Source organism: Aythya fuligula, chromosome Z (genome assembly GCF_009819795.1).
Source record: "Aythya fuligula isolate bAytFul2 chromosome Z, bAytFul2.pri, whole genome shotgun sequence".
Classification (NCBI taxonomy): Eukaryota; Metazoa; Chordata; class Aves; order Anseriformes; family Anatidae; genus Aythya; species Aythya fuligula.
In genome coordinates this window covers 74,662,441-74,767,609 of record NC_045593.1, presented here as the reverse complement: position 1 = coordinate 74,767,609, position 105,169 = coordinate 74,662,441, and the positions used below count along the sequence as shown (strand labels likewise).

Sequence of the window (105,169 nt, the reverse complement as noted above, 5' to 3'; positions counted from 1 at the left end):
CCTCAACTTGAAATCTAAAACAAAAATTTTTGCATAAGTGGAGTAGGAGTGAAAAAATGAAACTCCTGAGCCATGAGTACACAGGCATTGAGTAGATGCCACCTGAGTCAATAGAGAGTGCAACAGATGGGGGGGGGGGTTAACATTGTTCTAGGAAATTAATCATTAATTTATTTTTTAAAGTCATCACCATAAATCTTCCCAGAGCATATTGTTACTCTGCCTGCTATGATTCACTAAGCTAGCGCAGGGTGAGATCATTATCATTTCAGTTAGCATTTCTGAGGCTGCCAAGTATCCCCCAAGTGTTTCCTACAGCTGGGGATGCACACACCTTCCCTGGCACTGGCAGCCTGGGTAGCAGTAAAGCTTGAGGCTGCCTGCAAGCTTTGTGACCCCGCACATGGCATCAGCACCTGCGGAAACAAACGGATTGGAAAAACCCTTCCCAGAGGTGGGCTACCACCCCAGCTTCCAGCTCCGGTTGTGGATTGCTAGGGCGCAGCAGTTGCCGATGCCTTGTTATAAACTGGGGCTTTTCTTCTCCTTTTGGAAAGTCCCACATTGTAAAGCCCAAGGACAAAGCACACAGAGTGGGAGGCAGGTTACTAAAAATAACTTTTTTTTTTTTTTTTCTATTTTCATTTTTTCTTTTTGGTGCAATTTCCTGGCTGTATTGTTGAAATAACATTGGAGTGTGATGTAGCAATAGGGCAGAGGGGAGCAGCTGAGAGTCAGAGATCCAGCAGCACACGTTTGTGTGGAAGAAAGGGAAAGGGCTGGCATGAAGGAGAATTGGTGAATTACCTAGCAAAAAAAAAAAAGCACTCAGCCTTTCCCTGTCCCCACAGCTGAGTGTGAGCATTGTTTCCCTGAGAGTCCTCTGGCACATGAAGGATGCCAACAGTGTGGAAAAAAAGTAAATAAATGCTGCAACCACACAATCATGGCATTTTCACTTCCTAAAGTGGGAGACAGAAATTCCCCCGGGTCATATGATCTGTGTTGAAATGGCACCAGGAAGAGCAGCAGCAGCAGTCAGCGAGTGCAGGGCGTCTCCATCTGTACAAAAGCCTCTCCTGCCTGAGCTGGAGGTCAGAGCAGCATAGGGATGTGTATGCATGTGCATACGTAGAGAGGCGAGGTGCAAATATCCTCCCAGCCGGATTTTCTCTTGCACAACCCTGATTCTGTGCAGCCCAGCAGACCTTTTATTTTCCCTCCGCCTCTCCACTTCAAGCATGCCTCCAGAGCAGAACTTCTGAAAACACCATTCCCTGCAGTGCCTCACTGGAAAAACAGCTCTTCTCCTTCCCTGAGAAGAGGCAAGCATCAGCACCGTGGTGGGGATGACGATGATGAGAACGTGGGTTGAGCCGGTGGTCGCGGGCTCCCAACTGGCCAGTGCCTTCTACGACACGGCGCTGCTGCTGGTGGTGAAGAACTACTACAACCAGACCAACTCAACTGCTCCCTCCCACTTAATGCAAGATGCTCAGCAGAAGGCTGTCTCTAATTTTTATATCATCTACAACCTCGTCCTGGGCCTGAGCCCGCTGGTGTCAGCCTATGGCTTGTCCAAGCTGGGGGACAAGGTTCATCGGAAGATCCCTATCTGCTTACCTCTTCTTGGCTACCTGGGCTCCAAATCTCTCCTGCTCCTCCTGATCCTGCTGGACTGGCCGATCGAGGTGATGTACGGGGCTGCTGCTTTCAATGGGCTAACGGGTGGCTTCACCACGTTCTGGGCAGGCATCATGGCTCTGGGATCCCTGGGCTCCTCTGAGAGCAGGAGGTCTCTACGGCTGATCATTATTGAGCTGGTGTATGGCCTCGCTGGCTTTCTGGGAAGCATGGCATCTGGCTACCTCTTTGTCGGCTTCAGCGACCGCTATCGAGAGGGCACTGTGCTGGTGAGCTGCAGCATCGCTTGCTATGCTTTCTGTCTCCTCTACAGCATTTTTGTCCTGATAGTCCCCAAGTCAGCACCCTCCTGCACAGCCAAAGCCAAGGGTGTAGAGGAGGTTGGTGGCCAGGTACCAGCTTGCACAGGAGCAGCAGAGAGTGCTCAGCCTTCGGAGAGCAGCAGCAAAGCCCCAGTAACACCCTCAAAACTCATCATCATCCTCCTCTTTGTGGCAGCAATCCTCTATGACCTTGCTGTGGTGGGCGCCATGAATGTACTTCCACTCTTTTTGCTCAGGGAGCCTCTGAGCTGGAATGCTGTGCAGATTGGCTACGGCAATGCCGCCGGGTATGCCATCTTCATCACCAGCTTCCTGGGGGTATTCGTGTTCTCCAAGTACCTTAGGGACATTACCATGATCATAATTGGAGTGGTGTCCTTCACCATTGGTGTCCTCATCATGGCCTTCGTGCGGTGGACGTTTCTGTTCTACATTGGTGAGTAGAGCTGGCATCAGTGCCCTCATCCTGCACCTCTCTCGTACAGCACCCTACAACAACCTAAGGAGGCACATGCTCTTGCCAATGCTTGGTTTAAAGCTAATTAACTTGAAATTTGTCGCCTGGCCATAATCCAGATCTGAGTTGGGGAAGAAGGCTCACAATGGAGGGAGGGGGGAAAGGAAGGAATTGTTGCAGGCTACCAGCATCAGCCAGCCATAAAAAGCACCTGCATCTCATGAGGTAAGGCTTAAAGCTAAAATGGAAAAAAAAATGCCAAAGATTTCCTGTTAAGTGAATATCCTAAGATGTGATTTATTTTTGTTACATTAAGGTTTTTATGTCTGATAAGAAACTTAATAGCGAAACATTGGTGTTGCTCTAGCAACTAAAATATTACGGGAATGAACTATACAAATCTCACACTATATATAAATGACCAAGGGATGGGTAACAATAGATGTGGCAGCATCCTGTGACGAAGGAAAGGCAAGTTTATTTTTGGGAGATAGCCTCCACAAGAACACAGGAAGCCAAAAACCAAGAACAGCATCCCTTGTGGCAGTGAGATGGGTGATTCATACCTGACTAACCGAAAGAGTATCATACGTTGCATGGCTTTTGGGTCTTGTTTCTGAAAGTGAGAAAAAAAAAAAGTCTAAGAGAAATGAGCCAAAGAGGTTTTTCTGTTTGTGCCTACAGGAAAGGAGAAATCAAAAATTAAACAAGTATGCTCACAGTAGAGAGAGACTAAAATACTGCAGGCCAAAAGCACCATGAGATAAAACATGGTGTTATGAGTATACTGTTCTTGTCAAAGCTGTTAGCATAAGGTCAGACTTGCGTCATCCACCTCACTACCACAAAGGACAGTGCCCTCTAAAGATACAATGGGATTTGGGGCTGGGACCCAGAGGCCATGGCTGGCTGGGTCAAAGTGCCTCTGCTAGTTGCAGCAATCGGTGGCTTATCCACCACCTCCCGGATGAAGCAAGGAGCTGCACTCCTACTGAAGATCAGTACTAGTTTCTGAGGCTCAAGGGACACGACAAGGTGAAGCAAAGGCCCTGCCCAAGCCAGAGGCATGCAGCCTTCAAAAGCAGTGGTTGCTGTGCTATGAGACAGGGAGCAGCTACTGATGATAAGCACGTGTTCATTGCATTGCAGCACGGGCAGTGATGCTCTTTGCCCTCATCCCCTTGCCAACCATCAGGTCCATGCTATCCAAGCACGTTGAAGGATCATCCTATGGTGAGTACATCGGTTACCTCTCTGATCAAAAAGCTGTCAAATCCCTCCATTTGGGTACAAGAAAGTTAAGTTAGTGCTACAGCCTGTGCAATGCATCATAAAACCAGAACAGCTGGTACTGCAAACAGGGAGGAGCAGAGAAACTTGCAGGACCAGCCTGTCACGTCCAAACTTCTCCTCCCTAATTGCTTCATCATTTATCCACAAAATTTTCAGAACATGCTTCAAGAGATTACTATCAGTGTGCAGCTCAAAGGCAGGGAAAATAATATCTGAGGTACTGCTCAAAAACACAGTGCTCCAGGGAAAAACAAGGCAATGCTAGGCTGAAGCACAGTGACACTCACATCATTTATATTTGGCTTATTTTACTTCCAGTTTTCGGAAGAATGGATTTCTTTAATCTTTTTCCGTTACGGTCTCTAAATACGCTTCCAAGCTTTTCTTGGCAATTTGTTCCTGTCAGAACATAATTTAACTAACAAAGAATAAATTTTGCCTAAGAAAATGACCCTTTTTGTTCAAGAGGAGAAACAATTCCTAATTTTTCTATTAACTTTGCATTAGAAAATAATGAAATGTATGTATTTTACAACATCATATTGGAAGCTGCTATTTTTACTCCAATGGCTTCCTTTTACTCCAATTGCATCCTTTCCCTTCTGCCACATCTCAAAACCAGGAGCAGAACTGTCCAGCTCACTGCTGATCAGGCTGCTTGTGCAGCCCCACTACAGTGTGGGGACACAGTTCCAGAGAGCTAACAGCTTCCAAGACAGTAGGTTAAAACCCCCACCTGACATCCAGTGCTACATTCATTTTTCCTCAACAGAGGGTTACCATGCAGCATTTTTTGTCTGGATAGCTTACAAATGCGATCGAGCAGATGTAGAAATTAACTTGCAGTGCTACTGCTCAATACCCGAGCTCACTACCCTTACATTGGAGAATAATATACGAAACAATCACATGAAAGCTGTGCTCTGTCACCAGTTCATTCTGACTGCTGTTGTTCCTCTGTAGCAAGCTCACATCCCTGCCACAAACCATGCAGCTCACACCCAAAATTAATCATGTTCTTCAGTCATTGAAAAATCAGCATCTTTTGTCTTTAACCTTCACCATAAGCTATGCATGCAGCACCTGATTGCAAGAAAAGAGCAGTTCACAAACAGGACAGTGCAGCAGAGCAACATTGCCTCCTCAGCTGGTGGCCACTGGCACTGTGCATGTGGAGCAGGCTTCAAGGGCAGCAGGGTTGGTGCACAACCCTAAATGTGCTCCTAGTTTGCATGTTCCAGGAGGGCTGGGTTGCCTTCTCTTTCCCCATTTACCATGGTATAAACAGAATGGTGCACTTCAGCAAAAATGGTTATTCCCAAGCTGTTCCAGCTGGGATTCAATTTCTCCCTTTCCTCCTCCATAAACATCACACAAATCACAGACAGTTCCCCATTCCAGGCACTATAACATTTCAGACCAATGGACAGCACTTCTGCACTATGGCAGAAGCAGCCTCTGCCTGAAATCTCTTACATCCTGAAGATGTTAACCCATAACTACTTTCCTATATCCTATGGAAATGAGCAGTTATTTCCCAGTTTATGGCTGCTCTTCCAAGCAGCAACCTCAACATCTAGACTGTTTAAGCAAACAGTTTTCAAGCTACGTCTTTGTCCTATGTCTTAAAGAAGGAAGAGACACTCAATTCTGCTCCAGAACAACAGCAGAAACAAGCTCATGCAATCCATCACTCATTAAGCCATGACTACATTGCTTTTCCAAGCCATGGTGGTGGTGGCACCTGAATGCTGAAGGGAGGTACCACAACAGTTTTTTTTTTCTTTTCTCCCTGATGATAAATGATGTTCTTGTTTTACAGGTAAGGTGTTTGTCCTGCTGCAGTTGTCCTTAGTCATCACAGGAGTAGTGACATCTACAGTCTTCAACAAAATCTATCAAAGCACACTGAACTGGTACAGCAGCTTCTGTTTCATTTTGTCTTTTCTAGCTGGCTGCCTCAGCCTCCTCCCTTTAAGGTAAGGAACAGGAATGGTTGTCTCTGAAGGGGCATGTTATGTTTTCTCCTTGCTTCATGTTTCTAGGTATTATGTGTACAATAAAGATTTGAAAAGGAAAAGTGGTTTTGGATTAAAAAAAAAAAAAAAAAAAAAAAAAAAAAAAAAAAAAGGAAAGGAAAGGACTCAAAAAGTAAAACAAAAATTCTGTGGAAAAGAGGTGACAAGTACCAAGAAGGTTCAAAGAGTTCAAAGAGTTAAGCTTTCAAGTGATATAGCCACTGTTTTTAATCTTCTTTTTGTTTGATGTATTATGAATTGCTTGTAGGAGGAATATTTGGCAGAGTTTAAGAGCTAATAATCCCAGGGGACAAAGCCTCTGCACAAATGCCGTGCTTGATATTGCTAAAATAGTACTAAGTAGAAAGAGGGAATAATCCCACACAAAGTAAAACATTTTTTTTTTTTTTTTGAAAATCCATTATGGGTTACTTACTCATTGTGACAGAATAGTTTGAGTCTCCCTTGGGTGTTTCTTTCAAAGGTAAATCATTATGATACAGTAAAGAAAATGGTTACTTTTCTGATCCAGTGAGATTGCCCAATTGTACAGCTACAGAGTGACTGAGAGTTAAAATTTTAAGAACAAGTTTTAAGTGCAATCCCAGATAATTTAAAGAGAGAAATCTGAAACACCTCCACCTACTCTTCTGGAGTCTTTAAAGGATCTCCCCCTAAATATCCCCTTGCTCACCACCCCCTCCCCAAACCCCTCCAGCTGGATACATTACTAGAAACAGCAGGACCCCATGAAGATAATACAAAGTGTGATAATGCCAATATCTAATCTATGCAGCGATACTCTCATTCAGATGTAAGACAGCTAACATCTGATCCCAGATAAAACCCTTGTCAAGTTTGATTTCAATTTTTAAAGTTTCTCCTTGTATTTTCTAACTCATCATTTCTTAAACATAACCCTACTGTTTAACAGTGAGTCACTGCAAGCTGCTCAGCTGCTTTACCACACACACTCCCAGTACAAGCAGTCATTACAAGCACAAACACAGGTACTGGGAAAAAATATGTAAGATACAAGAAACACATTTTTTTTTTCAAGTGAGAACAGTCCATTACTGGAACAACCACCTCTGGGACAAGGTAGCATCCGCATCACTGGAGGTTTGCAAGACGTGGTTGAACAGGGTGCTAGATAATCTCACCTAGGCTCTCTTTTCCCTGTGAGAGATTGGACCTGATGGTCTTTTGAAGTACCTGGGTTGTACTGTGATTCTACAAAAATCTGAAAGGCAACAAATGGTGGCAGCTTCATGGCTTGTACATACAGTGGTAGCTTACAGAGAAGCTGGCTGATTCTCGAAGGGAAGTACATGAACACTCAGCTAGCTCCAGACACCACAGCAGAATTTAAGCTAAAGACTTAGTAAGGAACATGCAAACTGTATTTTGAGAAAGTAGTTTGGTAGCCCTCTTGTAATCAGCGTTTTTATTGTTCTTTACAGCATTGTGGCCATCAAACAACGTTCAACCACTGGCTCCTTTCAGATTCTCAGCAAGTGACGGAAGCTTTACCACCGAAAGCATCTTTTGGTCTTGATCAGTTCCCTGAGCAATGCAAGTGGAAGGCTTCCGAGCATTTGTCCCTACCACTGCCTTCGTTACAGGAACCATCTCATCCATGTCTTCACCTCACAGCATGCCACAGTCCCTCAGCCACTGAGCTTTCCCAGGACAAAGAAGTTTGCCCTGTTATTTTTGCAGTACATTATTTTGCAGACAATATGCACCGGCTGCTGAACACCAGCAGTCTCCACAGCACCCTGCTTCCACTCCAGGCTACTTGGCCGTAGCGGAGACAGACAAGAACAAGGTAGAAGTGACAAGGGTGTTTCCAGGCACATCATCCAATTTAGAAGGGGAAAGCAAAGGATCAGCTGTAGTTCTTCTCGTCTTTTTGGTCTGAAACCTGAGGATAGTGCTGTGACTGTGGCTTTTGAGGCAGGTGTCCACAAGCAGCATGCAGTGTGTGCATGGTGGTCAGCAGGATGTGCCTACTTTCTGACACAAAGTATGGACAAGTGTGAAGAGTGTCAGCCCAGCTGACTTATCTTATGGAGAAGACTACTGAAATACAGAAAAAACATGGTAAAAAAAAGTAAGATTAAAGTACATTTTTGTAATCCCTACAATAAAAACACTCCTCAGTAGATGTTCACACCCCTAGAGCTTATATTGGCAATGGAACAAGCCTTTAAGGGAAGGATATTTCTTCAAATAAGATAATAAGCGGCACAGAAAATAAGTGTACATATAATTTCAATGGCAAAGGCAGAAAAAAAAAAGAAGAAAAAAAGAAACACTAAATTCTAGGTAAATGAGTAATTTTTTAATACATTTATTGGTCCATTCCATTAAATTAATTGAGGTAAACAAATGGTGCATTTAAAAAAAATGTACACATGAATAGAGAATTACAAACAGTTTTACCTCGAAGTGTTTTTTCTCCATCAATACTAGTTCCATAGTAAACAATGCACAAAGTATATCTATACAGAGATATATGAAAGGGTATAGAAACATGCCAGCACCGTAAGTCAAGACAACATTCCGTAACCTGTGAGTCTGAACAAGAGCACAGCTGTCAGAGTTGGTTGAGTGCATGAAACAAGAGCCTTGCTCCAAGTTTTACACTGTTTAATGACCTAACTCACACAGAGACACATCTTTTCACAGCTTTCAGTTTGTTTTTTGGTGGTACAAGGGTGACCTTAGGATGCAAAGTAACACGTTCCAGTGCATGGGCTTGCACAAGTCAGAAGTAGCACAGTTGGGGCAACAAGTCAGCACCAGTTCAGTCATCAGCACTGACTCCTTGAACAAGGAGAGAGGTGGGAACCAGGTCAAAGCCAGACTGCTTTCACCTGCACTGCTGGCCTCCAAACCTTGAGGAGTGACAGATCAACACATCACACAGGAAAGGAGAACAAGGACAGTGCTCCTTTATTCTCATGTGCTAAAGACTAAAACCTTTGGCTGTTCTCTGTTGCAAGACTGTCCTCTGCAATCTGTGCCCCTGTGTGGTGGGAGAGTGGCACTGGCCCAAGCTCTGCTGCCTGATCCAAAGAGGTGGACACATAACCCAGCAGCAGAGTTCAGGAAAGGATTTAGCTTCAAAGTGTAGAGTACCAAGGCCTTCAAAGTAATCCAGGACAGTGAGTAACCTTTAAAGTTTTAGCATACCACTTGCATAAGGGCGATTTATTTATGCCTTTTCAGAAAGTGCATTACCTTCTGGACAAGTACTGTGCCTCAGCCACACAACCTTAAAACTAGCCCAGTTCATTACTGAGTACTGGTACAAATCAGAGACCCCAGCAAGGCTCTGAAGTGCTGTGTGGAATTAAGCATCATCACTTCCTTCTTTATACTGGTTAAGCAGCACCCCCAGAAACTTTAAAATGCAACCTTCACAGTCCCAGAAGGCAAGTTCATTACTTTTATCCCCAGTTTTACTTCACCGAAATAAATTTGGTAGCAAGTCTTCTATCCCAGAAAGTGATCCCATTTTCCCAAATTATTGGTTATTTTCTAGTGAAAGGCTAACATACTAAGAAAAAGACTGTTCTACGATCAGATTTTAAGAAGACTGAACATCTAATAAGCTACTTTAGTCTACTCCTGTCTACACCATTTGCTTAGTGGTTATCAGCACCAGTGTCTTAGATTTCAAACAGTCTGCAACCTTGTGCACAATTACTTAGGTTTTAACAAAATCGTGCCTCCTGTTACAAGAGCAGTCCCTGCAGTGCTCTGAGGGAATTCTGTAATTGGAAGCTGCAGGATGCGACCTGAAGCAACATGCACCACGAAGAGGCTGTGCGGATCCACCACCACAAGGCTACCCCACAGCACATCTGCAGGACCATCTCTGCCACTCTGCGGAAGTTTCTTTTTGGCTTAGCCCACTGTGCTACCCTTAGCGTTTTGCCAGTGCAACAAAAATCCAAGCAGACAACTTTGAAGAATCCATAGTTTATTCTTTGTTAAAGCTCACGTCTGAAGAGTTAGTATCTTTAGGGCTAACACTCATCACCATTTCATTTTTCAACAGATACCTGAAAAAGCCACGATGTGTCAACATTTGTTTATTGCAAGAGTCAGAACCTGATAAAAACACGTATGAACAATGCACAGCTCCTTACTGAGTACAAAAACAAGATCTCAGTGCTTGCTTTGTTGTGCTGGTGCCAGTTGAGAGAAGAAACAAACACACTAGAAGTTATGCAGGAGTAACCAGGACAGTGGTGAATTATGCATCCTCTGAGAGGATCTTGGTTTGGCTGTGGGAAGCCAAGCTAATTTAAGAGCTGTTGAAGGACCCTCATCTTAAGTAGGTTCATTGGAAGGGTGCAACTACTTTTATCATGATTTCAGTGCATGCACAGAAGGTGACCATAAGTGACTGAACTCTCAAGACAGTACCCAAAAGATAAAGCTCCTGCCCTACTCCTGCTTCCCTTCCCCAACATCTTTTGCTTTTCACACTATAAAGGTTTGGGTACTTCAGAGAGAGACACCCACCACATAAGGACTACACAATAACATGTCAGAGTTTCACCAACACCTCAGATCTTAACCTCACACAAACACCAATTAATTAAGAGCACTCTTAACACCTTTAAGGAGTTTCCTGCTATTTTGCAGTTCTCCCTTTCTGCACTGCTGCCACAAACCCCAGTCTCTCCCACAGTTACCCAGTATTTACAGCAACAATTCTTTTTTTTAATAGAGACTCCACGGTGACCCATAGGAGCTAAAAGACCCACCCCTACACACTCGTCTTACACTACAGCAATTCTTGCAGAGGACTTCTCTTTTGAACATAAGTTTTACTTCCTCCATAGATGTCTGAGAAGTTTTACTTTCCCAGATAATATAAGAAATCCTGTTTGTGACCACAGCCTGAGGTGCATGTTCCAGCCTTTCCTCCAAATTAGCTTGTAGGTGCTACAGAGCCACATATTGCAACCAGGAAGTGTAAAGCATGCTTGCCTTTCAACAGCTCAATCAGAAAGAGATTTATCTGAAATCAACACATACTTTGGTCTCGTAGTAGTTGAGAAACCACGATGCACAATCAGCGGCATCATGTTAAAGAAAATCTAAGCTGATCTTGAACCACTCCAGCAGTAACTCATGTAAACTTCACTTGGAACTCCCCACTGCCCCTTGCACTTCTCACGAACAGCTGTGATGTCCACTCCTACATTCCCCAGAACCAAGCCACATTTCAGTTTGACACAACACTAAGTGGGAACGGGATGTCAGTGTTGTAAGGTATCAGACGAAACCTATGCACCTGCAGGAAAACGACACTCTCTCCACTCATCTTGCACATTTTTGATGAGGTGGAAGAAAGAACGTCTCAATACAAGTTCAAATTATGCATTGCTTGACTCCCAGTCATGTTGCAGAGTCAACTGAAAAGCTTCAGTTACCACGCAGGCACCAGCTCAAAAAAGCATGATGATCTGTATGTGGGAAATAGGGAAGACAGCAATTGACTGTAACCCTGAAGGTCAAACTGTAAAGTGTTATGCATTTAGAAGTGCTTATTTTAGAAGGGAGAGATTGAGGAAGACACTAGTTTACTGCTTCAAGATGATCTCTTTAAGCATTCCCCTTGCACAGCAGGAGTGGTTAGTTGTTCCAAACCTAACAGCAACTTAGAGATCTTTACACCACAGAAGTGTACATCAGTGAGCTGTGAACTTAAACCAGAAAGCACAGTTTGGTTAACTACCAGAGAACTGTCAATGGAAGTTGAGTCAAAAAGGAAAAACCCCTTAAATGTCTTAAACCTGGCTTTTGCACCTGGAGGGTATTACCTCATTAGCCCGACAGCAACCACATTGCACCAATAACTCACCGTGACAGCTGCTGCAGAGCCACCGTGCTGAGCAGGGGAGTTTCAGGCAGACTTGGTGTTTATGAAGGGACAAAGTGCAATCCAGACTAGTGTACCTGACAGGTAGCCACAGGAGAACACAGAAGTTGCATATACCCGGTCACCTTTCAGATTCTTCTCAAGAACGTTGCCAGAGACCAAGCAATCACTCACGTTTAGCAGTAAGCACTCCATGTTATTTATTCCCCCAAATCCCAACACTACCCTGGTATTAGCTTCCTCACTTTGGATGGATAAAAGGAGTTTTATCTGCATGCTGTTAAACCATGACTCTGAAACCCATTGTGAAAGCATTCCTCTACTAAGGCCATTAACACTAAGCAGGCATTTATTTGAGGCTGGACTGCAAGAGAAAAGAGAAGGGACTTGCAGAAGCAGTTACATTTCTAAGGGCCAATGAAAACTACTAGGAAAATAGATCTGTACCAAAAGAAGTCTTAAAAGACTTGCCATGTGGTTCAGTAGAGAGAGTTCTGGACACTATGTGTACCTGATAGGGTACCTATCTACCCCCACGGACCTGTTTAAGGCAAGTTTCACACACACAATGACGCTTGCTGCAGGCAAGCATTTGACACTTTTTGGCTTTTGATTGCTACTGAAGAAAAAGGAAAAAAAAAAAAAAAAAAAAAAACAACAGGGAGAGAAAACAGTTCTACCTTCTTTACCACAGCAGGCACCTGAAGTAACCAAGCCCACCGAGGCTGTAGTTCAGGAAAAATGAAACACAAAAGAAATCATAGCATGGTTCAAGAGAATTCTACCATGCAACTTCCAGAGCTACCTTCAGAAAAAACATACCAAAAACTCGTATTTGTTTCCACCATTCCCGTAAGCCCTGAAAGGCCGCTGTTCAATTCACTCCCAGACCCAGGCTGATTTTGATCCCCACATCGGTCACAAGTACACTTCAGCCAACTGACATTACTTCATAATCACCAAGGTAAACAAAGATACTCAGTATGAACCAACAGCATGCCACACTCACAAAAACCACAGTTCATGCTTGTATCACAGGCTATGTGCAGGTGGTGTCAGTATGCTCTGTCTAGGACCAGCCCAACTCCCACACAGAAAAGTCTCCAGAAACCCTTTAACGGGAGCATACGTCGGTGGTAGCAAACCAGAAAATATTCAATCCCACTCTTTCTCTCTCCATCCAAAAAAAGAGATAAGGATTGGTTAGGGGGTACTGTATCATGGGAACTATTACCTTTTCAGCAAACAAAACAGAAAGGTAATAAAGATGTCATTTGGCACCTTGTAGTAGAGTTTTATTTTCATCTTTTTAGTGTTCTACTCATCAGTTCCTTCCAGACTAAAGAGGTAAGTTTTATGATCCCCATGCACTTTCACTATAAGCCCCATATCACTCCATAGGATAGAGAAGGAACCATTCAAGATAACTCAAAAAGATGAAACATACCCCAGTTTAAACAGAAAATGAGGAAAAATTCAAATAGTTTTCAGAGGGTCTGTTCCAGCTTCAGCACAGCTGGCTTTTCAGTTAATGTGACAAAGAAGAGTCCTTCACACAGTTCCAGTATGTCTAGTGGTACTGAGCACGGAAGTGCTAGGCTGTCCATGAAGGTACTTCTCATTTGGTCTCTGGCTTGTCTTGCAATAGTGGTATAATTGACTCCCACGCCGTAAGGCACTGAAGGAAGAACCAAAGATTAAAAATGCAGATGGTGTATCAGCCCTTGTAATTTTTGACCCCCCCCTTTCCATACCAACAGAGTGCAAGTTCAGAAAGGCTAGCAGAATCTTTATTGATTATTTCATGAGGAAAAATGCAGAAGCTCAAACAGCAAGTGAAGTGTTCAGAAAGAACAGCTGCAATTTACAAACAAAAGCAGCAAATTAAAGCTTTCCAAAGTCATCGGCTGGACCAAGCTATTAAGAATGCATCAGAATACCTACAGTTTTCAAATATCAGCTGGATTCTTCTGAAGCGAAGGACACAGCTTTCAGCTAGGCAGACAATCTGTTTCTTGTAGAAGTTCGCATTTGTGGTCTGACTGTGGGAGGGCGCTATTTTGGACACAATAGCAGCTATTATAGCAGCAGCCCAGCAAAGTTATTTGCAAAATCTATGCAGTTAAGGCAGGTAATTCAGAGGCACTGTGTACCCCAGTACATCTCAGGGACTTGACTATACTTCATGGGACTAACTGTTTATTCTCTGGTATAATAAAATAAAAGCAAAGCCTAGTTTCTGTGCTAGTACAAGTGCTCTCCAGACTTTGGAGTAATTTCCTGAGATGTGTATATTTAATTCCAGGTCTTCTGCAATGTTTCTTTACTGTCTTCCACCAATGGAGAGCCCAGGAGTCAAAATGGGCACAGACCATGGACTACATTTTATTAAACACTGGGAAAGGTCAAATTCATCACCAGCTCTTATATCCACAAGTCACTGTTGTCAAGCATCACCTTGATAGATCTTGTTGATAGTACTGAAAATGAATAGAGTGTTTCTAGCTGTGTACCCTATAAAGATTAGACACTTTCCTACCAATAAGTTTCTTTGCTGCAGCCAAGAGCAAAACTGAAGGGATACTACTAGATGTTCAGTGCAGTCTTTAATACCACAGCAGTCACAAAACAGGGAAGAAAGCCGGGTGAAATGAAGTTTGCATGGTTAATTACGAATTGTTGACAGGACAGACACTGATTGGAAAGGGAAAAGGAAGTGCAAACTAGTACATTACATGGAGAAGTAACCTAGGATAGGAAGAAATTTGCAGAGTACATGTGGAAAAACTGCAGTGGGCAAAAACATAAGGCAAGTCACCATGCATACACCTAGTAAGGTTTTTTTGTTTGTTTGTTTAATATATTGATATGTGGATTTGGTAACGTCGTTCTTCTCACACGAAGGAAAACTGGACTGCCAGCATAAGCATTTCAACTCCTTTCACTTTAAAAGGAAATCATCTGACATTTAATCAGAGCACAAATACTGAAATTCAGAAAGAGCAAAGGTATAACTCGCTAGGTATTTCCAGGCCTAGCCATAGCAGGTGTAATCTATATACAGGTCCAAGGAGCACATTAATGCATGCAGTTTGATTCATAAAAGGCAGAATTGAGAGATTATCTAGTTTTATAGTATTACTAGAATGTGCAATTTTAGTCTTTTTCCTTCACCACCACCAACTAGGAAGCAAACTACTGCTGATCAACAATTTGTTCAATTCGAGAACCAAGACAGACAAGCATCCAGTACAAAGTACTGTTACACGACTGCCTTGCAAGAGACTGCTAATCTCATGCAGATCTCTTGAGCGTGACCAACAACTCCATATAAGCTGCTGACAAAGAGCAGCTTCCATAGCACTTAAGAACTGCTTTAAGATGTCCAAGGTTCTTTGCTGCAAGACAGCATGAACATTTTCTGAAGAATAATCACCACCTTAGAGGAAAATTAATCACTTTTATTCCTGCCAGTGCTACAGCAGCACCACATACCTTCTCGTAGTACTGGATGTTTTTATCTGCCATCCCCATGAGTAGCTGCCTAAAGTCTTGTCGCTTGTTGTTCTGCCATCTCTCCATATCTGCTTTCAGGTCAGCATTAAAACATTCTACTCGGTCTTGACATTTCTCAACATCTGTGGGTACCTGTAGAAAAATAAATCAAGATTGAAACTGTAGTTGAGAGGGTTAGACTGCTAAATCAGCTCAGTCTCCCTGAGAAAAAGCCACAGAGAAAAGGGGAAGTAACAGTCTAGTGGTTACCCTGAAGGAACTCAGTTATGGCTGCAGGGAGAAGTCCCAGTTCTGTATTAGGAAGGAGACAGGATTGATTAATTTGTTCTTTGCTGTTCAAGGTGGCTGGCAGTTCTGCTTGTCCCACTCCATGCCAGATACAGAGACAGGCTGAGGAAGAGCTTGCGGGAGGCACATGAAGAGGAAAGGCAATCTGTACAAGTGCTGAGCGCATAGGCTCGGTCCCCAGTTCTCAATCTGAGCAGACTGACCACAGCAAGTCTCCTCTCCTCCTTCCCATTCACACCTTTCACTAGGTGTTTCCCAGTCTTCACTAGTGAAGCAACAAAGACCCAGGTTTCTCCCAAAGAGCTGAGAGACTTCAGAGTTAGATATTGACCACAACAGAAAAACAGCAGTGATCAGCTTTGTCTGCAGAACAAAATTTCTAAGCCTCTAGCTTTAACCTTACAAGCTGCCTGTAAAAAAGTTTAAATGCAAAGCACTGATGATAATAACACAAAGGCAACTGGAGGCATTGACTCATTTGGCCCAAATGATCTCAACTGGCCCAACACTGAACTTGTAGTCACGCGTAAGCAATGCAAGAAATCTGGAAGGACAAACATTGCAGGTCTACAAAGAGACTGAAAAGGCTTACAACACTAGTCGTGACCTCAAGATAGAAGCAAGTTAGGTCAAAGAAAATGGTATTCATACAATCATAAAGGTTGGAAAAGCCCTCCAAGATCATCTGGTCCATCTGTTCCCCTACCACCAATGTCACCCACTAAACTATGTCCCCAGGCACCACGTCCAATCTTTCCTTGAACACCCCCAGGGACGGTGACTCCACCACTTCCCTGGGCAACCCGTCCCAGTGCCTGACTGCTCTTTCTGAGCAGAAATGTCTCCTCATTGCCAACCTGAACCTCCCCTGGTGCAACTTGAGGCCATTCCCTCTGGTCCTATCACTGGTTACCTGTGAGAAGAGGCCGACCCCCAGCTCCCCACACCTTCCTTTCAGGCAGTTGCAGAGAGCAATGAGGTCTGCCCTGAGCCTCCTCTTCTCCAGACTAAACAACCCCAGTGCCCTCAGCCACTCCTCACAGGACTTGTGTTCCATACCCTATTGTCTTAACCAATGTGCTGTATCACAGAATCACAGAATCACAGAATTTTCTAGGTTGGAAGAGACCTCAAGGTCATCGAGTCCAACCTCCAACCTAACGCTAACAGCCCTCCACTAAACCATATCCCTAAGCTCTACATCTAAGCATCTTTTGAAGACTTCCAGGGATGGTGACTCCACCACTTCCCTGGGCAGCCTGTTCCAATGCATCACAACCCTTTCAGTGAAGAAGTTCTTCCTAACATCTAACCTAAAACTCCCCTGGCTCAACTTAAGCCCATTCCCCCTCGTCCTGTCACCAGGCACGTGGGAGAACAGACCAACCTCCACCTCGCTACAGCCTCCCTTGAGGTACCTATAGAGAGCGATAAGGTCGCCCCTGAGCCTCCTCTTCTCCAGGCTGAACAAGCCCAGCTCCCTCAGCCGCTCCTCGTAGGACTTGTTCTCCAGGCCCCTCACCAGCTTCGTCAACCTTCTCTGCACCCGCTCAAGCACCTCCATGTCCTTCTTGTAGCGAGGGGCCCAAAACTGAACACAGTACTCGAGGTGCGGCCTCACCAGAGCTGAGTACAGGGGGACGATCACCTCCCTAGCCCGGCTGGTCACACTGTTCCTGATACAAGCCAGGATGCCGTTGGCCTTCTTGGCCACCTGAGCACACTGCTGGCTCATATTCAGCTGACTATCAACCATCACTCCCAAGTCCTTCTCTGCCTGGCAGCTTTCCAACCATTCCTCTCCCAGCCTGTAGCTCTGCTTGGGGTTATTGCGCCCCAGGTGCAGGACCCGGCACTTGGCCTTGTTAAACTTCATGCAGTTGACCTCAGCCCATCGGTGCAGCCTATCCAGATCCTCCTGCAGAGCTTTCCTACCCTCAAGCAGATCGACACACGCACCTAACTTGGTGTCATCTGCGAACTTACTGAGGGTGCACTCGATACCCTCGTCCAGATCATCGATGAAGATATTAAAGAGGACCGGCCCCAGCACCGAGCCCTGGGGGACGCCACTAGTGACTGGCCTCCAACTGGACTTGGCTCCATTCACCGCGACTCTTTGGGCCCGGCTATCCAGCCAGTTTCTAACCCAACGAAGTGTGCGCCAGTCCAAGCCAAGAGCAGCCAGCTTCTTGAGGAGAATGCTGTGGGAGACGGTGTCAAAAGCCTTGCTGAAGTCAAGGTAGACCACATTCACAGGTATGTCATCAGGCACCTACTGGAACAATTTACAAATGCAAGGAAAATCACAAACACCATTCTCTTCCTTCTCCTTGTGCCATATGGTCCACACGGACAAGAAGCTTGCCAATAAATGCATACTGAGCCTGACACATCCAAAGAGGAAACCACTGAAGTCCACTACTCACATCAATGTGACTAGCAGGCTTAGACTTGGAAACTGCAAACTGCACAAAGCCAAAGGGCAACATGAAGAGTATTTGCGGAATTCTGTTATGGCTCCGGTTGCGGTTGATACTTTTAGGAAATTCTCTTTTTTTTTCCTGAGGGTTGTGGAAAAAGGAAGAAGATGAACAGACTATGTAAAAATTCTTCATGGGTAGGAGTTTACTACTACCTTGCAGTTTGGCAAGATATGAGATCTAGGCAGAAACATATCACCTCTTGTTGTTCTCCAGCATCTGGATTAGGAAGATCACCAAAGTACTTTGTAGATTAATAATGGTCAGAGAAGATCCTGAATCTGGCCTCCATTAAAGCTTTCCAAGAGACAGGCAACACCTCCTCCATTGAAGTATCCCTTTACTCGCAACAAATAGATTTATGCTACCAGCAGTTTGGGGCTCAGTAGCTACAACATTTCCTCTGCCTTCTCTGAGTGCTGTAATTTGGCTACAGAATCCAGTCTCCTGCAACTCATGACAAAGATCTCTCATAGGCTTCAGACAAGAACTCCCAAGGCAGTTGGATGGAAGGCTCACAAGGTGCTTCCCTTAAGGCACAAGCATGCATTGCACCATTTTTAAGCATTCTGCTCTCTTAACAAGAAAGAAAGGGCTATCAAGAGTCATGAAGTCTGGAAGCAAAACCACATAAGATTTCCCAATTAAGTTAGTTTCTAAGTGCTCACTAGCTTCCTGCTTCTTCAGCCAAGATCCAAAACTGCACTGAAGATTTAAAAAAAAAAAAATGTTTTCTTTCTCATAGCCAGTTCTCCTGCAGGTCAGGCTGAGAGGGCTGTATGAACATGAGCTACAAGAACAACCCAGTGGCCAGCAAATGGGTCACGTATGATAAAATTATAAAGCATACAGAACTACAGCAATGAACTCCAACTAAGTCTCCATAGGCCTTGTGAAGGCCTCTGCACACACACTGGTCCTATTCAGGACTGTAACTATATATGGTATTTCTACCTTTCCAGTTCTTTGGATATACACATTATTAGAAGCTGTTTTCTTTCCCCCCCCTCTAAACACGTCATTATCTTCTACTTCAGGGTCTATACTGCCATAACAACTGTTCCCACAGATAACAAAACTACAAATCCTTGAGGCAGGCAAGCTAAATTAGGTCATTAAAAGTGGATTTCATCTCATTAAAGGGAAACAATGTCTGCAATTTACTACCTTAGTTGGATTACTGCAAAAACAGCTCCAGTCTATCAACAATAAAGTAAGCAGCACTTCTCAACTGTACTTGTTTAGAAATACAAAGGGTACAGTTTGCACTAATGCTGTTACTCTAGTGTTAAAAGCATCGTGCGTACAGGAGAAGCTACACTGATTTTGGTGGAAACTATCATTCTGAGCACTATTTGCTGGCAAACATTTATAGTAGCTCTACAAGCCTTTTGCATTTATAGCCTGACGAGTTTTTAATCAGATTTGAGAACTACCTAATGACATCAATGGAGTTCTATGAAGCCAGTCTGACCTGTGTGTACTCTGAGTACCAGAATGCCCTCCAGTAGAAGAGGTAAACAAACAATAATATGCCCTTATTTACTTATCCAAAACTAGTTGCTGCCCCCCCTTTTTTTTTCTTAATTTCTGCCAAATCAGCTAAATATGCTGAAAGGGACACAAATGCCATTCACTGCATAACCCAGCTCATGCGTCCCGTCTGCTTTTAGCAATTCTTAAGCAGGAGAAATCACTGGATCTAAGACATGTTGCTAGCAACAGGTCTAAGCTATCCGTTCTTACTGATGAGGACATTCCACTCAAAGTGTCAAGGATCTGTGAACTGCGAGCTAGTATTTTGCAAGCATGCAAGGAATTCTAATAATTTGTTCAGCTTCCCCTTTTAAATGGCATAAAGGTCTCATGCTATGAAAGAAAGGTACAATGAGTTACCAAAACATATGCTTCTGACACTCTGGAGAGCAAACCTAAGCATTCCAAAAATTCTTAGACAGCCCTTTAAATGCAGCACTTTACTTAATAATTCCACTGTGAAGTGAGCTCCAAAGGGATTAGCAAAGTTCAGCAGCTCCACCGTACTGAGATCTTTATAAAAATCAAGTATCTTAACACGTCTAAACACCTCAACTGGCTCCTGGACATGCTAGATTTAGATCCATCCATCCTATATACAACAGGTTAGAAGATGTGCTCACATAAAACTACATTAAGTACATATCAAGCCAGCCAGCAGTGGGGCAGACAAGATATAGAAATACAAGAGCACAAGATATCTAATCCTGGTACTACTTTTGACAGCATCTGTGTCATACACAAGCGCAGGACTGGAAAAAAGTTTGCTTTTCTGTGGCCTGTCCTCTTCAGCTTCAAAAATAGATTGAAGACATGATATTTAATAAAGACTTGAACCTCCTCAAAGATTATTATACAGTAACTCTAATGCTTGGAAGTCATCCCTCACTCATTATCACTAAAATGAAGGAGAGCCAAAAAAAAAAAAAAAAAAAAAACAAGCAAAGGGAGCAGAAAAATCCAGCTTTCATTGTTGGTCAAAGTTGCAGTGATTTAAGATACAGCTCCTGCACATCTCTTCATGCAAAAAGCAGGTGGCAGCATAAGCACACCAGTTTAGACCTTTGCTTCTGCATGAAGCCCAGCCAAAGCCTGTCACCCCCTGACACCTGCTGTGTATGTTCAACATGACATGGAAATACCCACCTAGCAGAAAGGGCAAGATGTGGAGCCTCTCACAATCAAATTTGGTGTCCTACAACAAAGCTCAGCAGTGTCAGGGTCCAGGAACTCCATTCAGCCAGCTGCCATAGCACTAAATTGCCAGAGACTCTTCTACTATCACTGTTTCAGGCCATGCTACTGAAGACTCCAACTGCATGCTGGCTGTTTAAACATTACGCAGGTCAGAGCCACCCTACTCTAAATGGTGGGAGATCGTGGTACAAGATGTTTCTAGACAAGTTATATATGTTCATTCCTAGGTCTTCATTCTGCACCAGCTTGCCACCAAACTCTTGTTCTGCCCAAAAGTGTTTACACTGCAAAGAGGAAGTCAGAACAAGACAAACCAAGCTCTATTTCTTCAGTGTTCTCAGAAAGCAGTGGAAGTGCAGGCTGTTTTTGCAGAGGACTTTGAAGTGCTAACCTTTGGACGGTCTTCTTTTTTCAAGGCTACTGCTTCCAGTTTTGCTTCGTACTCCGCTTGAACTTGGTCTCTCTTCTTCAACACGTTCTGTGGACAAAAGAAAAGACAGGTGTGAGAGGGATCCTCCTGTTCATTCCCCTTCCAGCTTGCAAGACGCTGCAAAGTGAAACAGCTTAAGTACTAACACAATCCCAAGTCTGCCTTTCACTGTGTACTCTTTTACAGTATTTAGGAAGCAAGTTTATAAAAAATGGAGTATTTTCGCTCCAGCAGCTGGAGGGGCAGATAAAACTCAACTTTCAGACAAGCTGGGGGCATGCAAGATACAAGCTCTCAAATAATCAAGAGTGTAAGTAAATTGGGTATGTAAATTCAGTTCATCAGTTGATCTATTACTAGAATCTAAGGGATATAAACAAAAGCATCAAAATTGTCAAGGACTAGTGCAAAGCACTTGATAGACTCAAGAAGAAAGACAAGAGCATAGGCTGAGAGTCATGAAAGCTACCACAAAAAGGCGTTACAGCTCCCTTTTCACTTGCAGAGACTCCTCAAAGTCCTTTTAGCAAGCTGTTACAGCCTTATGATAGAATGTCAGCTTTGCTTTTATGACTTTTTTTAGTTTTGTTTCTAAATGAAAGAATTAAGCTTATGAAAAGAACATTTTATGTTAAAGTACTGAGATATCCAAGTGAACTTCACGTGATAAACATTTTACTGACAGAGGCTTCTCAGAATAGAGAACCAAAGACTTTATTCTTATATTTTACTACGTCCACACGGAAAGATCTCTGCCGAGGTTATGCCATAGGCTTACAACATAAAAACAATCAATAGATATTAGTCTTTTAATTAGTACTAAAAATAAGCAGTTCTGCATCTGCAAAAGCAAGTATTAGTCCCACACTGAGCAACATTTCTTCAGGCTTTACAAGAGAAACAACCAGTAATGTTTTGTAATTCAGTTGATGCAAAGTTATTGAAAATGCTTGGAGGGAAGTGGGCCAACACTCGCTGCTGAGGTACCTGTAAATTACAGCTCCTATTGCAGCCAGCTTTGCCAGTTCATGCTTCAAGTGCTCCTTTCTGCCACACTTAAGTAATTTCTCATTAGGACAATGGGCAGTAACTAGTCATTTTAACAGTTTCTGACAAAGCTAATGAAGGAGGACTAGCCATGTATAATGCTAGCCTACTGAAAATTTCTCTATAGAGAAGTAGCTCTCAGAGCTCTAAGTAGCTCTAAGACCTAAAATCTAGACAAGATGTTTCCTAATTCGAGACATTCGAGACAAAACCTTATGAACAGTGATCACCATCTCCCCTCTTCTCCCCCTCAAGCCAAGGGAAGGTCACCACCGCAGTTATTCTGATGAACTTCACTCCATGGGGAGGAAGAATTACTGCTGACAGAGCACAGGCAGCAGACAGTGCAACCAGTATTCTTAAAAAACTCAGTCCACGATAACTGCAAAAGGCACTCCACCCACAAAGTTGCTATTGGTTTAGGCAATAAAGGGGACAAAACTAAAAATGCACCTTCAGTAGGTTAACCCTCTCTTTTGTGCCCAATAGTAAGCATGCAATTGGTCCTGTTTGCTTGGAAAAAAAAAAAAACAAAACAAAACAAAAAAAAAAAAAAAACAAAAAAAACAAACAACACATACAACATTCCCATCTGTTTCGGAATCTAAGCTGCTATGTGGAACAGCCCTGGAGTGCTTGAGGTTACCAGCAGAACAAAAGCCTGACTGATTTAACGGGTATTTCCACTTTATATTGCCCCTTGAACCTAAGTCAATTAAGTCAGGGTTTTTTTTTTCCCCTCAGAAAAACGACTGTCTCCAGCACTTGCATTTAGCCTCCATGAGCATGTAGTTCATGCAGTAAGCAGGATCTAAACCCATACTAGCCAATGATTAACAGGTATCAGCAGACTAGATTCAAAGGGCGGGTATATTATTTCTCCTTAAGTGCCTAAGTCATCCACTACGGACCATCAGCAATATGCTTCTGAATACTGTTTTGACTATCCATTAATGGTTGACCTGAAAGTGGTGAGAAAAATATTGCTCTCCCTTTTATTCGTCCCATACGTGACAGGATGCATTTCCTCATGCACCTCCAAGCAATTTCTTCTCAGCTGTGGATGAATGTGTTAATGCTTCAGCTGCTTCTCAGAAAAGCTCTGTACTAAGTATCCTCAGATCTACCACTGTCTATGCAACACTTCTGCTAGGTAAGGCCTCACAGAGAAGGAAACAACAAAAAACGGAAAGAAACACCACCAGACAAAAAGCCACACACCACACACTTCAGTAGTGTGCCCAGGTGGCCAAGAAGGCCAGCAGCATCCTGCCTTGTAGCAGAAATCATGTGGCCAGCAAGACTCAGGAAGTGGTTGTCCCTCTGCACGTGGTTCTGGTGAGGCCACACCTCGAGTGCTGTGCTCAGCTTTGGGTCCCTCACTACAAGGACACTGAGGCCCTGAAACATATCCAGAGAAGGGCTACGAAGCTGGTGAAGGGTATAGAGAAGAAGTCTTATGGGGAGCAGCTGAGAGCACCGGGATTTTTTAGCCTAGAGAAGAGGAGAGTCTCAGGGGACACAACTGCAACAACCCCAAAGGAGGGCGTAGCAAGGTAGGGGTCGGTCTCATCTCCTAAGCTACAAGCGATAAGACAAGAGGAAGTGGCCTCAAGTTACAATCAGGAGGGTTTACGTTGAAAATTAGGAAACACTTCTCCACTAAAAGGGTTGTGAGTGAGGCACTGGAACAGGCTGCCCAGGGAAGTAGTGGAGTCACCGTCCCTGGAGGTATTCAGAAGACATGTAGATGTGGTGCTTAGGGACATGGTTTAGTGATAGACTTAGCAATACTAGGTTAACGGTTGGATTTGATGATGTTAGAGGCCTTTTCCAACCTAAATGTTTCTGTGATTCATTTAGTTCTGAAAGGAATAAAACCACTGGTTCCTATTCAAAAGGTGAGACTTAGCCTGCTCTCACTGAGGTGGGTCCTTCTCCCTTTTGTATTTCATTAAAACATTCCATCTTGGCCTCTATCATTGGAGGAGCTTCAGGAGTTTGCCAGCAGCCTCCTTTCTCAGGCTGCAAAGCTATGCCATTTGCACTGCACATAGCTTCTTACTACAATTAGAGCTCATAAAAAGATCCTTATTTATTGCATGCCTCTACAGAGGCTGTTAGCTATTCATGTGATGCTTACTTCTAATGCATTTTTAAAGTAGTGTCCAAGCACACAGCTGGAAACCACATCATTTGATAGGCCTTTCTAGCAGTATTAAGCACACAAGATTCTAAACCAGCACTACATTATTTAGAACAGAATTTGTCCTCTGCACGTGCCTCCCGTGGAACACCAGCACACTACAAAAAAAACAAAGCATTGCACATTTGCTGATTAGGGCTTCATCTGCACCAGGATTCCAGACACTGTCTGGCCATCTCATGCGTGGCCAGTGTTTTAGAAAAGCTCTCCCAGCCACTACCAGCATATATTTTAACTCAAGCCCACAATCCCAGCCTCCACCCACTTCTGCAAATCTTTCAAAAAAAAAAAAAAATCCAGTCAGAACCAAGAGATGTGGCTTCCCTGGAAAGAGCTAATGTTTATTTCAACCAGAATTACTGGGCTTTTGCTATGAATGTGTGGTTCCCTCAGGCTGGCCCCACCAGGCAAAACACTGCTCCTTAAGACACTAAAGGAATCGGTCATCACTAAAAGAAGTGAAAATAATCCTGGCAGCTCTTACTCTGAGGGGCAGTCACCCGGCTACAGACCGCTCCACAGATCAAATTCCCTTACCTATAGCTGGGGTACAACTTGCAACAGAAAAAGCTATCAAGGTTGTAGTGAATTCCTAAGACCTAAAGACACCTTCCCTTGTGTACCCTATCCAAAACTGTGCTCTGAAAGATCCAGATAGACTTTAATTTCACTACCAGGCTTCAAAGCAGATGATGAATAGGAATGTACTGCTAGTGAAGAGGACAGCTCTTTCAGTAGCAAGCCTCTTACACTCTTTTGGAGAGGGAGAAACCTCCTTTTTAGTTACTTCTTCTGTTTCTAAGTCTGGCACGACAGCGCTGTTGCTGCTTACTGCATCAATAGTAACAGATTTATACGTTTTAGCATAAAAAAATCTGTACTCGGTATGACATGACAAATTTCAGGCTTGGTATTCAGAAGGGGTGGAAAAGAGGAACAGTCTGCCTTAGCTAATAGAGGTTTTTATTCTTGATTTTCAGGTGTGCTAAAGCTAATGACGTGACCAAGCTTGACACTTAGCAGCATAACCCTTATTTGTTATTAACTGATATTTTGCGAATGAGGCTTCTAGATCCAACCGGTTCCTAAGCACCAACACAATGAGCATGTTCAGCCAGTTACCAGAGAACAACTGACAGGAGGAGCAAAATCCTTTAGGGCACTTGAAAGCCAAGTCAACAGCCTAGCATTTAAGCTACAAAGCACAGGTTTCTTCAACTAAAGTGGTACTTCAGGCAGTTAAAGAACACTTACCACAGGGAGAGCAGCATTAAAGACATGCAGCAAAAAGAGAAAAAAAATGCAACTAGACTATTAGCTTGGAGACTGCATTTAGTGTCTTTGCTATCATCTGACAGAGCCTCATTCTAAAAGCTTTTTTTCTCCCTCTACCTTTGTGCAAAACACCTCCTACAAATTAGTTTGCCACTTCAGATGCCATTTCCAGTAGATCATGCCATTCGTATCGTGAAAAGCCAGAAGTTCTGGGGTAAAAGCTTTAGCTGCTAACCTCACGTCTTGTTTAAGTACACACACACACGTGCACCACTTCCTACAAAAGGAATTTGAACACCCCATGTCAAGGCTTCTAGCTCCTTCTGGAAATGTTCCGGCAATACTTCAACGTTAATGGTACTGGAAAATAAATGCACCAAGTTTATGCTGGGGTTGAATACTATGAAATACCACGAATATCATGAAGGCAAACAGTAGCTTCAGAGAATTAGTACAAAGCCTCATGCAAGAATATCTTGCTTCAGCCAGGCAAGACGGAAGTTTTGCAACCAGCCATCTGAAGCTGGGAAGAGAAATCTGTAAAATAAGTGTCTTTGAGAAGTGTAGGAGGACTAAAATTAAGATGAAGAAGGACTACCATGCTCAGATTATAGGTTCCCAACAATCTATTACATATCTCTAAAAGAGTATATACCATGCCCTTGTAATGGTTGTTCCAAGAGGAAAGTCCTCAGAAGGAATTTGTCTGCTAGTACTCTGCACAGGGGCTGCTAATATATACTGTACCATGGGCGTACAGTGAAAAGCTCTAAAAACCAGAAATGGAGTTCTCATTTTCACTTTCCAACACAATTAACTAAGTAATTTTTTCTTATGTGATGAGATCTACAGCTAATGCTTCTTAATATCAAGGGAATAAAAATTGTACTGAAGTAGCTTTTATTATTTATGCGTAAGTGGTAAGATATCAAGTTCTTAGACTAACAGTCACAGAGTAATATCTTTAAACAATTACTTAGTAAACAGATCTTAGCAGCTGGACAGACACATCCTGCCTAGTGTACAGGATGAAAGGGGAAGCACTGTTTGTCATCTGGACAACTTGTTCTAAAGGAAGCCATCCAACACTGCTGCATACAAGTGACAGAAGCTGTGAGTGCCATCTTCTCTACAGGCTGATTCAGGCATTGATCCAGCAGTGAAGATATGACCCACACCTGACTTTCCTACAATTCAAACAGAAGATTCTAGGCAGCCGTAGGATGCCTCCTACAGAAAATCACCTACTACTCAAATAAAGGAGCATCTTTTCAACATTTTATACACACCGTAGCTTTACTGGCCTTATGTTGACTGAATAGCAGAGCAGATACTGCTACCTATGCAGTACCCTGCTACTAAACATACCTAGTTTTGACTTAATTATGAAAACATCATCCTATTTCAATTATTTAACTTCCCTCTTCTTCCACCACCAAGCCTTCTCACCCTTAGAGAATGAACTCACTGTCACATCACTCCATGCAAACATAGTAACAGTGTCTTCTGCGACCATGCTCCCTTTACCTTCATTGACTCCGAGTACAGTATATATTCCCTAAGCACAGGCAGGAAGTCTTCTGTCATGTCTTCACTGAGTTCTTCAAGAGCTGTGCAGCAGTTCCCAATGCAGGCAGATACTCCTTCCAGTGGCTCTGATAGTTCAACCTCCAGCCCGCCCCACGTTGAATAAACAGGTCCATATTCTCGTAGTTCCACCAAGTATTCTGCAAGAGACAAAGGGAAAAGAAGATAAACATAGAGCTAGACAAAAGGGTCTGCACTCATGCCAGAAAGAAGAATCTATGACCATTCTTGGCAAACATGAACTCTTCTAGCAGTCAAGTCTAGTGTTGCATTAACATCTTAATAGCCAGGGCTCCACAGCTTCATGGAGATGACAAGTTCAAACTACCACCAGCTTAAATGACTGCTCCTACAATATTCCACACATAAAGACATTTTCATCTGTGCAGTAGTCAGTCATCTTTTACATGTATACATGTAAAACTTTGTTTTGTGAAGACAGGTCTACGAAGGCTATCCTCCTCTACTGATAATGCCATGTGTACTCTTCCAGCTAAAATCTACAGGTTTTCTTCTTCCCGTAAGTCCTCCCAGAAATAATTCTGCCTGTGAGAAAATAGGTTAGTATAACAAAGGTGTGACATTAGATTTTACTTTGCGTGTGGCTCATTACATGCCAGAATCATTGATGCAGGTTGTGTTATCAGAATAAGACAGAGAGCACTAACACTGAAGTATTACAACAGAAGACCTTACTTACTTACCCAATTGTTCCTTGATAATCCGTTGTGCTATTCTGTCAATGGTACCAAGTTTTAGAGAGAATGTGTCCAGATACTCTCCAATGGCTGCAAATTCCAGTGGACGACTTCTTAATTTGTAGCCTCCTGTGACGTATTTGACTGACTCCCCCATCTTTGACAGCAATGCCATTCCTTGCTTTTTGTATGCATTAAGATCCTGGAAAGTTAGAAAAAACAGTTTAGAAATACTTTATTTGCATGTTGGAAGATTAACCCGGTAAAGGATACTTCCCAGTCAAGACCAAATATTGTGAAGCCAAGAGGCATGTAGCCTGGACGGACAACTTTGTAAAAATTATGCAGCCAAGCACTAAAAAGACTACCTCTAGAGAGAGGTAAGCATTTCAGGGTAACAGTATGAAGTATACTACAAATGAGCAGTAAGTGGCCCACACTTCTGTTTGGACTGACTTTCTCATGTTCCTGTATTGCCATAGGAAATAGTGATGTAAGCAGATCTGTTTTCACCAAGACTGTTCCTGCCATTGATTCATTCATGCTAGAAGTGACTGCATTGGGTTTACATGGCAAGATTTTGGTAGCAGGAGGGCTGCAGGGGTGGCCTCTAAGAGACATCCAGAAGCTGCCCCATGTTAGGCAAGAGCCAGTTCCAGCCAGCTCCAAAAATGACCTGTCACTGGCCAAAGTTGAATCAGTGACTGCACCTCTGTGAGAGCATGTTTAAGAAAGAGAAAAAAAAATGCTGCAGATCAGCAGCTGGGAGAGAGGAGTGCTAAAATGCAAGAGAAACAGCCTTGAAGACAAGTTCGGTGAAGGAGAAGGAGGGCAGGAGGTGCTCCAGGCAGGCAGCAGCAGTTCCCCTGCAGCCTGTGGAGAGGCCCCTGGTGGAGCAGGCTGTCCCCCTGCAGCCCATGGGCCCCACATGGAGCAGATCTCCACGCTGCAGCCCCCCCATGGGTGGAGGAGCCCCCGGTGGAGCAGGTGGATGTGGCCTGGAGGAGGCTGCGGCCCATGGAGAGCCCCCGGGCCGGAGCTGCAGTCCCTGGAGAGGAGCCCACGCAGGAGCAGGGGGTCTGGGGGGAGCTGCCGCCCACCCGTGGGGGACCCATGCTGGAGCAGTTTGCTCCTGCAGATGGACCCCATAGCACGGAGCTGTTCCTGAAGAGCTGATGCCTGTGGGCAGCCCCCGCAGGCTCATTTGGGGAAGGACGGCATCCCGTGGGAGGGACCCTGCATGGAGCAGGGGCAGAGAGGGACCGTGAGGGAGCACAGAGATGAAGTGTCAGTGACTGACCACAGCCTCCATTGCCCTGCACTGCTCAGAGGGAGGAGGTAGAAAAATCTGGATGGGGAGAAGGTATGTTTACTTTGCTTTTAGTTCTCACTGCTCTAGTCTGTTATTAATAGGCAATAAATTACATTAGTCTCCCCCATGCTGAGTCTGTTCTGCCCATGATGGTAACTGGTGAGTGATCTCACTGTCCTTATCTCAAGTCGAGAGATTTTTTCACCATATTTTCCTCTCTGTTCTGCTACAGAGGAAGAATGAGAAAGTCACACGATGTTGCTTAGCTGTCCAGTGGTGTGAAACCACCACAATGACATACTTTTAAGTCACGTCCTACAATACCAGTGCTATGCACTTATATCCATTGGTTCTGATCACCTCGTACAGAGCTACAAACTGTACATCTATTTGCTCAGCAGCCTCTTCATGCTAGCTGTGTGGTCAGACAGGAGGTAAGGGAAGACAGTACACAGAAAAAGCACAGCATGAGGAGATTAGTACAGCTTTTCAACAAGACCCTGCAGCTCACACAATCTTAGATGTAGCCATATTGCCTGCACAGACAGCTTAAGCTTCCTTGCTAACACTTTACAGATTTGCATAAATCAACATTCAGGAAACCTATGTTAACATGCTTGTTTATCAGCAATCTTCGGGGGATTTCACCTTGACAGCATGTCAGAAAAAATGTTTTTAGTTAGACCAGATGCTATCCATTTTGCATTTTACTCTTTCCAGCAGGGGTCACTATTCAATATCTCAACACAAGCCTAAGAGCTATGAACAGCATGAGGAAGGGATTTTTCAAGTCAAGCAGGCCCACAGAGGTCAAGAATCAATATATGGAAGCATAGACCAGACCTAAGGCTTAAGTGTTCTTTAAAAAAAAATACAAATGCAAGCTTCAACACATGCAATATGCTGTTCTTTCCAAGTACTTATATAAGCCTAAGTCTGGTTAAGAGAACCTGACATCTTAGGAGGTACAATCAATCATTTTGAATTATGTTTGCACTAAAATGGAGTGGTTCCTTGACTATTGCCTTCTGTCTGTTCTACACATTATCTGTAAGTAGGCATCAGAAAACGTCCCTGTAAACCTAAATTATTCACTCATTCTCTCAAGTACTCTGGCATCCTACTAGTCCAAACAGGGAACTCAAAGAAAGGGCATTTTCCTTTTTCAGCCAAGAGGTGGTCTCGTGACTTTATGCAATAACTAAATTCTAACATCCTAATAGACTGAACTGATTTCTCATTGTTACAATAAAGAATGTACCAACACTAAAGACAGCCAGGAGAGTGTGTGTCTTTTTTTTTTCCCCTCAGCCTCCCTAGACACTCCGCATTTTTAATGCAAACACTGCCCCGGGCTAAGGATAAAGCTTTTATCATTCATTTCATGGGGGTGGAAGGGTGATGGAAGAAAACTAAACAGCTAAGAAAGTTGCATCATGCTTTGACAGCTCTAAAGCAGAACAAATCTATCTGATACTTAATCATCAAGGCAAGGTCTGCATTTTGGACTGCCTTTAGTGGTAAAGTTCACCATAAATGGAGGAAAAGAAAAGGGAACTTGAGATTGAGTCTCACATTACTACCAAGCAGAGCAGTAGCCTGAAGTGAGCTCAAATTAAGTGTCAAATTGAGCAAGCTAATGTAATGTAACACTGGGGAGATGTGCTTTCACAGCTCTCCTCACTTATCAGGTCAAATCCAAGCATGACTGCAAGTCACCCTGGTCTTGTTTAAAATGCAGTTCAAAAGACAGCCAAAGAAAATTACACAGTTCCTGGATGCTTTATGCAAAAGATGAGCATGAAATTGTTGACCAAGGACAAACAAGAACGAAATCTTCACCCTTAACTTTGGAAGCAAGAAGTGCAAACAGCACAGAAGGTACAGACAAGGAGGAGAAAAAAAAGAGGTCAATAAATTTACAAGCTTCTGTTCAAGAGATCTTTCTTCCTCCCCTACTTCCCTCCTCCCCCAAAAGAGGATTTTGCACAGTTTACAATCTACTAAATTCTCAATGCCTCTTGCATCATAAAAGTATGGTTTAGAATACACTCCTCTTGGAGCATTTATATGTGAATGCAAAACAAGCACTACAGAACTGAATTAATCAATCTCCAAAATGTCTGTCTTCAAGAAAAGGAAAGCTGATACTTGTCACACATAGGCAACATTAAGGGTCCCCCAATAACGCTGGCATTTTAGGGAAAGTTCTGACCCACACATGTAGTTATACAATTGCCTTTTTACTTTCATTTCAAAAGAGACTGCAAATGTGCCTGTTCTGCTGTCCACGTCAGTGACTGGGTTTGAAGTTACCACCTTACCTTGGCAGTAAGAAACACGTTGAAGTGCTCATTAAAAGAAAGCACTGGATGATCGGTTATTCTCTTCAAGAATTTGTCTAACGCTTTCCTCCTTGTCTCCACGAACTCTTCAGAAAAGCGATCAACGACACCCTTCACCACAAATTTCTCAGGAAGTGGCTGAGAGAAAGAAGCAAAACGAACAAGATTCAAAAGACAAAAAAAACTTCTGTTTGGAAACATACTAAGCAGTCAAACTCCACTCTTAACAGGAAGTGAAATTTTATGTTTGTTAAGAGGAACCATATATCAGAATTGATGCAAACCATGCTCTGAATTATGTTGTAGAAGATCTAGTCTAAATATTCTGCATTACAGCTTCAGCAGAGAGATGGACAAGTTAAGTCCAGAAAAGTACATTAAGTACTTTCAGTACAGCCTAAGGTGTTTTTCCCCTAATGCTACCCACGTTGAAGCTCCAGCTGTAAAGGAAATGCCAGCTGAGCTACACACTTTTCACTACAGCAACATCCAAGCACATATATACGTATGTATGTGTGTATATATACACACACATACCCACACATGTGTGTACACACACACACCTGACATTCAAACAAAGCTGTTCAGTCCAAGGAAACTTGGAAAACATAACGATTCTACCTTCTCCCTCCCCCTATTCTGAAGTATTTAGAGCTCCTTGATAGGACTCTCCTGTGGAGTTCAGGAGTCTTTGAACATCCAGTCTTAGTGACAGCACCATATTGACCAAAAGAAAACAAACCATTTTGATGTGGCACATGCTCGAGTAGTCCAGCCCAGAGCCGTCCAGAAGTACTTGCTAAATTGCACACTTGGTCATCTATCAGAGTCTGCATTCCTGAGCATACCTGTGTAAGTGACAAAGGTCTGCCAGCATATCTACTCTTTCATCTTACTCCTATTTCACCTTCACCAGTTCTCTTCATTTCTATATAATATGTAAGCCCCAGGCAGTCTCCAGGACTACCAGCTCTGCTGTATTTAGCTGTCTGTCCTCTCCTGTTACGCTTACTCTCCAGACTGCAAAGTAATTCTTCTGATGGAAGCTAACTCTCTAAGCTTCAGCAGGATTAGTCTCTGCTCTACCACTGTTGATTTGCTTTTGTTCACTTGGGACAACGTAGACTAAGACTAATGTCAGTTTTAAAACTGCACTTTGCATTTTATTCTTCTGAAAGTTTACCCAGACAGATGATTTGCTTACTCTTAGGTTGGCAATGGTAGCCTTATTCACCAAATTCATGGGTCACAGCTCTCTGCTAGAAATGGTCTTTGTCACCCCAAATCCATGACAAAAAGTAATTCAAAGAACAAAAAATGTTTATGCAAGTGCCTTCTGTACCACTCCCCAGCTGATGTTGGATATACATGAAGATTGCACCTCCAAAATTAACAGAACAAACAAACAAACAGAAAAAACAACAGCAAGCATAACTGTAAAATAGCTACTATATATAGTGATTTTGGCCACTCTAATTTGTTCTTTAAATTTAAGGCTTATCTTATGCTTAACATTCAGATCAATCACTCTAGTAGAATCAGTGTAAGGTATACTCTAATTGGACTTCTTCAGAAGAATAATTCTTAGTGCAGTAGTCATTAGGCAAGACAAATTATTTTCCCTGGCTTTGTAAGCTTTACCTGGGTGTTTTATGAAGTCACTGCCACAGCACTATACACAGGAGGAAAAGCACAAGCTAGACACCTAGTTTTAAAGACCCCCCTGTTCAGCCAAACACATCCATGTTGGCATGGAATAACCACTAAAGTTGGAGTATTTGAGACCCAAAGAACTTCTGTTAAATACTTTAGCTAATTATCATAATTTTAGCTGGTTGCATTCAGCCAGTTAGTTCTTACAGACTTCCCTTATGCAGGCAGGGTGGCCTTACATAAACATTACATGTTTAGGATCCACATTAAATTATACCTAGCAGTGTTCTCAGTAAATCAAGTCATGTACTTCAAACTTTTGAAAAACTTTTACAATACAGCCTTGCCAATAGGGCAATTAGCCCTTGGCAAGACCCAGCAAACCAAAAACAGGAGAGTTTGAAAGCTTCCTAGAAGATCTCTGTCCCACAGAGGAGCCTGCATTTCTTGTTTTCAATACTGTTTATAATTCAGGTTGCCTCTTTTACAGCACTTAATCTCATCTTAGAAACTGATGTCCGTGCCTCAGACAGCAGAGAAGCATTACCTAGTTCCCCACTCTAAAAGCCTAGATTTAAGCCTCGTTAAACACACTCTGAAAGCACGAGGCTATAAAGCAACTGTCACTTGCTCTACTACAAAGGTAAGTAACAAACAGAGACATAGTTGTAGGTACATGTTAAATATAACAGCAAAGTCCTACTTTCAGCATGACTCCAACCTTTTCAGTAGATCAGTATGCCAAGGGACTACCTGCAATTCAGAGCAGCGACAGAGAACAGAGCTTGTCTGTCTTCTGGCATCCAGTAAGGGGAGAAAAAGACACGAGGCAAAAAACTACAGTAAGCACTTGTAACAAGCAGTAGTTCTTGTCCTTTAATTTATAGGTCTTTGGAGGTCCATCCCAAACAGTACATACAGCTAGCAACTGGTATCCTCTTTCAACTGTGTGTTACTTATCTGCTTTATGGTCTTCCAGTTTAATAGCCCACATTTCCCTGCTCTGATGTGAGCAGAGTTCAATGCAGACAGAAAAGGCTTTGAGTATCCAAACAAGATCTTTGGACATATTAGGCTTACCTTTCTAGAGATGAATCTGAAGACTGTTGTTTTTTTTTTTGTTGTTGTTGTTTTTTTAATTGTTTTTGGGTGGGGCTTTGTTGTCTGTGTGTTTTTACTGTTGCTTTGAAAGAACAGATTAGAATAAATCTCAGATTATAGTAACCAAAGGGATAAAAAAAATCCATATTCAGTTTCAGTTGGGCTGCTGTTTAAATAAAGGCTATTGTGGCTTTCTACACCAGGAAGACACATCATTCTTTACGGAAAAATTTTACGCAGAGTTACTGTACCAAGATACAGAAGACAGCCCTGTTTCAGTATTCTGAATTGCATATTGAAATTTCAGTATTCTGTTTGCCAGAAAGCCTCCAAGGATTGCAGTATCTCCAGTTACAGAGATGCTCTTAGAACAGCTTGAAACTTCCTTTCAGAACACACCAGAGTCACCGTGCACCTGAAATTACCATTAGCCTCTGTACTCCATCTACTTTTAGGCAATAAATACAAAAAGCATTCATTAGTCTCCCCATCTTACCGCTGTATAGAGGAGATTAATAGGCAATTCCATAACTGTTATTAGAGTGCATTTGTGCACAGGCAGATCAAAAAGGCAGTGTGACCTTCAACTCCCACATATTCTAGAAGAGGCGGCTTAAGAGATTGCCTTGTTCTGCAGCAGGTTTTGTGGCTGGTATTAGAGCAACTTGTGACATTTTTACCAAATGTGTGGTCCTGTGTGCATCAAATTCCAGGTCATAAAGCTGTTTGATTCCTTTGGTGTGAATTACCTTCTGCTGCTAGACTGTCAGCTGACTGCCATGCTGCCTTCAGGCAAGGCTGGCAGCTTGCACCTAGGCTAAGAAATTTGTAGAAGCTTAACCTGGACAGCTCCAGCTACTCAAAGAACAAGGAGGGAGAAAGGGACAAACAGCTTTGGCAGCTGACAAAACCCTGGACAAGCTCACTCTTTTTCCTGTCTTCTCCCCACCCCTCATTAAGCTTTTTGTTTCAGTGGTGTCACATAATTTTGTGAAGTATTTCTTATCTTTGAGAGATTGAACTACTATTCCACTCAGAGGCATGTCTCTGAGAAATTACGAACTTAAATAGTTCTCTGTCCTGAAACAGCCTACCTGAATACTTCTCACACAGTCTAGTCCTTTTTGAGGGAGGGAGGGAGAAAGAAAAAAAAAAAAAAGAAAAAAAAAAGCCACCATACCAAATGGGCAAGTAAAGGTGTATGCTGGCAGTGTTGCCATTTCTCCACAGTTTACCTGCTATAGACCTTTTTGGATTTCCTTGTTCAAAAGACCCAATAGTGATGATATCACAGTCTTCCTACTTCTTCACATTTTCTACAGCATGAAATACAGCCTGCTGAAGATAAGTAACCCCTTCACATGACAAAAGGTGGCCAGACTGCCAGCTTCTGAGAAAGAAAGGGTGCAGTAGTTTAGCTATTCCTCTGCCTATTGAACGTATGCAATAGCTGTCAAGCTACGTGCTAAGATTTTTATGTTTGTGCTCTTAAATGATAACACAAGTGATCCTGAAATACACCCTTTAGAATCAGCTCAAAAGGCCATCTTGAATACTAAAACTAGCACTTGAAACACCTGTGTGGCTTTTTTGTAAGCCTCATATACTCAGAAACGTAGATGTAATAATTGTGCAAGCAAGTCAAGCACATTCTACTTACAACAGGACAAGAATTGTTACCAAATGTATTTCCCTGTGGGAAGCTGCCAAAGCTCAACTCTCAGGTGTCTCACCCGAGAAAAATGTCTAAGCTTCATAACCAGTTAAAAATGGGCAGCTTTTCCCACTCTATTAGCAGAAGACTGAATTAAATGCTGTATTTAAAGCTAAAGAGACATTACACCATTTGAAAGCAAATACACAATTGTCCTTAGTGGCAGATTCTTGCTTACTACCTACGGGAATGAGATGCGTTGGCTGAGACTCTTCCAGCTTGTTTCTCAACCAGTCGAAGTCTTGGTACCGCCGACGCACAGAATACTCTGGCAAATCAAACTCTGCTCGTGTGGTCTGGAAAACAAGAACAGGAGAAGTTTAGTGTACACTGAACCCTCTCACCTCAGACTTTAGGAGTAAATGTCATCACTGGCAAGGATGAGGACAGACGAGCTTTGCACTAGGGCTCCACCCCAAAATGCAGTTTGCAAGTGGCATGAAAGAAACATCCTTTGGCCTTTTGAGCAGAGGGAAAGAGCAGTAAGAAAAATGTCTACTTGGATCTGATGTATTCTTAAAGTTTATTGGTACTTCATTACATTTTCTAGTCAAGTAAATTTTACAGGAGTGATCTGGGAAGAAGAGAGCACTGTGCACGTGTTTATCTCTTGGCAGTTACCATGTGAAGAGAATGTATGATCTTTATTCCAAGGACAGGACTTAGCAATCAAGAATTAAAAGCAAAGATATTTTATGACTTGTTTACTCCTCACCGTGGGTGAGGAATGTTTCACCAGTGTTCTGTATTCTGGAAACTACAGGCTTGCTATACTCCTTCAAGGCTATCAGATTGGAACATAAGCCATTGCTATGTCTGCCGAAGGATGATTGTTGTTGATTTTTGAGAGGAAGAAATCTATTTGTTTACATTAAATTCGTGCATGCTACATTTCAGATATCAGTACCCTAGGCTAAATCATTAAAGTTTTCATTCTTTAAGGCAAGGAGTTAAATTTGCCATTACAAGTCTGAGACAGAAGTTAGGTATGCAGAAAAACTATTGGCAATTGTTTTATCAAGTCCTTGAACAGTCTGTAGCCTGGAAAGCTGACTGTATGCAGCTGCTCAGGCAGCACGTATTGCAATTGTCAAGCAGCACTTATGAAACTATGTCCCAACCAGGAGGCTCTGCTAAAGAACCTGGTAGTGTGACAGCCCTGATTGGAAGGCAGATAGCCTCTACCATTATAACCCACCGAAAAGCACCAGGTTTCTTCACTCTTCCTAGACAGTGCACCATCTGCTAAATTCCAGCTGTGATTTTGTGGTTATTTCTGGACTGATGGCAATGGCCACACAGAGCACTATTTGTAGAGAGCCAAGTGGCAGCCTTTAGATGCAATCTGTGGATGGCTCTAACTCCTCAGTTATTACACATCAGACCCACGAATCCCCAGAAGGGATCCTGTGAAAGGTCCGTGCCAGCAGTCTCTTCAGGGAGGAGCTGGCAGCCTTAGCAGGCTATCCACACAACAGCAGCTTTAATACACAATAAACAGCACACTAATATGATATTACCTATGGAATGGTTTGTTTTCTAGAAAAGGAAGGCATAGAGAAATAAAGAGAAGACACCAAGCTCTGCCCATCCTCGTTCTGACCTGGTAAGTGCGGTAAGAAGTATACAATTAAGCACATGGACTGACATAATGAACGCTCATCAAAGGAGCACAGATACTTGCAAATTAAAGACTGCCAAGACTTAAGATATTCACTGTGGATTTGTGCTTTAGTCAGCTATACATTAGGGCAGCACCAACTTATTTAATGTGGCAGAGTGCCTCAGCAGAAGTGAAGTTTTTGACAATTCGTATGAACCATTTTCACTTGTTTGGAATAAGACACTGAACAGTATTATGCTAGAGGAAGACAAGGAATACAAACAGCTGACTGCTGACTGCTTTGCTCTGTTAGCAGGGCACCTGTATTTCAGCCTTACACAAAACCACCTGAAATTAAAATACAAAAGGTAGCCATTTCACAGTAGGGAGAGCGTGGTGCGTTTTTTTTTTTTTTTTTTTTTTTTTTTTTTATGAACTGTCTGTGACTGGGCAAAGTCCTCTGAAAAGAGCTCATACAGCAAGTAAGAGTAATTGGCATGTTTACACACTATAGTGTCTTGCCCTGCAGTATAATGAAAGTGAAGCATCCCATCTGTTAGCTTTGAGAACCTTACTAACCAGTAGTCCACTAACAGTTAAGGAAAACAATTAGGTGCTACCTAGTCTAGAAGCAGGGAGGCAGGATTTGAGCAGGTTCAGTCCCATTATACAAGTTTAACGTTAGTTGTCACTCATCTCTAGAGAACTGTTGCCATTAGATTTCTAAAGTTTTCCATATATCAGGCTTTGTTCCTTAAAGGGAACCACATGAAAACACATCGGCATTTCAGTGTTTGCTGTATGGTCTGTCAAATCTAGACAGCAAATAAGCTTGTCAAGACTATTTGGACACAACATAAGGGCCCTTCAAGGTTTTAACCACACCTCACTAATGCCGAAAGAATTTGGACTTCAGATCAAGTTGTCCATTAGCTTAGCAAAAGTTACTTTTTCTGGATTGCACGCAGAATGGAAGAGTGTCTTGCCACCATCCAGGGATGGCAAGCGAAGTGTGTGCATTTTTGACAGAGCTGGGTTCCTCCCGTTTTCCTAGTAGAATTCATAAATCTCATTTCACAAGGACACACATCTCTCCTAAAGGAAGCTGAGAAATTTATGTGGCTGATCTCGACCTCAGCCAATGTACGACGTTTCCAGGGATTTACTGAAGACTCCAGCACACTTCCACTAAGTCAGCACTGCAGTATTCCAGGCTCGATTTGACTTGCTGAAAAGCAGGAAGGGTTACAGACAGTTTTACCTCTTGTTGGAAGCAGTATTAAGGCAGACACCGAATCTTGGTGTTTCTTCTCTTTCCTGAAAACAGTTAGCAGACAAACCTGAAGCCAGTCTGTGACAACTATGTGCAAGTATTTATTTTCCTACCCTAGTTCTAGTCTCTGACTTGCTAGACATTTTAAATATTTCCCCCATGTTACTATTTAAGACTGGGGCAAAATCTTTTACAAGAAAAACAGTAAAATGGCAGGGGGGAAGGTAGGAAGGTTGGTATTCTTAGTAGTTCATAGCTTTGCTCACCTCTCATACTTCAGCCTGCTTGACAAAGAGCACTTACGTCTGCTCCTTGCTACAGATCAAGCTGTTTCATGCACTCAGGTCTACTCAATGCGTGCACTGGAAGCAAGGGCAGAAGGATATGAAAAAGAAAACAAGACCTGCACTTCAGCATTGACTGAATTCAAGTCAATTCAGAGGTATACAATTCAAGCCTGCATTCTCCATTCAGCCTTGCAGAACAACTGCATGACACTGAGGAATGGCACACAGCTGTTCAGACTTCCATGGAAGGCACAGAAGAATGCCTTGCCTTCCTAGAAAGCACAACAAAAGCAGAATTAGAAGCACTCCTATATTTCTGTCAGGAGAGATGACTACATGGCATAAAGGTAAGATTGATTTTCCCCCTCATTCCTCAGAAAAAAAAGATAAAAAAAGATCTTCTAGATAAAATGCCTCTAGAGGGATCAAAGGTGTCATCAAGACCACATGAGACACTTCAGTCATTACAGCCAAGGCCAAAGTTCCAGCACAAGTTTCACCCATCTGCTCTTTTTGGCTTCACTGGTCTCTTCATACAAGAAAAATTGTGTTATCAAGAGGAAAACAGGGTACAAAAGACTGTCAGCAGAGCCAAGTCTGACTTGCTGTCCCCATTCTTTGGGGGATTATTACCCTGCTGTTATAGAAAACTTTCTCTGAAAGTGTTTATCCCAAAGACAGGCTGAGGAATGCTATCAGTCTCTTATTAGGAAGCTGTGAAAGCAGGGGTATAAGCAGGACCGAGTTAACTATACACTTCCTTTTCAGTTTCACTGCAAGACATTGTTTTGGACCCTTCCTCAGCCACCACTAGCTGCTGACAATGATATCAAGAGATAGTAAGTCTGGGGCATACTGCAAGACCCATCTTTTTTGCTGATGTGATGGAAGAACTTTCAAAAAAAGGGCGGGGGCGAGGGTAATAAAAAACATGACCGTAGTAGGGTTGTATTATTTCTCTACAATGGCTCCCAGTCAGAGATACAACCACATGTTACAGTGCTCCAGTACTGGCAATTACATTTCCCTCTTCCATCTAGTGATGCTGCTTTTCACAACAGGAAAGACTTCAACATAACTGCTTCTAGAACCTAAACTTATCCAAATCCTTAGGGTTCCAGTAGGATTAAGCGGAGAGGGGATACATAAAAAGTAGAAAAAGCAGACATCCTCATCCTCGCGTCCTCATCCAGAGCCATCAGAGACCCTTTCAGCCCTTCAGCATGTCTCAAACCCCTCTCACACAAGAAAGTAAAGGAGGTGGTAGAAAGACATGGCCTTAAACAGAGGACAGGAACACGGCTTGCCATAGAGCTCTGATCTACAACCTGGAAGCTGAAACATCAACACCTATCTTGATCACTGTTTAAGGATTATTCCTATGCAGCTTTTGCCACGTTTAATTACTGCTTTCAGCTACAATAGCTGCCTGGGCAATTAACTTGTCATCAAAGAAGACTTGTTTGTATAGCAAGAATGAGTCAGATCATTAATACTGCTAAACATCCAACCAGTCTTTTTTAAACAATAGTAGACAGTACTAGAGGTGTTGACCCTAGAGGTTTTCCAAAAGTTTACAAGAAGTTATAAACTCAAACAGGTGAGCTGTTCATGGTGACTGATGAGGATAAATCTGGCACTGTTTCACAATCGTATTGTAATGGTGTGATCTAGCAGATTTATGCACTACAGTGAGATGCAGGGACTATTAACAGGCAGGTAGGCAGATATACAAAATCCATGGGTGATTTTTTTGTTGTGTTTTGTTTTTAGAAAAGGGCATTATTGGGTAATAAATCTGCTCTACAGTAAATACCTTACACACCTTCTAGGATCTGGTTTAAGAAGGAAGGGGACTCATATGAAACACAGGTTTCCAAGCAGAAGAACATGATTAGGGTGTCACTGTGTAGAGATAATTGACAGAATAATGAGGTCTCAATTTAAGGTGGAAAGAGCTTTAGCCAAATTTAACTGTTAGACTGTGGGAAGCAGCATCTCACGTTTTACACTTCCCATTCCTTCTGATCTTAGTCAAGGGCTGAGTCGCACCATACACAAGTTTCCTGCAATACTTCTTAGCATTTTCTAGTGGTTAAGAAATGGTATTTTTTGCAAGATTATGACACTTAGAGCAACTAAGAATGGCAGGCCAAAGTTAAGCCAGCAGTACAAGGTAGCTGCTATTTTCAAGAGACCACATTTTCCAATGTGAAACCTGAAAGTGGAACTTCTGAGCAGACGTTTTGAAAAAAGTTTCTGTGGCCTGTAAAGGTTTCTTTACCCCAAAGGAAAATATTCTCTCCAGTATAGAGTGCAATCTAAGTAGGCCACAGTAATGCTAATCTTTCTGGACAAGTGGATAAAGTATAGTCATAGTGAAGCTAGTGAAAACTTCTCACCTTAACTGCAAGTGCCCCAAACAGATGTCAACATCACTGAGAAGTTGATATTAATGAGAACGTCTAGTTAGCAGAAATTAAAATTCCAGTTGAGAGCAGTGGACTTTGCAGATTGCTTTTCCTATTAGTGTAGTTAGATTACATTAATGATTGAGCTACAACACATGCTAAAAAAACTACATTACCCTAAGAATGCTATTGCTTCTCAAAAAAGTATTTTTACCTAGCTTTAACAGCAGCTACATAGCCTTCTGTATCAACAACTGCATGGAGATTAGTTTATATTAGGATCAAGATTATGATATAATGATTTAGATAAATGGCTGACAGAAGATGTGTGATGGACACTTAAGCAACGAGCTTAAAGAATTTCAGAGAATGGCTAAGACACTAAATGCAAGATTAACAGTGAATAAACAAGGCACATTACCTTCAAGGGGAAGTAACTCAAACCAAATGAGTGTCAGATTACTTTATATGAAAAATCTTTCAAGTTAAAGGAAACGGGCTTTTCAAGTTCACAAACAGTTCTATCTAAGAACCACAGACAAGATCTAAGCTGACACATTAAAAGTTTTAAATTGTTTCATATAATGAAGTAGTAACAGTTCTGCTAAGAGAAGTCACACTATCAACATAATTGCAAGGTACTGAAAGACACCAAGTTCTTGTCCTTACGATGAAGCAAAACAACGAAAAGCATAAACATCCAGAATATACTTTAAAAGCCAAACCAACAAACTAGAAGGGAAAAAAAGCAGTAGGAAAGGAAAACGTTGTGTTGTACCTTTGTTGTAACTCTGTATGTGATGTACGTCTCCATTGTGCACACATGTTTTTTGGGATCATCGACAGTAACAAACAGGTCTCTAGTTTCTCCATCCAAGTCATCATCCAACTGTAGTCTGTTGAGAAGAGATGAGGAGGAGGCTGGGCTAGACGTGTCAACAGGTGTGCCATTGGGTAGACTGAGATCCTGTTTTGGAAAGGAAAAAAACAGTAAGTTTTTGGTAAGTGAACAGATTCACCATAAAGTACAGTGTTCTTATAGATGCCACGGACAAGTGATATTTCTGTTTCTTTCTAGCTATTTTCAGACCATTTCAGCAGCTCCAAGGATCAGCCTTCTCCAGGACACCTGAGCAGTCCCTCAAGGTTTGAAGTTTGAATATTAAATTGTACATTGTGAAGAAAGCATATTACTTCTCTACCTCCCCTTAACACAGAGCAACACAGTTTATTTCTACCAGGAAGTAAAAATATTGTTTAACCAACAGTGAACCAACTCAGACTATGAAAACAAAATAGCTAGGCAAATTAGGAGACCTACTTAAAAGTCAGGCTTCAGGCAAAGTGGCAACAGTTCAGTCCACTGGTATGAGTCAGTCTTTCCCTCTGGAGACTCCCATATTTGAGACAGGAGGCCAAACTTGTAATCAGAGGCTTTGCAGCCAGTTCATTAACTGTGTCTATACGCAGCTCCCTTATGGAGTCTTAGGGCCCATGGACACACAGTGCTTTGGAGAGGTCATCATTCCCATCCTCACAACGCCAAGAGCGTCATCCAGTGTGTAGGGACGATGAAAGCTAAAAGAACCTGCAAGTGACCATTTTAGAAAGAGGAACACAAGGGTTTGGGAAGCCTGTAATTCCTTGAAACTAACTCAACAGAAAGAAAAAAAAAAAGTTTTCAAAAATAAAACTTATTACATTCCCACACCTTCAAGTCTTACAACTTGATATAAACCAACTGTTCCGTACAGCTAGTAGCTACTCCACTTTGCATAAATATCACAGCAAACTTTGCATGTGCTCTCTGCTCTGGTTTCTCTGCAGAGCTAGCTGACAGCATGTGGCAAGTTGTATAATACGTAGGAACATCTGACATCAGTATTAGAAAGAGCCAAAGATCTAAGGCTCTTCTTTTCATAGAAGAGTGGGTGTTGTGGTTTTTCGTTTGTTTGTAGTAGTAGCACAAGATTTTACCCACAGAGTGTTTCCCCTGTTAGGACAGAGGTTTCCCTGGTTGCTAGCCTTGCAGAAATATCACTACAGCTCATGGGCAGCACATTAACTAGTAGCATCTAGTCCCAGGACTACTGCTTAGCTCCAGCTTTATGTAGTCTTTAAGGGATTAAATGAAACATGTAATTTTAGCTAAGGAATCCTGTTTGGGTAAGATCCTGTTTGTTCATCGGTATTCCTTACGCAACTGTCTTTTCTGTCCCAGCTGGACAGGGATAGTCCAGGACAGTCTTCAAAAGTAGTCATCCTTTGCTCAAGGGTTGGGAATTACAGGTGAGAGCTTCAGGTTAAGGCCTCTTATGAAGGTCTGCCTTTGACAACAGCTAAAAATGGGGCTAACTTCCTAGCAGTCTGTTACAATCCCACCACGAGAACACTGATTTTACAGACAGCCCCTCTGCCTTTCACAGCCCTGCAGCTAGTGCTGTTCTTTACTTTGAGGACTGGCTTGTGCAGTAGGGAGGGAAATATATTCTTGTTTGGGGAATGAGAGAGCCTAGACATTTTGGGAAGGGCTGGTCTGAACTATTGCCTACTGACAGCGAGGTTAGATGCATTCTCACAGCAGAAAACACTCAGAAGTGGTTGCCAACAGATGAAATGCTGCAGATTTAACTCGCAAATGAGGAAGAATCAGAAGGTAAGGCACTCAAGATGCTCTTTGTCCTCACAGGATGAACATGGCACAGCTTGCCAGCTCATACACAAAGCAGACATCTTGAACCACAGAAGCAGCATCTGGCTCAGACTCAGCCTAGCAGTAGCCCGTAAAACAGGAAGACGCAAGGATACAACAAATCAAGAGATAAAGAGTTTTGTTAGAGTCAGGAAAACAGAGCAAACAGAAGTCATGACAGGATTAGAAGCAGAGGATGGGTTCAGAAAATCTGCAATTCAGCTAGACAGGAGAGTTTGGCTGAGCAAAGTAAAGAGCAAAGAAAGCCCTGGGGCACCGCAGCAGATGTAGACAAATCTGTTATTATTTCCAAAAGGTACAGGCAGCTCTTCATTGCCCATGTGCAATAAGCATTAGTGTCAGACGAGTTGTGCCAGAACTGCAGTAAGTCGAGTCCTAAGCTTCCAGTATGGAAATGAATTAACTTCTGGAAACAGTTTAAGCCTGATTACAAAGGAGATTCTTGAAAGCCTGTTAACAAAACCCTTCCAAATGACAGCTTAAAGAGTACAATGGAATATGCCTAATATATAACAATACTATATCAAGGTGTTAGAACAACTGGAGGAAGGATGAGAGGTGAAGCTTACAACCACGTGCATGAGATCTGGGACTTTCCTCACCAGTTCTGTTAGGAGACGACAATAACCACACTATCACATCTTACACTGTTTAAGCAGGACAGAGGTTTGTGAAGGCTGGAATCTTACTCCAGCCTCCTCGACTACGTTCTTGCAGCCATGGGTTCTGTGGGATGTCGCAGGCCTTAAAAAATGAAGGCTGCGACAGCTTTACCAATTTCAGTCTGGATGAATTCCACTCCAGGCCTAGGTCAAGTAACACTTCCATTGCACCTCTGGTCAGGAGCAGGAGGGCTGCTAGCTGTGATGACGGGAAAGGACAGAGGAATTGTGCGTTTAAAGCAGTACTGTGCTACACAGCCTCTGCTGTGGTGGCAGATCCCTCCCCAGACAGTCACGGCTGGCACCATGCCTTGCTACTTGGATTGGTTTCAGCAGCTGAAGGCCAAGTTAGAAGCCAAGCGTTTGTCCTTAGTAATGGGTGGAGCCTCCTAGCTAACTGCACGAGATAAGAAACAATGATCATGACTGCTGGAGCCTTTGTTTAGCACCAGGCTGAATCCCTTTGCTAGTCTCAGCTATTGCTAGAAAGAGGTAGGCTTTAAAGTGTCACAGCAGATGGCCCAGCAATCTAAATTATCTCAGGCTGCAATCCTGAGACAGAGCACTTCCTCGTCATGTTAATTGGCACTGGCTTTCTTCCATGGGACTTGTGGGATTTTTTTTTGCAGTTGGGGAAGCAAGACTGCATCATCTGTTCTAGTCTACTTTTACCACAGAAAGAGGAGTCGGTCCTGCAAAGCCTGGCAGGAAAAGAGATCTGCAGCCATCTGCACCATTCCCTGCCAGCGTGGTTATACCCGTGAGCATTTGAAATACTACTAACTAATATTAATTGTTTCATACAACAAAGAATCTGACTTCAGTGCCAGAGACTCGTGCATCAGTTTCACCTTCACTGTGCCAAGCAGCTGCTCATCCGCTGTTTTAATTACCTAGCTGCATTATCAGAGATCAGCACTGTCCAAGTTCTAGCAGGTACCTACTGCTTACACCGCTCTTCACAGGAAGAAAAAAACAAAAACCAAACTTCCTCTTCCTTACTGCACCTGCTACAGTAGTCATCCTGCCACAAATCTGAGCAGAACCACAACTGGGAGAAGGAAAGGCTGCTTCTGCTGGCCAGGTAAATGAAATGAAGGACAGGTCCTGCCTACAGCTACAGACTCTTCAAGTCCTAGGGTGCATCCATGACTTCTTCAAATTTCAAAGTTTCTCCTAAAGCAAAGATCCTTAGCCTCTGCCCCTCACCTCCTCAGGCTAGCTGTCCCCTTCTGAAGCTGAGCAGGGGCAAGGTCTAGGAAGGCCTAGATCACAACCTATGGCAGAAATACAACATTCAAGCCTCTAGGTTTGTGACTACTTCTTTCTTTTGTGCACATTTGTACAACTGCCTATGGACACTCAGACTCCTCACACATTCCTGCAGAGCTTGCAGATCCCTGAAGACACACAAGCTTATGGATACATGGGACTAGATGACCCTAGAAGCAAGTATTTGGCTTCCTAGAGTGCAGGGCAAGTAGAAGCTAGCTGTCTGTTGGAGATGTATGAGCCCTGCCAACTATACAGGTTGGTATCTGGTAAGGAAGCAGCTTCACATTCTTTTCAAGGATTATGCAGCCTAAACACCACGATTGGTTAGCCTGCCCAGAAACAGGTCCTAAAATCCATCAAGAAGCTCAATTCATCCAAGTTTAGAAATCAGCAGAATTTTATAAACTTGAAGTCCACATGTGAGATGCAGAATGAGTTTGGAAGTTTCCAGCTGATCTCATCTTCCACTTCCTTCATGCCCCCAGGAGACTTTCCAAGACTCTGGCTTTACAGAGCAGCTTGGATCCACATAAAATAAAACCTCAAGAGCTTGGTATTCAGCCTCCTGGAAGGCAGCCTCCCCCAGTGGAGTAGTACACACTGGGAAATGCATCCAGGATTCAACCCTTGAAGCCTAAAAAAAATGGCCTAAAATTCTGTAGGTATTGGCTTATCTTCAAGTGAAGATCATGAAGTCTTGGTGAGCTAAGAGCAGCTGCTCAATCCCCCTGCTTCTAAAAATTCAATGTTAATTTCCACCTATCCTGCCTGAGCTGGTGTATGGCTTACCTAGACAGCACAGGTATTGAAGGAGTAGCTCATGAAGGAAGAAGTGGTTCATCTAGGTTGTCCAAGCATGGATAAACTCATCTCTGGTAAGGGTTAGCCTGAAGCTACCTGATGTTGCAAGCACATTGTTCTCATTCAACAGGTATTAGATAACATAAGAGACATTTAGAGGCCGTAAAGAAATGCTGCTGTTTAGAGGCAAGTGGTGCAGTTAACCCTGCCTTCATCAGTGACCTTACAACCTAAAATCTCACTGCTTCATTTCTAGTATTGGAACCATCAGACTTTTCTCCTTGTGTTTCAAGGCATTCAGAACTGCTGCTGGTGTCTGGAAAGCTAAAATGGTTTAAATGTAAAATATTCTCAAGAACACTAAAAAAGCTGGTGTTAACAGCCTTCACAGACTTGTTCACAGCATGAATCCTGTACTTCCAGTGGTAGCACTGGTATTCTGTCCATCATACCAGAAAGCTGCTTCTGAGATGTGACTAGATAGAGACCGTATCAGTTCACTCTTGGGATATTTTAAATAGGTGTTAGAGTACAGCACGCTGCCAACCCACGAGCCCTGATGACTTTGTTCTGTAGCTCATCACTCAAACTAGCATTTCTGCTCTGTAGGTCTGAGTTGCCTGAAAACAGACTCCTCAGTATCGCAGAAAACACATGAATTCCAGATGCAAAGGCTGACCTTGATGACATGCAGCTTGGTACCACGTAAGACCTGGGCACATTGCTGCTTACCAAAGTACTGCACTTGGACAAGTATCTCTGCACGTCAGCCTATTTGACTGGACCTAGAAATGTTGGAGCAAACTTCAGAGGCACTACATGACTGACACGAGCACTTTCCAAGCCTTCTCGTGCAGGTCATGGGATTCCCACCTCTGCCCTCAGGCTAACAGCCAAGTTTTATAGGATGGGTTATTTTATTCTGTGGTTTGTTTTCCCAAAGTCATCACAGCTAAGCTAACCAGAGCAAGACTGTGGGCATAGAAGGGCTTCCTGCAAATGGTATTTTCAGCAAGAGCAACAACCCATCTCCTAACCGTGTCACAGAAGTCTTCAGGGACTCAGCAACAATATGCCTGATTTCCAGCCTTCCTGTGCATGCAGCATGGAGGGTTATAGGAAGGTGTCAATTCCCAACCAGACCATCTGTTCGTATGGTCTGGCTATGTGCCTGTCTCTTCTCACAGAGCTCTTAAGAGGGTGGCCTCTTTTCCTAGTCTGAAAGGGGAACTGTGCAATATCACACAAAATTAAATGCAGTTCGGGTTAGTTTAAAAATGAGGATCTTGAGCGGAATCTCACAGATGTTTTTACAGCAGTATCTTTCAATAGTAGTAATAAGCTGTGCTACTTGCACACAAAGACCAAAACACTTTTGGGACCAAGCACCTGGTGGCTGAAACAGGTTGTTATTTGGAGTGGACTCTAAATGGGAAGGGATAGGACATACTTTTGACTAATTAACTCTCACTAAGCTGATACACACTTCCCCCTATCCTTTGAACAGAAGGCAAAGTGAGGAGTTATTGGACGATTGCCTCATCTTACAGCTTCCTTACTGTGGCAAGGTATTTTAATATGCGAAGAGATATTTTTACACATCCACAGGATGAACTGTTCTCTTCAAAGAAACATTCCCAGATCCAAGGTTAGCTTCTACATCTGTTTACAAAGCACTTTCCAAGCAAAAAAAGCCAGTCTGGCAACTACCCAGCAAGATTAGTTCACAGTCGTGTTTAAGCTGTAGAAAGTAGCAGAAAAGTGCCTGTGGCCTGATGGAAAGCAAGAGAGTTTAATGTTTGTGCAGGCTTGGATTTGCATCCTTTCACAGAGCAGACTTGTGTCATTTTGTCCTTCCAGTCCTCAGCAGAAGGGAACAGGCAGCAGGACCCTACTCCATTCTGTCCTCAGAGCACAAAGACCTCCACAAACAGCAGAAGCTACATGTTTGCAGAAACATTTAGAAAATGCAGACCGCTTGAATCAAGACTTTAATTACTGTCCTCTAGCTGTGTTAGGTTCCACGTCCATCTGCAAGGAGTTTGCTTTGAGAATATTGCTTGTTACAAGACTTTAATTACTATCAGAAGGCTTCTGTGCACACCGGAAGAGCATCACCCATTCTAACATGCTAAAGAGCACCTTTAATTAGCACATCTAACAAACACAGGGCTTTGTTTAAAGGTCTGTTTTCAGAACCTTAGCTCTGACCCTTCAAAGAGCAGAGCAGCAGCCAGGGATCAGACCACAGGCAGGAAAACTCTGAATCCAGCATGTGACTAGGAGTCATCCCCAATCCAAGAAGGCAGATTTATATCTAATTACAGATGGAACAGTTTGTTAAGCTTGTCTAAACTAAACTGCTTTCTCCTAGAGACAAACGGCATTGTGTCAAAGTTCTGCAGACATACCCTGCATCACTTTTTCCTGTTCATGCTCTAGTAGGAGAAACAGATTTAGCTGGGTCAGACTTCATCTTCTGATACCAGTGATACCAAAGCACTGATACGGCTGAGATGCTCCCAGGAGTGAAAAGCAGTATTTTTAAAATGCAAACAGATGCAAAGCTGTGGTTTGTTGTTGGGTTTTTTTTGTTTGTTTGTTTTTGGTATTTTTCGGGGGGGAAGGAAGGAGGTGGGGAGAAGAAGGAAGAAACAGGAAGGAAATAAAAGATTATAAAAGGCTGAAAAGCACTCTATCCTGATCAGTACTGTGTTTAAAACAGGCAAGGATACATTTCCATATTGCATTATGATGTGGGTTTCTTGTGCTAACCATTTTAAATGGGCTGCATTATAAGCATTCCCCCCACACAGGATCAGTAGAGTTTCATGACCGCAAGTCAGACCATCTATTCACCCCACGTTCTCGTCTCAAGCTCTGGAAGAGCTGGAGGAGTGTGTTCTTGGGGGAGCTCTCAGTTAGTTCATGCAGGTACAGTGTAAGAGATAGTCCTCTATCACATTTGCCGATAAACAAGACATTTTCCAGCAAAATTGCATTTGCTCCATAAGGGGGAAATAAACAAAGTGTTTATCTGCTAGAAGAAAAAAAAAAAAATTAAATTGCTTCACTCTCCATTTCAAGGAAGGCAAGCGAGGAAAATCACCCGTGCAGTATTTCCTCACACTATGAGAAGCAACTAATCTGGAGGGAGACAGGTAAGAAACAAGTTTTGTGATTTACAGTCTAATTTGTCTACAGAAACACCTTTGATATATATGGCCTAGGCTTGTGACAGCCATGTGGCACAGACAGACAGCTAGCACACACAGCTTCACGTGCAGCATACTGATCCAGGAGCACCGTGGTCAGCGAAATGAAAGTCAGCATACAAATCCTGAAGAGCCCCAACTGATCACTGGCAATAAGTGGTATTGATTAAAATCTTTCCAGGGATTTTCTTGGTGACAGTCCAAAACACAGCTTTGTATTGGCAGCCACCACGACTTTCACTTCCAGCTGGCCTTATACTAGCATCTAAAAAGCTACAGCAAAGGTGCCAATTCTACCCAGATAAGCATGGGTTTGAGTATTGTCTATAGTAGTAATTTACCACTCCTAAATGTGTCAGTGCTTTCACTGTTGAGCTTGTAGTTGTAGAAAATAGCTGTTGCTAACACCATATGCAGCACCAAGGGGGAGGAGGCTTCTCTGCCCTTGAGCAAGACCTGCACTGCAGCATATTCTTTTCAGGAAACACATCCTATCATTCAAAGTTACTGAAGAAGCGAGACCAACTACGCAGACAGACTTTAAGGTATTTTTTTTGATCCTAGGATGCCGTTCAGAAGGATACAGCCAGTTCCTTTAAAGCAGGGTAAGGCAGCAATTCCCTGGGAGGACACAGCTTTGAGGCAGTGTAGTAACAGCTTCGTTGGTAAATGTGACAGGGAGAAGCTTTGTCACGTGTCAGTATTTTGGATTTGAAAGGCTACTAGCGTTCATCGGACACGCAGTGTTAGGGTGGTTTAGCAGAGCTTGTTTTTTCAGGCTTAAGGTCAGCTTGAGGTTAGAGCACAGAAGAACAAAGAGCCAGGCCCATAAGCCATCTGATCATTCACAATACTACGAACCACTGCCACCATTCCTTTCCTAGACGGTGACACTGGTTCTATTCCTCACAGGAAGGTCCACACTCCTCTATTTTAGGGCACCATTTAGAAGCAAGTAAAGCCAGATGCTGTTTACACTTTGTTGTTTTTTTTTTTTTCCTGGAGAACATAAGTTTCTGATGCCTTTGCTCCCATACACTAGTGTAGTTCTCTTCAACTTAAGACCCATAAAAACACAAACCTGAGTCAAGCAGAAATCTGTCTTCAGGATTTTTTCTCCCTTCCAAAGCAGCTTCTCACCCACTGCTTATGGCAGCATTGAAGAAACAGTGCAGAAGCTCTGGATGTGGTCACAAGGCAGCGATGTTCTCAAGAACAATTTATGCTTTGATGACCATTCTAAGCAGAGCTGTTGGCTGAAGTCTTTCAGTGCCTGTTGTATGTACATTGGATTATTGCCTTTATTTTCAGAACAATTTCAACTAGACCCACAAATTCAAGTCCCCAGCAAGTCCAAGTATTCAGACACTTTATGATTTCTGTGAAATATTTGGCTAAGAATCAACAGATTGGGCATTCAAAGTTTACCTACAACAGAAGACAACACCTCCTCCTACCCCCCTAGTTTTATTTTCCCATAAAACGCATTCCAGAAATTAATCTGTCAGATTGTTCTGTAGGCTGGTCCAGCACTGGGAATTCTAACTCATTAAACAGCTGCAACTCACTGCATGTTTTCCACCCCCAGCTTGTCATTGCAGTGCTGCTAGTAGCTAGCTGCCGTGAGTTCCCTTGCCCTTAGTCACTGTAAGAGAAAGAGATGCATTTGTTTTTCAAGAATTTACTGTGAGGTTTCTTACCTCAAGGCCGTACCTGCCACAAACTGCAAAGTACAGGGTTTTGGTTGGTTAGTTTAGGTGGTTTTTTTTTTGTTTGTTTGTTTGTTTTGTTGTGGCGGTGGTGGTGTTTTTTTTGTTTGTTTGTTTTTTTCATTGGGGGTGGAATGCAGAGACAGCTTTCTGTCCCCTTTCAGCCTAGTGATGGGAGTGATTTTCCCCAGCCACAACAGCTTGGAGCCTCAGCTGCACTGCACAGCAGGCTCAGGCAGCCACAGCTTAAGGAGTCAGGACAGCTCAGCATTTAAGATCTTGCTCATGGTCTGCAGAGAACGAGTGTCAGTGAAGTTAATTCAGAAATACACATGAACAAATACCATTTTTAATTGGTGCTTCGCCTTCTGCATACTGAAATCATGGTAACTGATAACCGCAAGTTGCAACATCTAAACTGTCCTTGAGATCATGAACAGATTTTCACGTAGCAACACTGAGCTGCATCTCCTTGCACTTTAAGAGCTCCTGTCTCAACTCCTGACCTATTTTACAGAGACCAGCTTTCCATCTCAGATAAGGAAGAGAGCGGCTAGTGTGACAGCCAGATGATCTATTTGAGATACCACAGAAGTAGCCCACGATGCTAGAAGACATCAGGACAACAGCCTGAAGATTAATCCTGGAGCTGATGTCTCCCAGGTCAGTACGTCAACAGGAAGGCCTTGGGCTCTACCCTCTACCCCTCTGATCATTAGTTACAGGGACAATGCTGCCTGACATTTATCACAACCCCCTAAGGAACCTATAGAGAAGGATGTGCACAAATAGCAGACAAAAAGAGCCTTTTAATCTGCTTATCCTATGTCCTAGACTCTCCCCTTCTCCCCACCCAGGAGCTCAGAGAGCATCCAGCAGCTCTGCTAGGCCCAAGAAGTTCCAGCAGAAGCAGCCCAAAAGATTCTTTCCGACCACCAAGCATAACTTTTTCCACAATGGCTTACAAAAAGCCATTGCCAAGACTCACCCTTCTAAAATCCAGCTGAAGCTAAGAATTGAGTTCCTGTATGTACATTTTTAATATGTTTTCAGTGCTGTCTCATTAAACCACCATTAAAGCAATCCTTTTGAAAAAACCATGAAAGCTGTGCAACACTGAATTAAACCTCAAAGTATATCCCTCCCTCCCTCCATTAAGTTAAAATAAGACCCACAAAGTAGTAATTCAGTTGTACAGTAGAAGCCATGCTCATTTTTACCAGATGGCAAGTTTTAAAAAGTAACATTACTAAGACGGCTACTTTAATGCAAGTGTTTGTCCACGTGTTAGCCATCCCTTTGCCTTGGTCAGAAAAGAAGGGAATTGCAAATTCCACAGAAATTGGCTGTACTGAGAAGATACAGATCACAAAGAGACCACCACATAGAGCTTCACTATAATTCTAGAGCACCTATACGGTAAGGTATCACTAAAGCACCCTTACCAATAAATTCGTACTTCTATAATAAAGGCAACTGAAAGCAACTATGCCATGCTTTGATGAATGTGCTTCCACACCATTACACCCCAGGCTGGCTACGGTAAGGAGACAAGAACTCTGTCCTTTCAGTAAGATCACAGAATGGTTTGGGTTGCAAGGGACCTTAAAGACCACCCAGTTCCAACCCCCTGCCATGGGACACCTCCAAAACAGCTAAAGAAAGCAGGTCTAATCACCACCATTAAGACCAACAGGATACTAGATTCCTCCAGCAGCTTGACTATTGGTAGAGCACTGATAGCAAGTTGGAAGCCATGCCAGGTTTGAGTCAGTTCTTTTACCGCCTAGAAGTGACCTGCCAGACACGCACGCACACACACCAGGCAACAGAAGAGACAGCAGTTCCTTCAAACAGCCATCCAAAACGCAAGTTGTAGGAACAAGACAAGCATGTGGCAGATAAGTGCTTGTATCTAAAAGCTCCACGGCTTAAGAAATGTGGTTCAGGACGTTTACATCCATTATGTAGCATAACCCCTCCATTCACTTGGGAAGAAGGCCACAGAATTTCCCAAAAGTCAGGAGAAGAGCTTCATGCTGAAGTGAATTCTCAATCACTGTTATTTGTGACCCACAGCAACTATAGGAACCAACACTATTAAGAGAAAGGCTCTTCAACCAAACTGGCAGTCCTCCCTCTGTCCTCCCGACCTGCAGGAATTTACTGGTAGAAGCCTCACATTCAGAGGTCCTAGCCCTCATGGGTGACTTGAACCGTGCTGATACACACCGGAGGGACAACACAGCAGAAGTGACACCAGTCTAAATGGGTTTCTGTAGTGCATCAATGAGAACTTCCTGACATGCAGGGGATTAATAAGCTGTCAAGGGGAGATGCTTCACTGAACTTTAGTACAGTTATTCTTAACAAAAAAAATGAAGATCTGAATGAAGCACATGAAAGTAGATGGCTGCCTCAACTACAGTAGACATGACCTGGTGGAGTTAAGGCCTCTGAGATGTGGAAACAAAGCAAAGAGCAGGATCACAACCTCAGACTTACAGGGAGGAGACTTTGGCTTCATCATGGATCTGCTAGGAAGAATGAATACGGTGTGGAAGAGACAAGGCATCCATGAGAGCCAGCTGATTTTTATAGAGCACCTCTCCAGCCTCAAAACTGGTCCATCCCAGTAAGCAGAAAATCCAGCAAAGGTGGCTGAAGGTCTGCATATACACAAACAAGGAGCTCTTGACTAAATTCTAATATAAAAAGCCAGCACAAAAGAGGCAGCAGCAGGGACTGATGACCCAGAAGGAATAGAGACACTGTACGAACATGCAGGGATGGGACTAGAGGGATGGAGCTGAATCTGGCAGAGGATGAGAACAATAAAACGCTTCTGTGGGTATAATCAGCAGCAAAACAAAGAATAAGGAAAATGCAGTCCTGATATTGAATAGGGCAGAGAACCTGATGACAGAGGACAGAGAAAAGGCCAAGGCCCTCAGTGCCTTCTTCACCTCAGCCTTTACTGTTAAGACTTTCAAGAATGTAAGGCCTCCAGGGCCAGTCAGAAAGTCTGGAAAAAGGAAAACTTAACAACAGTTGAGGACCACCAGGTTAGGTAACATTTCAGCAAACTGGACAGATACAAACCCATTGGACACGGTGGAATGGCCCCACAAGCACTGATGGAGCCAGGCGATGTCACTAATGTCAGTTTTGATTATCTTGTCTTTATGATGATGATGAGGGGAGGTTCCTGAAGATGGGAAGCGTGGGGGACAACAGCAGCAACCAATGTCACTCATCCCTCCAACAAGGTTTACTGAGGGATTTACAGGCCCATCAGCCTCACCTCAAACCCAGGGAAGTTAATCAAGCAAATTAGATTGGAAACCATTTCGAAACACGTAAAGGACACAGTGACGAGAAGTCAGCATGGATTTATTCAAGTCTAGTCATGTTTAACCAACCCAATACTATCTGCAAGGACGTGACTTGCTTGCTGGTTAAGTGGACAGCACTGATGTTGTTTATCTCAACTTGAAGAGGGCTTTCACCACCGCCTCCCATAACATCCTCGCAGAAAAGCTGATGAGGCACAAGCTAAGCACACGTACAGTGAAGTGGACTCAACGGGCTTAACTGCTGAGCTCGAATTGCTGTGATCCCTCAAGCTCCAGCTGGAGGGCAGTCAGCAGCTGAGTACGTCTGGAGTCAGTAACAGGGCTCCTGTTAAACATGCCCATTAATGACCTACATGATGGGAATGGGCACACCCTCGGCGAGTTTGCTGGTGATACAGAACTGGGTGGAACACCTGGCCAGCCAGATGGTTGTATGGCAGTTCAGAGGGACTTCAACAGGCTGGAGAAGCGGGCTGGCAGGAAGATCGTGAAATTCAACAAGAATTCAGCAAGAGGAAGTGCAAAGTCCTGCACCTGGCAGGAGTAACCCTATGTAGCAGTACATGCTGGGGTCTGTCTGGCTTAAAAAAGCAGCATGGCAGAAGAATAACGCAACAGCCACCACCACATACATACACACACACCAAATCCTGGTGGAAAAGTTAACCGTAAGCCAACAATATACCTCATGGCAAAGCAAGCCAACAGCCTGCTGGGCTGCTTCAGGCAGGCAGCTGCCAGCAGGTGAAGGGAAGCGATCCTTCCCCCAGTGTCTCATCAGTGGTAAATAGAGGGTGTTATCCTCTTCTGGGCTCCCCAGTACAAGAGGCATGGGCACAGCAGAACAAGTCCAGCAACGGGACAAGATGACAGATCAGGAGTTGGAGCATGTTGTAAGAGGAGAAGAAGAGAGAGCTGGGACCGTGCACCTGGAGAAGTGAATGCTCAGGGGATAAATACCTACAGGAGGGCATTCGGAAGTTGGCGACGGAATCCTCTCAACAGACCAAGAAGCAGCGGGCACACATTTAAATGAAATCTGCTGTATTTCAACAGGAGAAAAAAAAAGCATTCCAAGAGACAGCCACCCTTACAGTAAAAAAAAAAAATAATCCCAGAGAGGTTGGAGTCCCTATCTCTAGAGATATTCAAAAAAGATATTCAAATACCAACTTCAGAGTCCTAGGCAGCCTGCTGTAACTAGCCCAGCTCTGAGCAGGGGGGTGGACTATAAGATCTCCAAAGGTGCCATCCAACCACGGCTACTGTGTGATTGTCAAGTCTCATGTTCCTGTACAAATGGAAGCAAGTTTGGTTCGTCCACGCTGACATTGCTTCATGAGTTCACCCACTTCAGTTCCCAACTTTCTGTAATTCTCAGTCTCTCCAAAGACTGAGAATTTACCTCCAGCCTACTCCAAGAACAAAATGTAGTGCTCATCTAAGAGTTCTCATTTAGTCAGAGAAGGAAGAGGTTTGTAGAAGCCCAAGCAGATTTATTTTAAGCTTTCAGATTATACTGCAAAATGGTTTCATTTGTGGGTGGGTGAAGTTAAGATCAATAATTAAACTTGCAACCAAGGAGGCTGGAAGTAGAGCTCAAGACTCTCAGCATACTTCTGTTAGGGAGCCGCCAGGCACCCCTCCAGAATATGAGTGCTAAGTAAAAAGCACTCCAGCAGCCACACCAAGTATTTATACTCACTCCATCAGGCACTAACACAGGCCTCTGGGTTCACCAGAGCGAATCAGATGAGCACAGGATCACGTGAAAGCAAGCTTTCAGTGAGTACAGCAAAGTTCCCAGCTGGAGTTCGAATGGCCACCTCCACGCATTAGCAAATTTCAAGCTGTGCATTGCAAGCCTGGTAATTCACATTCAGTCTGCTTGATGCGTGCTACCTGTAAAATAGCCTTGAAGCGCAGCTCAGCTGTCTACTCTTTAATATAACCAACTAGAAGTCAGGCACATCTTCCAAGAAGAAAAGCAAAACAGCTTACAGGCGGCTGGCCACAAAGGACAGTATCAGGTGGTCAGAAATGTCCGAAAGAGGACAAGCCTGTCTGATCTCTAGGTGTGGCTGTTCACTCAGCTCCTGCTCAGCTGTTAGCTAGCACACAGCTCACGCTAAGTCCCAATACACGCTGGGAGCAGCACCACTAGATCAAAGCAAGAGCAACAGGTAAGCAAGGCAGGAGGGGCAGGAAGAGATAAAGGTCACTGCGTGGCCATTACCTGCAGCTCACTGCCTCCTGCAGTCATAATTCTTGCACATTGATTGTCAGTGGTCTCCTCAGAATCCACTAACCCATGGAAATGGTACAGACCATACCTTTAAACTGTGAGTTATTTATGTGCCAACTCACCCAAAACATTTCTGAAGTGGATCCAACAGAGCCTGGACCTCCGAGGTTTTCATGCTTCCTGGTGTGATACAGGGGACGCCTGAGCCGTGGCAGAGGAGGGAGGATAAGTGCTCACATCTAGGGAACTATTTTGCTTACAGGCATGGAAGTTAAAAGTCACAAGTCAGAGGACTTATAAGTGAGAAACCTCATAAATTAAGTGACAAATTAGTGAATTCATTTTAGACTAGTGTGTATGAAGAGGACCGAGCTATTGTTTGTCTTCCCTCCTAATGAGCTCATAAAACCAAGTCCAACGTACAGAGCGTGTTATCTCACACACTGAAGAGATCCACACAAACTGTGACACCAGCACAGGCGGGACATGAGGGCTTTAGGAGTGGCAGGCAGGAACCCAGCACTGGGAGTTAGCACCCTGTGCAACAGCTGCCAGTCCGGGTGCAGACCACAGGAAGCATAGCCAACACCACCCTGCTAGGAAGCTGCTTCTATGACACAACGCTAGAAGGACTACAAAGCCGACAGCTAGAGGATAGCAGAAGTAAGCCATACAGGACACTACTTCTATTTCTGCACAGCCTGGTGCTTCCAACGTTCAGCAACAGGCTGTTACATCTGCAAAACCTCCGTGGGGCTGCAACCCAAGTCGTACCATGCTTCTACAACCATCTGGGTACAATCGGACATCAGCACACCACGTACATCTCACCTCTGCTCCAAACCCAGCAAGCTCTTAATAATGCCTTTTATCCTCAGTGTCAGAGGATAGGGCAAATTCAGCATCAAAAGAGACAGACTTGTGAACCAGAGCGATGCAGGCACAACCAACCAAACTTCCTTTTTTTCCTCCCCCCTCCAGGAAAAAAAAAAAATATATATATCACACTGACACTTCCCCATTGGTCTTACCACCTTCTGCAGAAGATCTGCTCCGAAAAGCAGACCTCAATTAGCTCACATGCATGCCTTCCAAAAGCTCTGTAAGAGCTGCAAAACTGAGCTCTTTGCTTTATTTCTGCTCTGGACACTGCCACATACCCTGAGGGATTTCTTCCTCCTGCATGTTTCCCTCTCAGCTGATGCCAGGGGGTCAGCGCTGCTCAGGCTCAGCTTCAGCTGGAGGCTACCAAGGGTAAAAGGGTAAATAAGCCTGAAAAAGCTCGTGGTGGTCAGACATCAGGGAAACCAGTGTTTTGTGCAATTAGAGTTGAGGGGAGCAGAATGCAATGGCTAGAAAGATCAGGGCAGTGCAGAAATGCTTTGGAGATAAGAGCTTACAATTCACACGTTTTGTTTGTCGCAGAACCACTGTGAATCCTAAGCATGTAGCCAGATATGTCCACTTCATTTAAGACGTTAGATGCTGCTCAGAAATAAAGGTTTCCTGGCTGTTAAAACAGCTGTCTCCTACACATCAGGATGAAGACGTTATTTCAGACAATGAATATTCTCTAGCCCTCTTGATAAGACCCAAAGTACTTGAGAAATCATCTATTGCCACTCAGAGGGCCTCTGAGCCAGAGAAGCCACAGAAAATAGCAGACTGTTTCCCTTCCCTTTCCCATGATCCACTCACTGCTCTAATACCATTTGCCACTGATCTTAAACAGAAACCAAAGGTTTGTCAGACTTCAAAGTCAGGCAGGGGCTAAGCTACTAGATTATTGTGAAGTTTGAATAATAATAATAATAAAAAAAAAAAAAAAAACACACACACAAAAAAAACAGCAAGACACATGCAGGCAATATTCCTGTCCTCCTGGTTCCTCTGACTCAGGATAAGGTAGCGTCCTTACTCAGCTGCTCCAAAAAGGCTAGAAAACTGTGCTTTAAAGAACACAAAGCAGCGATGGCAGAGGTTCAACCACTTCAGCCCGCGCAGCTGTGGCAGTGGAAAATGAAGCGCTGCTTTAAGGACAGAGAAACTCCCCTGCTCCTGCACTTTCCCCTCCAAGAGTATCCCAGTCTCAGGGCAGGAGGTGCATTTACCTTGCAGCAGCGTTTAGGAAGTGGTTGCTCAGAGCAGATAACAAGAACCTGCAGTCAGTTCGTGGTGATGGGTCAGCAACTGTGCTGTCCCTCTGCTAGAGGACACCCCTGCTAGAGGGTCCTGCTAAAGGGCTGCATTTCTTACAGAGGCTTACTGACTCTGAGACACCTTGACGCGAGAGGCTTCGGCCCAAACTTCTCCTGCAGTGGTGCCAGTCTCCACCAGACCCTCCAAAACAGACCCGTGGAAAGGCCAGGAGAACAGACGAGCACGGCTCCTGTTCCTGGATCAATAAACAACAGATGCAGAGCTTTCAACCTGCGTCAGACATGAATACGAACCTCCCTCTGTTACCCATCGACTGGAGCTATCTGCACGCTGCGAGCAGATGAGAGAGCGAGCCTCTCCAGGGACCAGTCACCCACCACCAGAGATCAAGATGAGGAGAGATACTAACCACCTAAAAGGCTCTGTTTACCTCCAGTTATCACACTCACTCTCCAGACTACTCTGACAGCTGAAGTGTGCTATTAAGTTTAGGAACACCTGTTTGCTCACTGAAGTTTTTCACGAAGCGAGAAAGAAGTCAACCCGTTTGTTTCTGGCCAGTGCTGCAGGTGTGAAGTTGAGGAAGGGATAGCCTTCACGCAGCAGAGCTGCTGGACTGCTTCCACCAGAAGGATCAGACGCTTGGCTTTTTCTGCTAATTCAGCTAGACGGAAAAAAAAAAAAAGGAAAGAAAAGAAAAAAGAAAAAAAAAAAAAAAAAGAATGCTGCTCGCTTCCTACTGGAAATCCTTTATTCTGCAAGGCTCATTACCCCAGTGCCATTTCCAGGTCAACCAGGGAACTACTCTTAAGTCTGAAAATCCCTTACCTCAGCCCCTTTTTACTTTCCCACTTACAGCACATCCATGCCGCCGAGCACCCACAACAGGACAGCACTGCATAAAGCTGCTAGAAAACAGACTTCACTATGCTGCTGGTGTAAACACCAGGCAAGAAACCTCCCTATCAAGGGGGAAGCAGGCTGACCACAGCCGGAGGCTGAAAACCTGGGCATCAGCAAGAGCCGGAGGGCAGCTGCCAACACCAACCAGTTGCTGCAGCCCTGTCAGGCAGCAATGGGGCCGCAGGGGCAAATCTCATCTCACACAGAGAGAAGCACCCTTCAGCATCTGCCCCGCTCCGAGCTCGTCTCTCCTCTAGGGAGCCATCAGCTCCCGGGCAAGCCTCTCGGGTGAAGGAGCGTGTTCCCAGAGGGGAGGTAAGCCGAGGGCAAACGCTGTGCACACACAGCAGCATCTGCACACACAGGTATGGTGCAGCTGAAGGGGACACGTGGAGGCCACCTCGGCCCATTCCCCTGGATGGGGAGCGTGTCAGGCTGGAGGGCAGCAAGCCTGCGTGTTCCTTGGGCAGCAGGCACCTCGTGTCAGCCCTGCAACACCTCCTGCACGCTGCGCTTGGCCCCGAGGTGCTCACACCCAGCAAGTTTCATCCTGAACTTAACTCCGGGCACCCCTTGCTCCCAGGACACCCTACCTGGAGGCTTTTCAGGAAGCCTGCCCACGGAGACACGGGTGTGCTGGCAGTACCAGGATGCCTGCACACCCGGGATTATCCCCTCCGAGGCCCGCACACAGGGGCCAGGTGCTTCACCGCAGACACACGCCAAGGCTCAAGGAGCAAGGGGAAAGCGAGGCACGGCCACTCGTGCACAAGCATCCTCCCCCCATCCCTCTATCCCTTCCTCCATCCCCGCTGCACGGAACCAGGCAGGGGCTGAGCCCCGGGAGGCACAATCACAGACAACCCTCGCAGAGCATCCTCACCCTTTCCCCTCGCACCCTAGGGTGCTCGGCAAGGGGGGTGCTGGGGCAGGGCAGGGGGCGAGGAGGGGCGCGGCGTCCCTTTACCCCCGACCCCCCCCACCCCCTAACCGAGGGTCCGTACCTTGTCGGCGGCGCCGCGGGGCAGCAGCAGCTCGGGGCTGGGGCTGAGAGCCGGCCCCATCTCCTCGCTGCTGGAGGTGGCCAGGGGATGCGGCATCTCCCGCAGCGACTTCGGCCCGGAGGACGGCAGCGGCTTGGGGGCGCCGGGCGCCGCGCCCGACATCGCGGCAGGGGGGGGAGGCAGGGGGAGGCAAGGGGAGGCTCGGTTTGGCTCTGCCCGGCTCTGCGGGGCCACGGCCGGAGCCTGCCCGCCGCCACCGCGCTGCCAGGCGGCGGCGGAGGAGGAGGAGGCGGCGGCGGAGGAGGAGGAGCGAGAGCGGCCCCGAGCCGCCCGCCCACGGGCTGCGGCCGCCGCCCGCGCCACCTGCCCCCGGCACGGAGCTGGAGGGAGAGAGGGGAAGGGAAGGGAAGGGATGGGAAGGGAAAGGAGGGGAGGGGAGGGGAAGGGACACGCCGCGCCCCCAGGGGCGTGCCGTGGTGTGGGGAGGGGGTTGTAAGGTCTGGGGGAGGTGGGGAGAAGGGGGAGGAAAAAATAAAAAAAAAAAAAAAAAAGAAGATAGGGAAGGGTGTGGAGAAAATATGGGGAAGGGTAGTGGGGAAGAAAAATAGGTAAATGGACTGGGAAAAAAAAAAAATAGGAAAGGGTAGTGAAGAAAAAAAAAAATAAGGAAGTGCACTAAAAAAAAAAAAAAAAGGAAAACAAATTTGCTGAAAAAGATTTGGGAAAGGGCACTGGAAAGATTTAGGAAAATGCACTAAAAAATAAAAAATAAAAGGAAAATGCACTGCAGAAAGGATTAGGGAAAGGCACTAAAAAATAGGAAAAGGCAGTAAAAAAATAGGAAAAGGCACTAAAAAAAATAGGAAAAGGCACTGAAAAAAAAAAAAAAAGTTAGGAAATGCACTAAAAAAATAGGGAAATGCACTAAAAAAATAGGAAAAGGCCCTGAAAAAAAAGTTAGGGAAAGGCACTACAAAAAAATCGGAAAATGCACTAAAAATAGGGAAAGGCACTAAAAAATAGGGAAAGGCACTAAAGAAGTAGGGAAAGGCACTAAAAAATAGAGAAAGGCACTAAAAAATAGGAAAATGTACTAAAATAATAGGAAAAGGTACTGAAAAGAAATGAGGAAAAGACACCAAAAAAAAATGGAAAAGGCACTAAAAATAGAAGGCACTGAAAAAAAATAAGGAAGTGCATTAAAAAATTGGGAAAAGGCGCTTAAATTAGGGAAATGCACTGAAAAAAAAAAAAAAGTTAGGAAAAGGTACTGAAAAAAATAGTAAAAGGAACTGAAAAAAGAAAAAGACACTGAAAATAACCAAGGAAAGTGCACTAAAAGAAATTAGGAAAAAGCACTGAAAATAAGCTAGGGAGACACACTGAAAAGCTGTACTCTGATCCTGTGTGATAAACAAAATATATATATATATTTTATTTTTTTTTCAGGCAACCTCAAATCCAGGCTCTATTATACTTTGATTAAACAAGCTGAGAGATGGCATCAAGTCCTGCAGAAATGATCCCTGCAGATTACAGTCTGCTGATCTATCTTCAGTTAACGACGTGATAAAGCATTTGTGACTGCTGAATAGTTAGCAAAGGGGAGAAAAAAAAAAATCATGGTCTGTTTTAAGACATTCCCCAAGCAGATAAAGCAGCTGCACATCTGTGATGAATTATTCTTTGTGAATAATTTGCTCAGCACTAACTGGACGTAATAGAATAACATGCTACTGGGGGAAGAAGAGACAGATCTCTGTTAGGCTGCTTTAATCCCTTACAGCTGTGAATAGAAATTATAAAAATACGCACTCGTATATGTGACCAAGCAGAGCTCGGATGCTGTGGGCATTTTTTGCCCACGTTTAACTTCTCCCGAAGGAGGGAGTGCAGCCTGCTGAAACAAAAAGGGCAGCGCTGCCACCTAAAGCTAGGCGAGCAGAGCTTTGCAGGTGTCAGCTCACGAGCAGGACAAGTGTAGGTGGGAGAGCAGCACTGTGGACTTCGGCTGCACAAAGAAATGCTACTTATCCCAGCAAGCACAATGAAAAGAAAAAAAAAATCCTTGCTGTAAGTAGCTACTTAATATTATGCAATGTTTGAATGCTGTTAACACTCAAAACCCCAAACAAGTCCCAGGCCTCAGTGAGAAAGAGGCTGTGAAGAATGCCGTGTTAGTTACACTTAAGAAACAGCAACTAATTTCTCACTCAGGAAGAGGAAACAGCACAAACTAGCCAGCAGGCAGGTTCATCTTTCTGCCACGCTGCTCAGGAACCAGTTTCCTTAATCTGAGCCCATTTATGACTTCCCAAGAGCTTTTTAAGCATCCTCACCCAGCTGTTTGTTCCAGCTCCAACCCTTCTCCGAAGGAGGCCCGTCAAGGAAGCTCACACCAACACTGCCAAAATTCAGCAACCTGGGCACGCTGTGGCAGTGTGTGTGCACAAAAGACCCGCTCACTAAACCCATTGGCCTGGTGGGCAGCAAGCCGAGCAGCAGACCTACAGTACCCTGGGCTGCCTGAACAGCAAGCAGTGTAGCCAGCAGACGGAGGGCAGGGATTATCAACCTCTCCTTGGCGCTCATTATGCCACAGCAGAAATATTGTGTCTGATTCTAGGCCCCCTACTACAGGAAAGACACTGGGAAACTGGAGATGGAGTTCAGAGGAGGGTGCTGAGGTGGCTGCTGGCTAGAGCAGTTGCCTTGCAAGCAGAAACTTTGGGGACAAGGCTCTTCCAGCCTGGAGCAGAGACAGCTTCAGGGGCAATTAACTGCAGCCCCCAGTACCCCGCAGGGCAGGGAGGATGGAGGAGATGGAGCTGGGCTCTTCGCAGTGGTGCACAGCAGGAGGGTGAGAGACACAGGACATGAACTGAACAAGGCAATTCTGATCGATGTCAGGAAGAACTTCTACCCCATGAGGGCACCTCAGAGGAAAGGGTTGCCAAGAGAGACTGTGCATTCTCTGTCCTTGGAGATTTTCAAGACCTGACTGGGTAAAGCCCTGAACAATCTGATGTGATTTCATGCCTGACAGTGTTTTGAGCAGGAGATTGGATCGGAGACCTCCCAAGGTCCCTTCCAACCTGAATTGTTCCGTGATTCAGATAATGCTTGTTGCTGAGGAGGTCACATATCTAGTTTCTGAAGTGATGTGAGGTCACCTCCCAACTTTCCCACATGCAAAGATGAAGTTCCAAGCTCTAGCAATTTATTTATTGGTTTAGCTCCCTGTGAATACTGCATGGCCAGGCAACATGCCTCTCTGCTTGCTGATCACATTTCTCTGTGTTGCCTGCATGGTTTCTGCTTGAAGCTGAAGCATGTCATCCGTGGTCTTTTCATCTGACACAAACTACTTAGAAATGCTTCCAAAAAACTAACTGGATCCATGTACGTAAAATGCACCCATGAATGCAGCAAGCTGTAACCTGGTTGGAAAAAGTTCAGAAGACATTAACGGAAGGAGTCGTATCCAGGAAAACCTAGAAACCTCGTGATTATTAATACGGTGATGTTCCTAAATTCTCACTGAAATAGTCATGTTTAAATTTCAGAATTCCAGCACCTAGTGTGCTATAAAATCAAGGCAGTTAATTGTTGAGCAGTTAGCTGTCTTTTCTGTATTGATCCCTGGATCATTTCAATATGAATCCTCACTACTACTCATTTCTGGTAACAGCATGCATTTTGTGAAGCCAAGCAGACAGGTGAGAGTATCTATCTGTAAATCTCTGAAGGACTGAAGATGAGACTGCAAGGCAGGTGCCTACCTTCCTCTGAATTCAACGAGTACTAAGTCTGTAAATATCCCCCTAGGCAGCAATCTAGGTGTAACAACAATGTATATGCTTTAAGTAGCAGATGCGAACTATCATACTCAGAACCAGAAGAGATAAAAAATGAAAAATCACGAAAATACATGAAACTTAAACTTGTTATTTGTAAAGTGTGTGACAGACTGACCTTTTCTTTGCTGTCTTCTCTGCGACTTCTTACCGCACACAGGAGCTCATTATAACTTCCTCTTTAGCCATGAGAGAAACCTTTATTTATTTATTTATTTAACATGGAAGATGACAAGCTTATATAAACACTTGATTCCAAGACTAGAACTCCAAAAAGACAGAAAGTAGAACATTTTAATACTTGCATTTGAAAAGTTAAGAGTCAGCAGCAAATTCTCATACCTGTAATAGGACTAGTGATGGTTCGAACATTATCACCAGAAGAGCTAAGCAACTCCAAATATTTTGTGTATGAAAAAAAAAAAATAAAAAAATAGGTATGCCATAGAGCTGACTTCTTCCATACACAGATACCTCTAAGTGCATCAGCATGTGGATCATCTGGCTCCAGCAGCAGGCAAAAGAATGTACAGCCAGTAGCAGAGAAAGGAAAGTATCTATTTTCCTAGTAATAGTAACATTGGAATAAACAAATGTCTCAATTCTGCTAAGAAGTTATGACTGATTAAAAAAGATGGTAACGTTCCATTCTCCAGTTCCTTCTCCACACCACTAACTGCAGTGGTGTAATTTTAGGACTGTAATATTTTCCTCGACATACCTAATGGTAGTCTTCTTTTTGTAAACATTCACCAGGTTAAACACAATCAGCACATGAAACATGAAAGCAACAGAACAAAATACAAAATGGGAATCAAAATCAGTGATTAACTGAAAAGAGACTGAAATTCAATGCCCACCTCATAACACAGGTTAACCAGAAAAAAAGATTGCACGCTCTCCTACTAAAATCTTAACTATTTCTTATGTTTACTTCATTTCAGCTTAAAAACAAGATAAAACAAGACAGGCATGTGTATAACACTAACCAAGCAAGAGGACAAACAGCAAATGTAGGGATCAAGAATCTCATCATTTCAAGACAAAGGTCACCAGTTTTGTGTGTTTAAGTTTTCTGGAGAAAATATTTCTGCCTTTATATCTCTGAAATCAAAATCCTACAGGCCACCTCTTCAAAATTTTACCAGGTTGAATAGAGAGGGGAAAGACAAAAAGGTTGTCTTTTCATGCCCCTGTGACAGGGGTACAGCAGGGCTGTACAGGGATACTTTTGCACCTCCACTATGGCAGTGTTAGTTTGGGAAGTACTCATATTACTTCTGGTGTTTAGAAGTGTTTTCTCATTCAGGGCTGAGATACGTTACTATTAAGCATCTTTGGCAACAAATGGAGAGCTTTCTGTTTATGTTACATCTCCTGTTATTCTTACTGATGGTGGGACCAAGGCCAGAATAAGCAAGAATGGGAGTTTTGAACAGAAACTATGCGCTACGGTGTGGAGTTGTATTATGTACCAAATACCCTCACAGTTATTGGTGTGGAAGCAGTTTAGTGGTGGGTTCTGAGAACTGGGTGCTTTCTCAATTGCTTTTTCAAATCCTCTTAAAAATAAAAAATAAAAAATCTTTAAAACAATCCCTCACCTGACAGATAATACAAACAACTGCAGATATACTATTTGTCTGCAACAGAATTTAGTGGCAAGGTGTTTCCATTCATGAGAAGGATTGGAAAAACTCCTTAGTAATCATGGAAAGTGACCTGCAGGGTAATCTATTTACAAATGTAAAGATAGGCAGCACCAGTAGGTTACTGCTGTTCTGATCTGGATTGCAGGTACTCCAATAATACCACTTAGGATGTTTTTATAATGGCAGATGGCTTCATAAGTGCTCAGTATGAGCCTGCGAAGGACTTCCTAAGCTATTTCATAACATTCTTTTTCTAATGCATCTTCATCTTCCTGTTAGATAATGAGACATTAAATGTCAACTGAGTTTAAAATGACTAGCAAGAGGCTATCTTCAGGTTGAATTTACTTACCAGACCAGACATGTAAAACCCTCCTGCTTTTCATCAAGTGTTCTATTTAAAGCCTAAATGATAGGATTCTTCTGCATAGCACACTCCAGACAGTACAGACAACAAACAATAAGGTAGGCTGGAGGCCACACCAGACAGACAGTCAGGCTTGTCTGGTTTGTCAGGTCAATGGCAGGAAAGGCTTTTTTTCCTACCATTTAAAGGACCTCCTTGACCCCTTTATCTTTTTCCACCTGTGCTATACTCGGAGAGGATAACATTAGCATCTGTCTGCTCATGAGCATATATGAAAAAAATATGCAGTGTGACCATTCTAGAGGATGTTCCAAAATTAAAATCTGACTATATTTTGGAAAAAAAAAAAAAAAAAAAAAAATGTCCTTCCTTCTCTGTGCTACAACTCATGTCTTACGCTGCAGAGGTTTCAGAGAGCAGGCTTTTGCCCCAAGCCAGTTAAATCTCATGCACATGCTTGACTCTGCTGGAGGTTTTGTAATGACTTCCTAATAGATGCTATATAAATGCTACATTTTACAATCTTTTATTTGATTATGGTGAACAAGAAAGAGAAATTTCAGGGAAAATGAAAGTATTCTGATGTACTAGAGATTAGACTCTGTTCCTTTCAAGGGATACATTCATTCCTATTTCTACAACCCAAGGAGGAAATTAATTTACTGATATGAAACTCCTCTCAAAGCCAAACAATCATTTGACTTGAGGCAGCACCATGTTTTCAGACAGATGCTCAAAGCTACTACTACGATTCATTTTCATCATGCTTAAACAAAACTTCAGAATTAACGAGTCCCAACTTTTCTACAGTTGAGTTGTTTCCTTGTTCACGACTCATCTCCCTTGCCCTACTATGTTTCCTTTTTCTACCCTCTTTCCTTGCTCCCCAGCCCAGGACCACAGCCCACTAAGTACATTTTTGTCACCAGTGTTAGCTGGGTCAAGGAAGAGCCCAGCAGCTAAGCCTCTCAAATTGCAGTTTTCCAAAATCACATCTTGATTCTGGCACAAGTGTTCAGTGAAATGCATCAGGTGGGGTTACCAGCTAGGACTCTGTGCTGCTCTTCACTTGCAAGGCTTCTCAGCAGTTACAGATGACATGCAAAATCTCTTGCTGAAGTTAACTGCAGATCAACCAAGACAGCATAGTTAAAAGGCAGAAAAAACAGCACACATGACAACTCTTCAGATGCGTTGAGAAATTATTAAAACAAAGCAAACAGGAAAAAAAAAAATCAGAAACAGTGAAGTTCAATCAGCTGTTTAGGCAAAGAGACTTGAAAATAATGCTTGCATGTGCAAATGGCAGCAATGTTTGCCTTCAACAGTATTAACACAACTTTAATAGTCCTAAAGCAAACAGAAAAGTCCCTGTGATTGTCAGCTATTTGCTGGTTGCTCAGGTGCTGGTTGGGGTTTCATTAAGACACAAACACACAGAGACTGGCTTTACCAGGCAAACAGTCCGGGTAGCCGAATTCTAAATGTGGAAATTACAAGTCTCTAGACATCTCTCTAACTTGTCCAGGTTTAACATTTTCACTCTTAGCAAGGCTTTGTAAAGTATGAATGCGTGTACAGCCAGGCAGTATACTTGGTCATAAGGACATTCCCTCTCCCAGAATTTGCATGCACAATACATGAAAAATGTACTATTTTAGGTCAAATGAATGTTGCAGATACCAACAGGATTTTTATACATTCTGTACACTCCCCTGAAATATTATTTCCACATCATCTGCTGCAGCTGGCCGCAGCAGAAGTTTTTTTTTCTAAAAAAATTGTAATTTCTCTTTGACAATTAAGTATATATCTGGTTGTCCAGATAATGGAACAGCGTGGCATTTGGCAGGCACCCTCCCTACATTCCTACCAATATGAGTAATTCCACCCTAACTAAAACAACTCTGATTTTAATAAGCCCTCGTTCCACTTTTAGCCTGGAAACTGTCTTTTAAGTCGGTAAGACTTGCTGGGAGAGGCAGCAGATGCATTTTAAAGGCTTGTGGTGCGTGAGAGACACGATACCGGGTCTGAGATCCCCCACGGTGGGTCAGGATGCCCAATACAAACCCCCCAACTCACACCCTCGATACCCAAAATCTCAGTTTTAAAGAAACCCCATGAAATAACACCAGAAACAACGATAGCTGACTTTATATAATTTTTATGTCCAATATGCTTAAAAAAAAAATAAAAAATCGCACAACTTTATTTCGCACAATCAAGACCCCAAATCTCGGTATTATGGAACCCCTTGAAATAACATCAGAAAACAACAACAAATTACTTTATGTATTTTTATTTCCAATACGGTTAAAAAACAAAAACAAACAAGAACTTTATTTCACAGCATTAAGACCCAAAATCTTAGTATTAAGGAGACCCCTTGAAATAACACCCGAAACGACAAATGACTGTGTGTATTTTTATTTCAAATATGGTTAACAAAAACAAACAAACAAACAAAACTTTATTTTGCAGCATCAAGACCCAAAATGTCGCTATTAAGGAGACCCCTTGAAATTACACCAGAAACAACGACAGATGACTTTATATACTTTTATTTCCAATAGGACTTAAAAAACAAAACAAAAAAAAAAAAAAAAAAAAAAACAAAAAACAAAAAAAAAACTATTTTATGAAAATTTACTGCCTTTAAAATAATAATCCTGTATTTAACACCACAACAGGCTGTGTGACTGCCTTATTTGCAAGCCAGAGGCCTGCGTTGAGGCCCCGCGGCCGGGCCAGGCCCGAGGTAGGCCCGGGCCCTACCCCGTTGCCTTGGTTACCAGGCAGGGGGCGGGCCCTCCCGCCGCGCTTGAAGCTGATTGGCCAGCGCGACCCGTCCATCATGACGCCTTCCCGTGCCGCCCGCCGAGGCAGCGTGACGTCATGAGCGGGCAGCGCGCACCGTGAGTTACCGGAGGGGGGGGGATGGGGATGGCGGCGGCCGGGAGGGGACCGGGAGGGGGCTGAGGGGGGCGGGGGGGTGCGGAACGGGGCCGGGGCCCTCCCGCGGGTGGCACCGAACCGAAACGGGCCGGGCCGGGCCGGGCGAGCCCATTCCCGCGGCGGGGGAGGGGAGGGGAGGGGGAGATGTGGGCGGGAGAAACCATTTCGCGCAGGGCGGGGGGGGGGAGGATGGTGGAGAGGGGGCGAGGCGAGCGGGAGAGACCATTCCCAACGGGGGGGGGGGAGGGGGGAGAAGGCTGGGAGGGCGAGTCCATTCCTGCCTGAGGGGGGGGGGGGGGGGGGGGGGTTGTCCCCCTCCCTCCCTCCCTCCCTCAGGGGTGCCCCCCCCCCCCCACACACCCAGGGGTGGCCTTCATAAAGGGGTGGTTATTCATAAAACGTGAATAAAAGGATCCAAAATGGAAAAAATAAATAAATAATAATTAAATAAACAAGTAAATGGGCCACGACTCGTGTTGTTTCTGCTTAAAAATTAAAATAAATAAATAAATAAATAAATAATAAGTAAATGGGCCACAACTCGCGTTGTTTCTGCTTAAAAATAATACTAAAATAAAATAAAATGGGGTTAGTTCAGCAGCGTCTCGGTGTCAGGGCTCTGCCTGCCCGCAGCTGAGGCGCACGCGTGTGGCAGAGCAAAAATCCGTGTCTGAATAAAAAAAATAAATAAAAAAATGCACACTTACACGGGGGCAAACCCCGCGTTCTGCCTCTTTTTGTGTTTTATTTTCTGATTTCAGAGATCCGTGGGGTTAAGCGGCCGGACGGAGGTCGGGCTGGGAGCTGAGGATGGCAGCGAACCCCTCAGGACCCGGTAGGTTTTGCCTCAGGTGCTGGGGAAGGCGGTGGGGAAGACAAGGGAGACGGCAAGGCCACCCAAAACCACAAGTTGTGTGTGTGGAAAGAGCAAAAAAAATAAAAAATATATAATAAAAGTGAAGGAAGAAGGGCAGGGATGGAGAGCAGCGAGGTGAGAGCAAGCGCCCCGAGAGGAGGCGTGCGTGAAGGGGTTGTGAGGAGACCATGAGGGCGCCGGGAGCGCTGAGCCTCTGGTCATCCCTTCACACCCATCCCTCGACCACTTCCTGAGGGCTGCTTGCAATTAAAACACCGAGCACCGACCGTCCTGTGGCGAGGAGTAGCCACGAGTCCCGGCTGTGGCAGCAGCAAGGCCCCGGGAAGGGGTGGGCAGCAAGGTAGCCTAAGAGGAGAAGCCCAAAAAATCATGACGGTGATTCCCACGAAGCGATTCAGCACATGGTGAGGCATCTGCAAAAGCATTGACGGCGTGGGAATGGTCAATACATCTCGCCCAAATGGTTAGTTTGGGGGGGGAGGCATGCCTCCGGCCGTAAATCGAAAGAGGGACTTAAATCGCCCTCTAGAGGTGCGTGTGGGAAGGCTTAGCTGAGCACAGAAGGAAAGTGTTGGTCTGAAAGACATATTTTACTTGCTGCTGGACCAGCAGAAGGTCGCTTTTGTACAGTTTACTGGCTTCTGTAAAAGTGCAGAGAGAATAGTATCGCAGATGGCAGATAGTCGTCTCTTTGCACACTTGAACTCTGAAAATCTTTCTGTACACAATAATAAATCTTGCTTTAGTTTGTAAACACCAAGTGAGCATCATTGCACAGGGTAGAATGTTGTCATGCAGACTTAAAAGCTGCTTGTTCTTAAATGTGTGAATGTACAGGGAAAGAGGATTTTAGTGTCAGAGTGCCTTGGGTTCACTCCCCCCCAAACTCCACAGGCTTGTAAGTTGATATCCCAAAGTATAAAAGATTCCAGTGGTCTGTCCTTTAGAGAGTCACCAAAGGAATAATATCAAAATCATTTTCACAAAGCAGGCAAGAAACACTACTGATTTAGACCATCTAAATGAACCTATAAAGAAAAATAGAAAGGCAGAGGTAAATAGGTTCACCAGTTCAAGGCCTCTGTGGCTTTCTCCTGGCCAGATGCAGTCTAGTAGTGAAAATGAAGGAGGCAAACACTTTGTTTTCATCTTGCTGCATGGTACGTATATTGCTGCAGTTCAAGCAACTCGTTCCCTCGTTTCCTGACGAGGAGCTGCAGCTATTTCGTACAGCAAAACCAGATAGGATTTAATGAAAGCTGTACTTCAGGGTTTTAGTGCCGCGTGAAACTGATTACACTGATTGCTTGAAACTGATTACAGCATTTAGAAGAAAGGGAATGGCTTTCAACGTGGTGCATGTTGTCCACAACAGGAGTCTGTAGGCCGTAGTGGTGGACTTTGGTAGAAAAGAAACCATCTGCTTCTGATTTTACAGAAATTACTTTCAAGTACGTGGTAATACGATGCTTCTGCAGTGTACCCTCACCGTACTTACGCAACATGCGTTAATTTGTTTGCTGTTGTAGTGCTTTTGTTTGTGCACAGCAAAGCCAAAGCTCACCTTGCATGCTACCAAGTCAAAGACTTTGCTGCGTGTGTGAGCTCCCCTTAAGGAAGCCCTCAGAGCAGGGATATGTCACTGTGCTCCAGAAGGATTTCGTTTAGGTCCCCCCAGGTGGAAGAAGTGCTTCAGGCAGGGCTAAACTTTGGGGAAAAAGAGTTCTGGTGTAATGGAAGAAATTGAAATAAGTGTTGGAAGCTTCAAGCTGTAGCAGTTCTGCAGGGTCTCCTTCTGTCCCGATGGTTGTTTACTCTTTTGGCCTAGAGGTGTGCAAGCGCAGTCAGGTAACACAGCCTGAGCAGGCAGGTTTGGCATTCTGTTCCTTCAGTCCCTGTTAAACAGGAAAATCATGGTGTTTTGCTTTGGGTTATGTCATCTACCAGCTGTTCTGCCCTGCGTCTGAGCCTGATCTGTAGCACAGTGCCCAAAGGCCATCGCCTTCCCTGGAGAACTTTGCAGCCATGAAGTGATCAGTGACTTACGTTCACTAATGCATGCAGGTGTTGTTTGGGGGACAGACAGACTATTGATATATACTCTAATAACTCGAGTTAACTGGCAGAATTATTGATATGTCTTTTGTTTCACAGAGCATATAAAACAATGTGTGATGTCAGAAGCACAGATGTCAAAAATAACAGGTTGAAATGTCTCTGTTACCTTAGAGGTGCAGATCCAAGACCTCAGCTTGACATCCAACACTGCTACTAGCCTGTTGAGATGCCTTGAACTTGTTGGTTATCTTGTGTTTGGACTCTTGGGCCTGCAAAGCTGCAAAGGATATTCGTGCACTGCTCAAACTGGAAACAGTAGTGCAACTGTTTCCAGTTAGGGGAAGCCTAAACTTAAAAGGCTTAGTAAGAGTTGCTGTGTTTGAAAATCTCTGCTACTTTTCATAGGTGCAAGTCTGGTCTTTACTGAGGTTGGCTTTTTCTTTTTTTTTTTTTTAATTCGACACGTCCACATTATTAGTACTACAAAGCAGAATGGGGGAATAAAATTTATATACGGAAGACTTCCTTCTTTACAGTTGAGGTAGGAAACTTACATAGCTTTTCATATAAAGGTTGGCCTTTATTGAAGCTTTAGGAGTCTGGGCAGGAAAGAATCTAAAGGAAAATCTCTGATATGTTGTCAGATTTGATGAATGATTTTGTAAGGATGCCATTTTTTCATCACTAAAATGGATTTCTCATGCCCTGCTCTCTCGACTGTTAACTTTTTAATGAGCAGATTTTGTTTTGCTTTATAAATAAGTCCTACTACCTGTAGGACCCTTGAATTATTAGCTGGGGAACTCTAACATGTACGTGTTGACTGTATCCCTCCATTGCCTCAAGTAGGCTTTTTTCTACTCATCAATAACAAATTCTCTTAAATGACTTCTTCAGTACAGTAGGTTGCTGATGGGTGCTGTCTGAGTGTCAGAGCAACAAAAAAAAAAAAACCAAACACCTCAGTAGAGGAGGAGAGGGTAGAAAAATTATTTGGACTTCTGAATCCCTCTAGAGTTTCTGGCCTGTGGTACTATGGCAAGACTTGCACTAAAATGGAAGATCATGATTATCTTGCTTGGTTTCTGATCACAGCATTTAAAATTCTATTAAAATGTTACTCTTACATATGTCTTGAAGCTTTCTGAATCACGCCATCTGCTTCGTGATAAAAATGTAAGCATATTTAGTCTTTATTTTTAGCTGATAGTAATGTATATTAAAAAGTGATCTTTTTTTCTGCCTCAATCACCATATCGTTTGACTTTCAAGCTTAGATTTATGCATTTCAGGAAAAACAAGCACTGGCAGAAGGCTACTGAGTAATATGTCAAGTTTTAATCATCCTGCCTGATGCGTAGCATGAGCATGCAGACATAAGGACTTTAGCTCAGGCCCGCTTTGCTGTATTCCGGTTGTCCTGTTGTCTCCAGAATTGCTGAAAAGGAACAGGCTGGGCTAGCTGCAACTCAGAGGCGCTGAATCGCAGCTTGTTGGCAAGATCCCGTAGCTGTTGCATCTCCTGGAGCGTGCGTCCAGCTGTGTTTCAATGTCTTGAACTTCTTGAACCCTGCAGGCGCAGGGTGCTCAAAAAAAGATGGTGTGTGTTACCTAAAACACAGAGAAACACGGAAGACCTGAACCAATACGGCTGCAAAACAGAGAGTTTAAGTGGGAATACTGCAACATGTGAAGGAGAGATGGACAAACGTGAAAATAGGGGCTAGTTACATTTAATTTAAAATCTGTTAACAAATGTAAAGGTGATCGTGGGCAATCTTGCATAAAAACACAGTAAAAAGTAATGGAATGGCTCAGCTCCTTTCGAGAAAGCAAGGACCTAAAGACACGGAGTGCATATGTTAGGCGTAGTGAAAGGAAAAGGTGAGGGTTTAATAGCAAGGCAATAAAGATGCAAATTATTATTTAGGGTAGAAGGTTTCTACTTGATAATTGTCTCCTTCACTGAGGCGTGCTGATAAAAGAAATATTGGATTATGCAATAGAGCAGCAACAAAAGATCTCTCAAAAGGAATGAACTTCAGGCGCAGGTGCTGCAAATACACTGTAAGTCACTGTACATTAGTAGGCTGATACTCCCCTTAAGAGTTACTCATCCGGCCTTGCTAACAGCATGTGGGCTACCATTTTTTTACTCATGTTAATGCAGCACAGTACCCAGGGTGGGGCCCGAGGGCATGGCCCACAAATTTCCAGTGGAAATTACATTGGCTCTTTGTACAGAGCAAATAAAGAGAGAATTTGACCCTTACACCTACTTTTTATGATATCGTAGTGGCTCGGTATTTTAGAGACTGGCAGCAAATTAGGTAAAGAAGCGTCTACGTTCGTGATATCAGGGGTGATATCGGTGACACGGGGGCCTGATAAAGTTCTCTCTGTAGCTGTGGCCCGCAGTCATGCTGCTGTACGTGGTGTGCTGGGCTGTGGCAGGCACCTCATGTCTGGTTTATTTGGTAGCCTCAGCACAGTTGACACTGGGATACAGCGAGCTCCTGTACCGTGCAAGAGTCTGGTGTAAGTACGGCTGCTGGGCCACGTTTTTGTTTAAAGACAAGTCTGAAAATAGATAAATAGCAGCCATTTTAGGCATTTTCTGAATTCCCTCCATCAGTCTACTTCCTGCCTCCTTCTCTACAACACAAGGTCCCTTTCTGATTTCAGAGAGTGACAAGCAGGCAAACAAAGGCCACTTTCTCGTGTTGTTTACAGACAATATAATTTTTCTTCTCTGTTACAGCGTTGCGGGCATTCTCCAAACTCAGGCTGAGGATAGTTTGTATACATAAGGACATCAGTGTATTAAAACCTTTCTTCCTGGATTGAATAACAGGCTGTCACTTTATGTACAAGCACATCTGCAAGCTTATTCTTGGTCTCATTCTTAGCTGTTACTTTGTAAAACCTGTACTACAGTTTAAGTTTACTGGGCTGAAAAATGAGTCCCTGTGACTAATAAAACTGCTATCATTCAGTTGTACTTTCAGTGACTGCATTCAAATCTAGGATATGGTAAGTTTGCCTTTTCTTTGAAAGGGAAGTTATTTGATCACCTGCCACAGCTCCAGAGGTGGCTTGGGAAGGGGTGGTAGGATCTAACCCAAGGTAGAAACCTGTATTTTAAAATGTATTAATATGTATGATATCTTAAGGAAGCTATTTCATGTTGTAAAATGAGGAGAGGTAAATTAAACCTATTTATTAATAGCCTTTAATAATAGCCTTTCAGATGAGAGCAAAGCTTTGAAGATTAGTGTATTCATCATAACGTCATATTGTGCTGGACTTTTAATTCCACAAGGTTAGAGTTGGACCATAAAAATGAAGTAAATCTTTCTAATGTTTTTCTGTCATTCTCACCAGGTTTCCAGAATAAAAATAGGGTTGCAATCCTGGCAGAACTAGACAAGGAGAAGAGAAAGTTACTTATGCAAAACCAGTCTTCCACAAATCACCCTGGAGCCAGGTATTTTATATTTCTTTTAGAGTTGTTCAGACATCACTGGTTAAATCAGAGGGGAAAAAAAGGAATAGCAAGCGAGCTGTGAACTTGTATAAACACTTAACAGGAGTGTTTGTTCGTCATGCTCAATAACTAGTCAGAGAGACCTTGCGTGCTAAGAACACATTAATATTTAAAAATTTTTGCAGACCCTGAATTTTGGCTTACTTAATTTCTATTTGAGAGAGGGAGAAACAGATACACTTATTCAGCTGTATGGAAGTCTACCTTAAAGAAGAATCAGGGAATAGGTACATAGAGAGCATTTAATTATTAAGCTAAAGTGCTCTAAGGAATGCAGGTAGCAGACCATTAGTTTCAGGGTACTGTGTTTTTAGAGGGGAACGCTTACGGTAAGGAGTGAGTTATCCTTGAAACTCTCTGCATGCAGGACAGAGCCAGCTTATATTATTGCACATCTTTTTGTAAAAGACACTGAATTGTAACTATAATTGGGCACCATGAGGTGTAATGATCTTAATTTGAGTTTAGAAGCTGTCACTGGAATATTTCCCTTTTAAGGAAAAAAAAGAAAGGGATTTTTGTCATTTTCAGTATCTAGAGAATCAAACACCAGCCTACCTGGAGAAATGGGGGTTGTTGTGCTTTAGGGCTGGCATGAAGCACGTGCAATGCCATGTTCTAGACACAGGGCATCTGCACAGTAGTTAGACACTGGGAGTACAGCCTGGGTGCTGCCTGCTGCTTTTCTGAAGGAGATTTTAGATCATCTTTAACTCCTTCATGCTGTCAAAAAGCGTGCAAACTATGTGAAGCTGCCTCAGTTAGATCTGTTATGTAGCTCCACATGCAGGTAATACTCAGGCACAGCTACTGGTTAGAGAGGAAATAGAAATAGTCATAGCAATATCTACAGCTGCTGGCTCCTGGCCACACTTCATCACAACTCCAGCAGAGTTTCAATGAGTGCTTGTTCGATTTCTTTTTTCTCTAATTAAATAAAGCATATGCTAGTGAGTGGAGTTAGAAACTAGAATTTCAAAGGGGGACAAACTAGCAGTCGGACTCTCTGCTTTGCCACGTTAGGCTGATGCATGGATTTGAGCAACTGAGAATTCTACGGCAGGGATCTTGTGCTGTGGGCTTTAAGCCACAGAGTCACCAGAAATAAGACCTAGGAATTTCTGCAAATTTGGCAGAAAAACACTTGATGTGCATAAAACACAGAAGTGGCACAGCCTCTGTAAGGGTGAATGAGTTACTGGTCTCTAGCCTTAGTACATGGGAATCCCCTATCTAAAACCAGAAAACATTTCTTGAAAAGTGTCAGTGTGTGATGAGGTCTTAAGATTATCTACAAAAATCATACTGAAAAGTTAGAGGATAAATAATTACATGCAGCATAAATACCTTCAAAATGACTGAAAATCTTACATTTTATATAAACTTAGTGCCTTTCTCCAGCAGATGCCTATCTTAGTTTGTCACAAAGTATGTTTAGAGGATTACTACTTTGCTTTCATTATGCATTTAAGTCTAAGTTTAGCTAAAGGTCTTTTCATAAGCTTGGCTGATTTAGTAAATCAGCTATGGACATTGGAGCTGCAAGGAAAAATCAGCTGATGAGTTTCCTTGGATCCCTTGTCCTTCCTACTTTTGTCTCTGTGAGTGAGCAGAGCTGAACTTCTAGCACCAGCCTCCAGAAGCAATTTGAGAGGTAGTTGTCACCTGCCTTGCAGTGCAGCTCTGATGGCAGTCCACACTGATTTCTATCTGGAGGATGACTGCTCATGTTAATTACATAGAGTGGGTGGGGGGGAAGTCTCCTTCTAATTTATTCTTTTTGTTTAGCAAGGTGAACAAGTCTTAAGATACAAAAGAAAATAAAACATGTACTTTGAAACTTTAATTTGAAACTTAATGTGCACTGCACTGGGATACATCAGCAAAATCAATTGCAGGTATCATAAGCTATCATCAGGGGATCATTATTTCAGTTATGTCAATAGGAAGCTTTTTTTACCACAAGCAGTAATCTGCTGCCCACTTGCTGAAGAATTGGTTTTATGCTGAAGACTGCAGAGCTCTCATTAGTGCTTCTGTTTATCACAGTTATTAGAACAGTCACTGAGTGACTGAGTAATGGCAAAAACACAAAACTGTGGTTTTAAAAATTACTGACATTGTTGAACGTTGTACCCCACTGGTTCCCCTGACTGCAGTGGGACTCCACCCATGGGCGAAATCCACAACAGAATCGAGAACTGTGAGCCTTCCAGGTTTAGCTTGGCATCGGTTGTTTTTGCTAGGTCACATGCTACAGCTGTCATCACTCCATTTTCCCTTTCTCCCTTATGTTAACAAATAACAGTTTCCCAAACAATCGTTAAAGATGTCTGGCCATAACCCAAATAAATCCTGAGCTGCAGAAGTCATGAAACCTATAGCTCGAATGGTAAGGACAATTTTATCTGAGGGTGTGTCTCATACCATCTTGTTCTTTTTTGCAGCATTGCACTTGCAAGATCACCACTAAACAAGGATTTCCGTGATCATGCTGAGCAGCAGCACATCGCAGCACAGCAGAAGGCTGCACTGCAGGTAAGCTGATACAGTCGGCTTCAGCTCAGCTTGGCTCTGATTTAGATGTTCATCCTTTCAGAGAGCAGTCCTGCTTTCTCTCACCTAGAGAGAATGAAAAAACACTTTCAGAGGTTAGGTTTCATACATTTGTCACAATCTTCTGTTATGATACAGGTTTAAATCTATCAGCTGTTTCTCCCTTGATATGGTTTGGAAATGTAACCTGTAGTATAATCACAGATGTTCTGTACATCTCTGTCAGGAGTCAGTTTCGTCAGACTTACAAATGTCTCGTGAACTGTAGGGAGAACTAGTCATACCAGTCACGCTTCTCACTGTCTTTTTTGGCTCCAAGTCTAGCTGTCTGCTCTATACCCCTCACCAGGTAACTGAAAACAGCCTAAGATCTCCTTTCAGCTTTCTGTTCTGACTACATAAGCTCAGTTCCCTCATCTTCCCCTTGGATGTTGAGAGCTCCAGCCCTCAGCCAGCTCTTTGGCTCTCTGCTGTACTCCCTCCAGCTGGTGTCTCACACTGGAGAACCCAAAACTGAGCACAGTATCCCAAACACAGCCTTGTGAGTGATGATCTGAGGGAATTAATAACTTCCCTTGGCCTGCTGGCTTTGCTGTTGCCAGTGCAGACTGCTGTGCTCATATCCTTTGGTATGGGCACACTGTTGACTCAAATTCAATTTGATATTCAGCAGGGCTCCTCCCCCCTAGTGGAAGGAAAGAATGTGCAGGCCATCTAGCTTATGGAGTCCGGTATTTGAGCTGGAAAGAGCCATATCAGATTTCACAAAGTTTATTTAGAGACATAAGCAGCAGGTTGCCTCCTCAGGTGTGCAAACATACATACATCACGTGAGCAGACAGCTGGTGTTGCAGGATGTGTGCTCACACAGCATTTGTAGGTGCAGCCTCAGCTTGTGTGACACTGCTGATGCACACCTCTGGCACAGAGTCACACCTGGCATCCGTACCGAGACCTGTAAGTTGGTCATGGGTGGGACTGGAAGTGTGGGGTCTCGAAGGAGAATGTTCAGCAGTTCACTTACCAATGTCTGGGGGATTTCTCAAAAAGGGCACAGCAGGGAATGTCCAAGTTAATCCCCCTGATGGGCCCTGTTCAGACGTGTCTGATCTAAAATACTGTTTTTGAGTTTGGGTATCAGGGCTGAAGAGCAGACTGGAAGAAAAATGTAGTTAATGCTGCAGAATCTATAAAGTCTTGAATTGTATTAGTAGTGCTGCAGGGAGTTATGCTTTAACGAATATTTTCCTTTTTTCCAGCATGCACACGCACATTCTTCAGGATACTTCATAACTCAAGACTCTGCGTTTGGAAATCTTATTCTTCCTGTCCTACCTCGACTCGAGGCAGAATGAGCGATGCTGTTTCTCAGAACTGCCAAGTCTGATTTTGTCCATAGCAGGAACTGTCAGACCTTTTAATTCGTTTACTTTAGTATCTCAAATACTGCTTCGTCCTGGATCCTTGTGGTTGCCTTGTGGGAGTATGAGTTCAAATAATGAAAAAGCAGTGTTGTTGAACAGAGGTTTTTACCCCCCTATTTCTGTTCCTCTGTCAAGTCAAAGTCAGCCATAAGACTTCCTGGGAGTGTCAAGTGCGTGGCGCTTGCACGTCTCTTCCCTGTTTCTGTGCTTCCTTTGAATAAATGTCCAAACCAGGGTCACCAAAAGATGGATACTTTATCAGCATTTGTGTTCTTTATTATTGTGTATATTTGACTTCCTGAATTATAGAAAGTCAAAGCAGATGTGAATTTATCAAATGCATCAGTTGGTCACTCTCTTTTGCCATATGCAGGGACATTATCAAGTGTATCATTTGCTGTTGTAGCGTTTCCTGGTCTACTCAAGTCCTTAGATATAGTGTGCCTGCCTCTTTATTTTGTGAAATACAAAAGTGAATTAAAGTCACCAAGAAGGGGAAAAAGCAATTGCTTCAAACAGTCAAAATAAAAGCCTCTAAATTTCTCTGGACATTTCAGATTAATCACACTGTGTGCCAGGACAATTAAGTTAAAAAAAAAGGACATAATTTTCATCACGTCCTTTTCAATACATGGTGCGTTTCATTTCTGTTTCTTTTCTTCCTTGCTGTTTTTTTATCTGTGGTAACCAATTCTAGCTCCACGCTATAAGAAAATCTTTTATCTTAATTTTGTAATTGTGGTTATGCTACCAGTATAAAATAACTTACAGGGAAAAATAGTCCTTACATAGGCATTCTTACATACCTACAATTTCAATACTAAAATTATACTTGTACCTTGATAGCTTTTCCTGTGGAGGGAAGATTTAAAGTGAAATTAAGTGAAAACCAGAAATCAGAAAGCATCTGTTAAATTGATGCCCATCTGAAGCAGCTCAGTCCTCTGCACAGCCTTAGCTGTCCCATCTAGTTTCTGGAGCTGTAGAAATAATATCAGGAGTGTGGACAGCACATAAAGAGTGCAGGGAGCAGTTTGCCGATATCCTTAGTGACATCCAGGGTTTCTTGTGTTCTTGTTCCCATCTGCAGGGGATTGCCTGAACACAGTGAGCATTCATGAAGTACAGGCAATATTAACAGTTCCATTCCTTATGTGCAAGAAGACAGAGCAAGGGGCCAAGAAGTTGGTGCAGCTGTGAGGAAAATGCCACCACTTTCATGTACCTCAGCTGAGTATGGAGCTTTGCAGAAGCTGTGTCATACTTCAGCCTGTTTAAGAAGGAGAATCTTGTAGAGGAGGCCTGAGAAAGCTAAAAGATGTGCAAATTTAGTATCAGTTATTCATATTGTGCTTTTTGAGGGGTCTGTTCTGGTGAGTCATGGGAATGATGATGGGTTTGTGGGCAGTGGAGGAAAGAGTACTGTCATTTCTGTTTTCAGTGGTTGGTTCTCTGTAGCTTTTTCTTTTTAATTACCAAGAGTAATTTCACCACAAAACTGTTCTGACTACTCAAATTATTCTGTAGTGTGAGCTGATTATCTGAGATGCTTTGAAGAAAAAGAACTGGAAATCTGTGTACGCAGAAGAGGATGTATGAATCAGTCCAAGTTTGGAAACATACAGAGGTAAAAAAAAAAAGTAAAGAAGATACAGCAGAAGTTTTGATTTTAGTTTTTAGTTGAATTTAAACAGCAGGCTGCACATTCCACATTTAAGGAGGAACAGCTTTCTCTAGAAACAGACATTCTGTGCTATCACATTGAAAGACCGGCTCTCTCAGTGTTGCTGCACAGACTGCATGTGATCCAGGCAGTGATGTAGCAAACACCCTTCTCCTTTGTAAAGCTCTAGTTGCTCCATGGCAGTAGTTTAAACTTGCCAGCTGTGGTGTTTTCATCTTATGTACTGAAAGATCTGCTTTCAGAAGTCTGGGGCTTAGGCTCATAGGTATGTGAAAGAGGGAAAAAAATGACACAGCTTTTGTAATATTTTTAAGTTATGCCTAAAATTATTCTGTGTAATCATGAGGGACTTAGTGATATATCTAGGTATAATTAGCTGTCAGAGTTACAAATGTTGTATGTGGAAGCTTCTGTCTTAGAAACCACACTCTTGCAATTAGTGTCAGATGCATCAATTTGTCTTGCCACACTCACTTTTTCTTTTCCGCTATTAATCAGTATTAAAATCATTAATCTATCCCTGTACAGTAATCTCAGCTAAAGCTTTTCTCCTGTTGAAATTGCGTGTTCAGGTGCAAATAATTAGTAGTTAGAATATACAGAGCCTGCGATACCTTTCTTCTAGCAGTGTCCATTAAGTCGGTCACATAAAACCAGAAGGTTTGTAATGCAGCGCTGACCCATGTGCCGAGGAGTACTTTAACATGTGTAATCACTCAAGAATCATTTCATTTCATTTACTACAATAGTAATTCACCTTTCCAATCAGCACAGATTGTTGGTGTAGTCTGTCTAGAGCCCTCGTGTGCCCCAGATGCTGGGGTAAGAGCAGGTCACAGTACTGGGGACATCTTATGCTGAAAAGCAACGTGGGTAAGACAGCCTAAAACACAGTAAGATCGCAGTTGCTGAGTGATGGCACAGAGCTGTAATGTGTCAAGAACAGAAAGAGCTAAAGAACTCAGAGATGCAAGGAAAGAAGTGAACCACAGCTTTTTTCTTCATATCTCTCTGCTCTTCCTTTGACTAAACAACTTTCCCTTCCGCACCCTTAATTTCCATATTTAGATACGAAAATCATTTGTTTGCCTACCATTACATGCTCTGGAATACGTTCAGTTTTCACATAAGCAGCCTGACCTGTATAACCACACATGCTTTCTGTAAGATCTTAGTTTCCAAATCTTCCTCGTATTTTCACTCTGCTGATTTAGAAACACTGTTTTGAAACTAATGAAACTTAGAAAGAAATTACACCTCCCTGATAACACTTACTGGGAGTTTGTAGTTGCTTTGGTGTGTGTACAATCAGTTAAATGCTAATTCTGTCATTAGGTGCAGTCAGCACAGGAGAAGCCAGCTGTAATTTGTGGGTCCTGTGAACTCAAGTTTGGTGCCATTCTGTTTGTGCTGAGAAGCCCCATCGAAGCTGGATTCATTGGAGGTCTGTAGTCGGGTATCAGACTGCCTGTGTCACTTAAAGGCTGGAGCTCATTTCATAGGATCAGAATATCCCAGCCCTGCCCCGGGGCCCCGTGGACAGGAACAGCACTCCCCGCTGCTGGCAGCGCCCACAGGCTCTGCCCTCAGCTCTGTTTTGAGGAAGAGCAAGGCTGCCTGGGGAATCCTCATGGATTTTGTGTTTATTTAATGAAAGACCAGCATAGTGGTGCCATTGGGGTGGCTCATTTCAGGATGCCTGCAGGACATCCGTAGGCTGAAATCCACCACACGGAGCTTTCTGCAATGAACCATGAAGTTATTTTCAAGATTACTTGGCTAAGTGGATTTCACACACTGCTGGGTTAAAAGTTTGCACCAGTGAGTTTCTGCGGTTGTTGGAACCACAGGGCTTACCCCAGAACCTCTCCAGCTTAAACAACACATCCTCCTCCTTTCCATGCCCCTGATAGAAGGAACCAAGTGATGTGCTTCCCTGGGGGCATGATTTTTAGCTCTTTCCTTGCATACAGGTTGTTCAGAGGGGAAGAAAGCACATTCAAGTCATCAAGCACTGAAAACGTGATCATAGTAGGTAGATTTGTGGACATCCTTACATCTTCAGAGGCTTTTTGTGTAATTGAGCGTTGGCAGCCGTGGATCACCACAGCCTGTCAACCAGCAGTGGTACGCTTTCAAACTCTGCCCTAGCAGGTGACTTGCTGGCCAGAGGAAAGCAAAACCTCCGTGCTGTGACCCGTGCACAGAGCTTCCTGGCCATGCAGTCTGTTTGCGTATGCTAAGGGCAGCAGGTGACGTGCAGCCATCGATGAGTGGGAGATCTCAGCTCCAATCAACCACTGCTTATCTCTGGGTCAGTAATAGTCTCCAGGTCCTGGTCAGGAAGCTACTTACCTCAACACTGATAGTAAACGAGATGGGAAACGTGTATTTTCTTGTTCCTGTGGCTGCTACTTTTCAGCCTGTCTGAGCTTCCCAGGGAAGCGTTGTGCACTTGATAAATATTCTCATTCTGTGCTGGTTCTTTTCAGACCATCTGAGAAGGCAAAAATAAACCCCGGAGGGCACGGTTCACAACTGAGGAGCAGTCTGTGGCCTGATCTGCCCCGGGGCTGGAGGAAGAGCCCAACCTCCGTGCCACGAGGGGTGCTTGGTATGCATTGTGCATTCCCGTAGATATGTCATTATAGATCTCTTTCTCACTTCTGATACCCAAAACAATGAAAGCCAATGCCTAGCCGCCTCCTCCTCCCCCCCTTCTCATTTTTTATCTGTTTTTTTTTTTTTTTCTTTCCTACAAGCTATTTCCTGCAGTGTTGATTTCAAGTGGCAGAGGGAAGTATACCTATGGGATTTCCTAACACATGCAGTGTAGTGTAAATTACACACCCTTCTATCTGACAGCCAAACTGATCTCAGAAATATCCCCATAAATAATATTTACAGTGAATTACCAAATGCACCTTGCAGTCCCCATTAATATGACAGCTTTTTGAAAGTGAGATCATTTTCATGAGGAACAAAGCAAACACTGTGAATCACTGCTGTGGTTCTTACCAGTCTGACATGTAATGCATTATTTACAAGCAAATGTTAGCTTTCCCGTGTCTCATGATGTTGTTTTTTTTTTTTTTTTTCACGTAACAGCTGGGAATTGTGTCTTTAATTCTTTCGTGTTCGGCATCTGAATTTGGGAGTGAAAAGAATTTAAGACAGATAAGGGAGTAATCATCCCGTGGTGACTTTGAGACACCAGCTGCAGGTAAAGCTACTGAGAGATTTTGCTCTCATTAGGAGTCAGATGGTGATCAACAATTATGCTTGTGGCGCTCTGCTTTATTCTAACCTGGCGGGGGAAAGGTGGGAACTCCTCATCCTGCAGCAGGGCACTCCTCGCAGAAGGTTTGTCTTTTCCAAGTGCAGCTCACCTCTTTGCTCGTTCTCTCCCCGTGTTTGTGGGAGAGCATCATCACGCAGCAGCCGCTGTGCTCCTCACTTAACAGAAGCATAAACTGAGCCACAGAAAGGGGAAGCGCTTTGCTGGAGTCAACTACTTACACATGTGCAAGGCCCAGGTGAGAAGCCAAGCCTCCGCGTACCAGTGGCCCTGCCCACCACCTCCTCTTCTCTTCTTTGCTCTTCTCTTCCCCGCAGCATGTGCTGAGAGTGCCAAGTGTCTCATGGGGTTGTACCTGTTCTCTGGGCCTGGCAGACCTGGAAATGTGCCTCAGAAAGAAATAAACTTCCACCCTGCCCCAGGTATCCTCATCTTTTATCCTAAAAACATGTGCATATGCTTACAGCTGCACTTGCTGCAGACGCTGAGTGGCACACAGATCGCAGGAGGCTGCTCAGACTCTGCTGATTCGGGGTTGGGGATGATGCCCCTGGTGCCAAAGCTCTCCGTGTGGAGCACAGGCTTGTTGCACGCTGCTGTTGGAGCTGGATGGAGCGCCTTCAGATCTCCTGCAGGTGTTGGAGCTACAAAATAATCTCTTTATAATCGGATTTTTATTGACGTCTAAGGTAGGCAAGGTACACTTCGGGAGTTTCTTGATTAACATCAGAAGCATAAGCCATATCGAGTGCCCCTGGTGTGGGAAAAGTGAGTCTTTGCCAGAAATGTGTTCGTAATTATGACAATTTGTCATAAAATATTTGTGCTTGTCCTGTCACTCGGCTTTCCTCACAGTCACTAGACATAACAAGTGACACCTTGCAGCCAGGCGAGGTTTCAGAGGACGTGGCACAGCGAACACATTCCTGTCTCGGAGTGGCCTCGTCCCGTCCTGCAGCAGTCTGCAGTAGCCACTGCCCTTGAGGGATCACCACGAGATCCCATTAGCCTCTGTCACAGCCTGGTGGCAGGACAGCCACGCAATAACCAAGCTGCTGATGAAAAAGGCTACAGCACAGGCTTCGCACTGCTCGATTACAGAGTAGTGTCAGACAAAGGTGCCTTGTCATCCAGTTATGTCTCATCCCCAATTAAGGGTGCCCGCACTGTTTGGGAGAGGCACAGTTAGGACAGGTAACAGCACAAGTCACTCAATGTGCTCCAAGGTTCGTAGTCTCAGCTCCTGACAAGCTGGGATTGCTTCTGGCAAGCAGAGCTTGCTTTGGAAGCTGCTACCAGCTTCAGCACGCAGGTTTGTCATCTCCTGTTTGTCCTGTTGTCCTCGAGGTTTTGCTCAGATGCGACTTGCAGCTGGTCTGTAGCTGTCTGTGTGCCACACCAATGCCCTGGTCTCCTTGTGCCTCTGAGAAGGGCTGCTGGGGATGTTTATGTAGAGACCTGCAGCGCTCTGTCTCCCTTTGCATCCCAAATATTGGCCTGCAGTGATGTACAGCACTGCTTAGTTCATTTTTTTTTATTTTATTTTTTGTCTTTTCCTTGAATAATGGAAACGTCCATAAGGAATGTGGGTTACAAGCACCAGGTTCTTCCCATTAATGAGGACTCAGCCTGTGTCCCCTGTGCATGTGTAATTCTGTGTGGCCAGGTTCAGGACTGCTGCACGTGGCTCTCTGTTATTTTTTAGGAAAGCTTAGTCACCTACCGAATGGTATGAAATGGATAAGGTCTGACATCAATCTTGTGAGTAAATGAAAGCTTTACTTACTTGAATTGAAAGAATGTCCTATACTGGCTTGAGAAAACATTTTCTTGCAGAAAAGCTCAAGCACCACTTAGTTTCAGCTCAAACACAATGGATTGAATGTGCCACGCCAGAGTCCTTATCATCCATCTTGATCACAAAGAGGGTTAAAATGAAAGCTTCAGGCCTGTGTGCTGCTGAGTTGATGCCTGTCCCCTCTCACCATGCCCTTTGCCACTGTGCCTGGCTTTTCCCAAGGAGTTAGCACGTACAGGTACCCAACACGACACAGGCACAGGGCATAGGGCACAGGGCTGCTATGGCTTCCCAGCACCAGGCACTGGTGGTGGGAAATCACGTTCACAGCCTGTGGAGGCTGCAGGTGGGTCACAGCTTCTCCCCTGCTAAAGCTGAGGCTGTTCTGTGTTTCAATGTTCAGCGAATGACTTTCTTAAAATAACACAGTGCAAAAGCATTTTTAAAATGGGAACAAAGCTATATTTTAAAACAGAGATCCTACAAATCACACCAATATTAAAAAAAATAAATAAATGTATTCAAGCAATTTTGAGGGATGGAGGAAGCTATCTTTCAAACAAGAGCAACCAAGCGTCATCATTTTTTTTTCTTGCAATCAGGTAACCATTGGACTGATGCTGTGATTTCAAGGCAATGCAAAGTACTAGAAAATCAATGACTCTGTAGTGGGCTCAGTAGGTCTTTCTGCTAATTAAACACTTCACAGCCCTAAAACCCAGCCGTGTCTTCTCACTAGAATAGAAGCAGATTGCACATCATTACATCGCGTGTCCCTATACCCAGCTCTGTTTCAGGTCTTCTGGGTTTTCTTTTTCTTTTTCTTTTTCTTTTTTTTTTTTTTTTGTGACTTGCCATAGCTCCAATGGAAATAAGAAGCAATTTTCCTCTCAAGAGAAAACAGACCAAGCCTTAACTGCAGAAGTTAAGTTTAAGGCTTTTTTTTTTTTTTACAATGGACCTGTTAATTTTTGAGAATTACACCTCTTGGATGCCAGACTTCAGATACCTGAGAGTCCCTTCAGATTTAAAAAAAAAAAAAAAAAAAAAAAAAAAAAAAAGCCAGGCATTTGATTTCTGACATAGGCCCCCTTTAAGATGTCTCAAAACCTGGACAGCCTGAAATAATATTTTTAAAAGCTCACCATTTGTAAAGGACTGACCGAAAATGCTGCTCTTCAAGGTGCCGTAGTCTCTTTTGTCCATTTGTTTGTTATTTGGTGAATCTGGTAAGAGTTTATAGCTGTGCCTCTGGGTTCACTGTAAATGACGGAGTATTGAAAAACACCTGCATTCACAATACACCAAACAACCAGAGAAACCACCAGCAAATGGTTCACAAGAAAATAACTTCTGTACAGCAGCTCTGGAAGAAAATGCAGGCACTTCAGCTTCAAGAGTCCTCATCTTTGAAAATTGTCTCTCTCTACTCCCAGCTACGCTTGCTAAGGAGGAAAATCCACAGCGCACACATGTTGCTGCCTCTGGTGATGGAAAAGCTCTCAAGCTGTTGCTGCTCCTCGTGCTGCACATTCCCCACACCACCAACCTCCTCCCTGGAGGTCAGGCAGGAGGGAGAAGGAGGAGGAGACACCGGAGGCTGGTGTATAGAGGAGTATCTGTAGAGGAGGCAGTCCAGGCAGAGAGCTTCTCCTTGGGCTTTTTGGCAGAAGAGCTGAAGGTGTTGCTGGTGATGGAGAAACCACCACCAGCGATCCTGAGGATCCAGTCCAGGCATCATCGGATAGCGCGGAAAGACGTGGCTGGAAAGTCAGGTCCATCTGTTCTTCTCACAGGGGTGTAGAAGCCCTGCAGGAGCTCACTGGGCTTCAAGAGGAAATGAGGGGAAAGAGATGTAAGGTGCTCATGGAAGGAAAGGCAATGTGGGTGGGGAAGACATGCTGTGGACTTGCTCTGTGTGAAGAAACCTGCAGTAGCTTCCAGGCTGCCTGGAAGTTTTGTTTCTGGGCAGCCTGAGAGTCTTGGGAGGAGGCTGCGTGTTTATCTAAGCGGAGGAGGCTAAATGCAACCCATGGCCTGAGGATGCCCAGGCAGAACAGGTCCATTCCCCTGCCTGGCACCTCTTGCACGCCAACTGTAGACGTCCAAATTCAGAAGAAAGCAGCTGAATTCCTCACTGTTCTTGAGCTGAATGAAGGTTTCGGTCACACTGAGGTATGGGTGTGCAGATGCGTGATCCGTGGCTTGGGCATAACACTCTGAACCTCTGCAGCAATACGGTACGTATGGAAACTTTTCAGTCAGAGAAGAATGAGGAGGAGGAGAAGAAAGAAAAGGATGGTGAGAAGGAGAAAAAGAAGCACCAGCAGCTCCGTCTTTTGGCCATGAGATGTCAGCATTGCCGTCAGGCTGCCAGGCAGGCTGCTTCAGCCTGCCGATGCCTTCAATCAACCAAACAGAGAAACTTAGCTATAAAAAAGTGAGAAGGGCTTTTCGTACTCTTGCCCTTAGCCACAGCTCTCATTTTGGTGTGTAAACTAGCTGTGCTGGCAGTTCTTTTTTGGAGAAAAGCCCTCACATGCTTTGAGCTGTATCAGCTAGCTCTGTGAGCAGCAATCACACAAACAGCACGTCCTGAGGGGAAAAACAGAAAAATTTGTCACATGCCAGCATGAGGCCAAAGCTGTGTAAAAGTGTCATGTACGTGGAAACATTTTGAATCACTCTGGGTTTCCCAGACACAGTGTGAATTAGAAAATAATGCAGCTTTATAAGAGAAACTTGGAAGATCCCCAAGGCCACAAGGCCATAAAGAAGGCTCAGGCCCCATCTCCTCGGTGCTGCTTCTCCGAAGTTTACGACAGCTTAATTTAGACAGGGGAGCTGGCTCCCCCTGAACAAGCACTGTTTGGCTAAGTTTTCTGGCTGCAGTGATGTCCATGTGGTCCCTGGGTCATGCACCAGGATCTCCAGAGGTTGAGGGCACAGAGGGTGGCTGCGGGGACAGGGCCGGGCCCTGAAAGCTGCAGGAGGGGCACCAACAGGGGTCACAGGGGGTGTGTAGGAGCCAGGCACACGTACAGCCTGGACAGGCGACCCTCACCGAGTAGGATTTTCCACATTTCGCTCCCTGTTAGGCACCACAGATGCGGCCCTAGGCTTCAGTGGACCACGGGCAGCAGCATCCTGATGGATGTTATGGGTGAAGCGGTGAAATTCGGTGTGCCTTTCTCCAAAGGAGAGCCTCTGCCTCACAGACAGGAACTGGGAGCAGAGGATTGATGAACAACCTTCTTATAGACATTCAGACACTTCATATCCTTCATGAAAGAGTAATACAATTTTATGACACCACTATAATTTTATTATACCCACTGTAGTTCAAGCCTACTTTTTACAGGGCTGAAGCTCATGGATTTGGCAGCCCAGTGCCTGTGAGCTGTGAACAGCCACCCCGAGCATCCCCGCATTTGCCTTCTTTTGCCCAGGAGAAAACATTTTATCCCCTCCACTCTCAGACTGCACCTAGGAGTTGTGGAAAAGGCTTGGATCCTGCTTCAAAAGATCACCATCACAGGGGCTTTATTTAAGGATGCAGGCATTCTGCATTGCTGGTTCCAGTGCCTGTGCACCTCACCACAAAGCTCTCTGTCTCTCAGCAGCCAGGTGATGCTCTAAAGGTTTTAAATGACTTTTGAACACCTCGAGGAGTGCCTGAGGTGCTGCTAGAGGTACTGTCCACATCTGCACCCCTGCTGAGTGTGGACAGGAGTTGTCACTGAGACTTGTCAGGCAGAATTTGGAAAAGCATCAGGTGGTCAGGAGTACACATCCTGTTTTCAGGACGGGCTTGAAAACGCTGGTGCTGAAAAAAATAATAAATCAGGTACTCTGCCTTATAATTGCATCAACACTTTGAGGTCTGGGTGGGGTCCTGTGAGGCTGAATTTTTATGGTGTAACTCAGGCTGCCTGACTCACTACCACAGCACGAGTAACCAACAAAGACAGAGGATACCTAGCACGAAAATCTCAGTCCTGTTCCCTTGCCCCAGTGCCTGTTTTGCCCCCACCCTCCTGGAGGTCACCTGAGGGTTTATTTTTCAAAGGACGCTTTTGAGGAGGTGTGGGTTGATTAAGTGAATGGGCAGCACTTCAGTGCCCCGGTGGAGATGGTTCCTTTGAGCAAGTCTTTGTGCCTGGCTCACCTGGTGCCACACTCCTCATAGAGCCCAGCAAAACCACCAGAAGCAGCTGTCTGCACAGGCACGAGCCCTTCTCGCCAAACTTCTGTCACTGGGATGAAATATTGTATAGGAAAAGCAGTTATATCTGTCACTGCTTGCCAAAACACGCGCGCAGTCTTCTGCTGTCCAGCCAGCCATTATCTGATGGCTTGTAGCTGCTCCACGCCAGACCTTCTATGTAAATGTAAATGCACGCAGTGCATGTCTAGGCACACAGTGCTCTGCTCCGTGCCAAGGCCAGGACTTGCAGCGTGTGTGGGGCTGGGCAGGGAAGAAGCAGAGGGTTGCTATGCGAGGTTGCAAGGCATCATCAGACCGGGTGAGGTCTCAAATCTGATTTCTGCTTAAAGATTTTTGTCCCCTCCTAGAGCTCCTCACACAGCCCGTGGTGTTGCTGCACACCAGCGGGCACTGCCTGAGAGGCAGGGCATTGTTCATCCACATGTTCACCCACACCATTCATCTCCAGGGATGGCCACCAAGCACTGTTTCCCTCTGGCATATATTACAAAATAAACCACTGGCTAGTTTCAGACCAGCAAGTTTTCAAACCCTGCAAGACTGCGCACGAGGTCTGCATGTCATTGTGAGCTTCACAGGGTGGGCACCCGCAGGTGTGCAAGGAGGAGGAGAGGACATCCCAAGGGCTCTGGAAGCACAGCGGTTTTTAGAGCAGCCATCTGGACTACATCAGCGTACAGAGGGAAAACCGAAAGCAGCTGAGTTACCAGAACTTTAACGATTTGCATAGCTGAGCCTGCCTTAACCACATTAATCATTAACCACCACCTGCACACTCACTTGTAGACCAAAAGAAAGCACGTTGCCCTCAACCTCCATGAAGACAGCTGAATTCAAGCTACAGGGGTGGTTTAACACAAGATGCTTCACTTTGCAACAGGCAGAGAAAGCAGCTGGTATCACCTGCCCATACCTCACTTTTCGGGGGTCCTAACACCCACACAAACACGTTGCTGTGCCCTGGATGGCGGTCGCCTGAGTGATTTGGCTTTTTGCTTCTTCTCGTTCCTTTGGCAGAACCCGACCTTCCCAAACGCAGCCGTCATCCCATGGGCAGTGAGTGGAATTTCCATGGAGCTGTCAAGGCATTTCTTTCCACTTGGGTTGCCTTTCTTTCAGAGGACTGAGAGGGCTTTATTTGCTTTAGTTTTCCGGTCCTTTAACCTTAAAACCTGCTTTTGAACAGATTAAAATCAGGCCTGAGAAGCACCTGTCTTAAGAGATGTGTATCCTTGGAGGCACATTTAATTTTATTCTAGATCAGCATCGAAACAAGCCTGTGTGGGGAGCAGACCTTGCTATTGAAATTCTGAGTCCAAAATAGGTCATTTCAAGCCAAACTGTGCCTTGGAATTGATGTGACCAGACCAAGCACAGGAAAATACATTTATTCCAAAAATGCTCTTGGTACATACGCTTTCAGTCGTACTGCAGGGAGATTAAATAAGCACATCGTTAAAGTCAAGCTTGTTTTTAAGTACATTCCTGAGCAGGGAAGGACTTAAGCAATTGTTTAAACGTTTCCCTGAAACACGACCCCAGAAGTTAAACAGGGCACGACAGCAGCTATTGCTTGGTGGGCCTATTTGCACTCTGCTAATCGAAATGCTTCGCAGGTCCAGGGGAACTTCCCAACTACCCTGATATTTGTACTTGAAAAGCTGTGATTTTTTTTTTTTATACAAACGTGCCTGGAAATTTCAAGTAAATTGCTTTCATTTGATTAAAGGAAATGGTCATCTTTGCAGAAGACAGTTTATTAAATACATGAGAATTGGTCAATACACCTAATTACAGACAAAATACTGTGAATAAAGTATGCACTTATCACAGACATCAATGACTATCTCGATTAGACTATCTTGATTATCTCTGAAATGGTCTTAAATTCTGTAAAGATTAAGGCTGTACCAACACAAATATTAAAAAAAAAAAAAAAAAAAAGTCACATTACATTTGTAGCAAACACTGTAGGGACAGTGAAATCAACTTCTAATGCAGCAGAACCAGGCTTATTAAAGATTATCACAAGGGAATAAAAATGGAGCTGAAGTGTGATAAAGATCAGGAAATCTCTGGAATTTGCAGATCAGTAAAACTGAATGTCATACTTCAATTAATACACAAGCGAGCTCATTCTTTTCTAAAGCCCAATATTCTCACAACTGAGCAAGAGGTGAAACTCAGACACCAGTTAAAAAAAAAAAAAAAAAAGACCTCTTGGTTTTACTTCCTTCTCATCAACTGTACTTTTATACCCAAACACTAAAGGGACATTTTTCAAGGAGAGAAAGGAGACATCTAGCTGAATGGTGGTGAAACAGGCAGCAGTGAAACATAGCTTTACTCCATCCCAGTCAAAGAGGGGTGGTGTGATTTGCAGCAGGAAATAAAACAAACAAACAAACAAACAAACAAAAACAAAACAAAACAAAACAAAACAAAACAAAACAAAACTCCATCAACCCACAAACGCAAAAATAGAGTTCTCGACTGGCACAAATCTGAGACAACTTTGTTGACGATATTGGTGGATCCTTCCAAGGATTTTATCCAGTTTGAAGTTTGCTTCTTAACAACCATTTGCAGAAAGAGCAATGTGGCATCAACATGGGTCAAGATTTCTGCAGCTACCAAGTTAAAGGATTGCCAGGCCTGGAAACACAGATGGGTATGAAGGGCTCAATTAGGCTACGAAATCTTTCCTCATTTGCATCAGTGAAGCCTTTTTCTGTGTTTTTCTCACGTCCCTGTGCAACTCCAGAAAGAATGAAATCTGAGGACAATGGGGTTGAGCAGGTAGCTCTGAAAACAGACTGGTTGACAACACTCCTGACATTTTCAGAAGAATAAAAAAAATCCCTCGTCCCCTGAGATATTCTCGATTTGCAAAGCTTAATGCATTGAAATGCATCAAAATATGACTTCTCCCTAATAAACCATTGCATATATAAAGTCCCAAATGTGGGGGCGAGAGATTTGTGTTAGAAGGTGCCATATGCACAGAAAACTGCATTTTAGTGGTAGAAATGTATCGCTGCACATGCTCAAATCTCTTTCTTAATTATCTGTTTACAGCTGGGGCTTGCAAAGTAAACTTAGTAAGTCCCCAGATTCTGCTGGGGTTTGGATGGGGTTTGGATGGGGTTTGGATTAATTCTCTCTTGGCTTCTTTCAGCAGCACAGATTTGAAGGCTATAGCTTTTGTTTGTTTTTGTTTGTTAAAAAATAAATAATTAAAAAAAAAAAAAAAAGGCAAAAAGCCTGTCCTGCACTTTGGACAAAATGCAATTGCAAATTACAAGAGCATATGACTGATGACACGTACACAGAAGGCATCACAGTGACTGGAAGGTGGTATCTGCTCCACCACAGTGTTAGCATCAGCCAGTTTGCTTCCTGAAACTGGTGAGCTGCAGTGAAAAATGAACAAATGCCAGCGAAATTGCTGACACACCACAGGCAGCCGGCTAAAACCTAATTTCAGGACTGCACCTGTAGAACAACAACTGCATTTCCAGGTTGCAAAGAGCTAAATAAATGGTATTGATCGCTCTCCTGATTCAAATCCAGGCTCAAGGAAATGTAAATATATCTAGCCTCACAGCCAAAGAGATGGAGCTGGGAATAAACAACTGCTGTGTTTCAGGAACTGGATACATTCCCGGGCAAGTTGGGCCAATGTCTGGAATAAGCTGGGAAAACCAATTGGTAGGCCAATTTGTGCAGTTGGTGGGGCTGTGGGGACTAAGGCCTAGCTATAAGCAGAAGCAGCCCAAGAGATAGGCCCCTCCATCCCCATCTTGCTTATTTAATATTAGGGCCATGCAGGCAGGAGTGGTGTGGGGTCAAAGCTCCTCCCGGACACCAGTGGAGGTGTGTGTCCTTGTGTATGAGGCTACCACAGAAGGAAACAACAGAGAAACACATTGCAGCTGGTCTCAGCTGGCAGAAAGTGCCTGAGGAAGCCACCAGTTCATAAAGGGTAATGAAATGGCTCCTTATGCCTGAAGAGAGCCTTAAGTGATGGGAACTGAGTTGAACATCCTAACCACTTTTGGAAGGCTGAGGTCTTTAGAAAGGTTTGTAATAGTTTGGTTGGAAGGGGCCTTCCAAGCTCACCGAGCCCAGCTCCTTGACCACTTCAGGGCTACTAAACGCTGAAGCACATTACTGAGGGCATCAACCAAATGCTTCTTGAACATGGGCAGGCGTGGAGCACCAGCCACCTCTCCAGGGAGCCTGTCGCAGTGCCTGACCACCCTCATGGTGAAGAAATCTTCCCTGATGCCCAGCCTGGCCCAGCACTGTGCCCTCTCTCGGTTCCTGAGGTGGGTGACCAGGGAGCAGAGGCCAGCACCTCCCTCTGCCTTTCCTCTCCTCAGGAGCTGCAGGGAGCTGCCTCTCAGCCTCCTCTTCTCCAGACCAGACAACCCAGGTGTCCTCAGCCTCTCCCACAGGACATGCCTTCCAGCCTTTGGACCAGTAACATTGAATTTGATTCACTGTTATTTTCCCAATCCCATCATTTTTCGGGAAACCTGGTATTCTTGTTTGAAAAGCCTTCTCAAGCTCTTTAACAGACTTTCATCCCTCAGCATGCAAAGATGCAAAATGGATGGCTAGTCTTTTTTTTCTGTTTTCCATGTAAAATAGTGTTTAAGGACTGGCCTAGGTGTGGCTGACCACGCCTGGTGGCAGACGAGCCACGCGCCAGGCAGATGAACATCTCGCGTTTCCCTCCGGCTTGTTTCTGTTGTATGACTTACAATATGGTATCACTTCAGCCTGTCAAAATCTCATCAAAACCAAAACGAACTCGTGTGTGTGTGTGTGTGTGTGTGTGTGTTCGCTACACTGCCAGATCCCAAGGAGAAAGAAGGTGGAAGAGGGGCTGAAAACGCGATGTCAGGATTTCGATAAACAGAGCTCGCCTGCAAGCCGCGAAAGCAACTGGGAAGAATTAGACCAAAAAATCTGGGGCTTGAATTTCATCCAAGGCTCATTTGGCAGCGACGTATGGCTTCAGCGGAGGCGGAAAAGGGGCTGGGATCCACCACTTGACCAGGCTGACACTTGTTTACACGAGCGGGCTCACAACTGTCACGGGAGCTAACAGTTTCTCATGGCAATCAGCGGGCTGCTTTCATTAACAGGCATTTTTAGCATGCTCCGCGACAGCTCGCGCCGGCTTGGCTAATGGCTGGCTCTGTTACCAGCAGGAACATTTGGGGACGGCGCATTCCCTCTTACCCCTCGCCTTCACAGTTGGCAGGCTGCTCCGGGAGCTGCGACTGAGGGAGATCGTTTCTTTTTAGCTCCGTCAAGTTGTTTTATTTATTTATTTATTTATTTTTTCTTTTCAAATTAAAATTAATGAGAAGACACTAAAGAAAGAGTGTTCAAGATTTTTTTTTTACTTTTTTTTTTTTTTTTTTTTTTTTTTAATGCGTCAAGCTGATAAGTGATCATCTGTTCAGAACAAGACACTAGAAGTTTGGCACCTCCTGTCTACCACAAACATACCGATTTCCTTCTACAGAAGGCACGAAATACTGGCTTAAAACAGGGAACGAACAGCAGAACGCGGAGTTTTACCGTGACACACACACAAAAATCTGTCAACTGGCACAGCTCCTCAGCACAGTTTTCAGTTAACTACAAGGGGGGTGATTATAGCAGCAATGGTTAAGCATTTCTACAAGTACCACATAAATGCACAGATGTCAGAACGCCTAGAAAACATGCAAAACCTCAACAGCAACATCACAGAATCACACGATGCATAGAAATATTATTATTATTATTTGGCAAAACAGTGAATCTTTTAACAAATACTTTTTTTTTTTTTTTAATTATTATTATTATTTTATAAAACAAAACTAAAGAATTAACAAAAACTACCTTTTTACAAACTTTTCTTAAAAAAAAAGCTGAGTTGTCCTTAGAGTTCAGGCAGTTACAAAAGTCAGTACGTGGAAGTTAGCCGCAGGGACAGGTTCAGCTCTGAGAATGGACAGGTTGGCCACCGAGGAGAAATCCCAGACCATGCTACGTGCTGGTTACGGGTTGTGTTGGTCAGGTTTGAGCAAAACACGTTTTTGAACTGCTGTTTTGGGAGAAACAGTACTAATCTTGTCAATTCTCAAAATGGGAGAAAACACATTCACATTAAAAGATTAGAAAGATTAAACGTTGCATGCAGGGAAAGATAAAAGCCTTACTTTTTTTTTTTTTTTTTTTCCCCTAGCACCGCTCACCATGATAGCAAAGGGTTGTCATAGCAAAAATATTGTTCAAAGGCAGAATTAAAGTCAGCAGATAATTAAAACAAATGGAAATGCTTTTCTAATTCCAGTGTAAAACAAAGTAGGATATTAAAGGACAGCTTAAAGATGAGGATTATGCTTGCCTTCTTCAGAAAAAAAAAAAAAAAAAAAAAGAAAGAAACTTTTATTGCATTTGCCAGGCTTTCCCACTGCCTTTCCCACTTAGATATCCTGCCATTTTCTGTCTTGAGTAACTTGGTCTGCTCTGGCAGGTCTCAGGATGACCCCAAGACACGCAGATCAACGAGTCCTGTCCAGCCATAGCACTACCAGGTCGCAGGCGCTGCCGTCAGGTTCCCACCTCTTCTCCCCGTGCCAGCTTTTCAGGCTTTTTCTTTTTTAACACATTTCATGCCACCATTTGCCTGCATGTCTTGGAGTGCCACGAATACTTCTGCACCTGCGTTTCCCACCCACCCCACTCCATCCCAGCCCTGTGCAGAGGAGCCCAATCTTGATGCAGGACCCAAACCATAAGCAAGGGCATTAAATGCTTGATAGTAAAGAAGGGAAGGGGGAATTTTGGCAGGAGCAGACCCAGGACTACGGGCTACCCATGACTGAGGCCAGCTGGGAGCATGCTATAACGATGCAGAGGACACTCTCAGCAGGATTACAGCCTTCAGACAGCAGATCAGATTTTAGCAGCGAGGAATGCTAGAAAGTCTTCTCTGCTCACAAAAAGAACAGCTGAAATGGCAGAGACAGTGTCTGTAAAATTAACGTTGATGTTTTATTTTTCCAACACAATGCTTTTGTCAAAAACATTTTGTATTTTCTCGATTCTTTTCCCCTTGCGTGGCTGTTTGGTTATTTGCTTGACATTTATGGACTGTATAAAACAGTGCTAGCCAAAATGCCCAAAGGCTGGAATTCCCCAAGCAGTGTGAAAGAGCTAAACACCTCTCCCCGTTCCCACTGAAACTCTACCCCGCTGAATTTCGATGCTAGCACCTACCTCACCAGTCTCTTAAAAAATCCCAAGCACTGCGAATCTTCCATTAATTAAAAGAGATCAAATGAGAATCTGAAAAGGTGCTGATTTTTTCAGACGCTAGTGATTGCCGTGTATTGAATGCCAAGCACCAGAGTAGAAGATTAGGTAGAAGTGTCCTAATCCCTTTGAAACAGTGAGTCCATTTCCAACGCACAGACAGCTCATTTAATGGCGTTTTCATAATAAAACAAACAGAATTTCGTCCGTATTACCAACCAACATTTACCATTTCAGTGAGAAAACAGAGAAAATAAATTCCTCCCTTGAGACACAGACTCTAGAGACTATGTTAAAACCCATCAGTTCATGTAACAAGCAAATTTTGGGCCAAACACATTTTTTTTTTTCCCCCATCAGATTAGGAGTTAAAGCTTTAGACATTCCCACTGCTTTGAACGTGTTCCAGTGAATGGCTCTTGTCAAACTTTCCAACAAGCTTGCAGACGCCCCTAAGCCCTGGAGCTTTGTGACTTTGCTGCTGTAAATGCCTCTCTGCTGGTTTTGGGAAGAGACGAGGTGCTGGAGCTCCGCAGGGCCTCGCCAGAGGCTGTGCAGCGAGGAGGATGAGGCTGGCAGCTCTGGGACACGCAGCTTTTCCTCCAAAGTACACCACCACCAGCTGCAAAAGCGGTGGAGCAGAGGGGAGAACCAGCCCCCGCGTCCCCATCGGCCACCCAGCTTTCCAAACCCTTTGAGGAGGTTTGGCACAGCCTTGTGTGTCAGTCACACACCGTCCATCACGCACCACGGGGCCGGGGCTGTTGTGTAGCTGTGCTCAGAGCCTTCCCTTGCTCGGTTCACCAACACGGTCTGGGTGGCTGCGTCCAGCTGGCCCAGGGCTCCTGGTTTTCGGAGAGTGGCGCGGTGTGCGGAGCCAGCAGGTGTGCTGGGAGGCAGCAGACGAGGTGGCACTGCTCCTGGCCAGCGAGGCAGGCTGGGCACAGGGGGACCATCACCAGGAAGTGCAGTCCGAGCTCTTCTGCGGTGAAGGTAGCCATTCCTCGTGGTGGCCTGCCTCCTCCCCACGCTCTTCCTCAGCAGGGCATACGGATTCAGCACATACACGAAAGCACGGAAATAAAAGGAAAAAAACAAACAAACAAACAAAAAAAAAAAATCCCCTCTCTTAAGAACAAGGACAGCAACTCACGTTAGGCAAAACAACCACCTCGGCACACGAACGTCTAACAAAGAATCCTGGTTAAAAAGTGCAGATCCACTGCCAGCCGCACGTGACAGCGCGCAGCTGAATCCCCCTCTAGCCTCGCACGGAGGCGTGAATTGGCTCATTTCAGGCAAATCAAACCACAGCTCTGTGTCCCGTCCGCACTCCTCCTCCCCATACATTCACGCGGCCTTTGAGAGCTCCAGGGAGGTCCCACTTCCCCTTCACCTGCACCACCTAAAACGAATTGATTTTCGATTTTCACTATGGAGCGAGCCCAGGATTTAGGTGCTGCGGAGGAGCGGTCACCTCGCTCCTCCTCAAGGATCTCAGCGGAGGCCAAGCAGCGCACCGACGCGGGGCTGGCCCTCGACACACCGCTGCATGTCACCTCACTTTGCGATCCGAAAGCACTCCCACAGAAAGCAGAGGAGAAGAGTGTCCAGAGAGGAGAGACGCCGGGCTGCGGAGTGCTGGTGTGCGGTATCCCACCTACCACGCGTACCCGAAGCGAGGCAGCCTGCCCTGAGCGCGTTATCCCCAAAGCACAAGGTCACTTGGTAGCAGGGAGGGAACTGTGGGCCAGGAGCTGCCCTGCACTGAGCAGTCCCCTTCCCCTAGTGTCACAAACGCTGGGAGAGGGGAACAGTGGAGGGACGGAGGGATGGAGAAAGGGACGTCGGGGATGGGGGAGACCAGTCAGTCAGTCGCAGTCGCGTGCAGCGCATGGTCAGGAGGAATAATCAGCCCACGCACCACGCCTGCCAGTCACGTCAGTCAATGCACTTACAGGAGGGAAAAAGGGTAAAATACGAGCTGGGCAGGAAGGAAGCCTAGTGCAACAGGAATTTCGGTTTCCTTTAAGGCTGCCCCCGTCCTCGGGGCAGCCCAGGCTCCGAGTGACACGATACCTACTCCTCTTGCTCTGCACCTTCGCACCGCACGTCGCTTGCGCGAGCAGTGGTGGGAGATGCAGCCACAAATGTGCGAGAACAGCACACGCAGCAGTACAACCTGCTGCTTGAATCTCTTTTTCTACTCACCTTTCTAAGAGAAATAAGAGGGCAACTACACTATAGACTGAATACCAGTGACCAGCAGCTTCTAAAAGTAAAAACACAAAATAGCTCGAAAGTGTTGATATTCTTCACAAAGGAGAATGTGCATCAGGGACGCTATTTCCATCGTTAGATTGTCCTACTTTTCAATAGCATGGGTGCTATCATAGAATTATTGCACTATGTAAATGAACAAGGTATGCGCTGTTGCTTTAGATGCGCCTTGTAATTTAGTCTACAAGGCAATCCGCAACAGCATTTCATTCTCCTACACTTAAAAATGCATTTTGTTGCATAAATTTGTATTTGAAAATTAAACAGGCCGTTTGCAACATCCAGACATCACGGATTTCAGTCCCAACTACTGGCATGGATAGAATTACATTGTGCAAGCCCACAGTACCATAAACACATGCACGAGCTGTTAATAAAACCGAGCTGAAGCCTGCCGTCAGCTCTTCCCAGCTAAATGTGCAACCATGCGAGTGGACCCACGCACAAGCGCTGTGCCCAGCCGCATCCAGATGAAGGCAGCAGTGCCCATGTGTCACCCCCACAACCCCTGACCCCCGGCTCGGTGCCACAAGCAGGCCACTTGGGAAGCACAGCAGTAAAACCAGCACAGACCCGTGCACGCAGCCTGCAGGCCTTCACATCGTCACTCTGCCTTTTTCCTAGGGGACACAGAGAGTACAAGGCTAAGCTGCGCTCTTGGTAGCACTGATCGCATCCCTCAAGAGCTGGTAGATGGCTCTGAAGGCAACCAACACGTCTGCAGACCATACAGACGGCTCTCCATCTGCGTTATCCCTTTGTTGGGTTTCTAAAGCTGCAGTACCCGCAGTCTAATGACTGATACTGACAGGGAAAGTCTTCCCGTCTCTCCTGCTGGCTCTGAACATTAATTTTTGAGCAGACCCAACTTGGTAATCTGTCAGAAAACTATGTGTGTTCCCCTTCTCTGTGCTATATTTCCTGCTGGACTAGTTAGCTGAAATGACTCACTGAAGAGATCTAACGCCAGATCAAAGAAAAGTGAATGGCAGAAAAAAAGAAAAAAAAAAAAAAGGAAGGGCAAGAGGAAGGAGAAAGCACAGCCCCATTTTGGAGACGGCTACCCCATATTGTGAAAACCACAGCCCGTACTGTGGGGCCCAAATTCAGCTTTTATATAGGAGCGGGATTTAGTCAGGAGCACCACCAGCCATGTGCAGCACATCTCAGCGACCGACCCTCCCAGCCGCCAGCCGGGCAGGAGCAGGGCAGTGTTTAGTGAGATGCTCTTTTTATTTCATAGTGAGAGGAACCAGGAGCCATGGCAGGGCACCCCAATCCTTTGCTTATGCAGAGGGGAAGGCCTGTAAGAGTGCAGCACCACCCCCTGACCATGCTGCTATGGCTTTTCACCAGGAAGATCCACAGCACTGTGGTGAGCCTGTAGCTACCGTACTGGTGGAGCAGGTTTTGACACCCTCGGAGCAAGGGGAGACAATTACAAGCAAATGAACTGTCATCTGTCAGCAGCAGCACAGCAGCCGGGACACCTACGCTCCTGCCAACCAGAGACAAAGCCATGGCAGTGGTCCAAATCAGAAGTCACCCTCCCCGTGGGGCTTAATACAGACGGCAATTCATTAGGCCGTCGTCACTCAGCTCCTTTCAACAAGCAAAGACTGGGTAGCGTGTTGTGCTAAATGCCCTTCACATCTTATGTATCTATTCCGGGAGTATGATACTACTTGGGTATCATATTCTGGCCCTATGTCTTTAACTGCTTCAACAAGAAGTCTATTTGGGGCCGCCTGGTCAGAATTTGCCAGGCAATCTGCCACCCGCATCAGCTGGAGGCCAGAGTTAGTTCAGATGCCATGAAGCCGAAAACACACGCCCCTGTGACGCCAAGGCTCCTGCCATAAGCACACGTACCCCACACCTTGTCACACAACCAGACACAAAAGCTGCCGACACGCCCTGCAAGGCCGAGGTTACCAGAGACATTGCCTCAGCACAACGAGGCACTAACACGAGCCACCCTAATACTGTATAAAACAACTCCGACAATACGTGGAGCTGAGAACCCAAAATTTGGTTGTAAGGTCTGGTTTCGTGCTTTGTGGGGCTTGAGGAGCGACACGGGACAGCCACGCCATGGGGTGGCTTCTTTCCCCTTCAAGCTCAAGCGCTGAGATGAGCACCGATGTGAGGGAGCTGAGAGCAAAACCTATCCGAGCAGCTGGGCCCCTCAGCTGGCATTGCCAGCGAGTGCCTTGGCACGGCACCCAGCACCAACCAAGACCAGCTGCCCAAGTCCTCGGCCCCCCAGGGCAACGAGATCCCACAGACAGTGCAAAAACAGCCCTGAAAAAGGCCGGGCCGATGACAACCTGGTCACCAAGCTCTGCTACATGTGGAGCACACTGGGGCCTGAGTCCGGCTGTATAACCTGCACCGAGCTGGCTGGGAGGCCAGATGGTTTTTAGAGAGGAAATCTCCATTCTTAGACCTTCCGTGGACCACCTGCTACCCACCCCTGCCCAAAATGGACCTTCAGTAAGGTTTATGTGAGGTGCAGGCAGTCTGCTGCCTCCTTCACGCACAGGAATGTTTCATCCTGGCAGCACCAAACCCAAGTGCTACATGGCACCAGGTGGGTTATTTTAACTTCTTTCTGCTGCTTGTGTTTCACCCTTTCTTTGGAATAAGTTATGAATAAAGTCACTGCACTGCTGCAGATTTAGAGAATGTAAAGGGTATGAAGGAATGTAAAGGAATGAAAGCGAACAAGCCTAAGGGAACGGAAAAGCAAAACCAAAACAAGTCCTCAGTAACAGCTTGACCCACCCAACATCCATGGGAAGTCAGGTGAGGCTGAGTCCTTCACGGATTTCAGGGGACACCAGGACACCTCGGCAGACTTGTCTACAGACTCGTCACATCTCTAGAATATCCTGGTGGCACATTTCCATCTGAAATATTGACTAAGCTCGGGTGAATTACTTGAGAGGTACTCTATGTCAATTTAAAGGTCAAGAACTATAATGGTTCACCGAAATATTTGTTAGTGTTTTTCCTGTACTCAGAAGACAGTTATGTTGTGAAGTCGAATGTTGGGACAATAGCATTCGTCATTTCGAGGCTTTAAGGACCAAATTCTGCCTTCAGAGTCAAGCACACATTTTCCATTGTCTGCAATGGAAATAGATTATGTGTAGGTGACTTCAAATTGTTTTCCAGTGCTTAAAACTATTCAGCTTTTTCATTCTCTGAAGTAAATATCAAACTATCCTTACACTTCCTATGTTATTTTTTTGTGGATTTCAAGTGATGGCTTAAGACATATTTAATGCATTTTCTCTGTATAGTTTGAAATAAGATTATGGATTTTTTCTGAACTGTTGCATTCCCCAGAATACTGAAAGAGTGGCTCCAAGTCAGTAGATTTTACATTAAGTATACACAGTGACAAAATACTAATGACCAGTGCTTAAAGAGTTAAAATTATTTGTACGACTGCTTTTGCCATTGTACTTCTGCTTATTGTTGAAAATAATACCTTTTAGTCTAAAGACCAGTGACATTTTGATCACAAAAAAATCATCAACAAAAACAAAAGCTAAAAATAGCTTTCAGCTGACTTCAGGATTTTTCTTTTCCATCAGGCATAAAGC

At 44.2% G+C, this 105,169-nt stretch overlaps 3 protein-coding genes across 3 annotated transcripts; 2 read left to right on the top strand and 1 right to left on the bottom strand.

The window, feature by feature from the left end:
• Positions 1–1,331: 1,331 nt before the first annotated feature.
• Positions 1,332–7,637, top strand: SLC46A2 (solute carrier family 46 member 2). Its single transcript, XM_032206387.1, has 4 exons — positions 1,332–2,403; positions 3,574–3,657; positions 5,540–5,696; positions 7,199–7,637. Exons 1-4 carry the CDS (start codon positions 1,350–1,352, stop codon positions 7,254–7,256), a joined length of 1,353 nt encoding a protein of 450 aa, XP_032062278.1. The 5' UTR covers positions 1,332–1,349; the 3' UTR covers positions 7,257–7,637.
• A 435-nt stretch (positions 7,638–8,072) lies between these two features.
• On the bottom strand, positions 8,073–61,902 carry SNX30 (sorting nexin family member 30). The gene is made up of 9 exons (XM_032206004.1): positions 61,649–61,902; positions 42,384–42,572; positions 36,217–36,327; positions 31,543–31,701; positions 27,913–28,108; positions 27,149–27,348; positions 21,055–21,141; positions 15,139–15,291; positions 8,073–13,321 (listed from the first exon to the last, which is right to left on the bottom strand). The coding sequence occupies exons 1-9, from the start codon at positions 61,808–61,810 to the stop codon at positions 13,262–13,264; spliced, it is 1,317 nt and encodes a 438-aa protein (XP_032061895.1). The 5' UTR covers positions 61,811–61,902; the 3' UTR covers positions 8,073–13,261.
• Positions 61,903–70,398: 8,496 nt separating this feature from the next.
• Positions 70,399–81,487, top strand: INIP (INTS3 and NABP interacting protein). Its single transcript, XM_032206758.1, has 5 exons — positions 70,399–70,442; positions 71,244–71,317; positions 76,802–76,904; positions 79,412–79,502; positions 80,780–81,487. Exons 2-5 carry the CDS (start codon positions 71,293–71,295, stop codon positions 80,873–80,875), a joined length of 315 nt encoding a protein of 104 aa, XP_032062649.1. The 5' UTR covers positions 70,399–70,442; positions 71,244–71,292; the 3' UTR covers positions 80,876–81,487.
• Positions 81,488–105,169: the final 23,682 nt, after the last annotated feature.

Excerpts from the sequence above, each read along its gene's own strand:
- SLC46A2 (XM_032206387.1), top strand. The coding sequence starts at position 1,350 with ATGACGATGATGAGAACGTGGGTTGAGCCGGTGGTCGCGGGCTCCCAA. Across the intron at positions 3,658-5,539 it reads CGTTGAAGGATCATCCTATG|GTAAGGTGTTTGTCCTGCTG; the intron begins GTGAGTACATCG and ends CTTGTTTTACAG. Across the intron at positions 5,697-7,198 it reads CTCAGCCTCCTCCCTTTAAG|CATTGTGGCCATCAAACAAC; the intron begins GTAAGGAACAGG and ends TGTTCTTTACAG.
- SNX30 (XM_032206004.1), bottom strand. The coding sequence starts at position 61,810 with ATGTCGGGCGCGGCGCCCGGCGCCCCCAAGCCGCTGCCGTCCTCCGGG. Across the intron at positions 36,328-42,383 it reads CATACAGAGTTACAACAAAG|ACCACACGAGCAGAGTTTGA; the intron begins GTACAACACAAC and ends CTTGTTTTCCAG. Across the intron at positions 28,109-31,542 it reads ACGTGTTTCTTACTGCCAAG|GATCTTAATGCATACAAAAA; the intron begins GTAAGGTGGTAA and ends CTAACTTTCCAG.
- INIP (XM_032206758.1), top strand. The coding sequence starts at position 71,293 with ATGGCAGCGAACCCCTCAGGACCCG. Across the intron at positions 71,318-76,801 it reads AGCGAACCCCTCAGGACCCG|GTTTCCAGAATAAAAATAGG; the intron begins GTAGGTTTTGCC and ends CATTCTCACCAG. Across the intron at positions 79,503-80,779 it reads AGCAGAAGGCTGCACTGCAG|CATGCACACGCACATTCTTC; the intron begins GTAAGCTGATAC and ends CCTTTTTTCCAG.